The 143,142-nt window shown below is 45.8% G+C and overlaps 3 protein-coding genes and 2 long non-coding RNA genes across 8 annotated transcripts; 3 read left to right on the forward strand and 2 right to left on the reverse strand.

Moving 5' to 3' along the window:
- Window positions 1-2,056: 2,056 nt before the first annotated feature.
- On the forward strand, window positions 2,057-23,046 carry LOC123347731. The gene is made up of 8 exons (XM_044984955.1): window positions 2,057-2,123; window positions 3,002-3,142; window positions 5,026-5,328; window positions 7,367-7,666; window positions 12,552-12,683; window positions 14,480-14,584; window positions 18,108-18,266; window positions 21,433-23,046. Exons 1-8 carry the CDS (start codon window positions 2,069-2,071, stop codon window positions 22,104-22,106), a joined length of 1,869 nt encoding a protein of 622 aa, XP_044840890.1. The 5' UTR covers window positions 2,057-2,068; the 3' UTR covers window positions 22,107-23,046.
- A 9,465-nt stretch (window positions 23,047-32,511) lies between these two features.
- On the forward strand, window positions 32,512-59,036 carry LOC123361840 (T-cell surface antigen CD2-like). 2 transcript variants are annotated; one of them, XM_045002009.1, is made up of 7 exons: window positions 32,512-32,556; window positions 33,613-33,872; window positions 34,921-35,193; window positions 50,333-50,587; window positions 54,770-54,907; window positions 56,412-56,531; window positions 58,894-59,036. In XM_045002009.1, exons 2-7 carry the CDS (start codon window positions 33,818-33,820, stop codon window positions 59,034-59,036), a joined length of 984 nt encoding a protein of 327 aa, XP_044857944.1. In that variant the 5' UTR covers window positions 32,512-32,556; window positions 33,613-33,817. The 2 variants fall into 2 exon arrangements, with proteins under 2 accessions (XP_044857944.1, XP_044857946.1); XM_045002011.1 differs by lacking the exons at window positions 32,512-32,556; window positions 33,613-33,872; window positions 34,921-35,193 and adding an exon at window positions 45,517-45,640.
- On the reverse strand, window positions 48,510-54,799 carry LOC123361843. The gene is made up of 3 exons (XR_006576248.1): window positions 54,689-54,799; window positions 54,511-54,579; window positions 48,510-49,515 (listed from the first exon to the last, which is right to left on the reverse strand). It is a non-coding gene; the product is annotated as an uncharacterized LOC123361843 (long non-coding RNA).
- Window positions 59,037-59,078: 42 nt separating the features above from the next.
- On the forward strand, window positions 59,079-109,133 carry LOC123361841 (T-cell surface antigen CD2-like). 3 transcript variants are annotated; one of them, XM_045002012.1, is made up of 7 exons: window positions 62,716-62,851; window positions 69,939-70,065; window positions 72,145-72,220; window positions 93,265-93,567; window positions 98,574-98,831; window positions 103,477-103,599; window positions 106,310-109,133. In XM_045002012.1, exons 4-7 carry the CDS (start codon window positions 93,297-93,299, stop codon window positions 106,516-106,518), a joined length of 861 nt encoding a protein of 286 aa, XP_044857947.1. In that variant the 5' UTR covers window positions 62,716-62,851; window positions 69,939-70,065; window positions 72,145-72,220; window positions 93,265-93,296; the 3' UTR covers window positions 106,519-109,133. The 3 variants fall into 3 exon arrangements, with proteins under 3 accessions (XP_044857948.1, XP_044857947.1, XP_044857949.1); XM_045002013.1 differs by lacking the exons at window positions 62,716-62,851; window positions 69,939-70,065; window positions 72,145-72,220 and adding an exon at window positions 59,079-60,156; XM_045002014.1 differs by lacking the exons at window positions 62,716-62,851; window positions 69,939-70,065; window positions 72,145-72,220 and adding an exon at window positions 89,076-89,199.
- LOC123361842 lies at window positions 102,643-120,935 on the reverse strand. The gene is made up of 3 exons (XR_006576247.1): window positions 120,722-120,935; window positions 120,558-120,619; window positions 102,643-103,555 (listed from the first exon to the last, which is right to left on the reverse strand). It is a non-coding gene; the product is annotated as an uncharacterized LOC123361842 (long non-coding RNA).
- Between the last annotated feature and the right edge of the window lie 22,207 nt (window positions 120,936-143,142).

Below are 143,142 nucleotides of genomic sequence, written 5' to 3' on the forward strand. Positions count from 1 at the left end.
AGCCCTTCACACTCCCCTGCATAGCAAGAGAGATGCACAAATCCTCCCTGATGATGAGGTTCACACATCTAGAGCAGGCACTTCTGACAATGTCAGGTGGTACTGATTACCTCTATGGCAGCCTAATTTGCAGGAAGACCTAAGGCCTCAGTTTACTGTCTGTTAGATACCACACTCTTATTTTCACCAATGTTGTGTGGAACACAACAAGCAGCTTTTGCAATACCCATGTTGTAGATTGTGCTGTGACTGCAAGTCAACAGACATCTTCAGCTTGCTTTAAGCCTCTCAAATGCACACTCTACCACCACTCCACCTGCTGATAGGTTAAACTGTTGTCTGTCTAGTTTTGTTTTATCAGGTGTAGCTGGGGAGCCATTAATATGGAAGGGCACAGATTACCAAGATGGGGATGGAGAACCTATTAACATTTCTGTAATGTGTGGGGGCAGGGGAGAAGTGTGTGCCTCTTTTCCACTTCTGAAAAATTCAGAGCTTTCCAAATTCTGGTATCGTGCACTTTGCCTGGCCACCCCCCAAAGTAAATACTCAGGAACTAGCCAAGAATGGCATAATAGAGTGGTACCTTTTCTAATTAAGGTACTTGCTGGTTTGATGTGGCAAACACAGAAAAGGTGAAAAACTGGTCTGAAAACATCATTTAATGAACTCAATTTTTGTGGAGGGTTAAAATACACAGAAAAAAATGTTCCCACTGCATTCCTGGTCATCAGCAAACACAGAGGAGAGGAGTCTTGTTGCCTCATTTGGAAGTTTTGCAAATTTCTCAAATTGCTCTGCTCCACGTCTCTGTGGTCATGGTCCTGACCCAAAAGTGGTGCTCTGTTCCGTGAATTTCTTCTTGAAATAATGAACAAGCAGTTCCTAGGGTAGTGAGGAAGGGGAAACAGAGCCTCTGTCACAGACCTGCGGCAGGAATTCCATGAACTGCTGGTCTTGTTCCCTGGCTAGGTATGTATTGCTAGAACACCCTCTACCACCACTGATGGGCAGCTTATTATGCAGGAAAATCAGTTTTCAGAACCTCCAGCAGAAAATTCTCTCTCTGAGGAAGCGTGAACACTGACAATTCAGCTTGGCCTCCATTTTGAGAATATGTTGCAGAATGCTATAATTTCTGAGGGACCTATGGGTCCTTTCTCACACAATTCCCTTGGGCTCCCAAAAGGTCTTTCCAAATCTCACACAGGCCACGGCTTCAGGGCACTGTGATGGGAACTCTAGGTTAGATACTCAGAAGGCAAAGCAGTTACAGTATTTGTTTAGAATACTGTATGCATGCAGGGCACAATTCAACCCCAATAGGATACCTAATGTGGATTCACTGCACTATTGTTATTTGCACAGGTGCAGTCCCTCTGGTTCAGTTAGCCACAGTACCGTTCTTTATTGCAGACACGCCTAGGACCTTTGTTTCTAAAACCAGTAAGCCTCTACCACTTGAACTAAAGAAGACTCTCTATTAGGAGTTTATGACTGCCTGTCATGCTTGACCAATATTGTCTCATGATTTCCTTGTACTTTCCTGTGTGTCGGTAACCATCTGTTGTCTTATACTTTGATTGTAAACTCTTTGGGGCAGAGTCTGGCATTTAGTTCTGCGTTCAGGCAGTGCCTATTGAATACAGTCCTGGTCCACATGCACATGCATGCACAGCCCTACTTCAGCTCTATCTTCGTTTTGGTGCATGCTCGCACAATAGGGAGGAGAAAATGTCTTATGCCGGGCTGACCTCCACCTGCTGCAGCGGCCGCTATGACGTGGAAAACGAGGAAGTATATTTACGAGTTCTTACCTAACGCTTGTCTGACACAGTGGTTGAAGCCACAATGTTTCCCTTCCAAAATATCCACTGTCCCTTTGTGAGAACTCTAGTTCTGAGTCAGTAAGGAAGTAATTGAAAAACAGAAACAGCCTTTAAGCATTTCTGCATGTTCACAATCTTCAAGACGCACCACTCAGTATGGATTTAAGTTAGTGGGATGTGGAGGTTTCCTCAAAAAAGTACAGTTTATGTGAAATACTGGAACAAAAATCATTTCTGAAATGTCATCTAGTTTTACCTTCCAGTCTACGTTGTTTGCACTTATTATTCTCCAGGGTAAGCCATTTTTCTTTCTTTCTCAGTAATTCTTTAAGAGCGGAATGTGTTTATACTAAATTCAGATTAGACATGTGATTCTGTTCCAAATTAAATCAAGGGGAGTTTTGCCATTGTGTTCAGTGGTTGCAGGATTGGGGCAATACTGAAGCATGATTTAGGAAGAAGTAGAAGTACTTGCTCAGAGTGTTTCAATCTGTTCATTTCTGTATGTAGTCTTAACTTATAGTCATGTTGTTCATTGCAAAAGAAATGACCTCAGTATAAGAGGATTTCAGTGTATCTGTAAAATAACCAAAGACAAGCATAATAAGAAATTCATTTATTATAATAAAATATATAGTACATTTAATGTTGGAAAGAGTACTGCACTGAATTGTGTTCAGATAATAATAAGAAGCTGAAAAAACTTTAAGGATGATAGATACGTTATTTCTGAGTTTATATTTTTTATGTGTTTCCAGAAGGCAAAACCAAATAACTTTGACTAGTATCAGCTGCTGAAAATTGCCCACACTTGGCATTAGGATATACTGGTAGTGGCATCTTTTCATCAAAGGATCTTAAAGCACTTTAGAAACATTACTTAATTAAGCATCCCAAGGCTGCTAAGAGAGAATAAAAGTTGTAAACCATTTGACAGATGGGGAAATTGTAGCATTAAGAAACAAAGTGACTTGCCCAAGATCATACAATGAGTCAGTGGCCGAGCTGGGAATAGGACCCAGGCATCCTGACTTCTAGTTTCCTGCTCTAGCCGTGAGGATTCATTTCTGTCTTAGAATTTAGAAATCAACATAATTTATTTCAGTATGGTGCCCAGAAACACATTGTGTTGTTCTGTAACTAAACATGTTTTGCATGTATTATATTTCCAGTGCACAGTGATGTGACAGCTGTAAATGGGATGCTGGGTAGTTCTGTTACACGACATCATGTGTATCCTGACTTGGAACACCCTGTTCACGTCACTTGGAACAAGGGAAAGACTTTGTTAAGTAGCTGGACACGTCGTACCAGTAAGTTTACCATCTTTTTTAATGGAACTGTAGCATTTTACAAAACAGTGAAAGAGAATGAGGGACAATATACAGTGAATGTGTTAACAAAACTGGAAATCATGTCTACCAAAGAGTTTTTCAGTTACAAAGACATGGTAGGCATAAAAGTACTATCCTAATGTCTTACTCTATAGGGATGCATGGTGGAGACACATCAAAGTTTGTTATGCCATATTATGTTTTTCAACTTGTTATCATATGCTCCTCACTTTAGTGTCTGCTAGTTTTGAATTTGTTTGGTCCCATGAGTGACCCAAGGTTCTTAGATGCACTCAGTGATTATATTTATTAGTCATTTATAGCACCCTTGGGCCAAGATTTCCAAAGCCAGAAGCCTAAAGTCAGTCTCCTACAAATTTGACTTAGGCTCTGTAATAAGCAACCTGATTTTCAGAAATGCTGAACACGCATCAGCTCCAATTGAAATCTGCTGGATGCTCAGCCCGCTGATTTAGAGCTAAATTAGTTTTTGAAGTGTAATTTTAGGCATCTATTTTTTAAAATCTTGGCCTTACTGTCTCTAAATCATGTTTTAGAATGTGCCAGCCTATACCATGAGAAATGTGAAAATAAATGATTTTTTATTTTAAATTGTGATTTGAATAAACAGCAGATAGAACGCAAGATGCATTTGCAAACTAAGTCAAGCAAGATTTCTACCGATTTACATTGAAAATTCAAAGTCTGCACTCTGTCCAAGCTCTACTCGAATGGAGTGGAGAGCTGGGGGGCTGATTGTGGCTTCCTGATTCTCAGCCGCCAGGCCCAGTGCAAGCTAATTTCTGAGGGACCTCGTGCCAGTGGAAGATTGGACATTACTGCACTCTACCCTGCCCTCCAGCCAGTCTGCCTTCACTGCACTCCTAATACACCCTCTCCCTCCTCTTTTGCCAGTAGTGGTGGGGCTGCAGGCACAGGAGGCAGCTGTATATCCTCTACCAGAGAGAAATTCTCCATTGGCCATCTCAGCTTTAAGGTTGAGTGGCACAAAGTGGCCTTAGCAGACTAGAGAAGCCGACCAAATGATGTAACTGTTATTATGACATCCTCCTTCTGTGTTTCAGTTACAGTGAGAATGACCCTCCTTTCTTAGGGGAGGGAGAAGTCAGAGGAGAAGTTGGTAATTTTTATTATAAAGTGGATGGATGGATGGATGGACAGAAGGACAGATAAATGAGAGACCTTAGCCCTTACTGCTATAGCTAGCTGTCCATTTTAAGCCACGTTTTGACACTCAGCTGATTTTACTATAGTCATTATGAAGCAATCTGTGTGAAATCTCATGTGGGTGATTTTATGTTAGGGTAGAATTTGGTATAAATTGGACATGGATGTTTCGATTATATGAGTGTGCAAAATGAATTGCTTGCACTTTCTGAAAAGTTTCCTAACTTGTTTTTATTTTTTGGCTCCTACTATTGCAGAAATGACTTGGTCTAGAAACTCCAATTTTTTTTGGTTCTACTGGCATCCACTAGTTATGGTGAATTTGGGTCAGAAAATGATTAAATGCTGATCATATATTAGGGCCTTTGCATACTGGCTTTTATATACTTTACCAAATACCTGTATGGAGCTGTTGTCTTTTCTAAGCATGAATTTGAGCAGGATGTCTGCAGCTGCATTGGAGCTGTTCTCATTCACACATTAGGGGTAAAAGCCTTTTTAAAGTTCATATCTGTGCCAAGTTCATCTTAGTGTGCCACAGATAGTTAGAGCTGCTTCTTTCTGACAATAGGGTAGCCAAATTCCAGGAATCCCTCCCCCAAACCATGGTAAACCTTAGGACCCTGAATGTAAGCAAATGTTCTCATGCACATGTATTCTTTCTTTATTATCAGGGGCCACCGAAGGGATGCGAACTGTCAGAGGAATTGTAGGTGACTGTGTTATGCTTGATCTGCACAATTACACAAACAGGCATATTCATGTTACCTGGAAGAAAGGCAATAAACAAGTGGCCAAGATGAAAGGTCAAACTGTACACGGCTCTGGAACATACAGCGAGAGATTTCGTGCATTCTTCAATGGCAGCTTGAGTGTTTGCCCCATGCAGCCGGGGGATGAGGGTCAGTACACGGCAGAAGTGTTTGGTCATGATGGGGCAGGTTTGGGCCATCAAAAAATTCAGCTAGAGTATAGCGGTAAGTATCAGCACACTATGCAATGCCTGTAGATTATATCAATAACATGCAAATGTCAAAGTGTAGTTTTAGTATGTGTCAGTGTATTGTTCAGGTCAGTGACCTCTATCTGTAGCTGAAAAATTGGTCTGAAAAGGTCATTTAATGAACTCAGTTTTTGTGGAGGATTAAAATACCCAGAAAAAAATGTTCCTATATTCCTGAACTGCATTCCTGGTGTTCAGCACCATGTGATCCCACAGTGGGTTATTAACCAGAAACATCAGAAAGTCGATCTCCTGATAAAGACAGAAGACTTACTGCAGATAAAATAAGAAACACACATTTTTATAACCAAACTTGAACCAAAACTTTTTAGAGATTCTAATGTACTAGGGTACATTTAATTTTACATTTTTGCATAGTGTACTCTTTTCTCTTCTGGGGTCCAGCCCAGACTGGAGCCAGAACTGCTCAGATTCCCATGGGATGGACTGGTCTAGTGGTTTACTGACGAGGATTGCAATACAGAATTGCAGGTCCTTTCAATAGAGAGCTTTCTAATGAGATTTTCAGACCAGTGTTCAGAGTACAAAGATTTGGGTAACTTTTGGCTAAGCCTCAAATACAGTAAAATATCCAAATGCGTGGACACTTTTCAAAAACAAACCCAAACTCCAAGCCTTCCTTGGGTTTCCAGTACAAGAGTAAATAAGAATATGTAGGAGAAGAGTTCACTTCACACCGGTATTTATTGATGTGACTATTGGGTTTTGTATTTGCCCAGCGTCTACCAATGAGTATTTTCAATGTTGAAATGTGGTCCAATAGTACACGTGTTTAAGAAAGTTCTGCCTACTCTAGTTCTCCTTTTATTCCTTGCTCTGCTGTGTTTTGATCTTGCAGACTAAACAGATGCAAGCCACCTTCAAGTTGTCTCCCTATTTGCATAGGAGAGCATCAAGTGCTGCATGAAGCTGTGCTGGTGGTTCAATTGGTGGCACTTCCAACTGTATCAGAACTGAACCTAGACCTTGGCCAGGTGCTAGGGGACATTGTTTTGCAGGAAGTGCTGACTTTTGGATGAGAGAGAAAAAACTGAAGCCAAGACTACTCAGAAACATTAAGATTCCATACTACACATTATAAGAGAAGGGGCATTAGTTATAGTAATCTGGTCAAATTGTGCAGTCTGCCTTCTCTAAATTCTCCCAGCTATTTCGATTGGATTGTTGCCACTTTTTGATCTGAGTAGCTAGTCAAAGTTGGGGCCCTGTGGGTGTTGCAGTTGGGAGTAGAAGTTGGTGATGGTCAGGCATTTCTTTGATGCAGTTTTGTTTATTGTGTTTCTGAACGCAGAAGAAATAAAATAGTCGGAAAGATCTTCTTTTGCTCACAACACCAAGAGTGCTCTTTTCAGCCTGCACCCCTGACCCAAACACCTCTTCCCAGGTTTCTTCCAGGATCCGTTACACACTTTTAGCTGCTCCTTCAGGCTGCCTCTCTCGCTCCATCTATTCGTGTCTGACCTTAGTTTTCTGTGAGATCTTTCTTCGCCCGTACACACACACACACACACACACACACACACTCCTACCCATGACAATACTCAGCCTAAAGTTCACATACATCTTTTGTCTTAAGTGGGACTTATGTTAATTGAAGAGTGAGTTCACACTGACCAATCTCAATGGAGTTTGAACCCGACCTGTAACTAGGTTTCACACTTTCTAACAATATAATATTGTTCTTCACTTGCTGTTCTAAACTGTTGTGCAACATGGCAGTGTGTGGTGTCTGAGTGTTTGCTCTCAATGTAGTGTATAAACTACTTTATGATCATTTGGGATGGAAAAGGTATAATAAATATACAGAAAAGCATTATTTTTATTTTAAATCCATATGTACGAAACTAGGTTTAACAAACATACTCCCCAGCATTTGACTTCATTCCTCCATTTTGAAAAGATACAACAGAAAAGAGATCACTCTCAGTTAAAAGAGAACATAAGGAATGCTCCCTCCCTTAAATTTAGCAGAGATGGCTTTTCCCCTTCAGGAAATAGAACAGCACCTGTTCAAGAAGTAACAGGAATTGTCGGCGGCTCCATGTTCCTACCTCTAGCAGCGATGGATTGGAAAGACTTGGTCCAGATAATGTGGAAGAAAGACAGTTTGTTGGTTGCTGAGTTAAATTACTCTCAATCCGATGGGAGATCCACCGACAGATCTCAGATCTTACCTAATGGCACGCTCAGACTGGACAGGATTCAGGAAAGTGATTGTGGACGGTATTCAGTAGAAGTGCGAGACAGAGATGGGAAGATTATATACCAGACAATGATTGATGTGAAAGTAGGTGAGTACTTCTCAATTTAAAATGTTAGCAAACATGGGACAATGTTAATATTCTGTCTACTTTAAAAGATATTTTATTCCTCAGTTAAATACTGCAATAACACTCATTCCAGGTTCAAAATGTGAGCACAGAAGAACCGTCAGAGACATTCCATAACTAGTTAACCATTAATTGATTAACGCATTCATGAAATAGAGGCTAGAGCTGGGTGAAAGTGTTCAGCTGAAACATTTTTGGTGAAAAATGAAGATTGGGCAACAATGAAATATTTTGTAAATTTGTGTTGATTTTACAGAATTGTTTTGCTCAAAAATGTTAAAAAAACTGAATTTTTTTTTTCAACATTTTTTAAACAAAATGTTTTGATTTTTTGGGGTCAAAACTACTTATTTTGAAATTTCCTTTAATTTTAATTGTTAAACATTAAAAATGTTTAATGCTCAAAATTGTAATAAAATGTTTTGGTCAAACTAAATGTTCAATTTGACCTAAAATATTTTTTCTGACACTTCAGTGCACTGAACACTCTGAAAAATGTTGGTTCTGGGTCGACTCAAAACAAAGCTTTCATTTTGATTTTTTTTGTAATTGAAACACCTTTATACCAATATAAGACCTTTATGCCAATATAACTGTGCCCACATTAGCGGGGTCTGGACCTTCATACTAGTATGGTTAAAATCGTACACATTTTGTGTATGGAAAAGCCCTTAGAGAGGAGATGATAGAATTCTGACACTAAACTGGACCAGACAGAAAGGAAACATTGCTTCAGGGCTCTCTCTTATTCTTCTTTCTAAAAAGATTAGCCTTCTTACCTGCCAAGAAACACTAAACTCAGTTTGGTCTGAAATGGAATTCAGATTAGGGTTAGCTTTCTCCCCCATTTGTTTTAATGCCATCAGAACCTATAGTTGCAATTGGCTACAGCAGTGGTTCCCAACCTTTCCGGACTACTGTACTACTTTCAGGAGTCTGATTTGTCTTGCGTACCCCCAAGTTTCACCTCACTTAAAAACTACTTGCTTACAAAATCAGACATAAAAAAATACAAAAACGTCACAGCAACTATTACTGAAAAATTGCTCACTTTCTCATTTTGACCATCATCATTATGTTCCTATTACGCCTCTGGCATTTAGGGCAGTGATGAAGCTCCTCCGCTCCTGTCTGTTTCTGGCAAGTCTTTCACTGGTTCCCTAGCTGTGCCCCAGGTTTTGCAGGTCAGCTTTCTAAAAACAAATTTTTATCGTATAATTATAAAATAAATCAGTTGGAATATAAAAATTGTACTTACATTTCAGTGTACAGTAAATAGAGCAGTATAAACAGGTCATCGTCTGTATGAAATTTTAGTTTGTACTGACTTCGCTAGTGCTTTTTATGTAGCCTGTTGTACAACTAGGCACATATCTAGATGAGTTGATGTACCCCCTGGAAGACCCCTGTGTACCTCAAGGGGGGTGGGGGTGAACTCCTGGTTGAGAACCACTGAGCTAAACTGCTTTAGCTAACAGCTCCCTGATTTAAATGGAAGAGAGGGGGCTCAACTGTGCAGCTCACTTCCCTAGTGTCCCTTGTCAGGGCCGGCTTCAGGCACCAGCTCAGCAAGCAGGTGCTTGGGGCAGCCAACGGTGAGGGGCAGCATGTCCGGGTCTTCGGCCGCTATTCGGTGACGGGTCCCTCACTCCCTCTCGGAGCGAAGAACCAGCCACTGAATTGCTGCCAAAGACTGAAGCGGCGGCAGTAGAGCTGCAGATCGCGATCACGGCTTTTTTTTTTCTGCTTGGGGCGGCAAAAACCCTGGAGCCGGCCCTGTCCCTTGTCCAGGGGCAGCAAGTTGTATGGGCCTGTGCTGCCCAGGCTCCAGCAAATTCAGGGCCCGGGGGCCCGGTTCCACCAATGTTCGGAACCAGGTCTCTCCCCTGGCCCCGCCTGCCGCCCCTGCACCCTCCCCCAGAGTGTCCCCCGACCCCACCAGGTGACCCCCCCCCACTTCCCCAAGCTTCCCTGCCTGCCCTGGGCAGTGGGCAAGGCCGGCTCCAGGCCCCAGCATGCCAAGCGCGTGCTTGGGGCGGCATGCCGCGGGGGGCGCTCCGCCGGTCGCCGGGAGGGCGGCAGGCGGCTCCGGTGGACCTCCTGCAGACATGCCTGTGGAGAGTCCGCTGGTCCGCGGCTCCGGTGGACCTCCCGCAGGCACGCCTGCAGATGCTCCACCGGAGCCGCGGGACCAGCGGACCCCCCGCAGGCACGTCTGCAGGAGGTCCACCAGAGCCGCGGGACCGGTGACCGCCAGAAAGCCCCCCGCAGCGTGCCGCCCTGCTTGGGGTGGTGAAATTGCTAGAGCCGCCCCTGGCAGTGGGTGGCTGCCCCCTGCAGCTCCGCACTGCACTTCCTCTCCAGGCACTGCTGCGGCCGGGTACAATGGAGTGGTGCCGGGGGCAGGCTGAGGTGGCTACTGCACCTGCAGAGGGAGGAGGGGAGGAGGTGCATGGCAGGCATTCCACCCCCCCCCCCCCGGGTAGGCAACTCCTCAGCAGCAGCCTGCGGGGGTCTTGGGTTTGTGTTGGGCCAGGGGAGCCAGGGGGGACCTCCCACCCCGGAACTCGCTGCTACCGATAGGAAGAGGGTTGGGGGGAGTCCTCCTCTCTGGCCCCCTGCCCCAGCCCAGAGACTGCACCCAGCACCCAAACTCCATCCCAGAGCCCGCATCCCTCCCACACCCAAACGTCCTCCCAGAGCCTGCACCCCAAACTGCCTCCCACACCAAAACTCCCTCCCAGAGCCTTAGGCAGGAAGGAGAGAGCGTGTGTGAGGGGAGATGCGGGGGGTGCACGGCGGGACTTGGACCCATTCTCGGCACCACCAAAAATTATACAAACCTGCCGCTCCTGCCCCTGTCTTCCTGTAATCTGCATCTTATGCTGTTATTTTGCTGTGTGGATAAGACCCCCCTAACCATGCCAGTATACATGAATTGACCTTTCTCCTCCTTGTTCTCTGTGCAGTAGGGCATCCCAGAGTGCACTGCCTCAGGTGCTGTTGCTGCCACTCTTTGTGCATGTCCTTCAATCACTCTATCTCATACTGAGGCACTATGGGATAGCTGCCCAGATTTTCCCAGAATGTGCAATAGGGTGACCAGATAGCAAGTGTGAAAAATTGGGACGGGGGTAATAGGAGCCTATGTAAGAAAAAGTCCCAAATATCGGGACTGTCCCTATAAAATTGGGACATCTGGTCACCTTAATGTGCAAAGACAGTCAGCATGATAGGTATGGACTCATAAATTCAGTTGGTGTATAGTTGTGTTGTGAAAATAGCTGCTATGTAGATGTAGTTCATCAACTGAACAGAAAAATGATTGTATTTGTCGCTTGATCAAGGCCCTTACTCAGATCCAGAATAGTTTGCTTTTTTGTTGACACTGTCACCTTTCATTTTCAGACAGTAATAACCACAGCAACCAAACAGTTTGATTTCAGGTACTGTACATACAGTTGATACTCAGGCATTCTCAGACTGCACCAAACTTTTACAAAATGCATGATTGCCGGCCTCTAAGTCAGCTGAGTTATATGATAATAACAAAAATCTTTAATGCAGGTGAAAGCTTAGCTAGAAGAACTTCTGTCTTTGGACTGAATTCATTCCTATCATGGCTCCACTAGAGTTATACCAACATGAAATATGACCCAGTTGCTTTAAAAAAGGGGTGGGCACGATCTGGCCCACGAGCCATTTTAAACTGGCCTGCGAGCCGCACCACGTGGCTCAGCCCTGCTCCGGCACTCCAGCCAGGGCGCTGGGTTGGGGGTGCACAATGCGGCTTTGCCCTGCTCCAGCCAGGGCTCTGGGTTGAGGCCACACCACACTACTCCTAGAAGCCATGGCATGGCCCCACTCCAGCTCTTACATGCTCCAATAGGAGCTGCAGAGGGGTGCCTGCAGATGGGGCAGTGTGCGGAGCCGCCTGGCTGCACCTCCGCATAGGAGCTGGAGAAGGGACATGCCACTGCTTCCAGGAGCCACTTGAGGTAAGCGCCACTCGGAGCCTGCATCCCCTCAGCCCACTGCCCCAGCCCGGATTCCCCTCCCGCTCTCCAAACCCCTCAATCCTTGCTCGGAGCACCCTCCTGCACTCCAAACCTCTCACACCAGCCCCACCCCAGAGCCCGCACTCCCTCCCACACCCCAAACCCGATGCCGTGAGCTTTCATGGCCCATCATACAATTTCTATTGTCTGATGTGGCTCTCGGGCCAAAAAGTTTGCCCACCCCTGCTTTAAAGTAATGTTATAGTCAGATCCTCTTCTTGCCCAGCGATTCAGCTCCCTGTGTCCTTTTACGTCACATGTTGACTTCATACAGACCAAAACAAGATTGTTTCTCCTCGTAGCTCCTCAAGAGTAAGCCAAGCTACAGTACAGCAAGCTGGTGCCTATACTGACTCACAAATCTTCAACAGAATCATAAGCTTGCGTCTGACCACAAAACCTTTATTTCTGGTCATGTTGTATGAGGCAGAAGGAGCACTGCTGGATTGTCAGAAACTGTGCTGGGTTTGCAATGCCAGCTGTTAGGAAAACTCATCTTTGACTTGTAAACTGGGCCACTTTAATTTGCGGACCCTGAGGAAAAAAATAGGGAATCCCACAGTTTTGTTTCATCAGGTCACTTTTCTGACTCGACTGCACTTGAAGGGAAGTCAGAAAAACAGAAAAGATAAATAAAGCCTTGTTGTACCGTTGGTTAGTGTATGATCTTTTTATACTGTCTGTATATGAGAGGAAATTACAAAAAGAGCCATGTGTAACGCTAACAGAATGGAGCAGAAGGCATTTTAAGTCAATTATTTTTTTTTGCCATTGTATTTTCATTTTAGAACAAGCGACGGTGGCCTCACCAGTTATCTCGCATTTACTGTTATTCACCATAGTGGGAGTGCATGTTGCTGTATTCATTGTTGTGTTGGGTTCACTTATATGGCATTTTCGAAAGTGCAAACACAGAACAGGTAAGGATTCCCTCTTCAACTCTGTAACAAAATGGGGCAAACCATTGTCACTAAAAATCAGTACATAGGGACAGTCTACCTTACATTGTGGTTCCTACGTTATTTTTTGGCTAGCTCTGTTTACCTGATTAAGGACCAGATTTTTAAAGGTGTTCAGTTGCTTAACTTCCATTGATTTTCTGTGGGAGTTAGGTGCCTAAATAACTAAAAATCTGGCCCTAACACCTTAACTGTACCAGGAAGCTGCTGCTATCTAATAGGCTGCGGAATTTGGATTGCTTCAAAATGCAATCTCAGTCATGAGACTAGGATTTGGAAGAATGGAATATAATGACCTGAGATAGAATTTGGCCACGATATCATGAGAACGCTCTGACTTTTGTTAAACGGGCCCGGGATTTATAAAGATCTGAAGTGTCCAGGACTTCAGTTTTATGTCTCATTTAAGAGTTGTATCTCAAGCAGAAGAGTATCCCTGGCTCTGGCCTGAAGTGGTTCAGTAGTGACTCCAGTTGCCAGAACATTGCCATGTTTGAACACTGAGTTTGCTGATCTGATGCTGACCAGTGAGTGTAGACTAAGACAAATTACATTCAGTGATGAGTGGAAGAAGGACCAGTCCTTAATCCTCGCTAGTTGACACAGGACTGAACACGATTTGTCCCAGTCTACACAGGCCTCTAAGTCATCGTCAGCACTGTGTCAGCTAACTCTGTCCCTCAGACCCTTATTCAGCCATTGTAACACTTTGTAATGGAGTCGTAGCCCTACTGAATCTCCAATCCTCTCTGCTGCATCTGAGTTTAGACCGGAGATCTCCTGTCCAAGTACCGACAGACCATCTTTTAGCTTGAGAGTTTTGATGAGCACAAAGCCCTATATGGCATAGTCATGGGCATGACTCTAGGGGATGGGAGTGAGGAGCAAATGCCTCCTAGCCTAGTTGAGGGGAGATAACTTTGTCTTTGTTTCCACACCCTCCTGCCATAGATGGGAGGAGGAGTTCAGTATGTCCCAGAAAGACCTCCCTTAGGCAAGTCTCCCCATCCTCCAGAAGCCATTAGTCAGCTATTGACTGGAAGTGCTTTGCAGCACAGAGACAGAGGTGGTCCTGCACACAGGCAGCATGAAGAGCAACAAGTAGGCCATAACACATCTTTCCTGCCAGCTGTGTGAGGTAGGGAAGAGAGAGGAGACCAATCAGCCCTTTGCTCCCACATCCCACAGGCAAATGGAGAGAGAGAGGGGGCAGCTCACCCCAGCATAGCATACAGAAAGGACAAAGAGGAGGAATAAAAGTAGGAATAGAAGGGGAGAGCAGTATTATTACCATCTGTAATGTCAACACACACACATTTTCAAAATAATGCACCTCTTGGAGGGGCAATGAAGAACAGATGTGGTCCTCCTGCTCCATGAGGGAGGTGAGAAATTCAATGGGATGAATGGACAGGTAGTTTGGGAGTCTTTGGAATGTCTCGGGGGGAGAGGGGAGGAGGATGTGAGAGTGAGGGGAAATGAAAGAGCAGAGTAAAAGCAGAGTGATCATCCTGAAGGGACAAGTAAACAGGCAGCAACATACGAGATTGGAAAGGGAGGCAAAATGGGGGAAGCAAAATGTCCTGAATGGCACAGCAGTAAGAAATAATAGGCATAAACTGTGCAGTTCAAGAGGCATTAAAATTAGCCACGTAACACATTCATTGTTGCAGGCCTCAGTAGATTATGCTAGTTTTGTCTTTCATTGAGAGTCTTTCCCCAATGTCTAGTGCTTTTCCTATTTTATTTGGGTTAAGGTCGCATGACAAACCTAAGCTTCCGGCACGTGACTTTGGGCCGAAATGGCTATAACGAGGACCATGTAGACTGTGGAGAGGGAGACACGAGCAGCCCTAACCAAGGCGAGTATCCCGGCGGCCGGAGAATGGTTCTGGGACCAGGAGGGTAAAGACTCTGCTGACAACGTGATGTATTTGATACTGCTGGCTGTGTTTGAAGCAGAGCCCAGAGAGGAGAGGAATTCTTAACCATGAAAGCAACTAGTATCACAGCAGTTACCTAGCACAAGCCCTTAGGGATGGTAGCAGGGTATCCACACAAACACCGATGGGCCTTACGTGATACCAGCACTGAGCCCTAGTACCACGGAGGTTGGCTGGCTCCATGTGCCTCCCCCTGTCCACAGTTCCCCTCAGTGGTCCCAGTGTTAGGGCTGTTATAACAGGCTCTTTCTGCCCTTTCCATCAAGCTCCCCGTGGGGTAGGGTTGCTAATAGTGACGGAGTGCTGTAGATTCGTTCTGTGACACTCGATGCAGGCTTTTGGCCCTCCCAGCCCTCTTTTTTCAATATCTTTCCCAGGGTGGGTTGACTCCTATGCCTGATAAGTTTGCAGTGGGTGAGTTTCTTCTGGGCTGTCAAGAGAATTGCTGGCAGGGGTACCGCAGCCATACGCACGTTACATACAGTACGTACCATTGGCAGTGGCCAGGAGGAGCAGCGCTGGCTGCTCCACTGCCAACGCAGGTTTGGAGTGAGTGACATTGTGACCTGGTGCACAGGGGTCACAGCGCCAAACCGGAGCCGCACCGCAACCCCCATGTACCTCATCACAACGCTACTCGCTCAGTTTTGGCCCCACAGCTCCCCGTCACGATGGAAAGTGGGTGGGGCCAAACCTGAGTAGGTGGTGGGGTATGCAGCACCGCTCCTTCTCACTGCTGCTGTGGGTCTGGCTTCTGTACTAGGAATCCCCCCACGGGCTTGCCCAGGCTCACCCCACTTCCAGAGCCTATGTCCCCCCCCAGGCTGGAAAGGTAGGGCTGAGCATGGCACAGATTCAGCGGGCAAGGTGCTGGGGCCAGCGGCTTCAGTGGGGATGGCTCCACAGGTACTGATGGTGTATACCAGGGGAAAAGTGTCTCTTCTCTTTAGCTCTATTTGGTCACCCTTCTCTTCTTCCTTTATCTCCCCCGCCCCCCATTAAAAAGACCTATCTTGAAAAGGCCTTGGCTCTGAAGCAGAAGGAGGAATGGTCCTTATTGCACAGATAAGGACCATTCCTCCTTCTGCTTCAGAGCCAAGTCAGCTCCTGACCTATTATTAGTGTGTTCCTCACAAATAGCACCTCCATCGGCATTGCAAGAGCACGGACAGTTTGCCCAACACCATCAGTAGGAATCAGGGGGACCACAGAGATTTTCCAAAAACAGTTTAAAATGTTATTTCTAATATGTGTCCCTTAGGAGCTATAGGGCCTTCGCTATGGGTGCAACTCAGTTCCAGCAGGTGCAAACTGAACAGCGCAAAACCAAGAGAAACAACACATTCGGCCAGGTTATTCAAGTGAAGTAACTGCATTCCACCAGCCCCTCTGCCCACACACTCTGTAACAGCAGGGATTGCAGAGCACAGTGAAGAGAGCTCTGTGGAGCTCAGCTGTTCCACTTCGTAGGAAGTGGCTGAACTGTTGGTTTCAGTTCACATGGGTTCACATGCCCATGAATTTTGAGATCTACTGAACCCAAATCTGAAAGCAAAACTCAGCCAGAACTCCAGAAACCTCCTGAATTGTGCTTGGCTTCAGGTTGTAACAATGGGACTCTACTGAGTTTTGCTTGGTTTCCACTCCAAACAATAACTCTCCTTGGTGCCTGGAACTCAGTCCAAATTCACTAAAATGCCTAGGAATCTCTGCAAGCCAGGCCTGAGTTTTGAGTTTGGAATAAAACCTTGCCACCAGCTCTAATGGTGGCATCAGGGGACGTAACCTGCTGAATGGAGCTCTTCAGTAGGAGCTATCAGGGATATGCATGGGTCTGAGGTTCTGATACTAGGCTTTGATGTACTGTATGGATTTATTCATATTCAGAAATCATATATTTTAAACACAGATTGAGATCCTGAAAAATCTCAGAAAAATGGATAAGGGACTCCATGTGAGACTTCGGTGAAGTCTAGTCTGACCCTAGTCTGTAAGAAATATCAATTTCCATTGACTGTATCAAGGATGAGCTATGTTTTTAGGCCACAGGTGTGTGCAGTAATGTAGAACGTGAACCATGGCTTGAAAAAAAATGGAAGGAAATCAAATGGGGCTCTCACACCTACTCATGTGAAACCCAAGAGAATTAGATGCACCTGCTATTGAATTGGGCTGCCACTAGCATTACTCAGTCTCTGGCCTCGTATGAGTCACTGCCTGTTAAGCCAGTGCCTTGGCATTGCTGGATTCATCCACCAGCCCCAGGAAAAGAACTTCTAAAAATATAAGCTTTCCAATGGGGAATAATTTATACAACAATTTCTAATCATTTTAGTGTGAAAATGCTGCAACTGTGTATGATAAAGACTCTTTCTTGGCCAAATCCCCTGTCTCTCCTCCTCATGATGCTGTGGCTCAAACCTCAGTTTTATTTTTTTACCTCTGAAAACATCTTTACACAGCTTGCAGTTGCCACTGAGGCAGGCAGGCATCTCAGAGTACCAAGGCATTGTCCAGGGAGGAGACCAAACTCAGAGCATCAAGGCAATATCCAGACAGGAAGGCATTTTGTGAGCCACTAGCCCGGCACCCAGGCCGTAGGGCACTCTCTGAGCTGCTAGCCCAATGCCCCGGTCTTAGGACACTGTGAGTCACCAGCCCAGGGATGTCAAACTCACTCTGAAGAGGTCAGATTCCATTTTTAATTATGCTTAGTGGAGTGGGACATAAATATAGGACTACACACTCTTCTCAGTCCAGAGCTGATTTCCCACTGATGTCAATGGGAAATTTGCCCCAAGAACAAGAGGGAGAATATGGCCTTTATGTGGTAACTAAAGTTTTAGTTAATATTTTTATTTTATTATTTTTCCAGTGCCTTAGTGTTTCATTTTGCGTCAATCAGCAAAAAGGGAGCATAGGTTTCTCCTTTCTTTCTCTACCTTCCACATCCTCCTTTCTCTGTTTCTCTCCCTCCCTCCGTCTTTGTGTGTCTCCTATGTTCTTCCCTCTGCATTTCCTTCCCTGCAGCCACTCCCGTCCCAGGCAGTTCCCACCTTTGCAGGGGCTTTGCTCCCATCACCTTTCATTATGCTGTAGCAGCCTCCACACACACGGTGAGTTCTGACATGGCAAGCAGGTGCACTGTAGATTCACACCCTGGCTTGCCACACAGTAACTCACCGTGTAGACAAGCCTTTGGTTCATGTTTGGGAGGTGTGGGTTTTTTTTTTTTTTTTTTTTTTGCAGTCATGAAAGCTAAAAACTTACCTTTTTTTTCTAAATTAAAGATTCTGCCCAATCTTAATATATCATGTGGGCATCCTAAATACATGAGAAGGGTGGAATCAGGCCCACTCGCCATATGTTTGACAACCCTACCCTAGGGCAATGCCTACATGCTGTGTCTGTGTACTTAGATATATTTTGCTTTCTTGGTTAGAAGAGAATGGAAATCCAGCTTCACAGGAACCAGAGACTGCAAACTCCACTAAGCAAGAGAATGAAGCTTTCATTAAGAATGCTAAAGAGACTAAAGCGGCAACAGCTGCAAGCTTTTACACTGAGCAACCTCTGACTTTAAATATCTCCACTTTTCAAGGTAAGCAGAGACAAAAACAAACCCAAACCCCAAACCACATTTCAAACAGGAAAGCTGGTTATTTAACCTAACTGAAGAGTTTCCTGTGACACTAAAGTCCAGGGCTCTCTTAGATGCGATTGCAGCGTAACTCTAATGAGCTCTATTTCAAGTCTTGTGGGAGGCTGAAGCTGCAGATCGAGCGGTGCCGCAGGACTCAGTGCATAGTCTGTGCTCCAGGTGACTATATTTGGCTAACACACACATATGCTATGTACAGTTGCTCCAAAATTAATGATACCACAAGCCAAGGGTCTTCTTAGCCAATCAGAGCAACAGCCAGGTTTGGTCTCTCTGAAATGCTTTGCTGACATCACTAACTGGTGCTGAAGCAGGAAGCAGTAAAACTGTGACCAGCACCCTGCTCCCACTAAATAACTGGAAGAGCTTAAGGCATTTTGCAAACTTTAATAAATTAAGCTCTGTGAGGCACAGCAGGTGATTATTATTGCTGATTTACAGATAGGGAAATTGAGTGACTTGCTTGAGGTGACTTTGTTCTGTAGGGGAGCCAAGAATAAAATTGCTGGCCAACACCTCTAGCCCACACTCCCTTTTGTAATAGTTATGAAGACAGAGACTAGAACAGTGAAGTTATAAATAGACACAGTGTCAGATGTCCTTACTTCCTGTTATTTCTTTTCACCAGGTTTGCTCTTCTTCATCTGTTTTCTCCTTCTCTGCACTACCCTTTTAACCAAAAGTAGCCATTGGGGCCCACAAAGCCCATGGCCACCAGACCTACCCTGATTTCGGGACCTTATCAATGCCAATGCTAAGATCAGGTTTAATCAATCAATCAATCAGTGATAAGACCAGGTTTAATATAAAGGAGAAAGCAAGTCTCTAGACCTTCTTCTTGTGGGGAGATGCTGGAAAATGTAACTAATGCAATCTGCTTGTGTGAGTTTGGAAGCTTGTCCCTTGCTTCAGAGCTTCAGCCAGTTACCTCCAGGAGTCAGGAGGAATATTTTTCCCAATGCACAATTGGTCAGATGTAGTTTGGGTGGTTTATTTTGCCCTCCTCTGAAACATCAGTGATTGACCACAATTGGAGACAGGACACTGGATGGGGCAGATCAGGGCTTTCAGATGCTTGCATCCGAAGAAGTGGGTATTCACCCACGAAAGCTCATGCTGCAAAATGTCTGTTAGTCTATAAGGTGCCACAGGATTCTTTGCTGCTTCTACAGAACTAGACTAACACGGCTACCCCTCTGATACTTGGCTTTCAGATGGTACAGAGAATTCTCTGTCTTAGATGTCAGGCTGGTGTGCCTTGTTCATCTGCTCAGGGTCAAATGGATTGCCAGATTTGGTAAGGAATTTTCACTCAAGTCAGATTGGCAGAGATCTTGGGTTTTTTTCTTTCTTTCCTCTGCAGTATGGGGGCATGGATCCCCTACTGGACCATCTGGGCATCTCTCACTTAATCAATTCCCTGCCACTGCAAAGGCTTCAGGCATTGGTGGCACCTCGATCCGTCCAGTTCTCTGTCTGTGGCACACAACATTTTAGTCTCCTGAAGACTGAAATGCTTTCGTTTACCTAAAGCAGTTGGGCGAAGCTTAAGGACCTGTGATATATAGGAGGTCAGACTAGATGACCTAATTGTCCCTTATGGCTTTAATGTCTGTGAAAACTATACTTTTTCTTGAAACTCTCATGTTATTCAGCATCCTCACATACAGCTGTCCAAGGCTGGACTATGTGGTGAGTGAATCCCACAGCAATTTGAAGCTGTGGGGGATGCTGCTGACAGCTCCAGGGACGCTGTAAGCTCCTTCTGGGATGTCAGTCATCTGCTTGTAGCTGAGCCATTTTGTTGGTGGACAGTTCTGGCCACAAAAGATGCTGTCTTATAGTGTGAAAGGTAATGTGGGATAGTGGAGTAAACATGGGCCAGGGAGCAAGGGACTCCTGTATTTTAACCCTGACTCTGCTCTCTCTGTCACCTTGGGCAAGTCTCTCAAACTTTCTGCCTCAGTTTTCCCATCTGTAAAACTGGGCTAGCAATACTAACTTCCCTCACAGTGAGATGGTAGCTAACATCTGTAGTGTGTTATATAAGTGGCAAATATTAAGAGTGAAGAGAGCTTGAACCTTGGGGCATTAGGGAAAGGGGAAGGAATGGAGGGGTGGGTAACAGGATGAATATGAAAGAAAAAGGAGATGAAAGAAGATGCTGCTTTCTAAAGAAAGGAAAGAGAGGTGAATAATGAAGAAGAGAGAAAAACATTACCCAGAAAGAAGAGAATTGCACAGAGAAGAAAAGTAGGAGGTAGAGAATGAAAGGAATGGGATGAAGGAATAGAAGAGAATGGGCAAGAAATCTCATGTATGACTTCTAGTTTAGTGACATTTATGCTTCTCTGGTATAAAGCACTTCCATGGAAACATGTCACTTCTCTGTACATTTGGGGCAGTGGTATTTTAAACCCTTGTTGTTATACTAATATCGCTGGCTTCTCTGACTTCTATATTTAAATAAAAGGAGCAGGAGACAGAGAAAATAACCTAAAATGCACAAAGAAAGCACAGACCCCTGCAATTCACTGGGCCAAATTCTGCAGTGATGTAAAAATATGGTTTAAATGGGCCAGGAAAAACAGGGCAAATAAGTGTAAGGGGTAAAGCATTGTGTGACCCACTCCATATACTTCAGTGAGGTTGCCAATGAGTATCTAGGCCTCGAGTTTCAAAACAGCTCAGCTCCCATTTAGGCATCTAAATAGGCTCTAGATTTTGAAAGAGTTCAGCACCCAGTGTGCTGTGACCTTCTGAAAATCTGTCCCTAATAGGGGGAGTAGGATGGTGTATAGAAAGAACAGCAATTAACAAGGGTGTATAACATACCAAGAGAGAACTGCTTTTTATTACACTCTCCTGTTAGAGATTTTTCTTGATACTCTTCCCCCATCTTTTCTTCAATGTGTAAATTCCAGTGTACTCATTTTGCACACCCAGAGTGCCAAATTGGAATAAATGACATTCCTTTGCCACTTACACCCACGTCCACGCTTTAGGTTACCCCAAACTTCGGCCCACCTTATATAATCCATGCTTAAATGGTAGGAGAATAATATATAATACGAGGTATGCTATTAATGTACTTTCTTCCTTCAAGGGCAGGAAGAACCTAAATCACAGCCCAGGCCTGAGCATGCTGGAAACGATGTTGTCTCAGTTACTAAAGATGGTGTTCCTCTGAAACGTGGGAACTATATTCCTGAGGATGACAGGGACTGTGTTCCCCCAAACTTTGACAACTGCATCCCCCCAGACTTTGACAACAGTGTTCCCCCAGACTTTGACAACTGTGTTCCTTCAGACTTTGACAACTTCATCCCCCCAGACTTTGACAACTGTGTTCCTCCAGACTTTGACAACTTCATCCCGCCAGACTTTGACAACTGTGTTCCCCCAGACTTTGACAACTGTATTCCTCAAGACTTTAACAATTGCATCCCGCCAGACTTTGACAACTGTGTTCCCCCAGACTTTGACAACTGTGTTCCCCCAGACTTTGACCATTGCATCCTCCCAGACTTTGACAACTGCATCCCACCAGACTTTGACAACTGTGTTCCCCCAGACTTTGACAACTGCATCCCACCAGACTTTGACAACTGTGTTCCCCCAGACTTTGACAACTGTGTTCCTCCAAACTTTGACCACTGCATCCCCCCAGACTTTGATGACTGTGATCCCCCAGCCTTCAATGACTCTGGTCCTATAGATGGCAGGTACTATACTCCTGGGATCAATAGTGACCATATTCCTCCAGATTTTGGGGATTAAGTCCCTCTCGACATTGAAGACTAAGTTGAAGATGGAGCTGAATGAAGGGAGCAAGCCAGGGTTCTACTGCCAGCAGAGATTGAAACAAAATTTCCGGAGGACATATCTGAAGATCTTCACATTAGATTTTGCCAGGTCATATGTAGCATGTGCCTGTTGATGGTATAACTGTAAAATCTGACTGTTGGATCCACATGTTGTCTTTCATCTGGTGATGGGCCAACCTCCAAATAGTGGATTATCCAAACTCTGTAATGCTTATCCATTCCTTATCCAAGTTATCCAAACCTCTTGAGTCTGAAGAATTGTGCTGGTAAGCTTAAGAGAACCCATCATCTATAGCACTTTAGTTTGCAGTCATGGATGTAAACACACAGAAAGGAGCTTTGCTCGTTGTATTTCAGCACTTCCAGTTCTGAGCCCAGTTGCGTACCAAACACAGAAAATAACCAAACACATTTTTGGAACCTCAAAAAAAGGTTTGGTTTCACTTTTGTTTCTAAAAACAAGGGATGGTTTAGAGATGAGAAGGATTTCCTAGTTTTCTGGACGTATGTGCTCATCCCCAATCTCGATTCCAGTCTTCTTCTCTGCTTAATTTACTGGTGAATGTGGGAAAAGGGGAATATCAAAGTCCAGATGCCTCATCTCAGTGGATCTGATTGCTCCTAGCATGGCATTTCGGGTCAAACAAGCTGTAGTTTAATTTAGTGAAGTTAGACAGAGGTTTATCTCATGTGTTGGTTTGTTTATGAACAACATAACTGGTAATTTATTCTACTAAAGTCACATTAAAAAAGGAAGCTACATTGAACTTGAGCCTGGCTGGAGGCTGAATACAGGGTTATTTTGACAAAAAGCTATTGAATCACTAGCGAGTTGTCTGAACTTTAAGCATATTGCAATAATTTACATCCTTAATAATTAGATACCATATTTCTTGAGCTTCTTAGAGTGTAATAACACCTCTGTTAAAGGTGTGTAATTTTTATTATAATAAAGCTTTTCACTTCTATTTTGTAGTGTGGTGGTATGTGCCAGCTATTAAAGTGTTAATTTGTTTTTTACATGGCAACAGAAACAATGTCATGCCCTTTTGGGTAGGACCAGTCAGTGAACATTTGTTCTGATGGCGTAATATGGCTAACTTGTGTTTCATTGGTTCATTGTGCTGTCACTAGAGTTCCTTCTAGAGAACTTATGGGTTGGATTCTGTGGAAGCTCAGAGAAGATTCTCTCTAACACACACAGTTCTAATAAACTCTTACTAAACTCAATTGTTATTTTTCTAACTCACCTCCAAACTCTGAAATTCTGTTGCTACAACCAGGATATAGAATGTTTTATTGCTAAGGAGGCCAAACTTCTTTGGCATGGGTTAAACGCACAATTTTATGAGGCGCTCATTCTCAGCAACCAGTAATTTTATCTGTATTTGCAGTTGATTCAGAGTATGACCAACTTAATATCTGAGCTCCCTTTCCTCAGATTCATGTCCTATAAAAATACCTTTGACATAATTCAAATATTCACCCAAATGTTCACAATTCTCCAAAACAGATTAAGAACCAGGATCTGGTACGGGGAGAATGGGAAATTATCTTTATTAAAGAATTAACACCTCAGAACAAATCAGTAATCTTCAAACTTGTTGAATAAATACTTCCTAAATATTGTACAGCCGTGCACATTTATTTTTAGTTTATGATTTAGCTCATTCTTTAGTCAAATTCTGATAAACAGCCTGTGTAACGCATGATAATTGTTGAAGCGTCGACTCACTAACACTTTCCACACAACATATATCCTGGAATTGCCCCCATCTGGAGAACCTGAAAGGCCATTCAGAAAACTCTCTGTGAAATCTGAGGAGAGGCGATGACTCCGGAACCATAGCTGGTTTTGTTGGATTTAATGATCCAACACTGCCTGGAATTAGCTTGGCACTCAGTCTGAATATAATCTTAGTAGGAAATGCAAAAACATGTTTCACTGAACAGTGGAAGGAAGAAAGCCATGATGTTTGAAGACTATCTATGAGGTGGCACAGCATTACCTATCTGAGGTTGTGTCACCTGCTGAGCAGCTACGTGACCTCTGCCTCCGTGTCCATCATGCTGGATCTCAGAGGGAGAGTCTCGCTGGGAGCAGCAGGCAAGCAGAAGGGTGGTGGGGAGATAAAGTGAAGGAACCTGGTATTGGGCCCAGTCTTTCCCAGGTAGCCCCAGCCACTGACAGATCTCAGCTGCCACCCAGCTCCCCCATCCAACTAGCCTTTTCTTCCACCAGACACCCGAACCCAGCTCCCACAAAGTCACCCTGGCCACACTCATTTTCATACCTTCCAACAGTTCTGGGTTTCATAGGACTGTCCTGCTTTGCCGCCCCCCGCATCCCGGTTGAAACAGGACATTTCCCACATTCAGTATCACCCGCAGCTGACCACACGAAATGCACAGTGCATGCCATTGGCAGTGGTGGCTGCAGGGGAGCTCAGGGATGAGGACTGACAGTGAACTTGGGGGCACCAGGCTGAAGGGCAGGGGCTGAATGTGGGGTGGGCAAGGTGCTGGGGCTGTCATGACTGGGATGTGGGTGGACTGGCCTAAAGGGTAGGACAGGAGCCAGGATCAAGGCAGGAGTTGTAGCAAGAGTCACAAATTAAGAGTCAAGAATTGGAAGTCTAGTCAGAGATTGTAGACATAGTCAAGGATCAGGAATCAAACCAACGGTCAGAGCCTGAGAGCAGAGCCGGAATCCAAAGCAGGGTGTGCTCTAGCAGCCGTGGGGTACAACTGGGATGCACAGACAGCTTCCTGGAACATCCTCTATACTGCACCTGACCCTATCAGAGGTCCTGGGCTGTGTGTGTTGCCAATGGGGTCTTCTGTGGTTGTCACTTCCTGTGGTGCTCCATCTCTCAGTGCATGGATTGCAGCTCTGCCACAGCCACAGTGTGGTGGTGGTGAGGAAGCATTGGTCACCTGTAACCCTGCAGACTTGCGTTCTAGTTCTCCACTTCCTTACAGCAGGGATGGCTCAACAGGATTGGCAGTGACCAGCTCCCCTCTCACTTTAGAGACCTGAAATGTTGGGAGGTTTGCAAGTTAAGAGGATGCTGGAGCTGGGAATCATTGAAGAGTCCCATAGATCAGTGGTCAAGCCCAATTGTTCTGGTGCCTAAGCTTGATGGTACCACAAGATTCTCCAATGACTTCTGAAAATTAAATGAGGTGTCTCAGTTCAATGCCTGCCTCAGATAAATAAGCTAAATTCCAATTGGGAAAAGCATAATTCTTGTCTACCCTCGACCTGACCAAAGGTTATTGGCAAATCCCTCTGGCAAAAAAAGGCAAAGACAAGTCTGCATTTTCTACACCAGGAGTCTTAAACCAGTATACCATCCTCTCTTCTGGATTATATGGGGCTCCAGCGACTCATGGAAAGCTATTACCTCCACACACCAAGTATTACCTGGATGATGTGGTCAGACACAGCCAAGACTGAGGGATGAACCTAGAAAAGATGGATGTAATACTATGTACCCTGATGAAAGCAGGTCTCACCGCTAATCTATCCAAATGTACAATAGGGCTAGGGGAAGCCAAATACCTTAGGTACATTGTGGGGAGAGGTGCAGTGAAACCCCAACTGAACAATCTAGAGGCAAAACAAAGTTGGCCTTGACCAATCCAGAAGAAACAGGTCAGAGTGTTTCTGAAGATAGTGGGGTATTATAGGTGATTAATTCCCCACTTCACATACCCTTTGATGGACCTGATAAAGGCCCGGGGCCCAAACATAGTGAAGTGGATCAGTGTGGCTGCAGAAGCTTTTGCAGATCTGAGGCCAGCCTTCTGCAGTAATCGGTGCTAGTAACTGCAGGCTTTGAGAAAGAGTTCATATTCCAAATGGATGCCTCCAAATTAGGGTTGGGAGCTGTACTTTCTCAAATGGTAGGAGAGGAAGAATTCCCAGTCTTGTACCTTAGCCGGAAATTCCTTCCCAGAGAATAAAAGTACACTGTGGTGGAGAAGGAATTCCCTACAGTAAAATGGGCCATGGTAACCCTCCGGCACTATCTGCTCAGATGGTGGTTTACCCTCATTACAGACCATAGACCCCCTTAAGTGGATACATCAGAACAAAGAAAAAAATGCAAAGGTAACAAGATAGAGTCAGTTATGTCAATGCTGATGGTCTGTCACGGGTACACCATTTCTCTGCCCAAGTAGCCTGAACCCATAGTGTTGAGGGAAAGGAGGATGGGGTATGTGACAAAGTCAGACCGGACAGCTGTAAGAGTGGAGGAAGGCAGATATAGAAACCCTAGAATAGTAAAGGCCCTTTTCCCCATGGGCTGAAAAGAGTTTACCTCAACTAGGGACAGCTGAGTCCTGGTTAAGGGCTGCCTGTGACCTTAAAAAAACCCTCCTCTGGTGAGGTAATAATTGGAGATATACCAATCTCCTAGAACTGGAAGGGACCTCAAAAGGTCATTGAGTCCAGCCCCCTGCCTTCACTAGCAGGACCAATTTTTGTCCCAGATTCCTAAGTGGCCCCCTCAAGGATTGAACTCACAACTCTGTGTTTAGCAGGCCAATGCTCAAATCACCAAGTTGCAGCAGGGCTAGTAGCAACAGACAGAAAAGGCTTCTCCAGGGTGGAAGGCTGATCTCCTCCCAGTAGGGGAAGCAACTAAGCTAACTGCCTGTTTGGGGAAGGACTGGCATCCTGGAGTCTGCATAACAAGGAAACACAGCAGAGAGTGGCCAGGAAAAGGTAGTCCTTTTTGTGTGACCTGTTATGAATGTTTCTTTGGTTTGGCTGAAGGATACTCCTTGGGCCTACTCTGAGGCCCACCTTCTAAATACTGAAAAATAAAACCTGAATGAGGAATAAAGACTCTGCTGAGTGGGACTGATTTACTCCAGGCCCCTGCACTGCCCGAGTGGGAAATGCTGAGCCCAGTAAGGCAAAGGAGGTGCCTTGCCCAGATCCTTTTGTGCAGTACTTCTTCCTTGGTGGTCATTTCCCATTTTGTATTTGTGCAATTGATTGTTCCTTCCTAAGGAATGTATGTTTGTATAGGAAGAGAATGCCAGATATGCTGCACAATTTGGAGGGGGAGTAATCTGAACACCACATGACTGCTAGTTACCTTTTTCTCCAGACCCACACAACCAGCCCTTTTTCAGCTTTGACTGGTGAGTATTGCTCTAGCACATTCGCATATTAGGGATCTGAAAAGCCTGATTTTGCTGTGAGGTGGCTCATACACGGCTCACTTCCCACTGCTGCAGCAGTGATGTGGAAATAAAAAAGTTTATTAGCATTCTCTTGCCTGATAGATTTGGATGCTGTTTGATATAGTGGTCAAAGGCGTAACGTGCCTGTTTCATTAGCTCCATTGTCGCTTTGTGAGTTTGAGTCAGTAAGGCTAGTAAGAAAATGATTATACAGCCTTGTTGCTGACTCCTGATATGAGGGTCACTGCTGCCCTTGCCAAGACCCTGTTAGCTTGCCTGCTGGGGCCGGGGGAGAGGCATCTATCCTGCAGCCCCAGAGCTCCTGTGGCAGGCACAGGCACCTCTCCCCACCCTCCCACTCCCTGCCCAGGTGCTCCTGCAGGGAGAGAGCGCTAGGGGGAGTCCTCTCTCCCCACAGTAGCCCCAGAGCAGCCTCCTGCACCCCAAACCCCTCATCCCTGGCCCCACCCCAGAGCCCACACCCCCAATGGATAATCTTAATTTCTTGCTCTCTAAGGTTTGGTGGGACAGAGCCACATATGTTTATTATAGAATGTTGTGGTGAGTTTTCCATTTATTATCATGGTCTCCTTGCTTAATTTTTGGTAGTTTTGAGTTTCGTTACTTGTAGGGTTCTGAGATGCACCATTATTATTGTTATACAGAATAACCACAAATAGTTTTTTTTAACACTCTTTTGAAAGTTCCAACCCATTCAATGAAAATTATGAAAATACATTAATTTTGTTTTGTTCTTTAGTTGAGTTTTGAATAGGTAACATTAAGAATGAAACATATTTTCAAATAGAGTCAAGTAAAGCTTCTGCAAATTTATGTTGCAAATTCAACAACCTGACAGTTACTTTCCCACAACCACCTTGTATGTTTCAGTTAAGATGAAAATGTCCCACTTCTGTTTAAAGGAGGAGAAGTCAGGTGAAAAATATAAGATGGTTCTCAATTATACAATGTATAGATGGACAGACAGATGGTTAGGTAAATGAGAGATGTTATTCATTTAGTATTAAAGCTATTGTCCATTATAAGCCAAATTTTGTCACACACAATCCGGTTTCTCACAGCTAATTAATATGCTTGAAGTTTCATATGGGTGATTTTATTACCAGATAGGAACAAATAATGTAGGCCATTGTAGCGGGGTGGTTACCTGCTCCAGCCCTGACAGGGTTAAAACCAGCCCCGGGAGAGGGCTGGAGGGCTGGGAGAACAGCCCAGGCTAAGCAGGATGCAGGCTCAGCTGGGGCCATGCCCCAATTAGGGCCCAGTTGGCCCTGTAAAGGCTTGAGCCAGGAGCTCAAGCAAACAGTCTCCCTCTGCTTGTAGAGGGAGGAGGGCCTGGCTGCAGGGACCCAAGCAAGACACCTAGATTAGGAGCAGGGCTGGGGAAGGGCCAGAGGAGCTGGGAGCTCTGGCCTGGAAAGCCCCAGGCTGCAGGCCTGACTATAGGTGCAGGGTTGCCAGAGGCAGCAGGTCCAAACCCCTTTGCTTGTGATGAGTGGCTGATACTGCAGTCTGCCCCAGTGAACGGGGGCTAGGTGGAGACTGGGCAGTAGCCAAGACTGAGGTGAAGTGGGGATAGTGGATGGGGATTCCCCTGGGAGGAGGAAAGCCCCAGACTGTGGGGGTACTGCCAGGGGGCAGCACCCCAGACAACAGGGCACCCGGTCTGGGAGGGACATGGGGGGACAAGCGGTAGTGGGACACCGGCCTGCAGAGGGCGCTCCAACGGCTGGAGAGTGAATTCCTGGAGATGACCAGCAGGAGATGCTGCTGGCTAAGTCTGCACTTGATTACAGCCATACTTACAGGATCGGGACTCTACCCTGGGAATCAGTGACTCAAAAAGATTTGGGGGTCATGGTAGATAATCAGCTCAACATGAGCTCCCAGTGTGATGCTGTGGCTAAAAGGGCCAATGCACTCATTGGATACATAAATAGGGGAAGTGTGACTAGCAGTATAGTGGTTATTTTGCCTCCATATTTGGCACTGGTGTGACCAGGGCTGGCTCCAGGCACCAGCGAAGGAAGCAGGTGCCTGGGGCGGCCAATAGAAAGGGGCAGCACGTCCGGGTCTGTGGCGGCAGTTTGGCAACAGGTCCTTCAGTCCCTCTCTCCCTCTTCAGCGGCAACTCAATTTTTTTTTCTTTGCCCCTTGGGGCGTCAAAAATGCTGGAGCCGGCCCTGGGTGTGACCACTGCTGGGAGCTCAGGTTTGAAGTTCAAGAGTTACAATGAGGGCCTTGTGGAATGTGGAGAGGGAGACACGAGCAGCCCTGGCCAAGGCGAGTATCCCGGCTGCCTGAGAATGGTTCTGGGACCAGGAGGATAAAGACTCTGCTGACACCATGATGTATTTTGGTCAGGTTTGATACGGTTGGACCTGGTTTTGGTTTTTAAACTACATACTATATTGAAGCAGAGCCCAGACAGGAGGGGAGTTCTTAAACATGAAAGCAGCTAGTATCACAGTAGTTACATAACACCAGCATCAGGTATGGTAGCAGGGTAACCACACAAACACTGATGGATTGGATATGATACCAACATTAAGCCCTGATTGACTGGCTCCTTGTGCCTCCTCCTGTATACATAGGCCCTCTCAGGGATCCCTGTGTCAGTGCTTGTAACCACAGGCCGGTTGTACCTTTCACATCGTTAGAAGCAGAGGTAGGAGCAAATGACCAAAGCAAACACACAACCTGTACAGCATTTCCCAAAGGGAAGAAGGTTATTTAACCTCACTGAAGAGTTTCTCGTGACACTAAAGTCTGGCGCGCTCTCCGGTGTGAGAGCCGCCTCATGCAGCCTTGTGGGGGCTGCTGCTGCAAGACAGTGCAGCATTGCGGCGCCCGGTGCACAGTCCATGCTCCAGGTGACCTTATTTGAACAACACTCGAGCTCGCCGTCTACAGTGACTCCAAAATCAACGATACCACAAACCAAGGCTCTTCTCAGCCAATCAGAGCACAGAGCAGCAGCCGGGTTCCTTCTTGCTGAAATGCTTTGCTGCCTCTGACTGCTGTCGCTAACAGGTGCTGAAGCAGGAGGAAGTAAAACTATGACCAGTGACCTGTCTCTGCTATGTAACTGTGCAGGGGAGAAGTAGCTTGTAAAGGAAAGGCTCCTGAGTTTATTAATAATACACATGAATATTCATTCATCTATTTATTATACATATTTCCAAGGTCCTTTGCACAATGATATCTGGGGGTATTTAAATGGCTTAAAATGAGTCATTGACAGTCAAAGCGGAGAGGGACAGGGATGTGGCCAGTCAGCTACATAGATCAGTCAATTGACTGCCTTTGCAAACAGATGTGTTTCATACATGTGGCACGGTTAATGCTCAAGTGTACCCCTAACCTTGCATTTCCCTAGCACTTCCTGCCATCAAGTGTTTTAAAGCATTTTGTAGCATTAGTGAATTAAGCCTCATGAGATACAGTAGGTGTTAGCTCCATCTCGTGCACGAGAACATTGAGCGGGGAAGGCCAACATTTTCAAAGTGACTAGGAATATTGGCGGCCAACTTGTGATGCCATAAAAAGGCCTGATTTTTCAGAAAGTGCTCTGACACTGACTGTGTCTGTGACTTTGACCAAGGCATATAAAGTTTTTCCACCTCAGTTTCCTCATCTGTAAAATGGGGATAATTCTAATGTGTCTGACACAGCAGTGAGGTAGTTAATATTTGTAGAGTCCTCTCTATGTCTTATTAATGGAAAGACATAGGAAGGACCTTGAAGAGACAGTGATTCCACGGCTAGCAAGTATTATCAAAGAGCTGAGACTGCAAGTTTAAGGGTTAATCTTCTCACTACTCTGTTCCCTTCACTGTATCGAGGGACTTTTCCTCTACACCTCTGCTGGTCTATTTCCCTCTTTTAGTTTCTCTTCCTGACTGAGACTGTCTGGTTTGTCTTCTCAACCTCATTCTTTTACTGTCTCTTTTTTCCAAGTGTTTTTCATATAGTTCCCAAGTCCCGGGGCTTCTCCTTCAGAGTCTCAGTGTCCCCTGTATGACCCCATGTGGCTTTCGAGTGCCATGGAACATTGTGGGACCAACATTTTTCAAAAGGAAAGATGTCCTACATTAAGGTTTAGTCTTTGAAAGATATGTTTACTATCAAACATAATGGGCCACTCTGGCGGGGGCGGGGAGGGATATGCCTCACTGTGCCTTCCCCAGGATTTCCCTCACTCCTCTCCTCCTCTTGTACAGCAGCGCTCCTTTTATTTTAAAAAATAAATATTAGATTTCCCACCCTTTCCCAGCTACATTCTGGGGTATATTTCTTGACTCCATGTGCTTGTGCAATGAGTTGAGAGAAACTTTTCCAAGTACTGTGTGTATATATGTATATTGTCCCTAGATACCATGGTAATTAGGTCCTCTGTAAATTCGTTGATAGATGGATACTGCTAGTGAGAGAGCGAGTCAGTGTGTTTAAAAAAAATAATTTTTTTTTGCTATAACTTATTCCCAGAGAAAAGCTATAATCTGCACCCTGATAGATGCAATAAAAAGAAACTCCCAGGTTAACACCTCCTCTTTTGTGGCCTATGCACGTGGTTCTGGAATGTGTTTCCGACAGGCCGCCCATTGGAATGTGTGGAACTGTGAGCTGGTGCACTGAGTGCTGCTGGATCTGTGAGTTTCCTGGATGTACAGGGCACGATTTAGACTTGCTGTAAGTGAATGTATAACTTCACTGGGCCAAAATTCTTAGTGACATGAATGAAGATGTAACTTATATCTCAGGTGCAAGTTGTCTAAAGAAAAGTGGGCAAATGAATGTAAGTGGTGTAGATTCCATCAGTGTGGTATTCAGTGAGTGTGCAAAGGAATAAAATTTACACTCCAGGTAGTGTGATGGATGTTTATCCAAAATGGCTGCCACAGATGCCTCTGGAGCTAGGACTGTCATTTGCTATGAGGCAAAGGAAGCAGTTGCCAACCCCTCAGACTTTTTGTAAATCTTTGCTTCACTCTTTGCCCTCCTGGCCCCAAGGCTTTGCCAGATATAATATCACATATAATGTTCTCTGTGCTGACACAACTCTGCCCCTGTCTTTACCCTCCCCAATGTTTTGTGAAATGATGCTGTTGATTAGAATGAAGTTATTGTCTGCAGGTCACAAGAGCCTGTGCGCTAATACAGACAGGCCTCAGGAGAGGGTAAGTAAAACGATGACTACTTTAAAAGGGCATTGTTAAACATATTGACCAAAGTGTTTGGTTTATCGGGGAAACACTTCACCCTGGGTCATGACAATTGGCAAAATGACCATTTGTGGGGGATCTTTCTTATTGATAGTCAACATCGAAAGGGCACGAGTTTTCCACTTTAAATATCAGTCCCCCATTAATATAGTTTATTCATGATGGCAGAAGCTCTGGAAGAAAAGTTTGCCGGTTATGGCTAGGTTAGTCTACTTCAGCAAGTAAGCTCAAGTGAAGTATGCAATTACCCAGATTTAGGTGATCAAATGGATGGGTTCTATAATCAGTTGAATTTCAACCTCAAAAGGTGGGGAGGACGGTGTACATCATCTGCCTGGAAGAAGGGTTGGTCCAGATTCCAATATCTATATCTGAGATTGTGGGTGGGTGGGTTTCCTAACCATTTTGTACTTTCTCCAAAAGGGCTTGTGTCTAGATCTGTACTTTTCCTGAAATGTTCCGGCTCCTTCTCTGTCTGTGCTTTATCCAGAGAAGCAAGGCCAGATTTCTGCCTTTCTATAGGCAGAAATATCCTGATCATACCTCTCAACTTTGTGAACCCTAAATGTATATGATATTTGATGGGTATGGCCATTCATCTGTAAGTATGGGTGTCAAAATGGTGACTCTTATGAGTATTGGTCCTTTCTACTATACAATTTGGAGGGTGGGTAGTATGAGCAATCTGCACCATTGCTATTTACACCACTGAAATCCTAACTGGCAGCCCAATAATTCCCTAGTTTAGCAGCAGACGCCCCTTGGCTCCAAAACCAAACAAACCAGCACTTTTTCATTTTTGACCGTTGTCTCCAAATTTTCGCTCGAGTGAGTTCTCGTACATTAGGGATATGAAAAATATTATTTTCTGCTGTGAAATGGCTTGTGTTGTGCACACTTCTAAGCAGCTGCAATGCTGTGGACAATATGCAAGTTTATTAGCGTGCATGTATGTAACAGGTTTGGAATCTGTCTGATAGATACCTTGTGGCTTTCATCATTCTATTTCAGTAGATCCACCGTCCCTATGTGAGAGCTTTATTGTGAGTCATTGAGGAAATGATTAGAGAGACTCTAAGCATTGTTTCTGAATGTTCACTATCTTCAAGAGACATCAAACAGGAGTCTGGAAAGCTATTGGGATGTAGAGGGTTCCTGATAAAAAGTCCATAAACTTATGTGTATATATAATATCTGAGCAAAAATCAATCCTGACATGTCATCTAGTTTTGCCTTCCAGTTTACGCTGTGTGCACTTATTATTCTCCAAGGTAAGACTTGTAGACTTCTTTTTTTTATTATTATTATTATTTCTCAGTAAATCACTAGCACTGCAATGTGTTTCTATTAAACTCAGAGGAAAGATCTGATCCTGTTCCAGCTGAAATTAGCAGGAGTTTTGTCATGGAATTCAAAGTGTGCAGGATCAGCCCATAACGATACATAGTTTAGAATGAAGTAAAATGAAATTCCCTGTTTCATTATATTGTATTTCTGGCTATACTAACCTTTGGCTTATAGTGATCTTGCTTTTGAAAAAGATAGACAAGCTCATTACAAAATGGTTTTAATATGTTTTTAAGAGTGTCAGAGACAATGCTGACTTGAAATACAATAACAATAAAATGCATGATCTATTTATTACAGTAAATAGATAGCATTGCTTTCATGCTGAAAAGAGGGCTGCACTGAATTGTGTTCAGATGATGGTAAGAAATTGTAGATACTTCAAGAATCAATAGATGATTTGTATTTTTTTTTGCATGTTTGCAAAAAGTAACTTGATTAGAATTAGCTACTGGAACTTCCCCACCTTCTGTCTGAGGATATATTGGTTAGTGACATCCTACACTAGTGGTTTCCAACCTTTTTTTCATTTGTAGACCCCTAAAATTTCAAATGAAGGTGCAGACCCCTTTGGAAATCTTAGATATAGTCTGCAGATCCCCAGGGGTCCACAAAACACAGGTTGAAAACCACTGTCCTATACTTTAAATGTCATCCTTCATCTGGAAATTTCAAAAAAATTAGAAAAATTACTACTTTGAGCCACATAAATATGAAGAGGTAGATATTGACAATATTAGCCGATTTACAAATGGGGAAACTGATGAAGAGAGAAATTAAATGATTTGCCCAGGTTAGTAGCAGAGCTGAAATAGGACTCAGGAATCCTACCTTCTAGTCTCCCGATCTAGCCATTAGGATACTTGGTGCACATTTCTTAATTTTAATACATCTATCTGTTTGAATAGCATGCCCAGGAATATACTGTGCAGTTCTGTAACTAAAATTATTTTGCATGTGTTGTATTTCCAGTGCACAGTGATATGACAACTGTAAATGAGATCCTGGGTGGTTTTGTTACATTTCACCTCGATTATCCTGACTTTGAAAACCCTGCTTACATCACCTGGAAGAAGGGGAATACGTCGTTACATAACAGGACATATCCTAGGTTAACTATCTCTTCTAATGGAACCTTGGCACTTAAGAATATAGAGAAAAAGGATGAAGGACAATACACAGTGAGTGTGTATAACATAACTGGAAATCTTGTCTACCAAAGAATTTTTCAACTATACATACACGGTAGGTGTAAAAGTATAAGCTCAGTGTCTCGCTTTGTAGGTATGTGTGGAACAGACCTCCCCCCCAAGTTTTTAATAGCAGGTTATGGTTTCTCTACTTATTATCATATGCTCCTCATTTTATTTTCTGATAGTTTAGAGTTTGTTTGGTTCCTTATTGAGTGATCTAAAATTCTAAGATGCGCTTTATTGTCAATCATAGCACCTACCCTTGGGCCAAGATTTCCAAATATAAGAACCTAAAATTAGGCTCCTAAAACCTTATTTAGGCTCTGAAATAAGCAATCTCAGGAGGACAGGTGGGGTCCCAGAAGACTGGAAGGGGCAAACATAGTACCTATATTTAAAATGGGAAACAAAAAGGACATAGGGAATTACAGATCTGTCAGCTTAACTTCAATACCTGGAAAGATACTGGAACAATTTATTAAACAAAACATTTGTAAGCATCTAGAAGATAATAGGGTAATAAGTAATAGCTGACAAATCATGCCAAACCAACTAAATTTCCTTCTTAGGGTTACTGGCCTGGTGGATAGGGGGAAGTTGTAGATGTGATATATCTTGATGTTAGTAATCTTTGAGATGATCAGGAGAACTGCATGGTAAATTGCCTGCCAGGTGTGAAGGTAGCAGATCTCATGAGACATCTAGATGGCCTAATAGGTAGTGCTGAGGAGGAGCTGGTGGTCATGGCAATGTAGGTACCAGTGACATAGGGAAAGGTAGGAGAGAAGTCCCAAAGGCCAAGTTTAGGCTGCTAGATAAGAGATTAAAGTCCAGGAGCTCCATGGCAGCATTCTATTAAATGCTTCCAGTTCCACACGCAGGGTCAGAAAGACAGGCAGAACAGCAGGGTGTCAAAGCTTGGATCAATGAAAGTGTAGGGAGGAGGGATTTAGGTTTATTAGGGACTCAGGAATCTTTAGTGGAAGGAGTGGGTCTGTACAGGAGGGCTAGGCTCCATCTAAAACAAAATGAAACTGGACTGCTAGTACGTAAAATCAAAAAGGTTATAGTGGATTTTTTAAATTGGGGGGGGGGGAGCCAAGAGGGGCAGCGGATTGCGCAGTTCAGGCAGATACCTCCCTTAGCAATGAATTTATTAAAGGGGGAACTCTGTATCCAAGTAAAGAGGATAAGGAAGAAGTTGGCAAAGGACAGGTAGGAGCCAGTGAGAAACACTCAAAAGTGAAAGAATACCACTTAAAAATAACACATAATAAAGGGAAGCAACTGGATATTGACAAAAGATACCACTGTTTATATACAAATGCTAGAAGTCTAAATAGTAAGATGGGTGGACTAGAGTACCTGGCATTAAATGAGAACATAAGTACACTATGCATCACAGAAACTTGGTGGAATGAGGATAATCAATGGGACATGGTAATACTAGGGTACAAAATGTATAGGAATGACAGAGCAGGTCACCCTGGTGGGGGAAAGGCATATGTGAAAAAAAGCATAGAGTCAAATAAAGTAAAAATCTTAAATGAACCAAACCGTACCATAGAATCTCTATGGCTAGAAATTCCATGCTTGAATAAGAAGAATACAGCAGTAGGAATATATTACCGACCACCTGACCAGGCTGGTGACAGTGATTGTGAAATGCTAAGGGAGGTTAGAGAGACTACAAAAGCAGAAAGCGCAGTAATAATGGATGATTTCAGATGTCACTTCAGGACCTGATGCAGAGATAAAATTTCTAGACACCATAAAAGACTGCTTTTTGGAGCAGCTAGTCCTGGAACCCACAAGGAGAGAAGCAATTCTTGATTTAGTCCTAAGTGAGCACAGGATCTGGTCCGAGAAGTAACTGTAGCTGAACCACTCAGTAATAGTGAGCATAATGTCATTAAATTTAACATCCTTGTAGGGTGGTTAAGACCAGAAAAACCTACTGCGGTAACATTTAAAAAGGGGAACTACACAAAAATGGGAACACTTGTTAGAGACGTTAAAAGGAGTTGTTACAAGGGCTAAATGCCTGCGAGCAGCACGGGGACTGTTTAAAAACACCATACTAGAGGCTCATACTGCATATCAGACACAATAAGAGGACCAAGAGAATACTCTGCTGTTTAGCCACGGTGGCAAAGGAGGCAGTTGGAGGCAAAACATTTCCTGTAAAATTTGGAAGTTAAATCCTAGTGAGGATAATAGGAAGGATCACAAACTCTGGCAGGTTAAGTGTAAAAGTACAGTAAGGCATGCCAGGAAAGAATCTGAGAAGCAACTTGCTTAAGATGCAAAAATTAACAGTAAGAATGTTTGTAAGAGGTAAACAGTGGAGTCCCCCGGGTTTCTATACTGGCAGCTGTGCTGTTCAACATAGTCATTAATGACCTGGAAAAGGAAGTGAACAGTTAAACAGCAGAGTTTCCAGATTATACAAAGTTATTCAAGATAGTTAAGTCCAAAGCTGACTGCAAAGAATTACAGGGGGATCTCACAAAACTGGGTGACTGGGCAAGAAAATGGCAGATGAAATTCAACATTGATAAGTGCAAAGTAACGCACACTGGAGAAAATAATCCCAACTACACATACATAATGATGGGTTCTAAATTAGTTGTTAACTCCAAGAGCTCTTTCTAGAGTGTTAGCATGGAAAGTTCTCTGAAAACTTCATCTCAATGCACAGCCTCGGTCAAAAAGGCTAACAGAATGTTAGGAACTATTAAGAAAGGGATAGAAGATAAGACAAAATATCATAATGCCACTGCATAAATCCATGATTTGCCCACACTTTGAATACTCTGTCCAGTTTTAGTTGCCCCCATCTTAAAAAAGGATATAGTGGAATTGTAATAGGTTCAGAGAAAAGTAACAAAGATGATCAAGGGTATGAAACACCTTCCATACAAGGAGAGACTAAAAAGATTAGGGCTTTTCAGCTTAGAAAAGAGATGATTAAGGGGGGATATGATAGAGGTCTATAAAATCCTGAATGGTGTGGGAAAAGTGAATAGAGAAGTGTTATTTTTCCTTTCCTACAATATAAATCCCTGGGGTCACCTGCTGAAATTAATAGGCAGCAGATTTATTACAAACAAGAGGAAATACTTTTTCACACAAAGCACAATTAACCTGTGCAACTCCTTGCTATGGGATGTTGTGATGGTCTAAAGTTTAACCGGGTTCAAAAAAGAATTAGATAAGTTCATGGAGCATACGTCCACCAAAGTCTATTAGTCAAGATGGACAGGGATATAAAACCATGCTCAGGGTGACCCAAAACTCTGACTGCGAGAAGCTGGGATGGGAGTATGGGATGGATCGCTCCAGAATTTCCCTGTTCTATACACTCCCCCTGAAGCTCAGGCCATTGCAAGAGATAGGATACCGGGATAGATGGACCATTGGTCTAACCCTAACCCAGGTGTATAAGGATAGTTAAGCACTGAAATAGGCTTCCAAAAGAGGTTGTGGAATCCCCATCATGGAGGTTTTTAAGAACAGGTTAAACCAAGGATCAGCAACCTTCAGCACATGGCCCGCTGGGGAAAGTCCCCTAGTGAACCGGGTCAGTTGGTTACCTGCCGCGTCTGCAGGTTTGGCCGATCGTGGCTCCCACTGGCCATGGTTCGCCGCTCCAGGCTAATGGGGGCTGCGGGAAGCCACGGCCAGCATATCCCTCAGCCCGCACTGCTTTCTGTAGCCCCCATTGGCTTGGAACAGTGAACTGCAGCCAGGGCCCACCAGGGGGCTTACCCTGGCGTGCTGCGTGCCAAAGATTGCCAATCCCTGGGTTAAACAAACACCTGGTCTAGGTATAGTTGGTCCTGCCTCAGCCAGGGGGCTGGCATAGATGACTTCTTGAGATCCCTTCCAACCCTACATATCTTTGATTCTATGATTTGCAAACCAAGTCGTGTAAGAGTTCTAGAAATATATATTGGAATGGCGCAAAGGGCTTGATTCCTCACCCAGATGCCCTGGAAGGAGAGGAACTGTAAAGTGCCAGTTCGTGGAGTTGCCACCTTTCATCGTGATCCCATCCCAAGTTCTGCGGCATTTAATGTTTTTTTTTTCTTAAAGTCCCCATTGTCAGAGCCAGGTGGATATATGAGAATCTCCCTCTTCATATAAAAGAGAGAAATTTCTAGTGCTTCTGATTGTGGAGAAAATCTTTCCACCATGAACCATAAAGGCCCAAAAAACAACCCAAAAGAAACAATCCATCCAACACACCCCCTCCAAAAATTATTATTTTACAAATATCATGATTTGGGGGCCTTATGCATGATTTTTAAGTGGTTGGGTTTGGCACTATGCTGGTAATGGCTCCCTGATTCGGAGTTGCCATGTCACAGTGTAAGTTAGGTGTGCTCAGGAACCTTATGCCAGTGGAGGATTGGGCGGTGGTTTGCGTTGTCTGGCTCCTCATTCCGCCTGTCCCATGCCCCTGAGGTGCCCCCTTCCAAACCTTCTTACAGGAGCGGAGGGGCTGCTGGTTCAGGAGGCAGCTTTACCTCTTCCTCCAGACCATCCCTAAACTGGGGAAATGCTCCAGTGTCCATCTGGCCCAAGCACAGAACTGTTGTTATGCCTCCTCCATGTCTGTTTCTCTCTCCTCTGTCTTAGTCCACCCCAAGCAAACCCTCTATCACATGGCTCATCAGCAATGGTGGTGTAACACGTGTAGCTGGGCATAGCAGGCAGGCAGGTGTTCATGGAGCCACCCATGCAGATCTTTCATCTTTTGGGGTCAGCATGGGGAAATCACTCACAGATGTTTTACAGAATGAGAGAGAAAGAAAAAAGAGAACAACTCATCCCCTGGGCATAAAGGCAGTTTCCTGTTGGGCCCCGATCAGTCTTATCAGCATCTAAGTTAGAGGTGCAATGGGAAACTCCCCATAGATGGCTTTATAACATGGAAGGGCTCTGTAACCATTCAGGGGGCTTCAATCTGAAACAGTGAGGGGTCTTGAGCACCACCTGTTTGTGATCCCGTGCATTTCTAAGTTCCTGTCTATCTGTATCTCAGAGTGTGTGCACGTGACTATAGTTTCTGTTCTATCCATAAGCTGTTTGGGGCTGGGCCTGTCTTTTTGTTTTGTGTTTGTACAGCACCTAGCACAATGGGAGTCCTTGTCCATGACTGGGGCTCCTACATGCTACAGTAATATAAATAATAACAACCCTCTATATTTTATCTGAAGGGCACTGTGTTTGGATTCCTACGTCTGCATTTTATCTGCATTTTATCCAAGGGAGCATGTTCAGGTTCCTGCCTCTGGAAAGACCCCGATCACACCTCTCAACTTTCTAGACACCACAAAGTGTAGCCAAGATCTCCAAATTGCACAGCAAAAGGGCCAAAATGCATAGCAGGCATTTTATTGCCTTCTCCACATGCAGCTCTGTGGCTATAACCCAGAAAAGTGTATATGTTCATGATTCCCTACCTCCAGGAAGTGTTCACAACCTGAGTATGTGCCTTTACCTCATTATTTTAAAAATAAAATAAAAAAAATGTCTTCATTCTCTTTCCCCACCCTCACTTCACCCTACAGTTGGTTGCTCTCTGTTGGAATCCTGAATATGCCTTTTTTCCCCTTCAGTTCTCTCATTTTCTTTCTTTCTTTCTTTCACCACCACCCCCTGCATCACCCGCTGCTGCTTTTGTACCTTGGAGAGAAGGAGTCTGACACTACACTGGAACAGGCTGCATTGACCAGAGCAGGAGCAAATGTAGAGCAGAAGCTTGGGGGAAGGAGAAGGAACACTTACAATTTTCCTGCCAGGATGCAAAGAACTCCATAAAATAGAATCATAGTGACGTAGGGCTGGAAGGGACCTCAAGAGGTCAACTAGCCCAGCCCAGTCATCTTGTCTAGTCCCGAGGCAGGCCTAAATATACCTAGGGCATGTCTATATTGCGCTGAGTTCAGGCAACAGGGGTGTGGATAACAGTGTGCACCAAAGTGCCACGCTGTAACTTCCCTGTGTTGATGATGTGAGTGCAAATGTAAAGGTCCCTCGTTCACACTGAAGTAGTCCTACCTTTAAGTTTGCACTGACAGCATCCACCCGGGGGGTTACAGCGCAGCACTTTGGTATTCACACCCCCATTGTCTGAACTGTGGGGCAGTTTAGACAAGCCCTTAGACCATCCTGACAGGTGTTTGTCTAACCTATTCTTAAAAACATCCAGTGACAGAGATTCCACACCCCCACAGCTAACCTAGTCCAGTGCTTAACTATCCTCATAGTTAGTTGTTCCTAATATCTAACCTAAATCTCCCTTACTGCAAACTAAGCCAATTACCTCTTGTCCTGTCCTTGGTAGATATGGAAAACAATTGCTCACCATTCTCTTTATAACAACCTTTTACATATTTGAAGACTGATCTTGTTTCCACTCAGGCGTCTCTTCTCAAGACTAAACATGCTCAGTTTTTTAACCTCTTTTGTTGTTGTTGTTGCTCACCTCTGGACTCTCTCCAGGGATCAGTAATGTGTCTGTATATGGACACAAGTGTCCGTGGTAAATATTTTGAGGTCAGTGGTAATTTTTCAAAAAGTTGAATGATTGGATGACATAACCACACCCTCTCCCCCCAATGTCTGTCACTTAGTACGGTAATTTTGTCAAGAGTCCTTTGCACAACATGGTGGTGCTGACCCCTCACTCTCTCCAATTTATATACATCTTTCTTAAGGTGTGGAGCCCAAAACTGGCGGCACTGGTAGTCCAGCACCAGTGCCAACTGGAGTGGAACAATTGCACACAACGCTCCTGTTAACACATCCCAGAATGACATTTGTCTTTTTCAAAGCAGCATCATATATTCAGTTTGTGATCCACTATAATCCCCACACCCTTTTCTGCAATACTACCGCCTAGCCTGCTATTCTCCATTTTGTATTTGTGCACTTCATTTTTCCCCCAAGTGTGTGGTACTTTGCACATCCTGATTGAATTTCAGCTTGTTGATTTCAGACCAATTCTCCAGTTTATCATTTTGAGTTCTAATCTTGTCCTCCAAAGTGCATGCAACCCCTTCCAGCCTGGTGTCATCTGCAAGTTTTATAAGTATATTCTCCTGTCATCCATGTTGTTAACAAAATTATTGAATAGTGTCAGACCCAGGACCGACCCTGCAGCACCCCACTCGGTATGTCTTCTCAGTTTGACAGTGAACCATTGATAACTACTTTCTTAATACAACCAGCTGCTAATGAAGAGCTCTTGAGATGCCTGGTCCTGATTCCCATCGCTCAAAGGGTATAATATCCCCATCTAGCAGGGAGGCGGTAGAGGCCTACAGTCCCATGTCTGTCTGTACTATCTCCAAAGGCAGCCTCTCCTTTTGATTCACTATCCCCACACTCAGCTTCCCTGGGTGCAATCTCTTCTGTTCCACCTATGAACCGGTTGCACTGTCCCCATGCAGAGCGATCTGCTTCTCCCGCAGACCCACCCACTGTTCCTGCCCTCTGGTTTCATGATTAACTTTAATAGGAGTGGGTTCCAGAGGACTGGTGCTTTAAAAATATATCCTGTATTAATGGTGATCTGAAATACATTAATAATAATCAAAATCAGACCCCAACTCATTAAAGAGAATATATCAAAATATCTGAGCCTTATTTCCTCCTTTTCTTACCTGCTTAGATCTGAATTTAGGCCTATATCTTTCCCTTTCCCTTTCCCCACCCACTCCTAATGTAGTGAAAGGAACCAATCTCCTTTCTCTGCTATAGTGGTTAGTGATGCTCGCAGCTGTGGGAGGAGAAAATGGAATGTTGAACTTAGGTCTTGGCAGGTAACTGTTTCAGTTCACCTTCAAAATGTATATATTTTTCATTTTTACATCTAGGTGTGGTTTCTGTTAACGATCTGAAACCCTCAATAGGTTTTTTTTTAAAATACCTGTATAAAGCCTTCAGTGCCTCTAAACAAAAAGGGGAAGTGCTTTCTCTGAGAGGTTCTAACTTCTGAGGATTTGTGAGTTAATGTCTGAAGATGCAAAGGCCGAGATAATTGCTCATTATGATCGTTGTATTGAGAAGTATCTTTCAGGTACTGTGTTGACCACCTTCTGAAATATTTAAAGCATGACAATGCACAGGTCTTTGGAAACAAAATCAAGCCATTTAATCCAAAAGGAAGTTGTTGGGGGGTGGGGGGGAGGAGGAGACTGGGAGTTGAGGGGCTTGGAGATGGTTTATACAACACATCAAGCTGCAGCTTGTCCTGCCCTGTGTACAGTCAACAGGATCATTACCTCCGTTCTAGCTGCAGCAGGAGGCAGCAAGAGCCCACATGCTGGGTGATGTGTGGGGCACGGGCAGTTAGAAATATCACCATTTGGATTCATAAATGGAACAAATGTGATCTGGAATCAGCGAGACAGGATACTGCAATGTCACAGTCACAGAGTCACTTTTCTAACTGTCTAGCTGCAATCACAAGGCCACATTTTTCTCTGTAAATCTCTACATGATCTCAGTAGGGTTGCCCTGATGTAACTGAGAGCATAATGTGGCCCTAAATCTGCATGATCCTTTTCCTGACTCCCCAGCATGAGAAGATTTTTGCCTGGGAGTTTTTTTTCTAACATTCTGATCTTTTCAGTATTCCATTTTTAATCCCCCTCCACCCTCCCTCTCTCTTGCCTCTAGAATAGCAAAAAAGACAGCAAACAGGCAGGCAGCCTCAAAACGTAAGGGCAAAAATATACCCTGGGGACGGAAGGTGAGTATTTGAGGATGATATTTAGCTGTAAGTCTGCAAGTGACATTTTCCTCAATTAATTTTAGCAGCACAGCAGGAAATGAAAGGGTAGTGCTTACTGTAAATGCCTTTCTCCCCTCTCCCCACCACTGCGGGTGTCTGAAGATGCACATCACTGCTCTTCTCAGAGAGGGCTATTTCTGTCATGTCATAGATCAGTTCGGGTCTGTTCTATGCACCTATGATAGTGACAGGATGAAGCTGCTGTGGTCTTGAGCCATTTTGCAGATTTTGGATACAGATAACTGAGAACTGACTTTAACTGACATTGCTAAGAGGGAAACAAAACAGGAGGCTGGGATGCCGAGCAGTCACGCTGGGATAGTCTAATATGGTAAGAGTTTAAACAATAATGGGTGTGATTTTAAATGTTTCACTGGAACACACACACAAAATATCCACAAACCCACACCTCAGCACTGCCTTCAGATTACCCTGACCAAGCCAAATGAGATGCATGAGCTCTGTATGAAGTTAAGCAACGTTGAAGAGCGCTGTATTCCAGTTGTACTCTGAAGTCATGTCCTAATCTCATTGCAACCCAAGTGCACCTTAAAAATTTGAGTTTGGATATTTTGCCATGAGATCCTCCTTCCCCCAAGTGCCTGAGATTGGGCTGATCTTAAATGTTACTAGGGGGCTGTATTTTCAAATGGGGTAAATAAGTGTAGCTCTATTTATAGTAATGACATCAGCTGAGGATCTGGCCCACTGATACCTGGACTAAGGCTGGGACCAGGGGAGCAGGTCTAAACCCTTTGCTATGGCATGTAGACAGCTGGTTTATATTACCACTGTTTAGGTAATGCATCATGTTCCTAAAATTCCAGCCTGCATACTACAGAATCTGGACAGACTCCTACGTGAGACAGCATTGGACGCAAGATGTTGTTACCCTCTGATTCTTTCTCTGTCTCCTCTCTGCCAGTCATATCAAATCAAACACTGCCTGACCAACCACCAGCCTGGTGGGTCTCCTTATCAACCCACCTCAAATTCCTGTAGCCATCACTCTCCACTGGGGGTTGTGCATGTCCCATTCAGGCATGATATATTTCTCCCATGGCACGGACAAGAGTCTGTCCCTGAGAGAACACCATGAAGTTCAGGCTCACAGTGCTGGCCTGATCTTCAAAGATGGCCTCTCACGTATCTCCCACTGATTGCAGTGGCAGTTGTTGGTGCTCAATACCTCTGAAAAACAGGGTGTGGTTGTACAGATTGCTTTCTTTGACCATAGCCATTCTTTTCTGAGCTGCACTTTAAACCAATCAACCAAAGACTGAAAAAGTACAAGGGTGTTTCCTCCTTTGCTCATGATAGGCTTTGCATTGGCTTCTTCCTAAATCTGATCAGATGGCTGGGAGAGTCCTTTCTCCTCCTTTTCTGAATCCCATTCTGACACACACCCAGCTTCTGGATGCAGGGCCTTGCAAGCAGATCGTGGCTCATGTCACTGCAGCATGAGTTCAGCCACCTGGAACCTTAAAGATCTATTCTGATACGTTATTCAGGATGGGTGTGTTGATTTTTTTTTTGTTCTTGCTTCTGACATCATTTCCTGAGCAGCAGATTCGTTTAGCCGTGTAGCCAGATCCTGTTCTTAACAGACGATGCAAAAAGCTCCTTAAAATGGATTTCAAATCTCCTTTTACCCTGAAGTGCGTGCTGGTGATAATAATCATGATTGATGGTAAGTGTGGGTTTTTCTTTATGAAACTGGCACGGATTCACCCAGGTGAGCGGAAACCTTCATTTTGCTCGGATACCTTTGTAAGGTCACCACCGGGCGTTGGGAAGTATCAAGTGTTGTAACCGCTAAAGCATGAAAAGGGGCCATCAAACCAAAGTAAGACAGATTTTTTTATAAACTAGTAATAACTAACAATGCATTATTGCCTTGATGTACTGTAGCCTTGAACGCAACTGAAAATGATAGCCTCAGAGGCTTTGTATGTGGCATGCTGGTTAAAGCAGGATATGGGAATGTGGGACTCTGAGGTTCTAGTCCCAACTCTCCATATGACCTTGGGCAAGTCATTTAGCAATAGCCACTATGTCCCTCCATTGACAGTGGTTGTGACCTATGCAAACGGACAGTGTGAGTCTTAATTGATTCATGTTTGCAAAAGCCTTTGAGATTCTCAGATGAACGGTGCTATACTGGTATAAGTTATTTTTACTGCCATACGTACTATGGCTCATGTAATTCATGAACTGGTCCCAGTTAGCCTTCTGAGTGTTGGACTCTCTATACACTCTCTCAGCCTCTAAGCTCTGAGGAGGTGGAGCTGTTGGAGGTAGGAACTTAAGAGGAAAAGAAGAGGGTATGCTCATGTCTTTGTCTCTGTAGTTCTGGCTTGATGGTGTGCCCCTTGCCTTGATCTTTGCAGGATAGCAGAGTTAGCCTTCACTTCAGCTTTAACCCCCTCTCTTCCCCTCTCCCACCTTCCCACTGTGATCCAATTGACCATTTTTATGTCTTATCTGGAGTTTTGCCTTTTGTGAGTCAGCCAGATCAGAGCCAATGGACGGACACACAATAAAATCAGTGACTGTGTTTTATCATTGCTGCTGCGGGCCACATCAAATCAATGAGGAAGCAGACACTGTCAATGGAATCATTGGTGGCTCAGTCAACTTTCCTTTGGGAATTCAAAGCCTAAAAAATCTCACTAGGGTAACCTGGGGAGATGACCCATGTGTGAAGCCCATGCCTTATGATACTTCATCTACAGGCTGTGACACTTATTGTAAAAAGATTATGTGCTTGCAGAGCAGATCTCTGCAACTGAAGAATGTGTCAAAGGATGAAGAAAAGTATGAATTTGCTCTTACAGTCACAAGCAAAAAATCTTTCTTACTAAAAGTATCCGCTAAGTGATCCTTGTTTGGAATCAATCATTCTTGAATCTGAGAGGTTAAATGAAGGATCAGTTCTTTCCAAGATGTCAGTTTGGCTCTCAGTAGCTGTTGGGGTCTCTGGATTAGCAGACACGGTTTGTAGGTCTTCGGCTCTGCAGAATGCCATAGTGTTGCATGCAAACAAAAGGATATTTTTACACCCACATTGCCAACTTCCCATATCCTTTGAGAGCATAAAGGTGCTGGGAGAAGATGCCTTCGCGTTCCCCCCCGCCCGACTTCAGAGACAGCAGTGTGGGTTGTGTGTTTCTGGAGAGCAGATTTTAGGCACGGAGTTGTGGATTTTAGTCCATTTCTGTAGTGGGAGAGGTGGCAGCTGTCACAAAAACCATCGCCACTGTTGGCACTAATTGACCCCTTGCTGGCACTCTCGCCTGGTAGGCTAAGGACTGACTGGATGATGGTGGCTGAACTCTCTTCTCATCCCCAAGAGCTGGTCTCTCTGGGTCAGGTTTGAGATATACCTGGGCTTGTTTCTCAGCTGCTCAAGTGCAATGGAGAAAGGGTCTGACAAGGATGCTGTTGCCACTCTCTGATTCTCAACTGTTGACCCCCAGTGTGCAGGTTTAACTTGTGCTGATGACATCAGGTCCCTCAGGGGTATTATACCACTTAGAAGTTGGTCATAGTGGTCCCTTGCTCCACCATGCCCTCTGTCCCCAACCTTCCCGCTCCCGTTGTTCACTGGATGGCAAAGCTCTGGCATAGGAGACAGCAGAGCTGGTGTGAGAAGTGGCAAAGCCACTTCTGGCAGCTTTACATCAGTGGTGCTTCTCCTCACATAGGGAATCTCCCGGCAGGTGCAAGCTCACTTAGCCTATAGGTGACTCCAGCCCATCAGTGGGGTAGTGTGGGGAGGCTTGCACTGCCATTGCCCACTTTATACCAGTGCCATAGATAAACTGAGGCCTTCAGTCTCCAGGACTGTCATTCTGGCACCTTGCACTGCCCCCTCCAGGATTCAGATAGGCTGGTACTTTGCACTGCATTCTCTCGGGTCCTGTTCTATGCTGCATTCACTTTACAATGTCCCAGGTTTTTAAAGAGGAAATGGAGTTTATGGGATTATAATGAAAATGTCAAAGTGGACTGATCTCAGTGAAGACAAATGAAACTTAATGCCAGCCAAGTGCAGACAAGCAGAACTCCAGCTGAGAGCTGGTCAAAGACAGGGCTGCTTGGCCCAAACAGCTTAGATGAGAATTGGGCAAACCGTTCAGAAAATGTTCAGACTTACTTTTTCTTATATTTAAATCCATTTGCTTTTGTGTGTTTACAACTCTTCCATGTTCACTTGCCAAACATCTTCTAGTGAAAGAATTTACTGGCAGGAATGCTCATAGGTGCAATGTCTTTTAGGTGAATATTGGATATTATTCAAGGAAAGTGAATTTTGAGCTTGTGAACATGAATATTCACACCAGACACCTATGTGTGAGATACGTACAAAGTCAAGGAACAGAAATGTACCATGTGACCTGTATGTCTAGTCGATACTTCACTACCTGCCATGGCTCAACTATAGAAAATAATCTATTGCCATGGGCTAAACTGATGGAGACACAAATTTATTAACTTGGGAAACTTAAAATGATCTGGGATTAATTTATTTAGTGTAAAGAACTCTTTTGATAACCTCAGTTTCATGATTCTTTATTTCCGAAATAAATAATTTTCAACAAGAAAACCGAAGAGACCCCAAATTTGTATGAAATGTAGGTAAATTAAGATGAATGACATTTATCAGAATGAGGGAGATTTGAGAGAGGTCTGATTAACATAACCAACACAGCTCAAATTTCAAATACTCTCAACAAACTGCAAGCTACAGGCCAGAAATTATTCAGAGTTAATGCTACAAATAATTTTGAATGCAGAATCTGGAACATTCAAGAGAATGAACATCAGTTTGCGGGCAATATGTAAACAGAAGAAGAGGTGAGGAATAAATTACTGCCTATTGTTTGCCCAGCTCTAGCTTGAGTCAATTCTCCTTCAAGAGTACAATAAATATCTATATTTACGATGCTGTGAAATTAAAGGTTTGAGATGACCAAAGAAGTAATTTCATAAGAGGTCTCCAAGATCAAGGGCTGGTGGTATGATGGAATTACAATTCTTTTGGAAGGAGTGCCAATCAATATCTCATGACGATTCAGGTAAATAGTTAATTGAATTAATCAGCAAAATGTGGGCACATCTGGAAATTAACCAAACCAAACCAGGAGTTTCAATTACATTCATGTGACAGATTTTCTTCTCAGAGGGCAATCAGACTCTGGAATTATTTGCTCCAGTGCCACTGGAGAAACTCAAATTAATGGTATTCAAGAGACTAATAGCCAATAACTTGGGCATCAGAAGTATTTCAGAGTGTAAATCACATTAGATACTCATCTACTGTACAGTGATGTTTGATCGCATGCACAGGGTTGAATTGATCACCGGATATGAGCTGGGGAAAGGATATTCTCCTGTTGCATATTGACCAGGACCTTGGAAGTTTCTGTCCTCTCTTGGAGCATTGTGCAGGATTTGACCATTAGGATCAGGTGGGAGTATCCCACACATGATCTCTTGCAGTTGCTGGGGAGCTGATGGGCACTGCTGAGACTGAAGGAGGAGGAACCGGCATTGGTGAGGCTGCAAGAGGAGGAAAAGAAGTGGTTCTCAACCTATTTACCACACTGGGCTGCATATGCTGCCCTCTATGTGTTATGTGGGCCACATTTGCACAATGTATATACTCCCTATATGGCCCTGAGGATGTCACATAGGCTGCATGTGTGCTGATTGGGCCACGGGTTGAGAACCACTGCACTATTGGATGGATTGCCTTGGGGTGGGCAGACTTCGGTAGGATTGAAGGACTGGGGCTTTGGCTACACTTGCACTTCAAAGCGCTGCCGCGGCAGCGCTGCCACGGCAGCGCTTTGAAGCGCTAAGTGTAGTCAAAGCGCCAGCGCTGGGAGAGAGCTCTCCCAGCGCTGTCCGTACTCCACCTCCCTGTGGGGAATAACGGACAGCGCTGGGAGCCGCGCTCCCAGCGCTGGGGCTTTGACCACACTGGCGCTTTGCAGCGCCGCAATTTGCAGCGCTGGAGAGGGTGTGTTTTCACACCCTGCTGCTGCGCTGCAAATTTGCAAGTGTAGCCAAGGCCTGGGAGAGAGAACTGCTCAATTGCAGAAGAAGAAAATGGAAATTGGAGGGACTTCAGGATTGCAACAGGCTATCATGGGATTTCAGAGGGATAGCCAGGTGTTGGAGGGATTGCAGGCATTGATGAACCTCCTTCTTTCCCATCTTTTATTTCTGTGTAAACTAACATGTGGCAAATGCAGTTGTGGTCTGTGTCCGAATGGCAGAAATACCCACTTTTGTTCACGTTCATTGCTATGTCTGATTAACTTGTCTCTCTGTTCTCTCTCCTGTTTTCATAACTCCCATCTTGTGTGACAAGAGCCAACCCAAATCTCAGCTGTTCGTGTCTCCAGCCCCAGTGATGAGAGAGATGATTTACTTTGTGGGAGGGCTAACCGTTCCGGTCTCCGCTTTCGTTGGACGCTGAATGAACACCCGGTGGACCTGACTGAGACTGAGGATGATGGCAAGAGGATTATTTTGGCGAAAGAGGTGGCTGGAAAGCTTGACTGTCAGATTCACCATAAAAACAGCACCAATGAGTGTTCTGTCATAGAAGTGGAGTGTAAGGAAAGTAAGTGATGTTAGCCACAGTTTATCTTCATTTTCCCCCTCTCAGGATGAGGGTGAGAGGAGTTGTCATTGGCCGTATCTGCATGCAGAGACAAGTGTGTCTTGACTTCCTCGCCTCCCTCTCTCTCCCCCGCAGCTCTGTATCCATGTTCTGTAACAGCAGTTCTCAATCAGGGGTCTGCAAGCCCTTTCGAGCAGGGGGGCGCAGAGCCCCATGGCTGAAACCCGGTTTCCCCAAGCCCCAATGCTGAAGCCAGGAGCAGTGGAGGGCTGAACCCAGGAACCCCAGCGGCTCCCCGCACGAAGCTGGGAGCCTCACTGGGAGCCCCCTGTCCACACACAGCCCCTACCTATCTCCTCCCTGAACCCTGAACTACCTCCTCCCTGCACACAGCCCCTAGTTACCCCCTCCCTGCACCCTGAGCTACCCCCTCCCTGCACCCAGCCCCTGAATACCCTCTCCCTGCACCTTGAGCTCCCTCCCTGCCTGCACACAGCCCCTAACTACCCCCTCCCTGCACCCAGCCCCTAGTTACCCCCTCCCTGCACCCTGAACTACCCCCTCCCTGTACACAGCCCCTAGCTTCGCCCTCCCTGCACCCTGAGCTACCCCCTGCCCGCACACAGCCCCTAGTTACCCCCTGCCTGCATCCTGAGAGGTTTTCAAACTTTTTGAACTGAGTCCCCCCTTTGAGTTATATTTTTGGGTGCTGCCCCTCCCCCCCACCCAGACAGGCTGGGTGGCCTCCTGAGTGAGCCAGGGGATGGAGATGGCACTTCCTCCCTGGACCCTGCTGTGCAGAGTTGGCTCGAGCCCCACCAGCCCCCAAATAGAAGTAAAACTATGCCTATGCCCAAGGGTGCCCCCCCGGAGTCCCCCTGCTCCCCGTCCTTTCTCCCACCAGGCTCTGGTGTTTTTATAGCATGTTGAGGGGGGGCCTCAGCAAGAAAAAGGTTGAGAACCCCTGTGCTACAATGTATTTCCCAAATTGACATGCACCTCCCCCACTAGCAAGTCAGAGATATCCTACCCCACAATCAAAAGAACACGGGTTTCTTCCTATCCTGACACACCTTCCTCACTCAGCCTTCCAGCACTTCCACAAATAAACCAGCACCCACTACCTTCTTCGGCTCCTGGGCTCAGCTGCTGTATTGTGCTGTGTTTTATTACCCTCCACCTAGGTCAGCTGTACAAAATCGTCAAGAAAATTAACCAGCTCATAAGTATCGCCTCAGCTTCCCTCACAGTTAGTGTTAGGCAAACGATTCACCACAAATTATTTATTTATCTATCTATCTGAGCTTTTCCCCTGTTTGCAAATTGTCTGCGGACTCTGATTTCATTCATTTGTTTACTGTACACAATTGACGTCCCTTTTGTGTGAACAAATTTCACCCAATGGACAGATCACAAACCGTTCGGTGAGGGCTCAGTCAAGAGCCTATTGATATCGTTGAAAACACCCTCATTGACATTAATGGGCTGTGGATCAGGCCCTGTGATCATTCATGCAGGGATATGATAATCACCCTGCAGTATATGCACTGTGGGGCTGCCTCAGTGACAAAGTGTCACTGTCGCTTCTCGGCTCTAGGAGCTAAGATCAAGTGTAAGTAGTCTCTTGGCCTATCCAAGGCCGTGATCAAGTGTCTTGATGGTTTTGGTCTGTTGGCCTCAAGATGAAAACCTTGTCTGTGTCTCTGGGACCCTGAAGTAAAAATAGTATCTAAGTTATATCTGTTCCCTATTTCCAGTTCACAAACTCACCAAGGAATGTCATGAAAGCTGTGCAGGCACTGCTGAGGTGAAAAGTTGTATGAACACATATTGGCAGGAGTATTAGCTCAGTTTTGGGAACTGGTGACACTTTTGCTTTCTGTGAACAAATATTTACTTCGTTCTAATGTTCCCGGACAGTGAGTAAAAGAGGTTTTGAATACCAATGTAGAGAATTTATGGGTTTTCATTTTTTTTAATGACCGATTATTTTTGCTGTATTCTTCCCCCCTCTAATTACCATTATGATGATAATTAGAAAAAGACTGATGATTTTCTACTCACTAGTCAGAAAAATATAACTTGCTCCAGGAAAATGGACAAATGCAGTTTTTGTAAGGTTGATAATGAATCTAAATACACTGGACATTAGACAACTTGATGGCAGATGAAATTTATCCTGGATAATTGTTACCATAAAACATATTAATCAAAATAATTCAAACTTTTCAGGAACACTGAAGGGCTATAAACATGTGCAGGGCCGGCTCCAGACCCCAGCGCGCCAAGCGCGCGCTTGGGGCAGCGTCCCGCGGGAGGGCAGCAGGCGGCTCCGGTGGACCTCCCGCAGACGTGCCTGCGGAGGGTCCGCTGGTCCTGCGGCTCCGGTGGAGCATCCGCAGGCATGCCTGCGGGAGGTCCACCGGAGCCGCGGGACCAGCGGACCCTCCGCAGGCACGTCTGCGGGAGGCCCACCGCAGCCGCGGGACCGGTGACCGCCAGAGTGCCCCCTGTGGCGTGCCGCCTTGCTTGGGGCAGCGGAAATCCTAGAGCCGCCCCTGAACATGTGGGATCTAAAGAAAATGACTTGGGAGTTCTAAGTAGCTTGATAAAAATGTCTGTCCAGCATGAAGAAGTAGTTTAAATAAGTAAGAAGATGCATAGGACATTTAAAAGGGTATTATTATTAGAGCTGTCAAGCGATTAAAAAAAATCAATTGTGATTAACCGTGCGATTAATTGCACTGTTAAACAATAATAGAATACCATTTAATTAAATATTTTGGATGTTTTCTACATTTTCAAATATATTAATTTCAATTACAACACAGAACACAAAGTGTCCCGAGCTCACTTGATATTTATTTTATTATAAATATTTGCACTGTAAAAAACAAAAGAAATAGTATATTTCAATTTGCCTCATACAAATACTGTAGTGCAATCTCTTTATCTGATGAAATTACAAATGTAGAATTATTTACAAAAAATAACTCATTCAAAAATAAACAATGTAAAACTTTAGAGCCTACAGTGATTAATTTTTTTAAGTGCAGTTAATTTTTTTGAGTTAATTGCGTGAGTTAACTTCAATTAATCAACAGCCCTAATTATTATTAATTCAAGTATTTTGAATAGTGTATTCAGAATGGTCCCTGTAGAGAGAGACACTGTAGATAGATAAATTGACTAGTTAGCTAAACAACCTACTGTAGTTAGCTAGACAAGGTGACTAACTAAACAGACTGACAGGTATACTTAGTTCAAGGTGTGGGAATACTAGATGAAAAAGGAACCAAGTGATAATAAAATCAATGGTTCAAATCTAACCCTGGTGCAATTCCCTTGACTTCAGTGAATTTTTACTGGGTTAAATTTGGCTCCATATATTTACCATATTTGGAAGAAGAATGTTTTTCTTCTGAATGTCCTACCTCAGAACAAACCATCCTTAAACAGGAGGAGTGCTTTGGAGGATCTCTGTCTGTTTGTAAGTCTGTTGCGCCATCTGCCTGTCTTTCTGTCCATTTCTCTCTACCTCGCTGAAGTAAATTCAGTTCCTATATAAGGCCTGGTCTACACTGGGGGGCGGAGGGATCGATCTAAGTTACACAACTTCAGCTACGTGAATAATGTAGCTGAAGTCGACGTACTTAGATCAACTTATTGTTGTGTCTTCACCACGGTGAGTCGACTGCTGCCGCGCCTCCATCGACTCCACCTGCGCCTCTTATGGTGGTGTAGTACAGAATCGACAGAGCGGTAGGGGGTTGATTTATCGCGGCTAAACTAGACGTGATAAATCGACCCCCGCTGGATCGATTGCTGCCCGCTGATCTGGCAGGTAGTATAGACATACCCTAAATCTGTGTAGTTGACAAATCCCCAGTCAATGAGCGAGGTGCTGGATAATATTTACCAACCTGTGTGTGACCTTCTGACAGGCCCTCTGCAGTCCGTGCCTCCTGTTGGTGGCTTCACATTAGCTCTGGCTGGGAAGGGGAATAAAGAGAAAAATTGTAACGCAATTAGGAACCACATAGTCCATCCTTTCTTCCTAATTCCCCCAGCCCACCCACCTCTGCAGTATTCTTCACTGACTTGAATTCAGCTGCAGGGCTTCTTCAGCTCAGGAGGACAAACTTCATTTCCTCTGACTAACATGCTGTGTTCTTCGTGCAGGAGACCTGCTGCAGCAACCTTTGTTCCTTTACACCCTGGCAGCATGTGGAGGGGGTGCAATTGTCCTGGCTGTTATAGCGTCACTGATAACATGCTGCTCTCTGAAAAGCAAACAGCAGTTCATTCCGGTGCCTTCAGGTGAGCGAGGATTTCTCTGCTTCTCACTGGGTTGAGAAGAGTCTGTCCTAGGACAGTCTAAACACAGCTCCATTTCCCAATTTGCTGGGTGCAGCTTCTCCATAGGTACTGACTAGACTTTGTGGCTAGTCTTGTCTTCCTTCCATTACTGCCCTTGTCCCAGTAAAACTGAGCGTTGTAAAAACCTGCTCATTGCTGGGGAAAAGTCTTCTACTGGTGAGTTCCTGAAGGAACATTTTTGTTTTCATCTCAAATTTGCTGGCAGGAGCTATTTGTGCTGAAAACATCAGTGGGGGCGCATTAAAGAAGCCCTGTTACTCTGTCTAGGCTTGATCCTGAAGGGAGCTGAGCACCTGTTCCTACCACTGAATCTCCTGTCGGGATCAAGCCCTCTGTGCTCTGAGTTCAGACATAGCCAGGCCACCTCAGGCAACAATCCTGTCAGCTCTCCAAATTTGGGAAGTTTATAGTGTTCAGGGCCGGCTCCAGGCACCAGCCCAGCAAGCTCTTGCTTGGGGCGGCAGATTCTATGGGGCGGCATTCCGCCCAAAGCTAGGGCGGCACATTGTTTCCTGCTCTGGCCGCCCTGTAGGGGGCGGCGGTGCAGAGGAGGGGAGCGCCCTGCAGCAAACTCGGCAGGGCAGCCCGCGTCCTTCCCTCCCCACCGACCGGAGCAGTGCGGAGCCCTCCCGGCAGGCGGCGCGGTGATTGGGGCCATGGGGTGAGCGCCCCGCTGAAGCCCTGGCCGCCCCCGTGTCTCTCTGCCCCCCGCTCCCTCCCTATTAGACCAGGCGCGCACTGCAGCACAGGGAGTCCCCTGGCTCCGGCCGCCCTGCAGGGTTTTGTTTTGCTTTGTTTTTCCCCCTGCTTTGCCGGCCGTGCCGTTCCCCCCACACACCCCGCTTTGCCGCTCCAGCCGCTCCGCAGGTTGGTTTTTTTTCACCTGCTTTGCGGCTCCAGCCGTGCAGTGTTTTTTGTTTTTTTTCCACCCTGCTTTACCGCTCCGGCTGTGCTGCAGGTTTCTTTTTTTCCCCCTGCTTTGCCGTTTCAGCCACGCCGTTTTTTTGTCCCCCCCCGCCCCCCGCTTTACCGCTCCGGCCGCACTGTGGTTTTTTGTTGTTGTTTTTTTTCCCCCTGCTTTGCTGCTCCGGCTTTGCTGCATTTTTTGCCCCCCCCCCCCCCTTTGCCGTTCCAGACGTGCTGTTTTTTTGTTCCCCCCATCCCGCTTTGCCGCCCTGGCCGCGCTGTGTTTTTTTTCCCCTGCTTTGCCGCTCCGGCGGACCCCCCCTTCTTTTTTTTTGCTTGGGGCGGCAAAAAAGCCAGAGCCGGCCCTGATAGTGTTAATACCCTGTATCAGTCTGCTCTGGGAATGGCGCCAGGGCCATGTGAGATGGAGACAAAGATTAGTGTGAAAAGCCAGGCTTCACACTGAATATTTCCAGAGTTTATGGAGGGTGGGGCCTGGTTCCTGGTTCCTTGCAATCTTTCATCTGCTTTTCTACAGAGGAGGAAAAGGAAGAGGGAATGACGATGTCAGTCATCTCCAATGAAGGAACAAAGAGCCCTCCAAATGGAGACCACCATGAGGCACCATCTGCCCCAGATGACAGCCCTCCAAACCCTGGTTGGTACATGGACTTGGTTTGTAGCTGCCTGAGAAATAACTCATTTAGGAAATTGGAGGAGGATAAAATTGATGTATGTTAGTGAGGGTGGAAAGAGTTGGCTGGACAGTCTGGAGACCGAACATGGCTACTGGCAGTGCAAGCTTCCCAGCACTATCCTGTCAATACCTCATTAAGCCACATCAGTATGTGCATTTGTCAGCTCTTGGTGCATTGTGGCCTCGTGCCTTTAATACCCAATAAGTGCACCAATACCCCACTAATGCACCTCCTGCCATGGGGCAGAGGATGGGCTAATCCATTTTACCTTCTGGTTATTAAAAATATCTTTTTAAAAACAGCTTTGCAATTTTACTGTAATGTTAGCTCCCCACCTTGCATATCCAGTATATTTATAAGCTCGAGTCACTAACATTGCCCCCAATTCTAGAAATCATTCTTATTCAGCACAGTGCTTAAGAATGTGATAAGCCAGAAGCACATGCTGAAATCCCATTGAAGTCAGAGGTGCTTGAGCACATGCTGTGTTGCTTTCTTGAATCGGGGCCACAATTAGTAATACATTCACATTTAAATCAAAGAAATTGGGAATGGAAAACATGGTATATGTGTAATGCGGCCAGCTTAATGTGGGGATAGAAACTTGTTTTTAAATCTTCTATGTGAGTTCTTGATGCATTGAACTCATTTTTTTGCAATTACTTTCCCTGATTTTTTAAATGAACATTAACAGCAGCATATCCGCTACTAACCCATATTAACTGAAGCTGCCTTAACTGGGAGACTTTTACGTGAGACTTCCTTATCTCTGGCATCTTTAACTGTGGCCTCAACGTAACTGTCCTTTACTGAGATGGCCTTAATTGAGTTATCCATAATCCACCATTGGTTCAATTATCCTTAGGCAAAACTGCATGCCCTCGGTTTTCAGTGGTTATTGATAAAGGTGCCACAAAAATAAATCAAGTGTGCTTGATGAACAGAGCACTGGATTAGGACTCAGGAAATACAGGTTCTGTTCCTAGCTCTGCCCTTGACGTGCTGGGTGACCTTGAAACTGACCTCCTTGGTAAGGTACTTTGCACTCTGCTGATGCAAAACATTAAGTCAGAGGGCCATAATCATTGTTAATGCACATGTGTAATCATTCCAGCTTTAGTGAGCCAACCTTTTAAAACATTGAACTGATTTTCTTCCCGTTGAAAATCCCCCTTCTTCATTATGGAGGAGTACCTCAGTGGTTTGAGCATTGGCCTGCTAAACCCAGGGTTGTGAGCTCAATCCTTGAGGGGGCCATTTAGGGATCTGGGGTAAAAATCTGTCTGGGGATTGGTCCTGCTCTGTGCAGGAGGTTGGACTAGATGACCTCCTGAGGGGTCCCTTCCAACCCTGCTATTCTATAATACAATAATATTCTATGATTCAATAAAACAAGGTATGTTTAAATTTTCTGGCAGTGTATCAAGAGAAATTGAGGTATGCATGTGCTGCATTTCAATAGGAGCCTGTGGAAGAAGGATGTTTTTAACTTGCTTCTCTGATTCAAAAATGTCTGAAACTCATTTTGTTCTAACTTCATAAATATATTGCATGTGGGGTTTTTGGCATGAAAAATCCCAGCACCAAAGACTCTCGTTGAGAAAGTCATGATGAGCAAGTGAAAAACGAGGGGTTGGAAAGGAAACTGAAACTCAGCCCTAACTCTAGCTGCTTCTACCACAGGAGCCGTAATAAAATAGTTTTATCTCGTATTGCATCTTACAAATATATTGTATCCCTTAAAATGCTTGGCAGAGTTAAAAAATACAGTTACAGAGCAAGATAGTACAATAATAGTGGAGGAGGAGTTAAATGTAGAGATATAGGCAAGGGAGACTTGATATGGTTTAGATCAGAGATTTGAAAATATACAGAAAGTTAATAAGGCAGAGAGAGATGGCAAGGGCTTGTCTCAGAGCAATAGTTGCCAGATTGTATTGAAGGACAGAGAGGAAACCAGTTCTGTGTGAGAAGAAATTAAACAGAGGGGACTAGAGAAAGATGAGCTCTGTGCTGTTATCTGTGGCAAATCCCTAGAGGGATTTAAAAACAAGGGAGGTGATCTTGAACTGGATCCTGAATTGAATGTGAAGTCAATGGAGCCGTTTGCAGCATGGGCTGAAGCAGTTGTGCTTCATTGTCAGAAGGAAACAGCGGTGGCTGAGTGTGCTGGAGACCAGAGAGCTAGGACTGGGGCAGGCCATAGAGAAGGGAGTTGCAATTGTCAAGGCAAAAGGAGATGAAAGTCTGGGTGAGGATTTCAGCAGAGGTGGAGTTAAGACAGTAGCAAATGTTTATAACCATTTCTCACTTGTTTTCCAGAAAGCACAGAGACCTGTCAAGGCCTTGAGGCAGAGCCCAAGATGGAGGCAGTGTCTGAGGTGACACCGGATCCAGAGGTGGTTGTTGACATCAACAATGAGGAATTTCTGTGCGACTCTTTCCCTGATCCTATTGATCCCTGACCAGACACGCTCATTGTACCATCCTGGGGCCTGGGGGGGGGCATCCCCTCTGTATTCCATAGTCTCATTCCATGTAAGAACTTGTCTGCAAAATAACTGAATTAGAGGGGGAAGTCCACATGTGCACAGATTGCAGGCCTGCCAACCTTATTAAAAGCCATGCTTGGGCGCTATCATTAGCAATGGGCAAACGGGTTCAAATATTAATAAGTCTCCCCCAACTCCATGAACATTTGCCTATTTATAAGACTGTGCCTGAGCTATAAGCTGTTTGGCATGCTCTGAAAGGAGCTGGGTAACCCTCGCCCCGCCTATTATTTTTCATGTCTTTGCCCGTCTGACATTCCTGGCTAGGTACCAGGATGGACACAACATTTAACCTGAGACCAAAACCAGGATGTGTCAGAAATTTCCTGGGAAAGCCTATTCTCATGAGATTTCCAGCCACATTTTGCAGACTTGAGGTCAGGGGAAGGCTGAGATAAGCATTCATTGTGATGGGTGCTTATCTGAACCTAATCCTTTGCATTTCACCCATAACTAGTTATTATGTGATGCTGAGAGATGTGAACCAGCTGTGATGGCTGGACGTATTGGAAGAGGATGACTTTGGGTCTCCCAGTATATTTGTTGCTCAGTAATGACCAACAGGTGGTTATATGTTTTCCTTCCACTGATGCTGATTGCATAGTGAGATGAGTGATTTGCAGCTGGTGTGTCACTGGGCTGCTTGCCTTTATCGTAAGGGTTTTCATGGCATCCACCTGTGATTCTGAAAAGGTGGCTCGTGTAAAGCTGAGAGTGTGGAATGGTGTAGTCCTTAAGGCAATACTGCCTGAAATATAATGGTCTGGCTACTGCAGGCTGATTAAGCTGGACCTCTGTGTGTGCTTGGGCTTTTTCTCTTCTGTGTTATCTGCTCAGACAGCTGTAGCTTAGAGACTTCCTTAAGTGGGCTCATCCTGGAGCCTGCTCAATATTATACCCATTGACTTTGCTTAGAAGAGACTTGGGAGTGGAGTAGTGGGGTTCTGATGGAGACTTGTTAGCAGCTATAAAGGGGAATCAAGATAGCAGGGGACCCTACAGGCCAGGAGAAAGGAACACTGACAAACTGCAGGTGAGTCTATCCTGGGGAACTGCTGGTTTGGGCTGAGCTATGTTTGCAGTGTGTGGGGTGGGGGATGAGGGCTGGGGTGGGTTCAAGGAAATCAAGCTTCCCTTGCTTTGAGAGAGCTGGGGAGGTGAGGGTCAGTTCAAAGTCAAAGCAGGTGATGCAGTTCAGGGCTGAGCTGCATTGGCAAAGCTGTGGTTGCTGAGAACATTGCATTTTCTCTAGTGAATGCTGTTATAACCTCCATTTGGTCACCATTCACTGATATTCACCCCCCCCACCCCACAAAAGAAAAAATCCTATGGAAACAGAACTGAGGGGTGGTTTGTACACACTCTCTGATGCGGGCTGCAAACACCTCAGCAAGGAAACATTCCCTGTCTCCTGGCCTGGGAACTGGAGAGAATGGCATACAATAGCTGAAGATCCACTTCACACATTTTGATGGCAAAGCTCTGTATTGGTGATGTCACTGGGTAGCTTGTTCCTGTTCTGTTTCCTCTGATTTTAGGACTCCATTTATAAGCGCTTGCAGGTCTAGTAGCAGGGAGGGGAAGGTTTTTAGATGTCATGTGCCACAGGTGACTGTTCAACCTTCTCAGCTGCTAGGAAACACCCCATCTGTTAGGCTCAGACTTTCTATGATGGGGAGAGAGTTGGCCTCACACCTTGAGAAAATCCAAAGGGCCATCTCCTCTCAGTTGGAATGGTGCTCAGAGCCCTTTACATGAATGTGGCTGTGTGCGTGGGGGGTGTTATATCCCATCCCTTCTGGGAACATCCAGGTAGAAATGTGGGGATACCCATTGATAGTGTGCTGTGGGGGATCTGGAGAGGGGTGGGGGAGTTCAGTATTGCCAAAGAAGTGCTGGGTCCAGTCAGCTCTGGGGTTTCTGACCTGTCTGCCGCCTGTTGTAGCAGATACAGCTATAGACAAACAGGGTGACAAAAATCTTAGGCTGGTTCTTAAACCCAGGGCTCAGTGATCCTCCTCTTCACAGGCACAATTCTGAGACATTTCTGCTACTGTCAGTGTAGGTCTCAGTTGAATTTAAGCTGGATTGATCTTCCCTGTACCCAGGAAATATAGTGGAATGAGTCTCCAGTTCTGTGGGAACTGATAACCTAGGGGTGCAGGATCTCCATAGGAGTCCTCTTTTCTCCCCCCCCTCCCCCCCCGGCCTCATTCCCTGCAGGCAGACCCCTACCACCAGACTCTACCATGGAACAGCCTGGTGAGAATGTGCATGAGTAGGGTTCTCCCCTTGAACTGGGTGCTGATCATGAGTGCGGTCAGTGGTGGTGTCCTGTCCTGGCTCATGTGTTGGGAGGTGGGAGAAGGTCCAGGGAAAGCTAAGATGCTAGCCAGCTTTCGATGCTCTGCAGGCAGGCAGAACACCCCATTTCTATTTGCTCTTTCCCTGCAGCTGCACAGCAATTGTTAAAGATTTTTATTACTGCGATATAAGGCCAGGAGGAGAAATCTCCCAGCTTTTGCTTTTCTTTTTGGTTTTTAATTGTACATGCTTATGTTCAGTTGCAAGTTTTTTTTTGGCTGATTCTGTTCCTAATAAAGAGATTAAACTTTCCACAAGAAGTTATAAAATAAAGTTCTTTTCTTTCGCAAATGCCACTGTGTATTTGTCACTGGGGTTGCCTGCTGGCAGGTTTTTGACCAGCCTTGCTGATGCTTTTACTGCCTTGCTGGTTAAAAGATTGAATGTACAATTTGTTTTTTTCACTGGGGCCAACATTCCCTGTAAGCTGTGCGCATGCATGGCAGCATGGTGATCTGGTAACTACAGTGCATGTCATGAGTCTGGGAGCGTGGTCAGCACCTGGGTCTGGCTCTGTCAGGCCAGGCTCTGCAACTGCTGAAACCACAATGGCACCTGTTGGTGCCAAGGACCAGGAAGCAGGACAGACCCAAGGCTTGCCTGCTGGGGTGGGGCAAATGATCCTGGGGGAGACAGGGCAGTAAGAGGGGTCCCTCATGGGCTCAGGTGTGGGAAGTGTCTAGTGCAGGGGGTGGGCAAATGTTTTGGCCTGAGGGCCACATGGGGGGAATAAAAATTGTATGGTGGGCCGTGAATGCTTACAAAATTGGGGCTGGGGTGTGGGCTCTGGGGTGGGGATGAGAGGTTTAGGGTGAAGGAGGGTCCTCTGGGCTGGGATCAAAGGGTTTGAAGAGCAGATAGGGATCAGGGTGGGGCATGGGGAGAGGTTCTGGGGGTGCAGGCTCTGAGTGGTGCTTACCTCAAGCAGCTCCTGGAAGCAGTGGCATGTCCCTTCTCTGGCTCCTATGTGGAGGCACGGCCAGGCGGCTCCGCACACTGCCCCATCCGCAGGCACCTCCCCTGCAGCTCCCATTGGAGCATGTAGGAGCTGAAATGGGGCCGTGCCATTGCTTCCGGGAGCTGTATGGTGCGGCCCCTGACCCAGCACCCCAGTCAGAGTGGAGCCGAGCCATGTGGTATGGCTCACAGGCTGGCTTAAAACACCTTGTGGGCTGGATGTGGCCTGTGTGCTGTAGTTTTCCCATCCCTGGTACAGTGGCTGTTTCTTCTGCATCTCAGAGGTGGTGACTCCACTTGTCACTGAAGGAACTGTCATTTCAAGAGAGACCATCCTTTGCTGGAGCTGAGGCAAGGAGATTCCAAGTTTATGTTGCTTTGGAACTGTCTGACCATGTTCAAGAAAGGTGATGTTAGTGTCATCTTTAAACAACCGAACATCAAGTTAAAGGGAAGAGGGGAAAGGGGTGAATTTATGGTGACTGACTGGAAGGGCAAGGAAGTCATGGGGATTGAAGAATTACCAGTAATAATCCTAATACTGAATAATACCACCTGTAATGCCAATCTACGTAAGATTGTATAATAATGTACCCACAACAACACACAGTATGAGTGCTCATTTACAGACATGCAGTTTTGCAAAATGACCACTAGGGAGCAGCAAATTAACACAAAAGGCCAAAGTGCGCATGGTTCTAGATAGACATGTAGGTGAGGAAAAAGTCGGTTCTTTGCTAGTGCACCAAAAGGTGGGTTGAAAAGAAGGATGATCTAATATTAAATGGGTATATTTAAGCTGGGGCCTGGCTGTGGGTATTTCAGGGAGAGGCGCCTGGGCAATCCCAAAGGGCCCCACACCTGGAGCTGGGGTGTGGGAAGGACAAGCAGTAAAGCGTCTCCTGCTGAGGTCAGCCACCGGTCTGTGATGAGCCGGGGCATGTGCAGTGAGATCAGGCAAGGGCGGGGAGGGGGCCAAACAGGAGGTGTGTGGTGCAAGACTTTTGAGGGTTTTTTCAGCTAAAATGGTGACTTGTGCATTCTTTGCCATGACAAAGCCCTCACTTTGGCCATGCCAGCCTGCCAGTGCATAAGCCAGGTTTAAACAGTACCTTAGCTCCATCCATGCTAAAGCATAGCTGAGAGAGAAAACTCTGCTGACCCTATGAGCTCTGGGCTGTAGAACAGCTGGGAAGCACTGCAGTCTGCGAAGGGCAGCACGGCCCGTTTGATGGGCAGCCTGTAATGAAGCCTCAGCATGGGTTCCCACAGTGGACCCTCTCGGCAGGGTGGAATCTGGTGTATTAACAATTGATGCATCAGTTTCTTGCTCACAGCTACATACCGACCGGCAGGGTCAGGAGCCTGGTAGGCCGGGGTGATACAACACCCTGAAACTTTCCCAGAAAATCCTTCAGCCCTGTGAGGTTTTGAAAAGCAAACTGTGTCAGAAATGCAACGACACCGTGCACCAACCAAGGCTGCTAATATCGCCAGCTCACAGGAGCAGTGAGGACAAAATGTTCTGAAAGATGGGTGACTTTGCTCCTGTATGTTCCACTCCTGTGAAAGGCCAGCCAACTTCTGCTGTGCTTGTAACCTGGCCTTGGGACGGTCTCTGCTCAGCAGGGTCAGCTTTGATGAATATTTGGAGGGGAGGCTTCTAAGAAAAGCTTATCACAAGTTCAGGCTGTGGTGTGCGGGTGGCACTCCATTCTGCGTCGAACTGATGTAGCGCTCCAACATGGAGCTGGAGGCATTGTGCGGCTGGAGGCTCTGACTTTCATAAAACGTAAAAAGTTCCTGACTATTCATGACCCCCTCCCCCCTCGTAGGACCCTCGGCCAGCTCCCTAGGGTGTTAGCCACAGAATCCTGGGCACGTTCTGACATAGATAATTCTATCCTGGTTCCCTAATTGCCCCTGTAGTACTGACTCCATAACCTGCTGTGTCCTGTTGCTTTGTGGTGCATTCCAGTTGCTGTTTTCCACTCCAGCGGTGACTGTATTTCAGTGGTGGCCAAGGTGACTCCTAGAGGGAGACCAGAGTTTGTCAGGTGCTGTGGGCCCCTTCAGTATAAAAGTTGCTAGTGAAGTGTAAATTAATCCTATCTATTTGTCTGAGCTGAGACCCAGAATAATTTGGCATTTTCTCCAGAGTTTGCCTCCCTTTATAAGAGCTGCCTGCACCTTTCCGTCATGCCCAGCTGTTGACAGGAAAGCAGTGTGCTCCTCTGGTGATTGGATAAATGAGCCATGTTCTCCTCACATCCTTACTGGACATAATGAGAAATAGGAAAGGCTTGACAGCTCAAGTATGGACCCAGAATGGTTTCACTGAGCCCTGCATCTTGCCTTCTAGCTCCCATCCATCTGCTGCTGTATCCCTGTGGCTGGATCCCTGCAGGGGAGATGTGCCAATTAAAAGCGCTGCTCCATGTCAACAGGGAGAAAAAGATAATCACCCTTCACGTGGCCATGCTAGCGGTGCAGATCTCTGTCCTAGTGTCTCACGTTCTGGGCTTGTGAGGTCATGAAGGCTAGCACTAGCAATTATTGCTCTATGCTGCCAGGTACAAGATTCCAGTTCCATTTTCTGCCCCAGTCTCTCACATCAGCTGGAAGGAGCACTGGGGCTAACAGGCTGTATTTACAAGCTAGGGGACAGCTCCAGTAGGCTTAGAACTGACAGATGGAAGCAGAAGTCAGGGAGATCTGGATGTGGGCAGGCCAAACTGACTTGTAAAGCTAGGGCCAATTTATAGCAGCAAATAGGGCTCTTAAACCACCAGGCCATTGATCAGTTCCTATTATTACCCCTTGCCTCTAACATGAGCACTAGCCACAGCATGGTGCGGTAGCTGCTCCTTCCAGCTACTGTCAATCAATCAGCTACGAGAAATGCTCTGGGACTTGCTCTAGTAATCACTGAGGGGAAGTGCCATGGTCTGTGTTAGACAGGAGGGCAGACGAGATGATCACAATGGTCCCTTATGGCCTGGGAATCTGTGAGAAGGCGCTGGGTCTGCAATGAACCTCTGTGATGTGCCTGGCAGAAGTGGGGCGCATTCAGGCCCCCATACAGTGCTGCCCCTTTCCAGGGCCCCTGATCAGCCCAGGCGTAGCACAATGTGCCTGGCTGTTCCTTGTCTGACAGCGGGGCTGCAAAGGGCTGGGCCGCTGGTTAATGATCTGTAGCGGTGTGTGGGATGCCTGCTTCCGTTCCCAATTCTGTCACATGTGTGCATCTCCCTCCCACTCTGTCTCTCCATTGTCTCTGAATCACTTGAAAGATCAACAGCTCTGTGTACTGAATGTGCTGGCCTGACTGCTCTCAGAACCACAGCTCTCACCTCCTACCCACCAACCCAGCCTTGAACCCACCCTCCTCTGCTGCTGCCCTCGGCCCCTTATGTTCAGCTTATCCTCCTTATCTAGAGAAAGTCAACTCCTCTCATTTCTCCAACTGCCTCGAGCGCTCCTCAGGCTGCTGAATGCTCTTCCTCACTCAGCTGGCCATGGCTCCCTTCCCCCTGCTTGTCAGCCTCGCTCTCGGTGCTGTGTTTGCCATGATTGCGCACCGCATCCTTCCTGAATGCTTTGCTGGTGTCACTTGCTCCGCCTCCCTCTGGCTTCACATCTTTTCTTCTCAAGCCGCTTGTTCTTTCTCCAGGGTGGTGGCTGTGTGCCGCACATTAGACCATTCCTCTAGGGGATGCCCTATTGCTCTGTTCTTGGCACCCGGCCTTTCTAGATCTATTCCCCGCTCTCCTCTTTTGATCAGTTTCACAATATGACCTCGGCACTCGCTTTTACAGTGATGACGGCCGGCTCTGTCTACTCCGTCATTGACCATTCCCTCTACCTCCCTCACACACCTCAGCCGCTTACCTTTCTTTTAGTCAAATACTCTGTTTATTGCCTGAAGTAGAGAATAAGGTTTTCAAAAGAACCTGGGGCAGTGAAGTACCCAGCTCCCATTGAAAGTCAATGGCAATTAAACACCTAGCTCACATTGATGTTATTGAAAATGTCCCGTCCCCCCTCAGTCTCTTCTGGTCAGGGAGAGAGAGAGAGAGAGAGAGTGAGTATGTGTGTGTGCGCGCAGGGCTTAGCACAATGGGACCCTACCCTCAAACATAACAGGGGCCTCTGGACACTATTGTACCACAATACCAAAATAATAATAATCCTTCTTCATAGTAACTGTTGCATCTATCAGAGCAACTGCACAGGCTGTTATCAGAAAATGTAATGTAGTAACCCTGGGCCCAGCAATAGCACCTGGTGCAGGTTCGAGTTACTGAGGTGCTACTAGGGCCAGCAGTGATGATGCAGCAGCACTGAATGCTGTCCTGAGAAGGAAGCCGCCAATGGGAGAGTAGCTCAAACTGGGGGATGGGGCTCAGATCCTGTGGGAAGGGGCAGCAGGTTGCGGGGGAGGGGGAGAAAGCTTGCCAGGGGAGGAGAAGGATCTGGATGCTGAGGCAGAGGATGAACCAGAGCTGGGGTAGGAGGAGAGATGATTAAAATAAAAGAAGACCAGGAGAAGTAAAGTAGGGGGCTGGGCAGTGAGAAGAAGGACAATAGGAAAGGTTTTGGGTCAGAAAAAGCAGTGAGAACTGGTGGGGAAAAGGGAACTGACCGAAAAGCTGCATGACATGGTTACAGTGTCCCCTGAGAACGTAAGAGCTGTGGCACGAGGGGGTGGGGGGTAACAAAAGTGGACCCAAGGGCCCAGCTCTTTGTGGCTTCTGGTAAGAGCTGCAGAGAGACAACGGCTTTGTCAGTTCTCTGAATGCTACATAATAAATGCCTCTGGCTGACTCTGTCTGAAGCCTGAGATTTCTAGCTGCGAAGTGGACTCATGAGAGATCAGAGAAACCATCTGTAGCCACCTTCCCCGGAAGTCTCAATAAAGATGCCGGCAGCAGCAGCAGCACTGTGGCTGCCTGGAGACCGCGCGTTTTCTAGCCTTGTGCTGGTTTCCTGTCTGGGTTGCTGCTGGCCCAAGAGTTGTTTATTGTATTTGTGAGGTGGTTCCTCTGTAACAGCTAGGTGAGGGATAGAGGTGCTGACAGGAAGCAGGGGACAGAACCAGTTTGGAAAGAATAAGAACTGCCCTGAACCATAGCCCAGAGTTCAAACAGAATCCTGATCCTCTTCCCAGGGTTGGTTAAGTAACCCTGCAACCCTCCCCATGCCTGTCCTTCCCCCTTTCTGGGCCAGATCCCCCAGCTGGTGTAAATCAGTGTAGTGCCACTTAAGTCAGTGGTGCTAGTCTGATTTAAACCAGGTGAGTATTTGGTCCTTTTGACTCCAGAGCCCTCCTCTAACCTGGAGGAGAGACTGGAACAGTGCTGTTCAGTGCTGGTGGGGGCTGAGAGAGACTCTGCTCCCTGGAAACCTTTGAAGGGAACTGTGGGAAATGAAGCATTTTACATATAAATTTTAAACAAATCAGAGGGCATCAGGAGGATAAACACAATTTGTGAGGGTGTATCAATGCCTCCAGATGCATTCTGCTTTAGTAACCAAATCCCTCCCATCTTCTAATGGAAACCCACTTTCCAATAACACCTAGTATAACTCCCCTCAGATAACTCCCAGACTCTCCCTCTTGAACACCAGAACTTCTCCCAGCAAGAGACCAAACTCTCACTCCAATGCAGAGGTGACGTGTGGGGGGTGCACACAGGGTCATGCCCCTCCCCCCACATTAGATTCCTGCCATTCCTTTAGCAACAGCAGACTCTGCCCCACAGGGCAGTGGGTGGTGGGCAAGGCCTCAGGCTGCCTCTTGCCAGGATGCCCAGCAGCGAGGAGGCAAAGGTTCCCTTTGATGATGGCACTCACTATGTGTCTGTGGAGCGTCAGGGTTGGAGGGGTGAGGAAGCAGCAGGGTGGCTGGCTGTGGGCTGAGCCCCTCTCCCCACCCCCAATCCCGCTCCATGGGGCTGTTTCTCCTTCCTTGCTGCTGGAGTCCCAGTGCTTCCCGCTGCCTGCTTTGCAGACTGCGAACACCCCCTGTCTGTTCCCATGGCAGAGGCTGCTCTCCCCCTTCAATAGCAGGGGCTCTGCCCAGGAGAAACTGCTCCCCTCGTGCTGCAGCAGGGCTGGCCCTGCCTGTCATTTAGTGAAAGCTTTACGTTTAGAGGTTTTCAAACTATGGGATGTGCCCCCCCCGGGGGTGTGAGGAGGAACATTTGGGGGCGGGGTGAGTGGCAATGTCACAGGGCTTGGGGAGGGAGTGCCACCTCCACCCCCTGACTCACCGCAGTGGGCCACTCAGCTTGTCTGATGGGCGGGGGTGCAGCCAAACTGAAAAGGTGCTCTTTTGGGTTAGTTTTTGGTTGTGTCCTACCCCAACCAGGCAGGCTGGGTGGCCCGCTGAGGTGAGTCAGAGGGTGGAGGTGGTGCTCCCTCACCAAGCCCCACTGTATGGGGCTGGCCTGAGCCACCTGGCATCACTGGCCCAGGCCCACTCAACCCTTCCAAATGCTACTCTGTGCCCCCTCGACGGGAGCACCCCACAGTTTGAAACCCTCTGTGAGGCAATGCATGGAGCGCTCATGTGTCCCCCTAGAACTTTTCAATTGTGCTCCCCCATCAACAGTTACACCTCATCTCTGCTCCAATAACATCTGACCCTTCCAACCTGGTAACTTCTAGAGCCCTCCCCCTCAGTAACTTCCAATCCCCCTTCCTGTAACGCCTGGCACCGAGCCCCGTCTTTGCAAGCTGTCTCCGGGTTTCTAAATACCGATCACTGCCCTTATATTAAACATACTGCAGTAATAAGCCCAAACGCAGCAGCCTCCCTATAGTCAGGTACTGTATTTGGGGCCATCCCTGCAGCATGCGACGGTATTGTTTTCAAAGGGAAGTACTGCAAGGCCCTTCCCCCACTTACCCGCTGCCAGGAAGTTGAGAGTTAGAAGCCCACATGGCTTTCTTTCCATTGTGTCAGGGAAGGCTTGTTTTTGCAGGTGCCTGTTCCAATGACATATGCAGTTTCCAGTTCCTGTCAGTAACAGAACTTCTAGTTAACCAGTACCGCAATCCTGTCCTATCTCATGGGGCACGTGGGTGGTGTTAGCAGGGCCCCATGCAATTCAGCCTGGCCTCTCTAGGGAAGAGATTCAGTAAGTACACCTCTTCCCCCAGGGGTAGATGTCCATTTGCTTGGACATTCTGCATTCTTGTTAACCGGAGAAAGCTAAAACAAATTAGTTTTAACTCAGGAAGCTAACATTTACAAAAGAAGCCCCTTCTACAGGTCCCTTCCCCCAACCGTATCTATCGCCTGTGGTGATTTGTCCAACTCTAGGATACAAGGAAAGGCAGGTATACTAGAAATAAAAAAAAATTAAGCCAATATTAATAAAACCACTTGGGTGTTAACGTCCAATGTTTGGCATAAAGCCAGGGACCCCAAAACAAGATAGGCAGGTAACAAGTAAATCAATAAATGACCATCACCATGTCTTGTAGAGACATGAACAGAATGGACCATAGACAGGAACCACAAGGAACACTGGGAGAAAGAACTCAGGATCTCTTCGGGACAGCACATGGGACCAGGATCAATGACACGACGAGGACAGGATCAGGAACACAGGTAACAGGCAAATAAATTGGAATCCTTTTCTTCTTTAGTTGTCGCACAGGCACAGATGATACTCACGGGCAAATGGCACTGGGCTGCCACTGCAGCAGACCACCCTTGATGGTGGGCTCACAGTCCTTTTATTACCTCCCATTGCTGGACAGACTATTCCACGTCATGTGACTATTTCCTGCCACAAGTTCCTGCCAAATGTCAAAAAGAGTGCCAACAGAGTGATAACGAAGGGGACAAAGATGGAAGGCAAACAACAACTTAAGCAAAACAAAATGGCGAAACCTCTTTGGTGACTTGATTTTTAACTATCTCGTTGCCACATTTCTTATTAGTAAGCTTATGTGGTGGCATAACTTTGGTCCCTACTGATGGTAGCCAATTTCTTTCTCATCCAACAAATTGTAGCTATAATAGCAACTGTCATAAACAGATAGTTAAGGGTTAATGTCTCTTTTACCTGTAAAGGGTTAAGAAGCTCAGTAAACCTGGCTGACACCTGACCAGAGGACCAATAAGGGGACAAGATACTTTCAAATCTTGGTGGAGGGAAGTCTTTTGTGCTCTTTGTTTGGGGGTTGTTCGCTCTTGGGACTAAGAGGGACCAGACATCAATCCAGGGTCTCCAAATCTTTCTGAATCAGTCTCTCATGTTTCAAACTTGTAAGTAATAGCCAGGCAAGGCGTGTTAGTCTTATTTTTGTTCTCTCAACTTGTAAATGTTCCTTTTTGCTGAGAGTATTTTACCTCTGTTTGCTGTAACTTTGAACCTAAGGCTAGAGGGGGTTCCTCTGGGCTATATAAATCTGATTACTGTGTAAAGTATTTTCCATCCTGATTTTACAGAGATAATTTTTACCTTTCTTTCTTTAATTAAAAGCTTTCTTTTTAAGAACCTGATTGATTTTTTTCCTCTTGTGTTAAGATCCAAGGGGATTGGATCTGGACTCACCAGGAATTGGTGGGGGAAAGGAGGGAGGATGGTTAAATTCTCCTTGTGTTAAGATCCAAGGGGTTGGGTCGGTGTTCACCAGGAACTTGGTGAAAAAGCCTCTCAAGGCTGCCCAGGGAGGGAAGGTTTTGGGGGGACAGAAAGTGATCCAGACACTGAAATTTCTGGATGGTGGCAGTGTTACCAGATCTAAGCTAGTAATTAAGCTTAGAAGTGTCCATGCAGGTCCCCACATCTGTACCCTAAAGTTCAGAGTGGGGGAGGAACCTTGACAGCAACCATGCTGACCATTTGTACAATGAATATTCCTGCAACCGGATATATTAACACACACCACTCTTCCTTATAACTGGCAGGACTAAAGAATAAACATTCTCACCAGTGTGCAAAAGATGATTTCTATTTTTTTGCAAGGAGTGGTGAACAGTTAGCATCACTTCTTTGCTCCGGTGTTCTAACTCCTTTAAGTGCTTCGTTAGGTCTGGGTGTCTCACCGACTGCTTTAACACAGATATATTAACTCCTAAATTTACTGGCTCTACATGTTGGTACAGTGGAGTCGCATCATAGACACATTTAACTTATGCTATTTTAGCTATACGCGCTTGGCAAAACAAAAAAAAGAGAAATAACCATTTAAATACTGTACCTGTAGTGCAGGTGACTCCGCCCACCATTCCACTTAATGAGCGTTTGACTATACGCAATTTTTTTGCCTTATGCACTGACTTCAGAACCTAACCCCCACGTCAGAGGCGACTCCCCTGTATAATACATAATGTGCATGAATATTCTGCATGGTTGCATTATGTAGTAGAAGTCAATATTGCATCCTTATACAGTATATACAGAATATGAACATAAGTTACTGTGGGGATTGTGATCTATTTTGTAAAAGGAATTTACAAAAAATTCAGTACACCAGTTACGGATTCATAAACAATTAGCATTAATTAAAACTATTGCCGAGTGATTGTTATCACTGGCCTATAGGCAATAATGGCATTTACCTTGGTAGGAGTCTAAACAAACATGGGACCCTCCAATAACTCTGGATGTACAGGAATAACCAATGCTTTTTTCCCATGTGCACGAATCTAAGTTGATGCTGTTCTATCCTTTACCAGCTTTATGAACCCATTTAGGGATGTCGATGGGACTCATCATGGAACCATTGATGTTGAGGCCCAAAGGAATTAGCAGGTATATCCATTTCTCACTTGCATTTATAATGTTAAATATATAGGTGTTAACTATTTGATCTACAGGATTCTATGAGAAATTAACTACCTTCCAATATGCTTGGTGGGAGCTCTCAAAATTATTTGTGGCAATTTTCCAAAAGTATCTTTTAATTCCATAGGAATAATGTGACTAAAACCATCTCTAAGCATGTTACTGGCTATGTTTAACAGCCAAGTTTGTGCCTGAATACATGCAATAGCCCATGAAAGATTTGTCTGCAGAGTGTCTATGGCATCCATGATTTTAAGATAGTCCAGCTTTTGCAAGGTTTCCCAAGTTGGTAGGATTCTAACAATGTCCTACTCTAGAATGCTTATTTGATTTAATGAGGAGGTTAATGGATGACTTAAGGAGGCTATATTGTGTCCCATGGCATCAATTTTATTGGCCCAGATGTTTGCATCAATGGTGTATATAATACCAATGCCAGCACCTACTCCTCCTAATAACAGTGGCCAATACATTCTTTTTAACTCTACATGGTTCTTAGGTAACACACTTTGAATCCAGTCATTCCATCCTTTTATAAAGTGCACATTTTCCTTCAATGTCAGTGAGAGTTACTTGCAAAGGCATGGTCATTCTTTTTAAAGAGTAGACAGGATTGATTATGAGTAATCTTTTAATATTCTCCTTCACTACCACCAGGCTTACGTTACTAACATATGGTCTTGGTACCACCGTTACTCGGACCTTTTCTTGGGCTCCATATATCCATTTACTGTCCATACACTGGCATCATTTACATTCACCTCCACGTTAATAATGCCGTAGCAGCTGGTTACAAAAGTTAAAAAAAATTCTTGCTTTCAGAAACTATTTGCATTGACAAAGGAATTACAATGGGCTTTTGTACTGTTGTAACAACTCAGACTTGCATTATATGGGCTCCACCTAAGTAGGGAAGGAAGTAGACTTCTAGGAGGGAGGCTGGCTCATCTGATTAAAAGAGCTTTAAACTAGACACTGGGGGGAGACGGTTGGGAGAGGCCCTGGTGCTCTCCACGCCAAATTTATACATTGGGAGTGGGAACAAGAAGATAACAACAGATATAGCCAGAGGGGGACGGTTAGGTGTAAGGAAGAGGGGGGGGACAGATACTAGATCGACAGGTCATACTGGTAGTACTGTGTCCCTACCGAGCGGGGTGAGAAGAGTGAGAGGAGCCCAACAGCAAAAGGTAGGATGTTTGTTCACCAATGCGAGAAGCTTAGGTAATAAAATGGAGGAACTGGAGCTCCTGGTCCGAGAATTGAAACCGGATATCGTAGGAATAACCGAAACATGGTGGAACGATAGCCATGACTGGAGTACAGGTATGGAAGGGTATGTGCTGTTTAGAAAAGACCGATGCAAAGGTAAAGGTGGGGGAGTAGCATTGTATATCAATAATGAGGTGAAATGTAATGAAATAACTAGCAATGCAATGGTTAATACGGAGTCTGTGTGGGCAATGGTCACATTGGGGAAGAAAACTACCAGAGCCTCACCCGGGATAGTGATTGGGGTGTGCTATAGACCGCCAGGATCTAGCTTGGAGACGGATAGAGAGCTCTTTAATGTTTTTAAGGAGGTAAACACTAATAGGAACTGCTTGATCATGGGAGACTTTAACTTCCCAGATATAGATTGGGAAACAAATGCTAGTAATAACAATAGGGCTCAGCTTTTCCTAGACGTGATAGCTGATGAATTCCTCCATCAAGTGGTTGCTGAACCGACGAGGGGGGATGCCATTTTAGATCTGATTTTGGTGAGTAATGAAGACCTTGTTGAGGAAATAGTTGTAGGGGACAACCTTGGCTCGAGTGATCACGAGCTAATTCGTTTCAAAATTAATGAGAGGATAATCAATATTGCATCTGAGACTAGGGTTTACGATTTCAAAAGGGCTAACTTTACTAAATTAAGACGACTAGTTAGGGAAGTGGACTGGACCAACATACTTAGGAATCTAAAGGTAGATGACGCCTGGGGTTACTTCAGGTTGAAATTGCAGGAGTTGTCAGAGGCATGTATCCCGAGAAAGGGAAAACGGCTCGTAGGTAGCAGTTTTAGACCGAGCTGGATGACCAAGCGTCTTAGAGGGGTCATTAAGAAAAAACAGAAAGCGTACCGGGAGTGGAAAATGGGAGGGATCAGCAAAGAAACCTACCTTATTGAGGTCAGAGGGTGTAGGGATGCAGTGAGAAAGGCAAAGCGACGGGTGGAGATGGACCTAGCGAAGGGGATTAAAACCAATAGCAAAAGGTTTTTTAGCCATATAAATAGGAAGAAAACCAAGAAGGAAGAAGTGGGACCGCTTAAAACTTTAAACGGAGTGGAGATTAGGGATAATCTTGGAATGGCACAATATCTGAATGAATATTTTGCCACGGTCTTTAATGAGGCTAATGAAGGGCTAAGGAATAGTGATAGAGGGACCGATGGGAATGAGGATATGGGGGTAGACATTACGGTATCTGAGGTGGAGGCCAAACTTGAACAGCTTAACGGAAGTAAATCGGGGGGCCCGGATAATCTTCATCCTAGAATATTAAGGGAATTGGCGAGTGATATTGCTAGCCCGTTAGCGATGATTTTTAATAAATCTCTAAATTCGGGGATTGTACCGTTGGACTGGAGATTAGCTAATGTAGTTCCTATATTCAAGAAGGGGAAAAAAAGTGACCCGGGTAACTACAGGCCTGTTAGTTTAACATCTGTAGTATGCAAAGTAATGGAAAAAATTTTGAAAGAGAGAGTGGTTAAGGAGCAGGAGGCCGATGACAACTGGGATAGATTACAGCATGGATTTACGAAAGGTAGATCGTGCCAAACCAATCTGATCTCCTTCTTTGAGAAAGTAACAGATTTTTTAGACAAGGGAAATGCGGTGGATCTAATATATCTGGATTTCAGTAAGGCGTTTGATACGGTACCGCATGAGGAATTATTGGTTAAATTGGAAAAGATGGGGATCGAAATGAAAATCCAGAGGTGGATAAGGAGTTGGTTAAAGGGGAGACTGCAGAGGGTAGTACTGAAAGGGGAACTGTCGGGTTGGAGGGGGGTTACCAGTGGAGTTCCTCAAGGTTCGGTTTTGGGTCCTATTTTATTCAATCTATTTATTGCTGACCTGGGAACCAAGAGTAGGAGTGGGCTGATAAAGTTTGCGGACGACACCAAGTTGGGAGGTATTGCCAATTCGGAGAAGGATCGGGATATCCTCCAGGGAGATTTGGATGACCTTGTAAACTGGAGTATTAGTAACAGGATGAAATTCAATAGTGAGAAGTGTAAGGTTATGCATTTAGGGATGACTAACAAGAATTTTAGTTATAAGCTAGGGACGCACCAGTTGGAAGTAACGGAGGAGGAGAAGGACCTGGGAGTCCTGGTTGATCGTAGGATGACTATGAGTAGGCAATGTGATGTGGCCGTTAAAAAAGCTAATGCGGTCTTGGGTTGCATTAGGCGGGGTATTTCTAGTAGGGATAAGGAAGTGCTAGTCCCGTTATATAAGGCGTTGGTGAGACCTCATTTGGAGTATTGTGTGCAGTTTTGGTCTCCCATGTTTAAGAAGGATGAGTTAAAACTGGAACGGGTACAAAGAAGGGCCACTAGAATGATCCGAGGAATGGAAGGCCTGTCGTATGACAGGAGACTTGAGGAGCTCGGTTTGTTTTCCTTAACCAAAAGAAGGATAAGGGGAGATATGATTGCACTCTTTAAATATATCAGAGGGATAAATACCAGGGAAGGAGAGGAATTATTTCAGCTCAGTGCTAATGTAGACACGAGGACAAACGGATATAAATTGTCAGTCAGGAAATTTAGGCTTGAAATTAGACGAAGGTTTCTAACCATCAGGGGAGTGCAATACTGGAACAGCCTACCGAGAGAAACAGTAGGGGCGAAGGACCTCCATGACTTTAAGATTAAGCTAGATAAGTTTATGGAGGAGATGGTATAATAGGATAACGGGCTTAGTCAATAGGTCAATTAAGTGCCAAACTGGTACTTAATTGGGTCAAATTGGGTCAATTATATGATATTCTTAACCTCTTTCAGAGGGTATGGCTGGAGAGTCTTGCCCGCATGCTCGGGGTTCAGCTGACCGCCATATTTGGGGTCGGGAAGGAATTTTCCTCCAGGGCAGATTGGCAGTGTCCCTGGAGGTTTTTCGCCTTCCTCCGAAGCATGGGGCAGGGGTCGCTTGCTAAAAGAGTGGGTAGATCGGCTAATGTGGCCTGCATCTTGCAGGAGGTCAGACTAGATGATCATAATGGTCCCTTCTGATCTTGAATTCTATGATTCTATGATTCTATGATTCTATATGTGTTGGAAGGATTATGTGTTCTTATGCTCAAGGTACTTTCATGGGATTGCAAATTCATGTTAACTTCTACTTGAACAGTTGACACCTTTACATGAGAGGGAATATTAGACTTGCACACCATAATGAGCTTTTTATCCTTTGTACATTAGAATATTCTTCCAGATGTTCGTCCTTAAATTCCCATTTGCAACTATGATCGTACTTTTTAAACAAAAGTAGACTGCTTTTGCCTTTGTATCCAAGGCTGTTAATTGGGAACTGTTAGTTTCCACCATTGCCATCACAGAACTATTGCCTTTTTCCTCTTGCCAAAGGAGGAAACAATAAGGTGCCTTTTCATAAGCACAAACAATTATGGGAACCATGACTGCTAGATGTGGTGGATCCAAAGTCACATCAAATAGGAGCGGTTTCTACTACCACTGTGGTTTCCCTTTGCATAACAAAAACAATACTCTCCTTCCTTAATTACTAACATATTACGTATGTTTACAAGCAGGTGCAAACAGAGTATTAAACATATGGCATGATTGAGGTGTTGTGATTCCTAGGAAGTAAACAAAAGAAAACAAGGTGGTTGTTTTCATATAGTTACCCTAGGTCACAAACCTCTTCCATGTTTTCAGTTGGCTGGAGTGGAACCATTTGAGGCCTGTAGGTGTGTGTTGTTGGGGTAGCCCCTCTCTGGGGTGGCTGGGAGCCAGGCCGCCTCACTACACAAGTCCAGTGAGTCGGGGAGTTAGCCTGGTGGGACAGGAAACAGTCAAGGGCTCAGGCCCTCAGGTTGGAGCTGAGCACAGAGTTCAATAGTAAGTCCAGGCCCTGGTCAGGGCGGGGCAACAAGCAAGCAGTTCAGAGCTCCTGGTCTTGAGTGTCGGGGTGAGGGGAGACTGCCATCAGTGAGTGGGGTGGCAGGGGGGACGCAGGCCTGCTCACTCCACTGCGGCCCAGCCCGGGGCCCTGAGAGCAGCAGGTCACCTGCTGCTGTGTCAGTGGGGATCCTGGCCGCAACACACTGACATCAGATCTAGGTGTGCCACAGCCAGACTAGAGTCGGCTGCCCCCGGGCTACTTCCGACTTCCTCCTCTACCAGTACCTACATCTGGTCGGCGTCCTCTACGGCATCGAGCACCAGGGTCTCCTTGGGGTACTCCGCGAGCGGTAAGCTGGGCAGCTCCTCTGGGTCCCTTCTCACCAGTAGGCTTACTGGCTTCTCCAGCGTCTGGTCGGCATCCGGCCTCGACTGGTATGGCCAGTCTTCGGGTCGGTCACAGGCGGCAAGAGTCTCCCCAGCGGGAGTTAGGGCACCAGCATCCGGCCTCTCTGGCAGCCAGGCAGCTTCTGAGCCCTGAGGTTGGGCTTTTAAACTTCCGGTCCTGTGCCTTGACCTCTGGGAGGCGGGCGCAGGCTCCAGTGGCTCCACCCACTTTGGCATCCAGAGGGGCTTGTCCCTCTCTGGGGCGGCTGGGAGCCAGGCGGCCTCACTACAAGGCCCCTTCGCTTTTTTGCCCTTAAGTTCCACCTGATAGACGGTGGGACTGGTTTTGGTAGTTATAGTAACAAGACCCACACGTTTGGGAATTAGTACGTGCCCTTTGTCAGAATAAAACCTATATAGGATTCTAACCCCTATATTCCATTCTATTGGTTTAAGGGTGTCCCCTAGTCTTTTATCCATGAATCTAGCATTGGACTTCAGTTGTACAGCCACTTGCTTCTGAATGTTACTAATATTGTTCAGTAACTTTTCCATAAACTGGTCCATGAGGACTCTCGTTTGATAGCTATCTGGAGGGACCCCACCTAGCCAACAGTGTTTGAGGATATGCATCACACAACTCATCAACACCCTGTGAGCTGTAAAACCACGAGTGGCTATAGTCGATCTTAACGCCATTAACACCAACGGTAATTTTTGGTCCTCATTCTTCCCTGAATTGGTTACAATTTTCCGCAGAGTTGTTTTTATGGCACAGTATGGCTCTAAACCAGAGCTCAAGGGATGACCCACAATGTGGAACTTTTGATGGATATTTAGGGCCCGGCAGTGAGGCTTCATGGTCTCGCCCACAAAATGTGGACCTTGGTCTAAGACGATAGTTTTGGATAGGCCAAATCTTGTGAAGGTGTGCTCCAATAGGGTCTTTGTAGTAGTCATTGCAGTGTTATTGCGTGTGGGATATGCTTCAATCCATTTAAAAAATAAGTCCAACACCACGAGGCAGTACTTTTTCCACACCCAGTGCATGGGAGTGGCCTGATATAATCTATTTGGAGCCTTGACCACGGTCCAGCTATTTTTTGGTGCAGCACTGGACCTTTATTAACTTTATGGTCAGAATTGTTCTCTGCACATGCCAAGCAGTTTTGAATATGATGTTCCACATCTTTTACTAATCCTAGCCACCAGCATACTGACAACAGTCTACTGGCAGTCTTTTCAGAGCCTAAATGCCCTTGGCTATGTGAGAGGCTAATCAACTCTTTTTTCAGACATGTGCACCACTCAGACTGGTGTTGTGTCATCATTGTCCTTCTTTAAGGCCATTATGAGCCCAACTTTGTTTCTGACTATGTTGTAGCCATGGTGATCTTCTTTTTGTAACAAGTCTTGTAGGTCCTTGTCTTGCTTTTGCAGGGCCACAGTCTCTAGCTGGCTTTTTATTTCTTCATCTCTGTGCTGGACTTTATATACTTTCTGATTTGGTTTAGTCCACAGTCCATGCCCATCTGGGCTACTTGCTTAGAAAGCCCAATTTTTATTATTCAATTTAGAAATTTCGGCCTGGTCTTTTCTATGGGCCTTCACTTTGCACAGGTGGGTGTCACCTTTTTGAGTTTCCACAAGTTTCCATGCATGCAACAGATATTTTGAGTATGCCACAGGTTTTCCATTGGCTTAGGTCATGGCTCTCTGAAACCAGACGGGCATCCATTCAGTTAGGGCTCCGACCACCCAATCTGAATTGGAGCAGATGGAAAATGTAAACCTCTGGTTCAGCTGCATCCAATACTGCTAATACTACAACCACCTTGGCAGCTTGCACTGAATAAGGCACTACAGTACCTTGCAGGATGTTGAGAGTGTTTATCTGCAGAGCTGCAGACCCAGCACATGGCTTACTATCCTTATAGAAGCAGCTTCCGTCAACTCCCCAAATATCTAGTCCTTTTATCTTTGCTTCTTGATAAGTGGTGCCTATTTGAAAGGGTGAGTTAACTTGCTTTGGGTCTTCCATTGGCAGAGGGCACTCATGCTACTCTCCTTGCATCAATAGGGCATATGGAACAATGGATAACTGAGGTGCTTTGTTGACTTTGATGTTCTTGTTTAGTAAGCTGAGGGTCCACCCTGCCAGTCTGGGCTTGGATACCCTCCCTCCATTTATGTGGCCTGTCAAGATGTATTTTACTGGTGTGAGAGTCATCTTGAGATCCACAGGAGACATGCCTATCAGGTACCCCAATGATTCAAAGCCCAGGTCAGGGCTAAGACTTCCTTTTCGCCAGAGGAGAATTGTTTTTCTCAATGTCACTCAGCACTTTTGAACCACAGGCAATGGGTTTAGGCATAAATCTGGTGTCTTGGGGCAGAACAGCACCCAAGCCTCTTTAGGTGGTTGCCAGTTGTAATAGAAACGGGGTGTCTGGTTTTGGGTAGGCAAGAGCTGGAGCTTTGGTGAGCACTTGCTTCAGTTTGTTGTAGGCTCTCTTTTGCTCTTTGCCCCACACCCATTCTTGTCCCTTTCTTAAAAGCTGGTATAAAGGATGAGCAATCTCTGCGTAGCTTTCCACAAATTCTCTTGAAAAACCAGCAAGTCCCAAAAACAATCTAAGAGCAGAGACATCTTGGGGTGCTGGGAGCTTACATGTTAGCTTGACCCTCTGCATGTCCTGTGGTCTTCCATGTACTCCTAATTCAGTGCCTAGATACGTGACTTCCTGTAATGCCATCTGCGCCTTTGTCAGATTTTTGTAAAAATCCCGTATCTTTTATTTTGCCAAAAATTATATCCAGCGTTTTCAAGTTGTTTTCCTTGAGTGTTGTGGCTATTAAGATGTCATCTACGTAACTCTCAACTTTTTCACACACTGTCCCTCACATTTTTGTCACGCCTCTTAGGGTGTGTTATGGAAGCCTTGTGGCGCTCTAACAACCAGCAGCACACCTTCAGCAGAGATCAACGCAAATTTTATGCCATGCTGATCTGTGGAGGGGAATAGAGAAAAACGCACTGGACAGGTCAGGAACAGAGACCCATTTTGCACCTGCGGCTTTGGTGGTTGTGATCTTGTTAAATTTTGCAAAGAGTCTTGTGGCACCTTATAGACTAACAGATGCCACAAGACTCTTTGCTGCTTTTACAGATCCAGACTAACATGGCTACCCCTCTGATACTTGTTAAATTTTGCCACCACTGGTGCTAAACAAGGGGTGACTTTGTTTAGCTTGTGGTAATCAACTGCTAGCCATCACATCTTCAAGACTCCCCAGATGCAGGGGCGACTCCAGGCCCCAGCACGCCAAGCGCGTGCTTGGGGCGGCATGCCGCAGGGGGCGCTCTGCCAGTTGCCGGGAGGGCCGCAGGCAGGCTGCCTTCGGCGGCATGCCTGCGGAGGGTGTGCTGGTCCCGCAGCTCCGGTGGACCTCCTGCAGGCGTGCCCGCAAGGCTTCATGCTTGGGGCGGCGAAATGTCTAGAGCTGCCTCTAGGCCAGATGGGAGAATTGCATGTGCATGAGGTCTTGACAAGCACTCCCTGGTTTACCAACGCTTCAATGGTCTCTTCTAATCCCTCTTCTGCAGTGGAAGGGTATCTGTACTGACATTGTGACTTAGGGTCTGGGCCATCAGTCGTTATCTCTGTATCAATTTTGCCACACTGCAGCTTGTTGGTCATGAATACAATGGGGTGTTTCATGGCAATTTCTTACTTCTGGGCTCCACTCCGGCATTATCAGCTTTTCAGATGCCTTTGAAGCAGCCACCCTGTGCGATGCTGGAATTACTTGGTATCCTGCACCCTCTATATTTTGGACTAGTCTTCTATTTCGCAAATCCACTACAAGTTTCAATTGGGATAGGATATAAGCTCCCAATATTTCATTTCCATCCAGTAGGCCAAATGTTGCTTTTGTGGTAATCTTGTCAATAGCACAAGTAATGGGTTCTAAAAATGGTACAAGGCTCTCTGTTCCATTGAATCCTTCAAGGATTTTCATTTATTTTATGGGCAATTCTTTTACCTTGGACTAGGCTTTAGAGTAAATAATAGATATGGTGTCACTCAGATCAATTAGCAACTTCTGCTGAAATTGACCAAACTCTCTCTCCCCTCATCGTAGCTTTTACTACTGGTCTTCCCCACTGTTCACTGGATATTGGCACTACTGTTGGGAAAGGAAGGGGAGCTTGGCCCTGTCACATTAAGTTAGGACCATTGTCCACTCGCTGCTCCATACAGGTGTTTGCTCTTTCCTTGCCATCTTCATATTTAGCTAACCTTTTAAGAAGCTCCTTGGTCAGTAGGCTGTCTATGTTGTCCTTTGGCTCGTGCCTAACCAATCGTCTCCAGAGCATGACTCTAAAAGACTTAGCCACCGTTGCATCCTGATTATTTATTCCTCTTTCTGGCTTGCTGGAGTGAGAACCATCTGTCCTTTCTGCTTTCTGCTGATTGCTGCTGCTAAACATCTTTCCTTTTCTGTACTTTCTGTTACCCTCTTTCACCCCAGCTATCATTTTTGCTTTTGCCAGTGTGATGGGAAGGCTTCACATTGGATCTCAAAAGCTTCCCACAGCTTGTCTTCTAGGTCTTTCAGTGCAATGGTGTTAGGATCCACTGCTCCAATGGTTACCTTTAAGGTAAGCAGCAACCCTTGTCATAAAGTCTCTTTCAATTCAGGGGTATTACAGGACATAGCCCCTGCAAGCCAGTAGAGGAGTTTTTCCCTATTTAAACATTTTTCTGGACGCTCGCCCATCCTTTGTCTCTCTGAGCAGAAATTCCCAATGATATTACCATGGGAATAATAACAATGTGTATTCTCTTCCACACATCTTCATGACATTTTCTGTATTAGCCATTTGGATGTCCCAGGGTGAGGCACTATATTCATCCCTGCTCATGCACTCCCTTAAGAGTGCAGCTGAATCGCCTTTGTGGATTCCAGGTAAAGTACTGACTCTGGAGAGACAGTTGAGGGAGGTTTCATGATTTAATGGCCCCAGAGCCTTTCCTGGGGCTTTAGCCTGTCCTGGTGCATACAACTTAATTTCATATCTGGTCTCTGCTGGACAAGATGATCCACAATTTACAACTGTGGTTGTGATCGGCGCCATAAGAAGTCCTCTCCTCTCCGTGATTTCTTCAGCTTCTGCTATTAAGGAAGCTGAAGGCTGGCACCTTACTGCTGCTTCCTTTGTGGACCCTTGATCACTTGCTGATGCTTCTTCTGTATCTTCCGAGTCTGTCTCAGACTCCGACCCTCTCAATGGGTCCAAACTCACTGCTGCTAGCATCCCTTGAGTTTGTTTTAGCTTCTCTTGCAGTCTGTTAATCTTGCTATTACAGGCAGTGTGACGGCCTTGGCTGCTCTTTAACTCCTTCCCCAGCTCCTGGAGTGCGGCTGGCAATTCTTTGTTCTTCGGTGCTAATACATAGTTCTCTCTCTCTCTCTCTCTCTCTTTCCTTTTGTTTGGGGGCACTTTGCTCTTGAAGTTGCAGCTCCAGTTTACTGATTTTGAGCACATAGCTTAGATTCTGAGCTGTTAACCCATCCATGTTACTACCCCGCTTTTCCATTCCCAGATGTTTTCCTGCTAACAGATCTTTTAATTGGGAGTTCTCCTGCCTTTGCTCCCTACAGTGCCTGCTTAATTCACTGCCTGCTATTGCTAAACCATAAATTAACACTCTCTTCCAATCTTGCGGCTCAGGCTAGGCTTAGCTACTACACGAACTTCCCATTTTTTACATTGAGTGTCATACATCTGCCCTGGTAAATAGACCCTTTGACCATGGGTTTTTACATTTCCTGAAATGATTTACACAATATCCAAAAGAATTTTTATTTAACTCTGGTGTCCAACCAGCTGCTCTCTGTTTTCTATCTCGTCTTTGAACTAGTCTGCACTACCGCAGCCTGCCCAAGTTCCTTAGTGGGAGACTCACTCGCTACTGACTGTCAGAGTCAGCAATCAGCAGCACCCAACTGTCTGAACTGGAGTGTGCTCAGAGCTTCCCAGCTCTCATAGGACCACCACAACCTCTTGGGCTGGTGTCTGTTTTCCAAGCTATCAGAGCTGGCGCCTACTTAATCCCAGCTCACTGGGTCATCCAGAACGAGCTTCCAAAGAGATACTGTCTTTTCCAATACCAAAAGGCCCACCAGGTTGTCCGGTCTAAGCCTGCAGGACTCACTGTCCTCCAACAATTCAAAACTGAATGGGTCAGCAGGGCTGAGCCAACTGCTCGAGCCTGCACAGGACTCACTGTCCTGTCTACCAGATCCTCCGGCTAAGTATGGTAGACTGCGCTCGCGCTTCCTGATGATCAGAGTCAGCACTCCCCTGGATTCTCACCAGTGCTAGAGCTAGCAGCACTCGAGCTGCTTCAGTTCTGGGTTCCAAGAAGCTACTGTCCCGGCATCCGGCACTCCCACCCTCATGGTCAGTGGGACGTAGTTAACAATACTGAGTAGATATTGCAAATAAAACAAAACATACTACTGTAGTAAGATGTACTAATGTAGGTAAGTAATAAATCTTTAGTTAGTTTATTACAGGATTGGCTATAGGCATTGTCTTTTGGTGTGAGATCTGAGATACAAATTGATCTGAGGTATATGACTGTCTCTTGGAGCTGGAAGTAACCTGAATATGGTGTGATCTTTGGTGTAGGTGACCATTTAACACTAAGTCCAGCTTGCCTGGGTGGCAAGATAGACTGAAGAGCCTAAGGGGACTGTCTGACTCCATGGTAAGACTGTTATAGTGATCCAGGAGTTCACATGTTATTGGGCTGGTAACATCTAATTATAAAACACACCACCAGTTGTGTTTTGTTTTGTTTTTTTCACAGTTTGCCCTGGAGTAGGCACTCACAGTCATGAGCCACTCCAGACAGTGTGACAGGTTTGTCTTTCTGTGCTACAATTATACCTCCAATTGCAGCATAAACATACCCTAAGTGTCCCCCTGACAGCCAAGGGAGTGGCTGTGAGCTCTGAGCTCTTCAGACTGGGACTTAGGTAGAGCATGAGAGAGACCAACAATACAATAAGAAAAAAAGGCTTCTGTCAGCTACTATGGCAGCATAATTGCCTAGTATTGTCAGTGCCAGGTTTAGCTTGGGGAGGGACAGTGCTGTTGGTATCTGCATATGATGCTAGTCCCACTGCTTCAATTGTGCTAGTCTGAGGTTTGACCCAGGTGATGGTTGTGCAGCAGGTATCTGCAGCCAGGACAAACACATGGCCTAAATCAGAGGTCCCCAAAGTGTGGGGCGTGCCCCCCTAGGGGGGCATGGAGGACCATCCAGGGGGCACGGAAGGGCCTGGCCAGCCTCCATGGGGGCAGGGAGGGAGTGCCATCCAGCCCTCCCCACCCCCAGCTCTGCTCCAGTTGGGCCCCCTGCCACATCACCGACTCTCAGTCCCGCACACACCTGGCTACAGCTCTGTTCTCAGTCCAGGGCTGAGGCTGGGGGCAAGGCCAGGAGTGGAGTCACACCTGGCCATGGGGCCAGCTTCCAGCCCCCCACTGCAGCCCAGCTGTGGCTCTGCCTCCGCCGCCAGCTGTGGCACATGGCCGCAGCATTAACCCCAGACCCACCCGAAGCTGCAGCCCCAGCTTTGGCCCCATTACCCTGTTCACGTTGCCCTCCCTCCCCCTGAGCCACATCCCCACTCCTGGCCTCAGCTCAGGGGGGCCAGGGTTGTGTGGACAGTGGTAAACGGGGTGCGCGACCCTCCAAAGTTTGGGGACTGCTGGCCTAAACTACATAGGTGCTGCGTGGTTTAGGCCAGGGCAGCGTTTCTGCAGTGTTTGGTGTCTTTTGTTTTGTTTTGTTTTGTTTTTTTCCTCCCTCTAGCCTGTTTGCTAGAGCTGCAAGAGCAGCAAGTGGTTTCTCTAGTGGATGGTATGTCCAGAAGACGAGATGCTCTGAGACCCAGCAGGGTCCTGTTGTGCAGAGGCCTGTACTCTAAGTTGTTCAAGGTAACATAAGTTTAGCTCGGCCTGTTACGTAAAATTGTTTATGAAAGTCAGCAAAAGTTGAAGGGAAATAGTTGGCCCAGACTGGATTGTTTGGGATAAAGGAGCTGTCCTAAGGGATCTCCAAGGCTCCTGGTAAAGTCCTAGATAAGCATGACAATAAGCTAAAGAAGTCTAATAATGGCAGGAAATATTTATAATTGTTTTGATTGGTAACGTTAATAGTGTGCAGTTGCCCTCCCTTCTTGGATGTTGGCTGTTTGGGGGAAGAAGGGGGACAGGTGAACTGGAAGGAATGAGTTTCACCATCATATCTGCCAGCCACGTTGTCACCTAGGACCCTGTTGGGTCTTTGTCTCCCTGCTCTAGTCAGGCTCTGACCAGACTAGGCCAGAAAGCAGGAACCACATGACATCGCCACCTCCACTGTTCCCTGCACACTCTAGGGTACCCACCTTTACCCTTCCGTGGGCTCAAGGTGTAATCTTACATTCTGTGGGTTTGCGGGGTCTTTTACCAGTGAAAGAGCCTTACACACTAATATCCCTAACCTATTTATTAACAATCACCAAAACAGAATACACACACTAAGCATACAATGCTCACCACTCCCAATAAGGCAGACAAACTTTTCCTGCTGGCCAGTCAGGATCAGATCGTCTGTGGAATCCAGCTTCTCACGATGTAGTTGGCAGGTTGCTAAGGTCTGGCAGTTCTGATCTTGGGCTGTGTCCTGGAGTTGGTTCCAAAGAACTTCCTTTGGGACCCTAGTTTAGACAGTGAAACTGGAGTCCTGCTTAGCTGTACCTTAACCAATCATTTTACTAAAGTATTACAAAATAATTCTTTGACCAATCCTAACATATTGCAAAACAATTCTTCACCCAAACATACCCCACCATCTTAGTTGATTTACACCTTGCAAAATTGGTTATGTAACAAACAGAAACAATCAAAGAACCAGATAGAAACCATACAGATAAACAATAGAGAAGCAGGGACTATAAAGGCAAAACAATAAAGAAGTAGAGATTTCACAGCTATAACTGCTAAGTGATTCCTTGCCAGACAGAATACAACAGTTTCTTTAAACATCTTAAGATCTATTTTTTTATCTGGTGATGGTAGGTGCTGTTAGGACAAGATGGCCTTCTTAACAGCCCAATGTTGCATTGTTTTACTGTCATTTAGATGGAATGTAAGGATGTGACTTTCTGCTTCTTGGCTCATGGCTGCTGCTCTCCTAATATGGCTGCAGAAAAAGGCCTCAGACCTTACACCATGACTTCATCTAGATCCCAAACACTACCTGGAATATGAGACTTTGGTTCTTGCTGTCATACTCCCTCCCACACATGTCCTTTTTCCTTCTCCCTCCACCCCCGCACACTTCTTTCCCCTCTCTCTTTTGCCTCTGTCTAATAACACTGCCTATCTTAATCAGCCAAGACAATTCCACCCTTTGCAATGCTGCTGTGAGCCTGTTATCATCAAGGTAGCTAAAGGCAAAGCTTTAAACTGCCTGATACTGGTAGAAGTCTGCCAGGTCCTGAGTAGCTGATGAGACACTGTGCTGTGCCATTTTTCTCCAGTAGCCATGTTGTAAGGGAAAGTCAACACCTGAGACAGAAGCTGCATTTTCTGTTCTTTTCTCTCCCCGTGTGTGTGTGTGTGTGTGTGTGTGTGTTAGTCTGGTTTTGTTTTGAAGGAAGCAGGATCAGATTCCAGCAACAACAGCAGCTCCAGCCCATTTCAACTAACTTTTTCCCCCTTTCCCCAAAAGGACACTGTTACCATCGTTAACACCATCTAAAAGACTGTCGGACAGGGGTTTTCCTTATAAAAACTAGGTACAGCTACAGGGAAAGGGAATAAGGGATACTGTTAAAACAAATACCAGAGGGGTAGCCGTGTTAGTCTGGATCTGTAAAAGCAGCAAAGAGTGCTGTGGCACCTTATAGACTAACAGACGTATTGGAGCGTGAGCTTTTGTGGGTGAATACTCACTTCGTCGGATGCATGTGTTAAAACAAAAGCGTCCCATAAGGCCAGGTCTACACTACGGCATTACTTTGGTATAAATACATCGCTCAGGGTTATGAAAAATCCCCACTCCTGAGCAACGACGTTTTGCTGACGTAAGTGCTGATGCAGACAGCGCTGTGTCAGCAGCAGGGTTTCTCCCCCTCAACATAGCTACCGCCTCTCACGGAGGTGGATTAACTACGCCCAGGGGCGAGCTCTCCCCCATCGGCGTAGAGTGTCTTCACTAAAGTAGCACAGTTGCATCAGTGCAGCTGCGCCGAAGCAGCGTTTCAAGTGTAGACCTGCCCTCATACTTTACATTTGAAATGCTTTAATGGGTTTTTCCTTCTTTTTCTGTGCCTTTTACAAAAAATTGTAATGGTGGCTGTTGCAAAGGGAATAAGCCAATAACAACTTGAAACTAAACCCCCCCCCAACACTTAACTGTTTAATGCTGTAACAGGAGCTTTCTTAACATCTTATCCCTCGTTGGCCCCAGACACCCTCTTTTCAACATGGCAGCCCCCGAGACCAAATCCTGGCGGAGGATGAGGCACTGCACTCTTCCCATGCTCCATACGGCTCCTTGTGTCTTTCACAGCAGACTCCTTCCTAAATGCTCAAGAGGGTTTTGAAACACCTGTGTGTTTGCACAGTACTGCTAATTACGGGTGAACCTCACTAAGCCTGGAGTTCAGTTTCAGTTCAAAAGCCCCTCAAAGCACAAATGTTTGTGTGAAGCTAATCAAAAGCTTTTCAAAGGAGGTGTTTATGCTATCTACATAACACACCTCCTCTCAGCAGACCTCAGCTACTTCTTAAACCTGCCAGCTAGTCCCTGAAGACCCTGGAGGGTGATAGCTGGTTGCTGGGTCTTCTTTCTTTCTCACCCAAGAAGACCTCCCAAGGCAGGTTAAATGTGGCAGCAGGAGAATAGTAAGACTTCTCCACATCCCTTCTTCTGGGACATGGATGTAGAGGTCAAGGTCCTTAGCTGAACATCAAAGAAACATGTGGCTCAGGTTCTGTTCTCAAGTTGGGACAAAATTGGGGGGAAATTCTGATATTTGAGGCTTGCACTTTCCTCAATCCCTTCAAGTTGTTCCTGGTTAAAACAATGGTCCGAGAACCAGTTCCACTCTGCTCGTGTGTGTGACCGAAATGCAAATGTTACGGTGAGCAAGAGGAGGAGGAGACAAGAGGTGCCAGGGCTGTGCTGACGCACCAAAAAGCTGCTGATCATAAGAAGAACTTCATCTCACTGGCCAGGAGCTTTCTTCGCGCAGGGACAGTTTGGAGATATGAATTTGAAAATGAACTTTAGGGGGATTTTTCTAGCCAAGTGCCTGGTGGTTTTATTCTCCTGTGTAAAAGGTGAGTTTGCACCAGCTTTTTGCCCTTTCAGGCTGGCTTTGCTTAAAATTGCACTTAAAGCGTTTAAAACTGTGGTAGATTGTTAACAGCCATTTCTTGTACCCAGACAAGGGTGATGGATATCTTAACAGGGTGCTGAATTAGGCCCATCTATGCCACAATTATAACAGACTCTGGGATCCAGTTCCAATACGGCTATAATTTTCAAGGTGGATGGGACCTATAACTGCGCTGTCCCAGGGTTTCACCCAGTTATGAGAATTTGGGATGGTCTTGTCCACACTGCACATTTTAAGCCTCTCCCCTGACTCAGTTATAGTTGAGCAGCAAGTTATTACCAGTATGTTTTAGATTATTCCTTTGATAGTGTTTTTAATATAGAAATGTGTAAGCAAAATTAAATGTGACTGATCCCATCTCTGCCACACATCATCTACTTAAAGCTAAATAGTGAAGCTTGGGGCAAGATGGATGATCTGATAAAAATCCTTGGATCTTACCTAAATATCATGGGCCACATTCTTCCCTGGTTTAACTGTACTAAAATCCGAGATGAGTTTGGCTCCTTGTCTCTAGAAGAATTATAGCAGTGCAAATAAATCATTTAAAGAGTGTTACACAACCCTCTGAATGGTAGCTAGCCCTTATGAAGCTGCGAAGATCCAGATATTTGGGGAACTGGCAATGGGACCTTTAGGGTAAAATCCTGGCCTCGATCCTTGGCCATTGACTTTAATAGAGTCAGAATTTCACTCTAAAACTCTTAGGGCTTGATCCTGCAAAGTTGTCAGCATTCTGTCCCCAGTCCAGTCAAAGCTCTTAAATACATGCTTCACTTTCAGCATACGAGTAGTCCCACTGACTTCAAAAGAACTATTCACGTGCTTAGATTGAAACCTGTACTCAAATGCTTTGCTGTTGGGGGCAGAGTGCTCATGTCCTTGTAGGATCAAGCCTTCATTGTTAAGCACATGGCCTCACTTTTCCCATGGGTACAATGAAGATAATGATATCTACCTTACTTTGCAAAGTGCTGTAAGATCTCTTAGCTAAATAAAATAATAATAGCCTTCAGTCTGGGGGAACCCATGACCTGAGCTTGCTATTATTATATTTATAATAATACTTTGTAAATGGTTTTAGCTTTAGTCTAACAATCCTTTATCTGACACATATTGATATAGGTAAGTGTCAACATGGAGTTTTTCCTACTGCCCTCAATGAAGATGTTGCATTTTTTTCGTAACCTTATTCAAGAGCGACTTCACTGTGTAGACCCATTGCTCTTTTCTAGTAACGAACATGTTAATAAAGGGAAACAGAACTGTTGACAGTGCAAGTATTTTTTGCAAAGGAATATTAACAGAAAGGGTGATAAATACAAATGATCATATGATAGGGTGGGGTCGGTCTAGGTTGTAAGTTACCCATATGTATGTACCTAATGTGTTGTTTCTAGTTATATCAATTATTTTTTTAAAACTTTAATCTAAAAATTTAGTTGCAATTTTGGCTTATAGATTAGAACAAGTAGTAGTGGATTCAGTACACAAGAACCATTCATGAATGACCGGAATAAATCCAACAGTCGATGCTTTATGATGGTTGTTTAATGTTTCCTATGTACAAGGACTAGATAAATAAGGAATATATTCTTGCTATGGACTTAAAACAGACTCTTGATTTCCTTGAATGGCTCTATTTGTTTAAAATGTTTGAAACTTTAAAAGTGAATACTACTTTTCTCAGATGGGTAAAGTATTATCAGTGCAGCTCTTTTTAGTTCACTGCACTTGAATCATCCCAGCCTCTTTGTGACTGCAACTGACCAGTTTGTAGCTAAATTCTGATCTTTCTGTCCTTTGCAGAGTATTTCAGTTGGCACTATCAACAAATATTGTTTCATTGTCTATACAGAGGACTTAGTGTTGTTTGTTTGGGATGCTCAGACTTCTGTTCCAATGATTCGGGAGACCAAGCAAACTTTTAAAGACCTATCGGGACTGTCTGTCAATTGGAATACTATTGAGCTTTCCTTCCTCAGGATTTTGATCAATCTTTCCTTCATCTACATATGCAAAATATAAATGATAGAATATGCGCTACAAATAATAATGAGTAGTAATAACTCTAAATATCTGGGAGTAATTCTGAGGAGGAGCAAGTATCTGAATTACATTTTTTTTTCTTTGTCAAAAATGCTGCAGGTTTTACAAAGGGCTTTTGGTGCTCCTGTTAACACTTATTGGGAGAACGAATATTATTAAAATAGTTACACTTCCAAGAGTGAGTGATTTCAGAATGTTCCATTAGAAATGCTGAATGCTTTTTAAGAAACTTGATAACTCAATAATAGCTTCCCTTTGGGCTGGCGGATGCAGTGCATGAAACTCTTCATCCTCTCATGGGCTCTAATGGGCCATCTCTCTCAGATGTCTCAAATAATTATTTTGCTGAACAAGCATGATAGTCTAATTTTTTTTATTTGACTCCAATATTACTATTTCACAAAGCAGTAATTAGTTTTCAGTTTTCCTCGCTGTGATGTATTTTATCATACTCTAGATCTAATGAAAACTTTATAATAAAGGATTATATGTTATAATAATAGATTTATAATCCTAGTTTCTCTCTATGGGGAAAAGAACTTGCACTGTGTAAAATTAATTCAGCATAGCTCACCATGCCTACCAGTATAGCTTTATCCCATAGATTAGAGGGAAATTAATTTAGCAAATGGAAGATTGAAAGTTTTTTGCTGTTAATTAATTTATTTTATTTGAAACTTACAAGCATGTATTTAACCTGTCTGATTGTTTCAATATATTTATCAATTTGCTTATGCGGTACAGACTAAGAATCTACACAAATGTCTGTGTGGAGTCAGCTTCTCATTTGAAGTCACCTTCAGGCAAAATCTGTGCTCTAAAACCCAATCTGCTATTACTATTCAGTACGCAGAGGCTGTGATTTTTAGATTTAGATTCAGTTTGAGATAAATAGACATGAGATCTTGTGACAGAAGATATACCATGGGAAGATAAATGGTTCTTGATATGTAACAACATGAATAAGGCTAAACAGCCTTTACCTTTCTTAATAATACCAATATTTAGCCCTTATGTGACCGCTAACATCTTCAAGTGCTGAACAACCACTTGCAGTAGCACCCTTGTGAACTGGGTATTATCTGTTTTGCACAAAGGGAACTGAACTCAAAGGTGACCTGAAAAGAGGGGGAAAGCCTGCCTTTGGGCCTGTGTTTATCAGGTGATAGTACCCATGAAAGAGAGCTCTTGGAGGGAGGGAGTGTATCCTTTGGTCACAGCCATGCAGGAGGGAGGACCTCTGGGTCTTACTCCCACCTCTGTCACTCACTCACTCACTGTGTGACCTCAGGCAAGTTGCTTAGGCCAAGATTTTGAAAAGTGACTAATGATTTTCAGTGTTCAACTCAAGACACATTAAAGGAGGCTGATTTTTCAGAAATAGCTGAACAGCTGGTCTTTAACCTGTCTCAAGTTTAAATTGAGGCACTCAGGATCACTGGTCACTTGAAAATTTTGGCCACAGGTCTGAATTGTCAGAAGCGTTTTGAGTAATTTTGGCTGCCTCAGTTGTGGGTGCCCATCTTGAGGCACATACAACACAGCCTGATTTGCAGAGGAAATGTGCGCTCACAAGCCTTATTGACTTGGAGCCGCAGGTGCTCAGCGCCTTTGAAAACCAGCCCGAGGGGTCTTAAAATGACCACCTCCGAAACCAAGGCACCCCTAAGGGCACTTCTGAAAATTTGGCCCATAACTTCTGTGTTCAGAATTAAAATGGACTGTTTGGGAAGCTTAACTAACTAATGTTCAGGAGTTGCTCTGAGGGCCTGAGATGAAAGCAGCTATGTAAATGCACACCCTTATTAATGAGGAGTGGTTTGGGAAATAAGGGAAAAGTGAGGCATTTAACTTTGTGACCAAGTTATTTAATGCTGCAGTGTCTACTGTTAACACTCATCCATAGACGCTTTGGACAGACACTAATCGGGCTGTATTGTTCTTCCCCTGTTTGAAGGGTCTGCAAACGAACCCTGTAATGAGTATGGCATGCAGAATGGTTCTGTTTTCCTGAACATTCATGACTTCAAAGTGGATCAGCAACAGGAAGTAACATGGCTCAAAGATTCATTACGCCTCACGAAAGGCAAAGGTTCTGATATGAAATATAACAAGGATAAGAAAAAATATGAGATGTTCCCCAATGGAACCCTGAAAATAAACCACCTGATGGAAGAGGACAGTGGAAATTACAAAGTGACTGTGTACAATGTCATGGGAAGTCTGCAAGTGGAGAAGAACTTATATCTGTGCGTTCAGGGTGAGTCACCTTCCATGTCCCTTACATCATAGCTGGGTGAGCCTCCTTGTTCCCATTCTCTTCTTCTGCTGAATGGGTCTCCATCCTGTTTCCTTATGGTCTCTAACTTTGTCGCGTGGGCTCCTTTTCACTTCAGGGTTAGCTCTGCTGCATGTATTCCCTTTCTCTGTTCCTGGGTGGGTTCCTCCTTTTCCTCTCTTGCCAGGTGAGTCTCTCTGTTCCCTTCTTTCCCTCTGTTCCTGCTGCTCAGTTGCTCTGCTGTCTGACTTCTTCTTTCTCACATCAGCCATGAACTCTGCCAGGCAAACAGACCTGCACTGGTATTGATGAACAATGGAAGACCTTATCTCAGGTCACACTGAGCCTTTCTTTTGCCACTCAAAATATCCAGAAACCCTGGTGTTTATATCTACATTTGGGAGAGATCAGAGGCTGGGGTCTAACTTGGGGGAAAAAATGGTGGTAGGACCCTTCCAAGCTCCTTCCACAAATTAATAACCCACATGAGACATCAAAATGAGATGCCACTCATGATGTACTGTGGAGCTGTTTGAACTGTTTGCACGCTCTGCTGGGCTCGGCTCCCCTAACTGGGGTTCAAATATACCCCTGGGCTCCGCTAAGCTCCTTGAGCTTGTGTTCTCCTCCATAAGATTCACATTTTGGAGCCCAAAAAGACAGCTCAGGAGAGTGCTGGTACGCGTGCTGCTCCCTAGTTCAAGCCCTGATTTCACAACAGATAGTGAAAACTTTCTTAAGCAGCCATTCAAGGGACTGATACCTCTAGATTGTTTGACCAGTGAGATGTGGAGCAGAACTGTGCTCTGTACATTCGGAATACTTAGGCAGACTCCTAAAACAGGAGGCTGTTGAAAAAAGCCTGAGATCTTGCACAAGTTTCTGTAAAATGAAGATTTTCCTTCTACAGTACTTTGTTATCATGACTTGCTTTTGAGCCTACCAGCTTGCTTGCATGTTTACATCCTGCATTAATGCACTGCTGCATTTGAAGCCTGACAATTAGTAAATGATTCAGTAACTGGCCCCCCTAGTTATTGTAATTAACTGGGTCTCCTGTTTACTGTTCACCTGTTCCATCCTTTATAAGCAGCGCTGGTTTGAATTTTTTTTTGTATTTAGAAAAACTGACAAAATTTTGAATTTTTTAAAAAAGGGGAGCTGCTTTGGAACTTTTTTTCTTGTTTATTGACCAGTTATTACAGCTGATTGGAATTTTCTTAATGTTAAGATTTTGATGACACATTTAAAAAATTTTAAAGAAAAGAAACATGAGCAGAATTTTAAAAAATTACTATGAGTCTCATTCCTGATTTTCTACTAACTTGACTTATAAGCTGAAGGAAAAAATGCAGATATTTTTAATGTTTTAAAAGTTTTTCTTGATCAGGATAATTGCTATTTAGATGGAGGTGACCAGTGTCAACTCAGATATCTTTGACAGTATGAATGACAAACTCTCCTGCTAGACGTTCTTGGGTATGAATACGTGTTAAGATATTATAATTGCAAAAAGAGGCAACGATCCTGTAAGCACTTAAGCACATGCACCATTTTGCTCTTTGGAGTAGCACCAAAGTGTTCTGTGGCTAAAGTCATAAGCTAATTAAGGAAGTCTGGCACCCTTGGCCCTCCCACAAGTGTGGCCCCCTGTGGCCACTTTCCCGACTTTGCCTCGCCACACAGAGGCAACTGGCTACCCAAGAGCCATATGCTGGGTTGGAGGGGAGGTCCACCCTTTCAAATTGTGTGTGGACACCTGCTGCGACTGCCCTAGCAAAGCCCCAAAGGGGTGACCACGCTCAAATCAACACCTCTCTGAGCTATTGTTACAGGCTGCCTGCTGACTCAGGGAGGCATCAGTATATCTGTTATACTGATGAAGTGGGTTCTAGCCCACAAAAGCTTATGCCCAAATAAATGTGTTAGTCTCTAAGGTGCCACAAAGACTCCTCGTTGTTTTTGCTGATACAGACTAACACGGCTGCCCCTCTGAAACCTGTTACACTTGGGTCATGTTTTTCAAAGTTTACAGGATAAGGCATTGGATTTGAGTAGAATTTCTAGCTCAGCCACTGGCTTCCTGTGTGACTTCGGTCAAGTGACTTAATCTACCCTGTGCCTGAGTTTCCCAACTGTGAAATGGGGATGTACCTCTTAGGAGTGCTAGGAGAATAAAATCCATTAATGATGTGAGGTGCAGTGATATGATGGCCATTAGGGTCAGATAGATCACATAATTATTTTTTAAAAGTAAAAGCTTAGTTTCTGGCATCATCATGTAAATCTAGAAATCAGGACCCTAGGCATCTGTCCATAGTGTCTAGAATGTTTCAAGGCTGGATGTTTTTCTGAAATATGTGCCCACTCAAACAGAATTTATGGGCTTGATGCAGAAATTACTGGGTGAAATTCTGTGGCCTGTGGTATACAGGAGGTCAGACTAGATGATCACTATGGTCCCTTTTGGTTCTAAAATCTATTAATAGTGTTTGTCCAGCCCTGAGCAATTGCTTAAGTGCTAGCAGGACCAGGGCCATACTTTGCACATACACTGTATTCAATGGATGGATTATAGCGTTTGCTCAGTAGTTAGTGTTATAGTTGAAGTGCAGTACTCTGAGAAATAACTGAGTGTAAACCAGCATTGAGGGTTTCCAGCCTTTTTGCAATGACTGATTGAATTTGCTCAGTGTAAAAGTAAAAAGTTGCTTCTCTCCCTCCCCTGCCCCCGCAACTGATGTGCCTGCAACGTCAACCTGGAATCAGAGTCAAGGTGGGCTCTTTCTGGCTCATGTACCACTGCCAGTAATAGAGATTCCACAAGGGGAGCTCCATTACCAATTCACTGTGCATAATAGGAAACCGAAACCAGCTTATTCATAGCTTCATTGCCTCCGTAGTGCTAAGACCATTTCTAGTCTATGTTCTTGTACTGCAGTCATCGCTGTCGTATCTGAATGCGTTCCAGCAGTGCATTAAGCAACGTGACAAAGACCTGGGCTATACACTTATACCATCATAGCTATGGCAGACACGGATGTATTTTTTATTATTATTTTTACTGACCTAGTTCTTCCAGGCTTTCCGGTGTCCAACGCTGAATGAAAAGTTGCAGATGCAGTCATGCCAGAGCTGCATAGAAGGAGACTATTGTCTCTTTGCTCTATGACGTAAAGCCTTTGTGTAAGTCCTCCCCCCACCTGTCCCATCCCTCCTGTGCCGACTCCTCCCTGCATAGCCTAGCTTCTCTCCCATAGTACCTGCAATGTGTGTTTGCTTACACTGGACTGATGGCCTCCTGTATGGAAGAGAGGAAATACTGTGGTCTCCCTACGTGCCAACCAACCACCTTGGTGTCTGAGAGCCTGCGTAGTGTATGAGATATCTGTGGGTGGAGATAGAGCAGCAGTTGATGTTTTGCTCTCCTTGGCTCTTCCCCCTGCTCTGAGCTCAGTTTTCCACACACAAATCTAGGTGGGAGGTGTTACATCTTCGAGCAAGGTCATATAGAAACAGCTCTGGGTCCTCTCCCTGGTTGCTAATGAGCAGCCACCTCAGCTAGTGCCAACTCTGCTCTGGAAACAGAGAGGGGGGTGGTCAGTGGAGCCTGCAAGTTGACTCCAGGCTCTGTATGGATGGAATAGAGTCCTTGTTTCCATGGACTCCTGAGAGCTGATGTATTGGGAGGGTTTGCAGTCTGCAGGATCCCCTAACTCCTCCTACCAGATGGGATGATGCAGCAAAAATTTTGCAGGGGGAAACTGGTAGTTTGCTCGTCCCTTCGGCCATGCCTGAGGAGATTCTCCATGAACTAGAACTATGATACTCAGACCTCAGTGGTTCAGGAGCCAAATTAGCAATCACCTTTACCCAAAAGAGCCACAGTAGTGTGAATTCCTTGTTTCCTTTACTATAGTAGTGTTCATATTCAAACAGTATGATGGGAAATACTTTGTGTGTGTGTGTGTGTGTGTGTGTGTATACTGTATTATTCTCACAGCAAAAAGATAGTGCAAGCTGATAACTTTATTGGTTAATAACACAATAAAAGCATTGTGACTGGTTAATAATTAAACCACACAGTGTTTTAATATCATGTGCTGCAAAGAGCCTCAGGAGACACATTAAAGAGCCATTTGTGGCTCCTGAGCTGCAGTCTACGGAGGCTCTGTCTATACTGGCACTTAATTAATGTCGTTAAAACTTTTGTGGCTCAAGGGTGTGAACCCCTGCGCCGCCCCCGAATGGCAAACGTTTTAACAACAAAAAGCACCGGTGTGAACAGTGCTTCATCTGCTGGAGCTGCTCTCCCAGCACTGAAGCTACCACCCCTCATTGGGGTGGTTTTATTCTCTCGCCAGGAGAGCTCTCTCCCACCTACAAAGAGCGGCTACACAGCGCACCTTGCAACAGCATGACTGCAGCAGCCACTGTACAATGGTGCGCAGTGTAAACATAGCCTGAGCTCCGAGCTAGAGTGATCTGGCCCATTGTGTTTCAAAACAGAATAGGACAAAGGGACTGGGATTCTCTCTCTCTCTAAATAAACAATGAAATGTTATCTCAAGAAAAAACACTCTACAGATCTGTAGGGAGGGAACAGAGAGGAAAGTGACAATGAGTCATAAAGGTGTTGTTTGGTTTTTTGTTTTTTTTTAATAAAAAGTTTATGCAGACCAGTGTTGTGCTGGCCTTTTCTTTGTTGTTGCCACATCACGTCCTCCCTCGGGTCTAATTTGCTGTTTGCTCTCCCCTTTATTTTTTCAGGCATTGCTACTTTCCCACTTTCTCTCTCACTGAATATCTGTGTTTCAGATTAATTTGCCCCACATCCTTTCACAGGATCATTTTGTTATGTTCTGCCCATGCCTCTAAAATCCTTCCAGGTTCTTTTGTATCATTCTGTGGATCTTGCCTGTTCTAACAATGAACTTTTTACAATTAGAAATCTTCACAGACTGATTGCCTCTTCTATTCTCTTTCAGAAATGGTCTCTAAACCAGAAATCAAATGGACATGTACACAAAAACTCATAAATGTGACATGTGAGGTGAAACAGAAGAACAAATATACTTTTAATTTGCTTCATAATAACAAGACGCTCCATGTCAGGACAACAGCTGCAAATGGCATATGGAAGATTGAATATCGACCCAACACCAAAATCCTTACCGCAAAGTTCCAATGCAAAGTTGAAAATGACATTAGCCAAAACACTACTGATCAGGAAATCAAATGTTCAGGTACAAAGTCTATATTGTGAAAAGGTCTCCAAATCACAGCCCACAAAGAGTTACAAACATACAGCTGTCTCCAGGGTGCTGATTCTAAAACCAGTGTCAGCCCAATAAAATAACTAAGGGAATTGACATGCAGTAGGTTTTATGCAGTGCTACACAGCAGGAAGCAAAAACCAAAAGCCTTCCCTGCAGCTGTTCTTCTTTATTATTTCTACAGCACCAATAGTGTCCATTGCACTGCACAGACCATTACAACTTCAGGGGTCATTTTAGTTGGGGTAGACTAAAATTACCCAAGTTGAAAATTGGTCAGGACGTCCGTTAACACCCCACAGTTCCAACGAATTGGCCTGATTCTCCCCTCTCTTAATCCAGATTTACACTGTACACCTCTGTGACTTCATTGACATCAGTGGAATTGCTCTTGATTTACACCAGTGTAAGGCTGTGCCTACATTACCGGTGGTACAGTGCCATAGCTGTAGTGCTGCAGCTGTGACACTGTAGTGTAATGGTGTAGATGTTTCCTACAGTGACAGAAGGGTTTTTTCCCATCACTATATTTAATCCACCTCTTGGAGAGGCAATAATGAGGTTGACAAAAGAATTCTTCCATCGACCTAGACGCATCTACACTGGGGGTTAGGTCGACTTAACTACAGTGCTCAAGGCACAAAACTTGTCATGCCTCTGAGCAACATATTTAGGTCAGTCTCGTTTTTAAAAAGTTAGGTTGCCCCAGCTACGTCACTCAGAAGGTTTAACTCCCACTGTAGACAGCGCTAGCTTGACGGAAGAATTCTTCCATTGACCTAGCTACCCATGCCGATGGGAGAACCTTTCCCTTCAGCATAGGTAGTGCCCACGCTGAAATGCTACTGCGGGTGCTGGAGTTGTGCCGCTGCAGTGTTTTGAGTGTAGACAAGCCCCAAGTGACAGGAGAATTAGATGCAAAGGAAGTCTTGACCTTTTTCACCCTTGTATCTACGAAGTCAGTGGTGCCTTAGTGGTGGATGGATTCTATTGATTGTGCTATTTAACATGTGCATATAAAGCATGGGCTTCCTTTGCAGTGAGCTTTTGGGAAATTAGCCATGTTTTAGAAGTTGACTGGCTTAAATGAGCAATCAAGTACACTTGGCCTCAGGTGTAGATTTTCTTAAAGGAAAAAGGTTTTTACAAAACTTGCTATTCCTAGAAACGTTTTCATGAAACTTTAAGGAGGGAAAAAGTCACTAGAAAATGTGTTTGTTTTAATTGAAACCGTGTCCTGCAGTGTTGGGGAGGCAAGCCCAGCAGCATTAGGCTAGTGTGCATTCAGTGAAACACACCTGAAACCGACCAGTCTTTTCTTTAATTGTCCAACTTGGGTAAAATGCAAGAAGTCAACAAATGACAAATTAATCAGATCTCCAAAATCCTTTCACTTTTAATAATCTAAAGCGTCAATGGAAAAATTGTTAAAAACTAAATTTTATTACCTATGTGTTATTTTTAGTCTTTTAAAAGTAATATCTGAACAGCTTTCAAATGGGGTGAGGAAAGGATCCTACAGTGTGGGGCTCACTGCAGTGAAAGGGTGATTGTCTGTCTGCTCCCTTCAGACCAGTGGCAGGGTCCTGGCCCACCCACTTAGCACCAGGCCCAGCCCAATCTGAGCCTGAGAGGTGGCAGCCCACCACCTGCAGAAGAGGAGGCTGCTCCCAGGCACCTTTGGGAGAAAGGGCAGGAGGTGGCTTCTCCCCAGTTGCAGTGGGCTCACTCTCTGGGATGGCCCCTCTGGACAGCGTTAGGCAGTTACTGAACCAGGGTGGAGTGTCGCTGTCAGCAGGAACTGGGGCAGGGCTTTTCATCCATAGATCTCACAGCACTTTACAAAGGAGGTCAGTGTCGTTACGTAGTTTTCATTGACTTCAATGGAGCGATGTTGATTTACATCAGCTGAGGATCTGGCCCTCAGTGTTCTTCATTGTGACTTGGCTGCTGAACTTCATCTATCAGACATTAGAGGCTGGGCAGTTTGGGGTGCTCCGTCCGTGTTGTTTTTTTCTGTAGCATCAACAGCTAGCAAAAGCATTTATCACAGAGGTCTTGAAGAAATATGTAGCACAGATGTTGTCATATCACAAGAAAGTTTAAAAAAACACATCACAGGTTTCTTCCTATGCAGGTTAGAACCATGGGGGATGTGGGTGGGGGGAGGGGTCAGCTGTCCCGTCACATTAAAAATTCTTTAGGTTCAGTTAATCCTTCTTCCCAACTATGGGAGGAACTGTGGCCTAGTTGACAGGGCACTGGACTACAACTCTGTAGACCTGTGAGCTATTCCTAGCTCTGCCACTGGCCTGCTAGGGGACCTTGGGCAAGTCACTTCACCTCCCTGTGACTCCATTTTCCCATCAGTAAAATGGGGATAATGATACTGACCTACTGAGATCTATGGATGAAAAGCAATATATAAGAGTTCAGTATTATTATTACTTGAATCTCTTGTTTTAACTGGGCTACTTACAGGTGCCACTTTGCAACCCAAATAATAATGATAATGATGATGATAATTGTATAGGGGTTTTTTTTTTTGGAAGATCACAAAGTACTTCACAGACACTAAGAAATTAAGCCTTGCAGCATGCCAGCCTGAAGTAAGTAAATATTATTACATCCATTTTACAAGAGTAGAAGTGGAAGCCCTGGGATAATTAAAGACAGATTTCATGACACAAAACTCAAAGTATATACACCTTTTTGCGCACACATGCACACTTTCGCATAACCCAATCACCCCATTTTGTGAGCAAAACTTTGGATTTGCAAGTTGAAATGGGGCTTTCCGATATCTGTTATATGATCCCGTATGCGCACACATTTGGGAGAGTTGCATGCAAACATGAATGTGTGCGCACATTTTTGTATGTTAACAGACCTTGAACCTCTCTTTCTACAAATTCTATGCCAAGTATCTATCTTGACTATATGGGCAAAGAGGCTGGGGCCAGTAAGGAAATCCCCTTCCCCAGGCAATAGACCAACTGTAGAGCTGCTCCAGCCTGATCCCCTTCCCTAACCTGGGCGTGGAGGGAGACTGTGGTGCATCTCTGGGGATATAGTTTAACCCAAGAGCCCAGCCTACAGAGGAGAATTGAAGCATGAAGCACCTGAACTACAATTCCCATGGGGATCCGAGGTGCCACTTCTGAACTCGGCTATTTCAGTTGTCAGCCAAAATATTTCCATTTATGATTTTTTGAAAAGTCATAATTTTCAGTGAGGAGAAAAAAAAATGTCAGACCAGCTCTATGTAGGATCTACTTACATTAGGGATTTGTGCATCAGTATAGGTGCAAAAATCTCTAATGCCCACAAGCTGTAAGTGGTAAAGGTTTGTAATGTGCACTGGTTTGGTATTCAGGGGCTGTGCAAAGCAAGTCTAAGTGACACACTGACGGGATAGAAGAGGACTGTGTTTTACACCCTCCTCTGGGTTGCCTTTCTTGTCACCCACTTTTCTTTTGTCCACTGGGCACAAGTTCTGAAGTCCTTATGCAGATACAACCGTAATCGACTTTAATGGGAGTTCTGCCCAAGGAAGGACTGAGTCAAGTTTTGATCCTCCGTATGTAAATGACACTCGTTTGCACACCCACTGAAGACAAAAATCAGTGCACGTTACTGTACTTCACACATTTTTTGGCCAACTTACCCCCAATGAGCAACTTTACATTTGTGTTGAATTTAGTCCCCCTCAGCCTCCCTTCTGTAAGGGCCCGCTCTTGAATGATACAATCAAATAGACATTCCAGATGCAGAGGGGCGTTCCCAAAGAGATGTGGTGCTGGAGGGGGGAAGTGGAGATACAAGCAAGCCTATTTGGCTAAAATAAGGAACAATCCCATCAACCTTCACCCTCAGATCAAACCAAACTTTTGTTTTGAGGCTACATAAAGTCTGGTTAGTTTTTTTTGTTTCTTCACTATTGTTAATTATTGTGTAACACTTGTTTCGAGTTCCAGCCAAAGCTAGCAGAGCAAGCTCTGAAATACCACAAGACAAGCTGTTCTCACAGTATTTCCGGCTCCTGAAAAAGTCTGGTTTTTGTCAGACTCTGAGTCCTACTTTTGCCCAGTCAAAGCATTTTGAAAGTCCTTAAAAGGCCAGAAGGGCACTCAGATCTTTGTGTGTCAATCTAGAACAAGACTTTTGAGGTCTGACACCTATTGTGCTTAAGTAAAACTCCTTGGCACACCTGTGAATTCTGCCTCAAACTTTCCCTAGAACTTTCATCAAACAAAGCACATCATACATACATTTCATAACTCTGTTTCATGAAAAAATTCTCCTTCCCACCAAGTTTTCTTTGACCATAAGTTAGTGGTTTAGCCTTGTTTGTGCCTCAATTTCCCCCTCTGTAAAATGGGGATAATAATACTTAACATTATCTCAGATGGGTGTTATGAGTCTTAATTTATTGTTTGTGAAAATGCTTTGAGATGCTGGGACAAAAGATGCTATATAACTAGGTTTTCATATCATCATCGTTATCCATGTCATAAGCTTCACATGTGTACATCCTCCAGATCACTGGGACTAAATTCCAGACTTTGGAGTTTTATTCTCTCTCTGTGACATCTCCTCCTTCTCTCTGAGCTAGGGCCGCTGGACATTGTTCTCATCGGGAGCATTGCAGGAGGTGCAATTGTCTTTGTCATCTTTTTGGCACTGCTGATTTACTGTATCAGGAAGAAGAGAGCAGAAAGATATGAAGAAGAACAGGGTAAGCACTTGAAACTTTCATGTTGCTGTATGACCACTTAAAATCTCGTAGTTCTTTCCACAAACTGCTCAGAGATAGTGAGAGAGGACGAACTGAGTTTTGTCACACTGCAATTCTACACTTCAATTGCCCGTTTTAATCTTGGTTTCTGATGGTTGTTTTTTAACAAGACAGTGCTATTTTCAAGGACTATTATTTACCAGTGAGGGGAGAACAGACTGTCCAAAAGCTTGTCTCAGAGAAGCATCCATGATTATTTGAATATCCTTAATTTAGAGATAAGCTTGAGAATCTCACCAACACACTTTCTCATTAACTTATATATCTGTAAAGGCAATCAACACCACTAATTGCATTTGAAATGTAGGCATGCCTAGAGAGTGATTTGGGGTGCCTCCATTTTTTTGGCTATGCAGCCTGAGACACGGTAAAGAGACCAGATTTTCAGAAAGTACAGAGCATAAGAGAGAAGTTTTGTTGTTGTTTATTCATCCTCTAAAAATCAGGCCCTGTTAAAGTGTCTCAACTTGAGCATCTGAACATAGAGGTATGTAAAAATCACTGGTCATTTTTGAAAATTTAGACTGAGTTTTAGTTTTGGTGGTCACAGAAAAAGAAAAGGCATGTAATGAGAGAAAACGAATTCAAGAATACAACAGAAGTATTGGCTATAAATAATTAACAATGAAATCATCATTACAGGTAAATCACATCATTATGGTGAACAGGGTTTAACTAGGTCCTACATGCTCATGAGATATTTTCATGGCATGATTGGCTTGACTAGCAACAGGAAGGACCATAAATCTCCCAATAGCCTTTCCTTGGAATATATCCAGTCCGACTTTGCAGACCTGAGATGTTTGTACAGTTCCGCAACTGAACTTTTGGTTGCTCATCTGAACCAAACCCAAACTCCAGACCTGTTACGCTTGTCTTCACTAGAAAACTAAGACATATTAGAACATGACCTTTTGGAGTCATGAACATAAGAACAGCCATACTGGGTCAGATCAATGGTCCATCTAGCCCAATATCCTGTCTTCCGACAGTGGCCAATGCCAGGTGCCCCAGAGAGGATGAACAGAATAGGCAATCATCAAGTGATCCATCCCCTGTCACCCACTTACAGCTTCTGGCAAACAGTTTGTTTTAGTTATCATGTTTCATTAACTTTGTGCCCTAGCAGTTAGTGTAGACAGGGATTGCTGTGTTTAACATCTTGCCAGCTGGTCATGGGTAGCCCTACTGGAACCAAAGATTTACCCATGATCCATTGACACGAAGTTAAAACTGGCTTGTCCCTGTCCTCACTGAGTGTTAAGGTGCATTTAAGTCTGTGTTAGTTACCATCAAGGTAACCAGGTCCTTTGGAATGGTTCAATAGAAGTTTAGGATCAGTTCAGTATCTCAGCCAGTGGGTCACTCAGTCCTTGAATCATAGATTATTAGGGTTGGAAGGGACCTCAGGAGATCATCTAGTCCAACCCCCTGCTCAAAGCAGGATCCATCCTCTTAGACACTTCAGCTGTGGAGTGCATCTGCACAGCACTGCTCTCCAGCCCCAGCCACGGTCTGTATGGCCCACCAGGGTGTGATGAGGAGTTGGGGGTAAGGAATTTTGGTTGCATGAAAAATAAAGTTTTGGTCCCTATTCCAAGGGTATGAATGTAGTGTAATGGCACTGAATATTGGCACCATTTTCCACAGGCAGTGGTGTTTTTAGCTGATATCTCACTCCTGAGAGTAACATTGGTACAAAGAGCACATTTGCTACTGGCATCCCGAAGCTCCCTGGGCCCTTATGCCATTAACCTGTTTACTACAATGGTGCCAATCAAACCATACATAGTCACTGGCCTTTCAGAAATGGCAATAAAGTGACCAAAGACCATTAGTCTACTTCATCTATGTGAAGTACATTTAATATGGTTAAAAGGTACAAGATTGATTGCCCTTGTGTGTGGAGTCCTCTATCTACCTGCAGAACAATTACAGCACAGACAGTGGCAGGGCAAACTTTTCTTACACTGCCCCCTACTGATGTGTCTCAACCCTGTCTTCAAGGGATCACCTCCAAAGATGAGAGAGGAGTTCCGTCTCTTTGCTATATTTCCTGCTTGCTGGTAAGCTGTTGTAGCTGTCCAGCAGAGCAGGCGCACTGAGATAGGAGGGGATGGAACTGACTGAAATACCCCATGAGCAACGCGACCCCTACCAGCCAACAGACGGACCATGGGGGAGTCTGGGAGTAGATGGCAAATACAGGTTTTATTATTTCATTGAAATAAACAAGGTTCCCAACACCATACCACTTAAACTATGCAAGCATTTGACTGCTTGCCAGTGTCCAAGCCTCCTTCCCTAGGTAGTAGCTGTTCCCCATAAATAATGCCACATTCCTTTTTGACTGATTTTTTTTTCTTATTGCCCTTCTGTTTTTTATTTCCAAAATATCCAGATAACTAAAAGGCACTAGCTTCTGTGTGATACCTCTGCTAACACTAACCCCCAGCGCAGTGAAAACCTTTGACCCCATTAGAGGAACTGGGCCAAGGAAAGATCTCAGCAGCTTCTTTAACTAAGACAGGCACAGGCTGCCCTGCAGACTCCTCCTGTAACCAGGATGGATTATCTTCTGTTTGTTTGTACTGGTGGCATGACTCATGCTGAGTCATAAACTAATTACTTGGCGGTTTTGTAATTGCAGATGAAGAGACACCGATGAAAATTCGACAATCGAGCGACGAATCGAAATATCGGGAGCTTCCTAAACCTCCAGTTCACGGTCCCCCGAAGCAGCCACGCCAGCAGCAGAGACCCCCTCCACCGTCTCAAACTCAATACCAGGCAGGGCCTCCCCGGCCCAGGCCACGCACTCAGCAGAAGTCTCCAAGCCACATGAAGGAGAGACCGTAAGCATTTGTCCTGGAGGAACAGAACCTGTCCCATTACTTGCTCTGGTGGGACTCGCTACAAAAATAACCTTGCAAATAGCCAGCAATCCCCCAGATTGGCCGCTTTTGTTGTGGAAGATCACTGTCTATACTGAATGGCTGATGAAAAGGCTCAACGATGGAGACTTGCGGTCTTGGCCATTTTCTTCAAGTGACTCCATGCTAATGTGGGACATTTAGTCCTGAAATCTGCTTCCTTTTTGTTTCATTTGGTTGTACCTCTCCTTGCCAACTTCTGGTCTAATTTATTTTATTTTTATTTTTGGGGGGAAGGCTCTAAGACTCTATTGAGATGACTTTCATCACGTCTATCTCTTTCTCCCTTTACCTGCACTCCCACCCAAACACCCCTCTAGTTGCTGCAGCCGGTCATTTGATCACATGGAGAGGAAAATAGTTGTGTTAATTGTAATGAAGGCCTGACATAGTGGAGTGCTGGCAAGAAACTGCAACTTTATTTCTTGGCTACAGTGACATGACCTGGTTCAGGGTTCCCAAGGCAGATGTACTCGTCACGTGACAGGAGCCAGTATCCATTGGTGTGTGAGATTCCTGTAGCACAGTAATACAAACTACCAAACAAAACCAAGTAGTCTAATTAATAACTATTTTCTCTGAACCTTGTTGGCTCTCTCATCCCATGGCCATTTTGTGCTCTCAAAAGAGGCCCAGGTGTGGTGGCCAGTGGAGCTACTACGGTTGGTGTGCCACCTAGAGCCAGTCACATGTACCAGAGAGGAGGAATTCACCCTCTTGCTTGTTCTACGATATTACTTGCTTCCAGGAATATCTGGAAATGCTGCAGTGCTGTCTTCTGCTCCTCTCCCAGAGCTCGTCCACACAGAGGGATTTAGGAGGCCTCATTTACTCTATTTCTGTGAAGGACTTGGTTTAGGGCTGACACCATGTAATCCATCTGACACCTGCTTCAGCATTCTGAAAGCAAATTGCCTTGTACTGACGCAGGTCGGGGACCCAGCGGTTCCAGTAACTCTTGCTTTGACAAAGGAGGACATGCTCAGCTGGTCTGCAGGCAGCACCACATGTCTCTGGAACACTGAGTGTAGTGCAGGAGGTCTCAAACTGGGGGTCTGGCCCCCTCAGAGGTCATGAGCTGTCAACCTCCACCCCAAACCCTGCTTTGCCTCCAGCATTTATAAGGGTGTTACATTAAAAACACACGTTTATATATTTATAAGGAGGGGTCGTGCTCAGAGGCTTGCTGTGTGAAAGGGGTCACCAGTACAAAAGTTTGAGAACCCCTGGTGTAGTGGGAAAGACATTCTTATTCATAGGCAACACATGGGGGGGCATGCAGAGGCAATTGCCCCCCCATCCCCATAGATTTTTGCTTGGACTGCAAGGAGGAGGGAGAGAGGCTTTGTCCTTCTCCTGATGGGCCTTCCCCCTGGCATGCTGTGCCTCTGGCAGCCGGGACTGGCTGGGGAGGGAAGGGGAGGACACCAGCCACTTCTCACATTGACCGCTCCGGGTTGCTGCTCTGTGCAGCACAGCCACTGCCTGAGAGAGAGCCCAGCTGGGGAGGTGGCGGTGGCAGCCTATTTCCCACCTGGGCCCAGCAGACAGGGACAGGGGCCAAGCGAGCCAGAGTCCCCTCTCCTCCCCCGCCCCCCCCCCCACACATTTCCGGCTTGCTCAGCCCGTCCATGGTAGCCAGTCCCAGGCGGGGAGCGAGCTGCTGCCGCTGTCACCTCTCCAGGCGGGCTCTCTCTCCGGCAGCTGCCTCAAAGAGCAGCGACCCGCAAAGTGGCTCCGTCCCACTCCCCAGGGAGAGCGGCCAAAAGGGCCATGGGGGAGGTGCAGCAGGAGAAGAACAGAGCCTCAGGTAACTCTGGTGGGGCAGGGAGAGCACGGCGACTGCAGGCTGGGTGCAAGGCTGGGGGGTTGCTGGGCAGAGGAGACGTGGGGCTGTCATGTGTCCTCCCCCTTTAGATTGTGGCCCCCCCCAGCATCAGGAGGCACGAGTTGTCCATGCCTCTCACCTTTGGCGAGTCTCATGACTCCTCTGATTCTCAGGTAGATCAGCTGGGTCAGCAGAGGCCCCATGTTTCTATTTTATTCACTCTATTGTCTGGCTAGTTAAAGCAGCCCCTCTGGTGTTAGTGACAGCACACTGAGCATGGGGTAGGGATGGAGAAGTGAGAGCCATTCTCAGTAGCACGTTGGCTGGAGCTTGCTACTCATGCCACATAAGGTAGATGAATGTATGGTAGTTCTTTCAGGCTCCGAGTCTCCAATGTATTTCTGTGGCATTAAAAGGTGTATCCTTATTTCTCGCCACAAATGTGCCCATTTATGACCTGCCAGGTGCAGGGAAGAGACATGTGGGGAAGGAGGCCCCTGCATGTCCCTCCAAGGGGCCAGTTGTTGTACTTTGCTTTTTCCTCAGAAGCTGGTCCACCTGGATGGAAATGTTACTCACGCCAGGCCCAGCTTTCTGCAGTATGTGCTAATGGCTTGACTAGTTTAAGGTTTATTTTTTTTAAATGGCTTGTTCTCTATTTTGTGTATGAGATACAGCCTAGTACTGCATAAATAAAGATTAGAAAGTGGATGATGGGGTTTTAGCTTGTGCTGCTCCTGGTGTTTGGCTATCTCGATTTCACTTACTTATCAATAGGCAGCAAAAGAAGATGTGTGAGCCTCAGTGGTCACAGCACAGAATGACACTGTCATGCTCAACTCTATGCCCCCTTGAGTATCCACGGCCAGCAGGGACAGCGTAGGGGTACTCTGTGTCCAACCCAGCTCCCCATTGTGGGCCCGGTCTGTGTCCTGAAGGGGCTTGCTGTTCCTGTCCTGGAGCTCAAGCGGTTTAGCTATGCCCGTTCCTGTCCACCAGAGTAAGTGAAAGGTCCATGTTGCGTTCATCCTCGATCGCCATTTATCCCATGACGTCAGTGCGGGAGATCTTGCATGGGGAGAACTGGGCCACAGGGTGGGTGAAAGGTTCATTCGGTGCCCATCCCACATCCCCAGTGATTGGGGAAGGGGAGGGGGGGCTCTGTGCCCATCCCTGATGCCTAGTGCAATTTTGGGGTCAAAATGACAAGTAGTGGTAGCATTTGCTGTATGAGCAAGTTATCCTTCAATCTCCCCTCTCCTGTCACTTCTTCTCACAGGATATTGCCAAAAAGTCAAGGTAAGTGCAAGGTGAGGTTTGAGTTGGCTCCAGTGACCGGTGAAGGCTGTCCACTGCCCTGGGGAGAGACCCCCACTAACATACTTACTGCCTGGGAAGATGGGACCTGGGAGTGCCATAGAAGGGCCTTGAGTACACTAAATGTTAGTGCTGTGCTCAACAATGAGGAAGAGCCTGCTTCAAGTCCAGTCAGACTCTCTCGCTCCCTGGGTTGCATGATGCTAAGTCTGCAAGCAAAACCACCCCAGTGGCTCTCAGTGCTCAGCCGTGCAGGAGAACTGAGTCTGATACCCTGGGCTCTTGGTACAGGGCTAGGAGCACTGTTGGGGTTGGCCAACTATCCTAGCAGCAGTGAGTTCTTCATGCTGCCACATGTGAGATCTGGGCTTGATTGCAGTGTCCTCTCCTGAGCTGCTGAGGGCTGGGGCAGCGTGCTCAACCTCTGGGTGAAGTATGTTTCCCAATTAAGTTTGCAAGTTGTGATGCAGTTGGTTTTTCTAAAACAGCAGTCTGCGGGTCCTCTGTTCTCACCCCAGCCTCCGAGTGCTGCCTGTCACCACCAGCAAAGGCGGAGACCTGTGAAATAGGTCACACTTGGCAGGAAGCACAGAACCACAGGCTGCATGCGCACCCGAGGTTTCCTGTAAATTGCTTCACGTCAAGTCATCTCGCCCCATGTCTAGGAGCAGCCCTGGCCTGACACTCCTCGCTGACAGAAAAATCCACACAGCTTCATAACACAGAGCACTAAAAAATGGGGGCAAACGGGGGGAACAGGGGGGCTAGATCCATCACTATGCTGGTGCCAGCATAGGGGGTTGATACATCTCCTGCAAAGGTGCTGTAGTGCAAGGCTGAATAGGGCCCAATGCACTGAACAGGGAGAGAGTGGAGTCACTGGAAGGGAGGATAAAGGGCTCATCTTTTGTCCCTCAGTGCAATCCACTGAAGATGTTCGATGCGTTTAACAGGTTTCTGCTATAGTGCCTTTCATTCCAAAGCCTCACACTTGCTATGGGCTCCAGCCTTCAGGCTTCTGGACTAGGCCAAACTCCAGTTGACTCCAGTGGGATTTATGCCCGAGTAAGGGCTAAGCAAGGAGGGCAGGATTTGGTCCTAGAGAGATGATTGCATTGAAATGCAGCCCCCTCTAGGTTGGAGAACAGAAAGCTACTGGCCTACAGCGCATTGCATGGCAATAGCAGGAGGGGAAATTTTGGTCAAGGTGATCAGGGCAAAAAGTGCTTTGGCATCTGTAACATCTATGAAGAGCAGGCAGGACATTGTTCTTTCAGGACCCAACTTAAATCTCTTGCTGTTCACTGCCTGGGTATTTGAATATTCCTGAGTTCTATATTGAGTGTTACTTGTGTTTTAAAATTTAACTGAACAGTTTGAAATGAACCCCTCAAAATGCCTGAGGAATTTTAGCTTTCAGTACTCACAAAGGGTATTTCAGATCTGAGTTACTGGTTGGCTTTGAGCCATAACAAAGAGATGAGAAAGTCCTAGCATCTGGGAAAAGTCCCTGGGGCCTTTCGTGGTTCCGCTTTTGCTGCAGTGTCTTTAGGGGACAACAAGACATGCTCCTCTCTCAAGAGTTGTTTGTTTGTTGAGGTTGTAGGTTTCCCCATGCTTGCCATGGATGAGCCAGTGAACTGGGTCACCTAATTCACATTGGATCATCGAGGAATCTGTCTAGTAGAGTCACTTTCCAGAGGGAAGCTGGGCTTTGTCACTGAGAGCGGGAACTGCTGCATGTCTCGTTGTGGGTGTTACCCATCCACCTCCACCTCTTTGGGCCAGATGTTGAAGAACCTCACACACTCGCAGCATCTGCAGCTGAAATGCATCGCATCATGTGAACTGAATAGTCAAATAGCTTGAAAACTGTCAAACTGTGGCTATGGATAGGCAAGTGACTCTGTGAAGTGACCTGGTGTGCATTCATCTAGTGGTTCTGGATTCCATGGCCTCACTTTGCAAGCCAAAAAAGAATGGGTCTGATTGTCCACTCAGTGACACCAATCGTATGCCACGGTAACTCCATTGACCTCAGTGAATTCACACTGGCATAACATTTGTGTTACAGAGAAGGGAATCCGGTCTGATACTTCTGACTGCTGGCAGTGCAATCTCGCTCTGGCATCCACACCACCAAGTGGTGCCCCGCCTGCCTTGGACGCTACCAGCACTAGCAAAGAGTCAGCAGTGAGAATTACACTGGGGATTCTCCTGATGCTGTGGGAGGCAGAGGGTACTCCATCTCAAAGCCCAAGCTGCATAGACTCTAGGGCTGGGTGGAATTTCTTGTTTTGGTCAGTAAAGTCAGCCAACGTGACGGCAGGGAGCACATATGCTGAGTAAGAAAGGGGCATTTTCATTGTCACTTTCTCATCACGGTCACACTTAACCTAAGAGATGTAACAAATTGTTTGTCTACACTGCAATCGGAGGTGTGTGATTGCAGCACATGTAGACATACCCTAGCTAGCTAACCATTGTAGTGAAGCCACGGCAGCACAGGCTGTACAAGTCCATACTAAGTCCCTGAGTATGTACTTAAATGGATAGCCTGTACTGCTACAGCTTCACTGGCGTTAGTTGAGTGAGTTAGTTCAAAGGTAGCATGAGTACATCTACATATGGTGCAGTCCCACCTCTGACTGCAGTGTTAACATAAGTTCAGAGAGATTTCTTTTGTGACATGTACTGTATTTAGCAAATACCTAAGGAAGGAGGCCTGGACAGTGGCAAGCAACCAAATGCAGCTGGGGGGTAGAACGTACCTGGTGTGTTCTGAAACCTGTTTTTCCCCCCTTAGGACCACCTTCCCAGGTTTCCCTTGTGTGCAGCCCACCTATACAGGCCAGCAGGAACAGGATTTCTTCCTTTACGGTTGCAGCCAATCCCTGTAGTCCACCAAACTATGTATGCATGGCCCTCAGTGTTCCCATGGGATCCCCTTACCTGGGCCAAGTACTCGTGACCAGTCCCCCACTTCCTCGTTGGGGTCTCTGAATTCTCCAGCCAGAGTGTTTGAAAAGAATTTACCCTCAGAGCATCCAGAGGACAGCTGGGATCAATGCGCCCCAGTCTGACTGAGTGACATTGTCCCAGCTCCTCCAGCACACCAAAGAAGTTGGCCTTGCCAGAATTCTGTCAAAAAGAATCAGGAAGTTGCCAGTAGCTCTTAGCCACTCCTGTCCCCCTCTGAACTCTACTTGGTCTGGCCTAAAGTGAAAAAAAAGTAGCTGTGGAAAAAAAAATAAAACCAAGAGGCAGAAAAGACCCTGACCAGCTGCCACTGATTTCCTCAGTAGGGCAAAGGCCAAGGACCATACGCCTTGATCAAAGTAAACTAAAAAATCCAAATGCAGGCACCAGAAAATCCTCCAAGACCTCAACCACTCCTTCTCCCTAAGGATATCAGACTTGGAACAGGGGAGACATGAGAAAAGCTCTCCCCCACAGATTACTGTAAGGCACTACTGCAGGGAGTTATGACTCCCTTGGTCTCCTGCCAGAATCCTTGAGTGAGATGAGAAGGAACAAGAAGAAGGCAATACGGAGAGGCAAAGCACTAGGCATTGCCTCTCCTCAGGTTGGAAGCTGGAGCCCTGTATCCTACTGCACTCAGTGCCACAAGGGGTTACTAGAGCACAGTGTGAGAGCTCTGCAGAGCAGAGCAAGTCACCATCCCTGCAAGTGTTACATGCTGAACAGAAGGGATGGCTGAGAGGAATGTGCAGGCCCAGAAAACTCACTTGAGAAGCTACACAAGCAAATCTGACCATAGGTGGGGATTTCCAAAGCACAATTTCCACTGACAGTGCCCACCTAGGTCCTTTAGAAAATCCACCCCCATCCCTTTGTTGAGCGTAGATGCCACAGTATCAGCTCTCGTCAAAGATGCAGTCAGCCCTACCTAAGGGTATTGAAGCTGGGGGGAGGGGCGTGTATTTTTGTACACAGGAAGGATGTGCCAATGACTAGGGCACTAGTTTGGGCTGTGTGGAATTTGGGTTCAATTACCTGCTCTGCTACAGACTTCCTGTGGGACCCTGGGCAAGTCCCTTAGTCTCGCTAGACCTCAGTTCCCCCTGTGTAACATGCACTGATAACAGCACTACCCTACCTCACATGGGTGCTGTGAGGGTCAATACCTTAAAGATTATGAGGTGCTCAGATACTGTGGTAACGGGACCCAGATAAGTACCCACAATAGACAGTCATTTTAGTCTCTGCATCACTGAAAATAAAGGGCTAGCTGATGAACTACAAGGAATTACATCAGCTGAGGAGCTGCTCTTAGGTCCTGGAAGATCTTTGTGTCTCCTCTGCTTAGTTTCTTTTTTTCTACCCCCTCCTGTGGTGTGTCTGCACCTCCCTGTCCTGCCCACCTCTCTCACCCCTTCTCTTTTCTTTCAAGTTCTCATTCATCAGCCAGGACTGAGTCCTTATTAGCATTAAGTGTGATCTGTGTGGGTAAAGGCTCTTAGCACCTCACAGCACTGCAGGCCAGTTCTCACTTCCCCTGTTACATGTATCACTAAGAAGCCAGCGGTTTGAGTATGAGGTACAAGTTGCCAAGACGGGACGGGGAGTGAGAAACTGGGTCAGGAAAGTGGTTAACTCAAGGTTTCTGTCTCCTCCTTCATCAGCTGCACCAAGCCCATCACCCCTCTAGTGCTTTTGCATCTCCGGTTCTGGGTGCTGTTGTTAAGGCCTCAGCCTTTCTTGCCTTTATCTGAAATGCATTGTTCAAGATGGCAGGAAGAGATAAGAAAACCTCCACACAGCAGTTTTTGTAGTTTTCCACACGCCTCTCAACCTACAGAACAATAGAGGGGAGATGTTTTCAGCGTTCATATCAGAGCTTTTCACAAGGCCCACTGACAGGTAGGGTACTGAAGATTAGCTCTACTTCAGTCCAACGCCCCGGGCGTCTGCTGCTCACTGCATGCCCTGCCATCGCTCATGCATGCTCTCTCTCTCTCTCTCTCTCTGGTTAATTATCCTAATTTAACCTGCTCTGCCTTGTATGGGGTGGACACCCCAACACAGAGCTGCCCATTTCTAGTTCTAGCTTTTACTTTCTGGTCTTCTCCAAAAGGCTGGAGTAGATTAGAGAGTCAAATGCTATTGTTGGGAGCAAGTAAAGGCCTGGATAATGTGATGACCATAATGTAATAACTGGAGTAGAGATGGGCCTGAGCCAAAAGCCCTTTGAAAACACCCCTGAAATTTGGGAACTTTCAGATCTGGATCCTCACTTTGCAGATAGTCCCTAACTCTACAATGGGAGGAAGCCTGGATCCTCAAGAGCACCTTAAAATTAAGAAAAATTTGGATATGGATCTGAACTTTGTCTTATCCCATCTCTGATTGGTAACTACAGACAGAAAGGAACACTCAGTGATGATCATGCGACAGACTCAGGAGGCAATTCCTCCCTCCCTCTCTATGTACAACATTGTCCAACTGCTAGGTGCATTATGGGGATTTTTTAAACTTTCTCTGGAAGCATCTGGTGTAGACCACTGCCAGAGCCCGGGTACCAGCCTAGGTGGCTTTAAAATAGACTAATCTGAAATAGACTATGGTCCTGTATTCCCAAAAGGCAGACACAGGCTGAGAGATAATTCAAGAGGCACTTGGGACTAGGATTGATCTGAACAGCCCTCACAAGTGACAGAAGTTTGGGATTTGGACTGGCCAGTTCAGAGAGAATGCCCAGTGAGAGCTCTGGGCCTTGTCAGGGGATAGGATGGATACTATGGAGAAGACTCTCTAGTAACTGGGGCAAAGATTGAGATGCTGAATCCTATTAGAGTGGATGGTGCTTTTCTTCTCCCAAATTTTCCTGGTACAACAACACAAATAGAGTAGGAATAAGGTGCACAGTGGGCCCAGTCCACCAAGATCCCAAGTATTTGGGGCTCTCAATCCCTTTAGTGATTTAGGGAGGCTTTTGAATGAAATACTATTCTGAAAAGAAAATATGGTACTTGAACTAAAAGACATCTGTTCACATTCTGCACTGCTACTAAAGATCATAACGTGATACAACTGCTTCTGGCCTTCCCATGGAAACTAGCTCATGTAAACACCTGGTGGGCACTTGCCAACCAACCAACCACATGACAAGTTGCTAGTGATGCACCACAACACCTGCATGTTCTCCTATAGACTTGCTTCCTGTCTGTTTCCCAGCAGTCTGGAGTGATGAGCATAATGAAATGTAGGTTTATATTGTTCTCAAAGTGCAATTTGGTTAGTCACCTGATTTGACTTGGTTCTATACCCGCAAAACTTCTGGACATTACTCTCTCCTTTGCCAATGAGTAGGTTGGTGCTGGCAGTGATACCAAACTGCGAAGGCACATACTCTAACTGTAGTATAATTGATTGCATGTCAGAGTTGCACAACTTGCATAAGTTCGGTTAACTTACAGCAGTTTTAAAGCATCACCAATGAAAAAATAAACAATCTGGCAAAAAAATGAATACAGTAAAAATTCCCACAAAAGAGGCTGATCTTATTGTAACCACCCCCTCAAATAAAACCCAGAGAAAATGCTCCAGCTGGTACAGAATGCAGTTGTTCGTCTTCTCCATGGTTCAGGCTGCTGTGAGCACACCAGGCCAGTGTTTAAGTCTCTCCACTGGCTCCCAGACAGTTTCTGATGCCAGTTTAAGGCTTTGGTACTAATCTTCAAAGCAATTAATGGACCAGTTCCCAGCTATAGCAAAGCCAGTATTTCAATGTATGAACCAGTTAACAGCTGCACTCCTCTGGGGCAATGCAGATCACAAAGCTCTGAATGAAACAGGTGAGAGCTGGGGACAGAGCATTCTCAGTCAAGGGGATCTAGCTATGGAACAAACTGCCAGAGGAATTCAGGTGAACCCAGAGCCTGACCATCTTTAGGAATCATTACAAAACCTTCCGCTTTGAGAGAGCCTTTCTGCCATACATGATGCTGACAACCCGACCTCCCACATCTATTCCAAATCCCCTCCCAACTCCTCCCCCAAAGCCCCTCCCTAAAACCTACTTAAGCACAGTTTTGATCCCAAACAGGGAGAAGTGCCAGAGATGCCGTGAAACCCACTAGTGCCTTTGCTATTGCTTATAAGTGGAAGGCATGTGGGCACCTAACTCCCATTTAAGTCAATGTGAGTCAGACACCTAAACCCTTTGAGGATCTGGGCCTCAGAAACTATGGTGTTGGGTGGTAGCATAAAGGTTTGAGACAGATAGGGCTTGCAATGTGCCTGGAAAGATAACAAACTTGGGTCCTGTCTGACTAATGGTGGACAGGAACTCCAAAGCTGAGGGTCCTGCAACCAGTACAATGCCCTTTCTCCAGTCCCCAGAGTTCATATCTGGATACTAGTGATGGGCTGAACTCACTTTCTGGGATTCAGGGGAGGAACTCTTCTGGATCAACAATACCCCACCTGCGAAACAAACCCCATTACAGCTGTCTCCCTTAATCCAGGAGCAGCTGGGGTTAAACAACAGCATTTGTTTGGCAGGAGGGCCTTGTTAACCTGCCAATTACTAGGCATGATCTAGGCTGCTGAGCAGCCCTAGGGACTAGCTCCAGTTTGGAAAGGGAGGGTATCTGCTATCAGATGACATAGCTAATCCTGTTAGACTGTAAAAGAAGAAGTGTGCCTGGGAGCCCAGGTGGGTCTTATAATTTAGTCTGTTCTGTTAAGAGCCTTCAACTAAAAGAAGCACCCAAGGTATTTATTAACCAAGAGAGCTAGTGCCTCTGTTAGTGAGAGGGAAGCATGGGTGTGCTTGCAGGACTGTCAGGAAGATTGTCCTAGCTAGTCTCCTTTGCTGATAGCAAGTTTCAGGAGAAAGACAGCCTCTAAAGCTAAACTATACATGACTTGACTCAATGCACTGGATTTACAGTAAACAAACATGAAGCCAGGAAGTCAGTGAAGTTCTGCCCATGAAGCAGCCACATGCTCCATGTGAGAGGTATTGCTATTTACTAAGCAGATAGCACTTAAAAGTGCAGCTGAGTTTTCCAAAGAGAAACTAGAAGGATGCCTAGAAGGATGCCTATACTACAAACTATACTAACATGAATGAGCTCCTTAAGAAAGATGTCAGCTATTGACTCCTTCATGTGTCCATCCAACTCACCAGCATTGACTCTAGATTGAACTTCAGCCAACTTGCTCTCAGCCAGGAGCTAGCTTTAGAGCTCAGGAAAGCCAGGCTACTGCACACTGTACTGGGTGAAATCTTAGCTCTGCCACCCTATGGCCTAGTAGATGGAGCAGTAGATTGTGGGTCTAGAGACCTGAGTTCTGTGCCTTGCTCTAAATCCCTTCATCACCTGTGTTTCTTTTTTTCTCCCTCTAACCCTTCTGTTTGTTAGCTGGGGGGCACAGTGATTAAGAACTAACAGGTGAGAGGGGAGTGGCTGGGATATTAGTTTTTTCATACTGATGAGCATTTCCCTGTTAGGTATCTGACTAACCTGGTATCTATGCTTCCTATTGTTGCTGCATTCTGTGCAAACATGCATCTTTTACTGATGAAGTTTCCTCATGTGGCTCATTACTAAGCAAGGTGTATCCACTATCAGGGATGTTAGCATGACAGCAATGCTCAGCATTGTTATTAGGGTAACCGTGTAGGTCCCACTGGAGACACTAGTGCTCAGTACTGTTATCTTTGAGGGAGAAGATAGATGACCAGGCAATGGCATGTGACAGACAGACAGAGGAGTTGATTCCTAACTCTATGGGGAAGGTATTTTTATTAACTCCTTTTTTGCTGAGTTTACAACTCAGTTTTCTTTCCTTTTGAAAGGGGAAGAGCTCAATGTGAAAGCTACCACCAAAAGTGGAGGAATTAATAGGACAAAGTAAACATTTAAAAGCACAAGGCGGGAAACAGACTTTGCATGGAGGATGGGAGTAAAGGGGTCTTTAAGAGGCAACCATCAGATGCATGTTGAGTGGAATCCAGATACCCCATGTCTGAGGTGATTCCACATGTCATAACACCTCCATCCCTTATTTAACAGCAGATGTTTATTATGCAAGCACAATGGTAAAAAAGTAAAAATACAGGTTTCCACACAGCTCAAGTTCCAGCTTTGTGTCTCTGGTTACCAGACACTGCATCTTGCCTGGAACTTCATGCTGCACACAGATATGGAGTGGCTGGATAATATATTTCAAGTGAACATATCATTACAGAGAGGAGAGGGTGTTGGATGTATGTGTGAGGAAAGAATCTCTGAGAAGAAGCTGTCAGGCAGGTATGGGATAGGATTAAAAAATGTCTCAGATGTATTTGTTAAAGATTCCCTTGATATAGGTTTATGTGGAGAGAAATGTATGGGGCTTGATGGCCAAAGATGGGGAGAGAGAGAGAAAGCTGGAAGAGGGAGCTGCTCACTCTATTAATCTTGGTCTTAAAAAAAGCCACTTGTAGGTGCAGGGAAAAATGAATGTAGGGGTTTTTTTGGGGGCTGTGTATGCTGAGAGAGCACATCAAAGTAGGGAGGTGGTTATCCTGCTCTGTTGCTATGGCAAGATCCCACTGGAGGGTGCATTAACCGACTAGCACAGAAAGGATGTTTGTCTCTTTAAAACAGAGAATTTCCAGTACATCTCCTCTCTCCCTGAGTCTCTCTGCCAGAAGTGAGCAGACAGGAATGATAGGGCTGCTTTTGCCCCCCCGATGTTCTAGTTTTAGCTTCATATGACTGCTGCATTAGTGTAACTGAGGAGCATTGCAGCTGTCCATACTGATCCTGACATACATTTAGATGTGAAATAGTTGTAAGACTTGTTTGTCTTACAAAACCTAGGAATCTTAATGAATTGATCAAGAGGAACCATTTACAGAGCTACATAGGTCTAGCTTGGGTAAGAAGGAATTAAGGGAGGACAAGAGAACTGTCTGCAAGGGTGTAAAAGTGAGAGGGGGATTGTTGACTGGCACATGGTGGTTTGGTATAACCAAGAGGGCTGGGATCAGGGCCGGCTCCAGGCACCAGCTTATCAAGCAGGTGCTTGGGGCGGCAACTCTGGAGCGGGGCGGCACTTTCAGGTATTCAGCGGCAATTTGGCAGAGGGTCCCTCACTCCTGCTCGGAGCAAAGGACCTCCCGCTGAATTGCCGCAGATTGCGATCACGGCTTCTTTTTTTTTTTGGGCTGCTTGGGGCAGCAAAACCCCTGGAGCCAGCCCTGGCTGGGATGCAATTGATAGAACTGGAAGTGACCCTTTCACTTGGGACTCTTAAAAACCAGGCTGAGCAGAGCACTGGAGAATGCACTGTAGACAAAAATCCTGTATTGGCTGAATGATAGATATGGACTGGATGGGACTTAAACATCCATAATGAGGTCTGTTTCAATGCCTTCTCCTTGCCCAGAGCTCCTTGCTGATGGTTCTGCATCTTCTCCCACCTCAAAGCTTCTCATTCCCTGCTGCCAGGTATGTGGTTATATGAAGGGCAATAGAAAGCTATGCCTTTCTAATGCCAGTGTTCCCTGGAAGGAGACTCTTAGTTTACAGATTAGTAGTTGATAGCTGTGCCACAACTGGGATCTGGCTAATGGGATATCTTTGCTCTAGTGCCTGATAATCTGCTGGCAGTCACCATAAGACTTGATACTAGTCAGCAGCCACCTTCAGGGCTGGTCTTTTGGTCAAACATCCCCTAGAGCGGGAGACATAATGTACTGCTTGCCCTTATAACAGTCCCCATTGAAGACACTTGCCTATAGAAATAGCCCCTGGTTTTTGGTAGCTTGGTTGCTAACCTCTAAGGCTGGCTCTACTCACCATTCAAGGAGCACTGTCCTCTAGAAAGCTGCTTCCATGCTTCTGTGTACAACAGTGGCGAGCTGCAGAAGGAACCAAGAATTAAGACTGGAACACAATTAACAAGCACCTGTCCTGCCTGGTGCTGTTCAGTGCCTTAGCTGATCATTGATTACACCATCTACCTGTGTGAGTTTTTGAGCCCTCACCAGGCTCTGGTTGTAATCTGAACCAGTCTTTCTACAGCCTTGTTTAAACGCTGTTTGCAAGGTTCCAGGTCCAGTATGGTCTCTGCCCAGGGACACTTAGTCTGAGAGCCATTTGATACTGCCATGCTCTGGACTATTTATGGGGTCTTCCATGGTAACAGTTTGGCCAGAATAGTTCATTTAACAGTGCCAGGACCTTGCTGACAACAACTGCATTTTCTACATGATGGTATGGCATAGTTCTGAGCTCACTGTGATTAATTAGGGACTTGCACTCCAATCACATCATGTTTCACCTTCCTGCCGCTCATTCACTGGTGCAAAAGAATGTTCATGCTGCCATCTACTGGAACAAAACAAATGCAAGAGATGTCCCTTTTCATTTATAACTAGCACATTGCAGGATTTTTGTTTTTTTTCTGATCTGTTTCTATTCCCTCAGATTTATTTATAAACTGATGACGAGAGCTGTAAGCATTCAGGGACCCCTGAATGATGAGCCATTTCTTAGGAGAGGGGATGGAAAAGATATTGTAAAAAACACTTTATAAATTATTTAAGACTTGCATGTTATGAGCTAAATTTACAAATTGGCCCAATCAGATTAACTAGCAAATGCAGTTCTGAAACCCTAAAAAATTTTTTTGTCTGCAAAAGCTATTTTTGCATGCACAAAAAAGGAAATGAACACACAAGAAAGGTAGCAGATAACGAACCTACATGATTTGCAGGCATAATTTAGTTCTATAATTGCTCAAATTCAGATTTTGCTGGTGTAAAAATGTATAGATACAAAGCTGGAAGCTACTTGAGAACACTGGACCCAGCATTTTAAAACATAATAGTTGACCATCAGTTTCTTTCACTCACCTGCCAGAAGCTGGGTTTGGGTGTCTGAACTCCTGTAGCAGTTAATGATACTACTAACTACTACTTTGCTCTTGCACAGTACTTTGCAGCCACCCATTAATTAATCCTCTCCACCTCCCTTTTAGGGTAGGTCAGTATTGTTGTCCCCATCTTACAGATGGAGAAAGAGATGTTGTGATTTTTGTCCAAGGTTGCATGGCAAATTAGATTGGAACCCAGAAGTCCTGAAATCCAGTCCCTACCTCTGACCACTACATATGCTGCCTCTCAATCCGAAAGTACTACAGGGAGTGTTGGAAAGCATTCCTCTTTAGGCACTAATGCCATTAGCTCCTGCAGGGAAAACAGACTATGAAACTCAAACCCTGCCAAGTAGAATGAACTGATTAAATGCAACTTTTTGACGTTACTATTTGTACTGTTTAAGGCTGCTGAGATTCTCTGATTTGGGAGGTTAATTGGCTTGCTTAAACTTTGAACTCTCTATTCCACTGGCCTTTATTGTGTAGATGTCGAGGGCCTGGATCAGAGGCTGACCTTTGTCTGTGGTTTAAGAGCAAATCTCTGATCCTTAAAGGACCCTGTGACACTTCCCGGGGCATCCCGGGCTGTGAGGCACCTTGCTACCACCTGCCCTTAGCGTGAGGAAGCTTTGTCTGTGCCTGCCAGGGCTCAGCTCCCCAACTCCACTGAGCATGAGCAACCACAATCACTCCCCTCTCAGCCTGAACAGACCCCGCCATCACTCTACAGGTTCGCGATAGGCACACTCCAAGCCCAAGCCCTCCCAGCATCTCCCTGGAGTGCCCAGCCCCTGGTCCACTGGACACTCCCAGTATTCACAGATTTGCGTCTTCCAAAGAAGCCGTACGCTCCAGCTTACCAGTTCCCCCTCAGGTCACCACTCCACTTTACACACAGCACTTAGAGAGGTTTGTAGTGAAATCAAGTATAAGCTGATCTGACAAAGCGCAGAGATTCAAGCAAGTAGAAGTAATGGAAACAAATGGTTACATATAAAAAAATCATAGCTTAAATTTTGGAGTTTGGACTTCATTAACAGGATTCACTCATGTCTTGTAGAGCAGTGGTGGGCAAACTGGCAGTGTGCCCCCCTGAGGGGGGGTGTGCGTAAGAGGTTCTCGGGGGTGAGGGGGCGAGCTGCAAAGACACTTCAGCCTTTTACCAAACATCCAAATACAAGCACAGGCTGGCTTCTTTTTAACAATTGGTAAGTTTCAGACCTACAGTAGGACTACTATGCCTTTAAAAATTAATTTTGATTCTAACTACTTTTAAAACTTGTTTATAGATCAGTGGTTTGAGCACTGGCCTGCTAAACCTAGGGTTGTGAGTTCAGTCCTTGAGGGGGCCATTCAGGGAACAAGGGTAATAAATAAAATTTAAAAAAAAAAGAAGCTGTCTGGGGATTGGTCCTGCTTTGAGCGGAGGGTTGGACTAGATGATCTCCTGAGGTCCCTTCCAACCCTGATATTCTATGATACAACTGATATTTAAAAGGCATAAACCGGCAACATGTATAATAATAGTTGAGAGCCCAGGATCTCTTGAGTAAGTCAGACTCTCTACCACTAACCTGAATGAATGAACAGGCTCATCTGTGTTTCCCCTCCACCTTCTGGCGTGAAAAACAGTTTGATTACAAGTAATGGGCGGGGCATGACTGGAAAAAAGTTTGTGCACCACTGTTGTAGAGGATTGCTCAGCAGAGCTTTATGGCTGGGCTGCCTGTGATTCCTCTTTCATGAGACTTGACACAAGGCCAGCATGCCTCCTCAGTGAAGGATAAAATCTTGGCCCCTTCTTTTTACCCCCACCCCTTTTAATGCGGGTACGGACTATAGTTTCAGTTCTGGCTAGGGAACCTCCTGGGGTATCTTGGGGTTCTTTTGTCTCTGTAAATCATCCTTAGGCCTGCCCCTGGCCCAGACAGCAAACATAGTCTGTATCCGTGGATGTCCATTGTTCTGCATGCTGATTGACCTAGTCCTGAGGCTCGCCTTGCCTCAGGTGACAAGACTTACATCAATAATTCTGGAACCTAATATTTTCCACTATGCATATCTATTAACTATATCCCATAGAAACCTCTTGCAATGATTACGATGACCAGTGGTCTACTGGTTCTTGGTGGAGACGTCACACACCACTCTTAAGAACTATTATGTAGATACCAGACCCAGGGCATCCCTTTAAAACCCTGTGCACCCCCTTGTCCCCTCTGCCAGTCATCCCCCAGGGGTTCTTGGGTCACAGACCCTCACTAACTTTCTCCTTTTGTTTTTGGTTCATTCCACCATATCGCCAGGCCAGCCTACAGTGGCACTGGAACATTTTTAATAGTGGAGGTGCTGTAAACCAGCCCCCTTACTCCTGTCCACCCCACCCCACCCCAGAGCTGGGGGTGTGGGGCCGGGGGTGCGGGGCTTGGGAACGCCTCCCGCATCCCTAGTTCCTGCAACTATGCCAGCCTATGGTGCCAGCCACTCTTGGGGAGGCAGCAGCGGATGCTGGACACAGGCTGTAGGTCCTTCAAACTGAAATATCGATCTTCTACAGCTGACAGGGAGAAACCCCTGTGTGAGGCACCCAAAGAAATCTGTATGCTCAGTGGGTGTGTGAGTCAGGCAGATTATAACAGGAGGGAGAAAAAGTTTCTTATTTTCCACCCTATACTATCCTAGGAGTGATGGGATTAGAAATGGGATACTCCTTGACAATGTGATCCACTAGGTCCTCATCTCCTAGAACAGTGGTTCTCAAACTAGGGCCTCTGCTTGGTCAGGGAAATGTGCTGGCCACCGCTTCCCGCTGCCCCCATTGGCCTGGAGCGGTGAATCGCAGCCACTGGGAGCCGTGATCGGCCAAACCTGCGGATGCGGCAGGTAAACAAACCGTCCCAGCCCGCCAGGGGCTTTCCCTGAACAAGCGGTGGTCCTAGTTTGAGAACCACTGCCCTGGAACACTCCCAATTAGAATGGACAAAGCACTGAAGAATGCCCCCTAGCCAAGCCTTTGTGTACAGAGCAAGTATCCCAGAAATGCAATTGCTTTTTGAAAGCTTGCTGCATCCGACGAAGTGGGCATTCACCCACGAAAGCTCATGCTCCAAAACGTCTGTTAGTCTATAAGGTACCACAAGACTCTTTGCTGCTTTTACAGATCCAGACTAACACGGCTACCCCTCTGATTTCAGAATCTAAGGCCTTGTCTACACTACAAGACTATTTCGAATCAACTTAGTTCGAATTTGTGGATTCGACCTTATGAAGTCGAATTTGTGTATCCATACTAAATACACTAATTCGAATTTCTGAGTCCACATTCACGGGGCCAGCGTCGACTTTGGAAGCGGTGCACTGTGGGAAGCTATCCCACAGTTCCCGCAGTCCCCGCTGCCCATTGGAATGCTGGGTAGAGCCCCCCATGCCTGCTGGGGGAAAAAATGTGTCGAGGGTGGTTTTGGTTAACTGTCGTCATTGAACCGTCAATCACGCCCTCACTCCCTCCCTCCCTGAAAGCGCCTGCGGGCAATCTGTTCGTGCACTTTTCTGGTCAGTGACAGCGCGGACGCCACAGCACTGCAAGCACGGAGCCCGCTGCGATCCTCGCCGTTTTCTCCTCCTCGCACTTTATCGTCCACCTCTTCCACATTCAGCTGCTGAGAAATTGGGCTACTTTTCAATGGTTCTGCAAGCACTGGGGGACCATAGGGGACGTTTTACCAACATGAACGTCGGATGGCCGGGCAAGGTTCCTGATGCGTGTGTTCTCAGGAACTGTGGGCTGCTCAGACGCCTGCTGGAAGGTAGTTTCTTCCCGTACCACGAAATAACTGTTGTGGATGTGCATTTGCCTATAGTGATCCTCGGTGACCCAGCCTGCCCGCTAATGCACTTGCTCATGAAGCCCTATACATGCGCCTGGGACAGTGACAAGGAACTCTTCAAATACCAGCGAGCAGCGTGACCTGTGACTGTTCAGTTTCTTTACAGAGAAGCTGAACCTGCCCCTGTTTCTTTACCCAGTTACTGTTGACTCTCCTCTTCGGTTAAATACCCCGTTCTCCCCGTTTCCCCCACTTCCAAGACACGTGTAAAAATAAAATACATGTCACACTGTTACTGAGGAGAGGTTTCTTTATTCATGACTTTTCGTTAAAGGGTTGAAACTGGAATGCAGACTGTGGTGGGTAGGGTGTGCGCTGATGTAAAGACCGCCTCTAAACTCAAGGAATGACAGGCTCCTGCTCCTATAGCGGTCCGCATTGCCGGACTGCTTGTTTCAACGGAGCCTGCCATCCCTCCTTTTTGGGATTCTGTGTGCGGGGGGCTATGTGGCCTTGTGGCGGAGGAGGACGGATACAGATTCCTCTGCTGCGTGACTCAGCGGTCCAGGACAAGGACCGCTGTATAAGATCTGTAACCGCCCTCCCCCGCTAAAAAGTCACATCCCCACCGCCCACACAGAACCTGGAAACCACCTCCCATACCGACCACGGTGCCTACTGACTGCACTGTGTGTGTGACCCGCTGCTGATCCTGCCCCCGTGTCTGTACCCTGGGAAAGGTGCCTGTCCTATGCAATTAGCAACGCACTTCCCCACGCACCCCATTCAAACAGTCTTCAGTGAAAAAACATGACGGAAACAGTACTTAACAGCAAAGTATTTTTATTACTTAAGTACACAGTTATGGGATGGGACTGGGATTGGGACTTGTTTGAGTCCAGAAGGGAAGGACTTATGCAAACGTAGGGTATGAGAGCTTTTGGTTACTTGAGCACTCTGCTGGGGTGCAGTGACAGTATTCACGGCCCAGGGCGGGCATCCTCCTGGTTATTTAGGGTGAGGGGGGTATGTGACTTTGTGGCGGGGGAGGGCGGTTGCAGAGATACTGCCGGGGGCTCTGTCCTGCAGCGGTCCTGCAGAACATACACAAGTCGCCGGAGCGTGTCCGTTTGCTCCCTCACTAGTACAAGCATTGCTTGAGTCGCCTGCTTGTGTTCCTCGCGCCACCTCTCCTCCCATTCGCTGTGTGAGCGCTGGTACAGAGAGACTTTCTCCCTCCACTGCCTCTGCTGGTCCGCCTTGGCTAGGTAGCAGCCCACACATTCATCGAAAATCGTGTCCCTTGTCTTTTTCTTTCGCCGCCTAATCTTCGCCAGCCTCTGCGAGGGGGATGCTGTGGAAAGTCTGGAGACAGTGGAAGCTGTGAGATGGGAAACAGTTAGTGAATTCCTTGCAAAGATACTTTTTTGCGAACAATTAACTGAGTCTAGGCTGTCTCTGTGAATTTTTTATTGAGACCCCTGTGCCTGCTGTTGCACAAATCATTTGCGCGGTGGATTCTGGGTAAATGTCGCCAGTCATTCCTTCCTCCGGGAAAGCAACGGCAGACAATCATTTCGAGCACGTTTTCCATGAAATGCCCTGGCACACGCCATAACGTGGCAACAATGGACCCTATTTTGCCTTTTGTGTATGTCACCGTATGTGTACTAGATGCCGCTGACAGAGGCGGACCAGCAGCGCTACACAGCAGCATGCTTTTGCTTTTGCATGACAGCAGCGATGGTTACCAGGCATACTGCACCGTCTACCATACCATGAACTGGTAAGAAGACGGTAATAAGATGGTCATGGTTACCTGTCCTTTTGCTCTGCGCCATTTGGTGCTGTCATAAGTGCCCCTGGCCGATCAGCCAGGGGCGCAAAAGCAAAATTTGGGAATGACTCCCCGAGTCAATCCCTCCTTTTTGGGTATCTAAAAATAGAATCAGTCCTGCCTAGAATATGGGCAACTGTACTAGAGAACCACTGTATCATAGAACCAGAGAGCACAGCTGCTCTCTAGCCAATCATGCATAAATTTTGAGCTGAATGCTATTCACAGGGTGTGCTCCTGAAACAACCCCAGCTGTTCATTCCGTTCTTCCCCCAGCCTTCCTGGGTTCCAATACCATTGTCCCCCCACTTGTGTGATGAAGTAATATAGAATGCATGAATAAGACACAGGTAGTCGTTTGTGAGAAATGAGTGGAAGGAAGCCTCCAGCTGCAATGATAGTCCAGAGATGACATTAAGGGGTGTGGAGGAGGGAGCCAATCATCCCTCTGCTAGTCCAGGGGCAATTGAATCTTTTCTTTACAATGAAGGGTGGGGGCTGATGGAGCTCAGCCCCCTGTTGCAATGATGAGGACGGTTACCAGCCATACTGCACCATCTACCATGAAAAATTAGGACCAGGCGACCTTGATCGACCTGTCCCAAGCAAGTTGGTATGGTTACCAGTCCTTTTGCACTGCCCCATGTGCCAATAGGCTGATGATGAGGACGGGTAGCAGTCCTATTGTACCATCAGCCACCCATGGCAGGGTGGGAGGAAGGATGTTGTTGTTGAGTGCTGCAGCAGCGCGTCTATCTGCAGCATTCAGTACAGATACGGTGACATGTAAAAGAGTCAACAGAGGATTGTTTTCCCTTTAACTTCTGGGGGTCGGGGGGGGGTGTGCGTAAATTGCCGAGCTATGCCCCGACCCACCGTGGACACTGTGTTTGACCCTAGAAGCATTTGGAGATCAGCCAAGAATGCAAATGCTTTTCGGAGACAGCAGGAACTGTGGGATACCTTGCGTCCTCGTTCCCCCCTCCCTCCATGAGCATCCATTTGATTCTTTGGCTTTCCGTTACGCTCGTCACGCAGCTGCATGCTGAGTCTGTGCTATGCCGTCTGTCCGGAGATTTTTTAAAAATACTTTGGACCAGGCGTAACATTACAGTAATTCCTCTACTTAGATGCAGGAGTCTCCGAGCGAGATAACCGTGAGGACGGGCACTGAAGGAGATAGAGAGCGCATGCTGCGTGAAATCTAGCACGAACCACGGACCTATGCAGCCGTGCTCTGGGAGGCAGTGCTCCCTGAATACCGCATGAAAGCCTTGCGCGGAAAAGTGTGCTATCACGGAGCACCCAATAAGGCAGCTCTCCCCAGGAACCTCCTGCTGATGCTTATCGATTAACGGCAGGAGAGCTTCGTGGAGATCTCCCAGGAGGATTTCTGTTCTATCACCATATATACAGAGACCTCCTTTTCACACACTTCAGATTCCTGTTATATTAAGAATAAAAGTTAACATGGTTAAAGCACTTACCGACTGCTCCTACCCCTGATTCAGGATCCGGGTTCATGGCCGGGGAGGGTTGGTAGGGGATCTCTGTGACGGTGATGAAGAGATCCTGGCTGTCGGGGACACCAGCGTTGTAAGCGCTGTCGCCTGCCTCGTCCTACACAAACCCTTCCTCATCTTCCCCGTCCGTGAACATCGCCGAGGAACTGTCCGTCGACACTGTCCCATCATCAGAGTCCATGGTCACTGGTGGGGCAGTGGTGGCAGGCTCCGTAGCGTCCGTTGACCGCTTTGATTTTTTGGTAGGCTTGTCTGGGGTCCTTGATTTTCACGCGGCGATGCGTTGCATGACGGCTGTATCCTCTGTCTGGATCATGGCTTTGGAGACCTTCTCGTAGGTCTTTGCATTCCGTTTGTTGGAGCGCAGCTCCGAAAGCACAGACTCCTCGCCCCCCACACCGATCAGATCCAAGAGTTCCCGGTCAGTCTATGCCGGGTCCCTCTTTCTATTCAGAGATTACATGAACTCCTCTGCTGGAGAGCTCTGCATTGCTGCCAGTGCTGCTGAGCTCGCCCCGATGTCCAACCACAAAATGAGATTCTAACTGTCCAGAAAGGAAAATGAATTCAAATTTTCCCGGGTCGTTTCCTGTGTGGCTGGTCAGAGCATCGAAGCTCGGACTGCTGTCCAGAGCGTCAACAGAGTGGTGCACTGTGGGATAGCTCCCGGAGCTACTAAGTTCGATTTCCATCCACACCTAGCCTAATTCGAACTAGCCATGTCGAATTTAGCGTTACTCCACCTGTCGGGGTGGAGTACCAAATTCGAACTAAAGAGCCCTCTAGTTCGAATTAAATGGCTTCCTGGTGTGGACAGTTGAGCGGTTAGTTTGAATTAACGCTGCTAAATTCGAATTAAAGTCCTAGTGTAGACCAGGCCTAAGCTTATCTTTCAAAAAAGAACTGGTTTCTAGACTCTTACAGACTCAGTTTGGACAAGAACCTTTAAACCCTGATTGAAATAACAGAAACAGTGATGACTGCAGAGAGCCTAAACTCAATAGCTCTGTGAAGGGAAAATGGCATCATCTCAGTAGGATGTTAACTCTGGAGCATGACACCCAATGTGCCAAAATTAACTATTTCACTGCTGGTTATTTGAGCAAATATGTTGAGCTGATACGCTTATCTTGTGTTAGGTGCAGCAGCAGCAGAGGACAATGGAGCAGCAAGTTGCTGTCAAGGGTTGTGGATGAAACATTAGCCAATAGATCAGGGGTCAGCAGCCTCTGGCACGTGGCTCGCCAGGGTAAGCACCCTGGCAGGCCGGGCCAGTTTGTTTATCTGAAGCGTTGGCAGGTTCGACAGACCGTGGCTCCCACTGGCCGCAGTTTGCTGTCCCAGGCCAATGAGGGTGGCGGGAAGCCGTGGCCAGCACATCCCTCGGCCCGCAGCACATCCCTCAGCCTGCAGCGCTTCCCGCCGCCCTCATTGGCCTGGGACAGCGAACCGCTGCCAGTGGGAGCCGCAATCGGCTGAACCTGCCAACATGGCAGGTAAACAAACTGGCCTGGCCCGCCAGGGGTCTCTACCCTGGCAAGCCATGTGCCAGAGGTTGCTGACCCCCTGCAATAGATAGTGGATGAAGCCCTTTCATGTGACAGGGGGTTTGTAATTTGTCACCCTGACCTAGATCATGTGAGTGGAGACAGGTAATAAACTCAAGTTTCTTAACGGCACTTCTGCATTAAGACTCCTGTTAAAGCTGGGGTGGGAAAGGGGAATTCAAAATCCCTCCTTGTCCCCTTCTCTGCTTCCCAAATTTAAAGTCCCTACCCAAAAGCTGGTGCCAAAGTGGAGATGCGTACCCTCAAGAGTCTCAGCTGCCTCCTGGTTGCCAAATCCAAGGTGGCCTCCTATGCTTCTCTGGGTGCCCTAAGCCCCAGCTGCCAAAACCTCCCGCTCATCAATGCAGTCAGACTTAGCTTGCTGGATAGCGTGTGAGGCCTTGTTCTGAATGTGTTCAGGCAGGGAGAGCCTAAAACTCACTCCTGGATGGTGGGCTAAATGAACGTGTTTTTCCCATCTCTCACACATACCTTCCTGGATGATGGTATGGATGGGCAGCTCATCCATTTCAGGCAGAGCCGGTGGGTCTGTGTACTTATGGGGAAGTCTGAGTCTGGCTTAGTTAAATATTTAGCTTTAAGTAAACTGAGCACAGAAGGTGCTGCAGTGACAGCTCTTGACACAGGCTGATATTGTCAAAGCCACTTGAGATAGGGCTACCAAATTCCCTTTAAATGCTAAGGGCAATTAGGCATCTTGGATCTCCTATATGCTTTTGAAATATATCAGGCAGAAGACCTCTGCTTAACCACACAACACATACAGCCCAGGTAGCAAACTCTCACATCCACAGCCACTGGCCAGAGTACCTAATCTTCAATCAGGGAAAAGAGCTAGCGGTGGGAGGGTAGCTTAGGGCATGTCTACACAGCAAAATTAAGTCGACCTAACTTGGGTTGGCATACAGCCACTGCAATAAATACTTCGTTTGTGTATGTCTATGCTTTGTTCCTTGTGTCGGTGGTGCACATTCTGACCAGGAGTGCTTGCACTGATTGAACTGTCAGTGTGGGGCATTGTGGGATGGCTTGTGAAAGACAGTAATAGTCGATGTAAGTGACAGTGTCCACAGTGACAGTGATGATCTAACTACACAACTAACCTTGACTCTATGCCTTTCATGAAGATGGAGTTAAGTAGGTATAGCGGGTGAGTTACATCAGTGGGAGTGAAATTTTAGTGTAGACACTTCGTCTAAGTCTACACTACAGACCTTACAGAGGCACAGCTGACTGCTGCAAGGTCTCCCGTGTAGCCACTCGGTGCTGTTGAGAGCTCTCTTGGTGGCATAATTAAACCACCCTGAATGACAAAAGTCAGTAAACTGCCTTGAATTGACCTAACGCTGTCGTGTAGACAAGGGCTCAGTGTTCATGGCCTATTCATTCTTTGCCCTGTCTGCTGAGGCTATTAACAAAGGAACCAATTACTGCCATCTGTGGGAGAAGTATCTGAGATGTGGACACTTAGCCATTAGGAACTGGAGAGAGCCCACTTCACACAGCTCACTGTGAGCTGGTGGCTTTCACACCTTGTTCCAAACCTCAACCCCATACAATGTGGCTTCTAAACACCGCTGCTCCTCAAGCTTGAGTGTACCTGGGATTTCTCCCAGGGGACTGTTCAGCCAAGATCCTCTCTGGCCAGAGAGCCACGCCCACCACCATCCTGGATATAACTACACCCTAGCTACTGCAGTGAGTCAGCAGGACCTATGGATGGTTCCCAGCAGCCTTCCAATAACGGGGCCCCCAGTGCCGGGCAATTGCAGGGACAGAAGCTTGGTCCTGCCGGCTCCTGGGGCTCTAGCTGCAGCTCCGCTCCCACCAGCAGCAAAGCTCCCCCTTCCCGGCCTCCTCCCTCAAGCGTGCTGCGTTCTCGCCCCTCCCGCTCCTTCCCAGCACTGCCCCCGCTGCCAAACAGCTGTTTGCTGGTGTCCAGGGTGTTCCGGGAGGGAGGGGAAGGAGTGGGGCCAAAGGGCGCTTGGGGCAGGAGGCAGCGAAGGGGCGGGGCCTTGGGGAAGGGGGTGGAATCAGGGTGGGGCAGAGCCGAGCAAAAGCCAGGCCCCTGCACTCCCCCTAAACATACCTCCCACCCCAATCCCCTGCCGTGAGCACTGCCACGACCCCAGCCCTGACTCCTGCACCCCCACACATACTGAGCCCCCTCACATCCCATGCCCTGCCTCCTGCATCCCCCCACATCCCCACCCCTACCCTAAGCAGCAAATGGGAGCTCCTGCACACACTCTCCCCACATTCCCACCTGCACCCTTTGCACCAAACGGGAGCTTCCCCAGGTAAGTACTCCATACCCCAATCTCCTGCCTAAACCCTGAGCCCCCTCCTGCATCCTAACTCCTGATCAGACCCTGCACCTGAACCCCCAGGCTGCTCCTGCACCCTAACTCCCTCCCAGGCCCTGCACCCCCAGCCCTGACTCCTGCAACCCCTCACACACACCCTGCCCACCCTGACTCCTACACCCCCCCATCCCCACTTGCACCCCTCGCACCAAATGGGAGCTGCCCCAGGTAAGCGCTGCATACCCCAACGCCCTGCCCCAGCCCTGATCCCCCTCCCGCACCCTAAATCCTGGTCAGACCCCGCAACCCAAAGGGGTTTTTTTTACATTTTATTTCTGAAGAGCTCTTATCCAAAGTGCTTTGCAATAGTTAGCTAATGGTACAAACAATATTTGGAAATCATTAAATGGCCTGCCGAGACCCTCAGCGATTTTCAAGTGGTCTGTGGGAAAAATAAACTACAAAACCAATCAAGGTACCTCCATTTTATTTTCATTTACTTCCTATTACTTCTAGGAGGAGGGTGAAGAAAAAAAGAATGAAAAATGGGGTGGGGGGGTGAGATAAGTGAGACTGTTCTTTTTCTTGGCTGAGTCCCAAGGAGGGGCCCCCAAAATGAAGCTGAGCACAGGGCCCCTATAACTCTCAATCCGCCACTTACTAAAGGTGAGTCAATAGAAGACCCCTATTACAGCTAACAGGTGCTACCATTAAGTTAATGGCTAAATTCCCTGCTCAATTAATACGAGTGCAACTGCAGGGGAGTCAATGGGGCTACAGCAGCATGGAGGAGAAGCTGGCCCACTCTTTCAGATGTGCATCCAAAGAGTGCTTGAAGAGCACAGTCGCAAAACTGGTCCTTGGCAAGGCTGCAGTCTCCTCCATAGGGCAACTGAAGTATTTCTCAAGCTTACATGCATGTTGGGAAACCCATGCAGCCATGTCTCACGCACATAAAGGCAGTCTCTATGTGATTGGGTGGGGGAGCACTTGTTCTCGACCTGTTTAACTAGTTTTTGAGCTTCTACTCATGTTCTTAAGAGGCCTTGGCTACCAATGGCTATAATCCATCTAAGGGGGAAGGAGCTAGGGTACAGGAAACTGATCTCACTGGGAACTAATAGCTCTTGCTGCACACATATGGAAAATACAGACATGTACTTACTGTGCCGCTACAATCTTCTGTTTTACACGCTCTGATCTACTTCTATGGGGAGAGGTATAGCTCAGTGGTTTGAGCATTGCCCTGCTCAACCCAGGGTTGTGAGTTCAATCCTTGAGGGGGCCACTTAGGGATCTGGGGCAAAAATCAGTACTTGGTCCTGCTAGTGAAGGCAGGGGGCTGGATTCAAGGTCCCTTCCAGTTCTAGGAGATAGGTATATCTCCTATTATTATTATTATTATACACATGCATCCTTTTCTGCAGCACATATGGAAGGTGCACCATGAGCAGGCGAGTGGCCCAGTCCTGACTCAGATAAAGCAGCAGTGCTAGTCTCTCCCCTCAAATACAAGGATGCTCACAAAGTAGCGCTCCAAGAATGGAATCAGTCAACATCCATCAGAGGACGAGCTCAGCCAGTCTGTACTGGGAGTCTGTACTGAATACTCCCACACACAATATGTGGCCCAGTTGTGCACAGGGGAAGTCTACATCCCAGCTGCCTTGGGGAGAGCTTTTGGTTATGCTCCAAGTACCTGGAGGGTGAGGCTAAAAAAGCCAGGCAGCTCGGCTGGCACAAAGCCAAGAAGAAACAGTGAGGTGATGGTGTTGCAGGCAATGGGGACTGGTGTTCCTTATAGCGCTGTATAACGAGTGGCAGCAGCCCTGTCATCCCAGCCCCATTTGCGGGCAGAAGGCAACTTGTGGTGTTCCCTTTTCATAGCTGCTCTTGTGGAGTTTAAAGCAGCCTGATGATTTAAACCCTCTTGTGTGTGTCTACACTGGATCTGGAAGCAAGCCTCTCAGCCCAGGACCACAGGCTTGTGTTGGTGGGCCTCAAGCTAGTGCACTATAAATAGCTGTGTAGACAGTGAGTTGATATTGTGGCTCAGGCTGGTGCTTGGGCGGGCTCCCCCCACCCTCAAGCTTCAGAGTCTGAGAACTAGCCCAAGACCCTATGTCTATGCAGCTATTTTTAGTGCCCTAGAGCCGTGGTTCCCAACCTTTCCAGACTACTGTGCCCCTTTCAGGAGTCTGATGTGTGTTGCCTACCGCCAAGTTTCACCTCACTTAAACTACTTGCTTACAAAATCAGACACAAAAATACAAAAGTGTCACAGCAACTGTTACTGAGCAATAGCTCACTTTCTCATTTTTAGCATAGAATTATAAAATAACTCAATTGGAATATAAATATTGTACTTACATTTCAATGTACTGTATATAGAGCAGTATAAACAAGTTTGTACCGACTTTGCTAGTGCTTTTTATGTAGCTTTGTTGTAAAACTAGGTAAATATCTAGATGAGTTGATGTATCCCCGGAAGACCTCTGAGTACCCCCAGAGGTGCAGGTACCCCTGGCTGAGAACCAATGCCCCAGCACAAGCCCTGCTACCATGAGTCTATCTCATGGGGCTGGGAGGGGCTCATGGATGTGGGCTGGGCAGCTTGCTCCCAGATGCGGTGCAGCCATGAGGCCAGAAGAGGGCGCGTAACAACTGTTCTTTCGGAAAACAGTTCCTATGGGCTATTGAGCAGCCTAGTCAAACTCTGAGCAGTTTCTATCTAGCCTGGGAATGTCCTGCTTTGACACTTTTGAAAAGGAAAATACTGACATGTACTTACTGTGCTGCTACACCCCCATTTTACACTCTCTCAGCTACTTCCATCAAACATACACGTGCATCTCTCCCTGTCCCCGCCACTCACTTCTATCCCACGTGCACAAATGGGAGACACACACACATACTGTCTAAACACACGCGCACTTATACCGGCATGGACTAACACTTCATCTACAAATATACACCTGGTATAAAAACACCCTGTAGATACATGGGCACCTATACAGCCGAAACACCATGCCTGGTGGCAATTGTGAGCAGCACTAGATACGGCCCAAAACAAAAACCATTTAGCTGAAATGCTCCCTGCAATTTGAATAAAATGGGATCTGGATTCAAACAGCTTCTGGTTTCACAAAAGCACAAGTCCAGCTGGCCAGTATTTTCAACCCACCAGCAGCCCTGGTTTTGGCTGCCTCTGCTAGGCACCGCCTCAGGCTTCCTAGACTTGCGTTCACACAGAATTGATGACACCGTCGGAAAAGCTTGTGTTTTTACTACTGAGTTCTGGCCAGGACTAGACCTGAAAGAGCTAAAATGCTGGGGAAGAGACTGTAGCACATGAGCTTTCAAAGCTAAATTAGCAGGCCCTGGAAGGTCACGTAGTGCAGAATAGACGTACATTATTCAAATCTAATTCAGACTCTGAAATTGTGGGCGTTTGGCCACTACCAATAGTGCCATTCATAGCATATAGGCAGCCTCTCAACATACACATACGTACAACTGTCACACAATGCACTTCCCACATACCTGAACCTCCCTTGTTTCTTTCCTTAATTCATGCACTCACGTGTACATCTCAAACACATACATATGCACATACCACTCACATTTACATGCATGGCCTCATGCCCTTGTCCCCATACTGCTGTGTGCCCATGCACTCTCCCCAACATGCACGCATGGACCAACACACACTCCCCCAAGAACTGCCCCACATATGCACGCATTAACTGTGTCTGCATTTCCCTCCATACAGGCAAACACACCTTTCCATTGCCCAATATGCACACATGCATCTTGCAGGCACACTTCCATCCTGTATACAGCTGCCCTTGCACCATATGTATGATAAACCACACTTGCCTGTCTGTACACCATAAATATACCCATTAACATCTTACTCAGCCTCGTGCACCTTTTCTCCTCCCCCTCCCCCCACACATGCACACAGACACTGCTCTAGCATAAATTCACACCATGAACACTGTACACACAGCAGCTCTCCTACAGGTGCACACGCCGCGTTCTTGAAGCACATACACATACCTTCTCCTGAACAGACAAGCCTTTGTGGCTATGCCCTGTTCAGTTCTTTGACCCGTTCTATTTTTTTTCTCCCTATTTCCCTGTTCCTTGCCCCTCCCTCTCATTCAGGTTGTTAGTTACAACTGGATCTTCCTGAACAATGGAGCTGGCTGAATGTGTTTGACCAAAAAAGCTTTTCAGGTGAAATACAGCTGAACTGCCTCCCCGGCTCCCTTTTTTTTTTTCTTTCTTGCAAGAAAATATGTTCAATGAAAATTTCCAATTTTCAGCTGGAGGGGGTGGGAATCCACTCAGAACGTATTTGTTTAGAAAATGCTGAACGTTTTCCTTTGGATGTTTCTGAATCAGATTTTTTTTTTCAGAACAGTTTGTTTGGCCAAGAAAAATATTTTGACTCTTCTTGACAGTTTGCGATGAAAAACCTATGAGGAAATATTGGAATTTCCTGAACAGCACTAGCAAACACTCTCCTTCACAAACACTGGGTGGCTGCATTACTACAACCAGCTTGCCCAGGCCTGCCTGAGGCTTCCGGATCTGTATTTAATGACACACTAGCAGTAGACTGTGCATTACTAAGGTATGGAGGATTTGAGTGTAATGTCATGTAAGTTCGCCCCCCCCCCCCCATTTGCATAAGGTGTTGCTGTTTGGGGGTGCAGCAAATTACAGTGAATGACACCTGCCAATAGATTGTGGGTTTTGCAGAGGCCTGCTGGGATCAGCAAGGATTTCCAGCAGTGGGAAGCTGGGGCAGGACAGAACTCTTCCCTGTGTTGATTCCTAGCATGCCTCGCCTTTCTCCTGTTGGAAACCCTCTGCCTTTGTGATGTGCTGCCCGGCTGCCAGCTGTTCTTGTGACCATTAGGTGGGATGGTAGTACTGGGCGTGTTATGTGATTTGGCCAGCATCACGTGTCAGTGAAACCAGTGGGGAAGGGAGTAGAAAGTGGGAGAGGAATGGCAGCAAAGGGGTGGGGGCTTTTAAGGGTAAGGGAGCTAGGTGCGGGGAAGGGCTAGGGCCTGGAAAGCTGAGGCTGAGCATACACTTCTCGGTGCTCTAAGGGTTACTGGGCAGGCTTGCTTGCCCTTTGTTCCCTGAGCCCAACTGCTATTGAGCTCATTACTCTTACCTGGCCTGCTCTTTCTATGCTAGGCAGGGACTGGCATCTAACAATATCACGAGATGTTTCTCTGAGCTGGTTGCTTCCTGAGTTATGTGAAGTGCTTGACTGAGGTTTCTGAACAAGCTCTGGCCCCTGCCTCTGGTAATTGGCAGTTGACTCTGGTGCTGACCATCAGCTTTGTTCACCAGCCTGGCCACCTGCTTTGACTGCTAGACCAGACTGTCTATACCCCAGTCCATAATGGTGAGGTTCTTTGCCCTGTGTTACGCAAGTCAGGATTACTCCCTCATTCCCCAGTTCACCTCTTCACCCTAACTGCAGTTTCCCATAAAGGCATTCGTACCTGTGCACTGCTTTGTGTTAGGTCAGAACAGGCTCATGTGTAAGTTTAATAGTCAGCATTTAGCAAATAACTTTATTTGTAATGAGCTTTCTCCAATTCTCCATTCACTTCTTCCAAAGGATTTCCAGCCACACCAAAGATAATAGCTGAAAGCATCTCACATATAGTAGAGCAATGACTCAAATCCTCAATCACCGTGGCTAACTTAACTAGAGAGCTCGGTGCATAAATTAAGTATGGTCATGGAGAACTGATGCAGCCCTCTCTCCCTTACCGAAAAGCTCTCTGAAATCACTTCAAGACCCTGTGATTTGCTTCCTGTGAGTCAGAACAAAGCCAGCTGTCCTGTGTAGGGAGGAGAGGGGGCAGTGGTTTCCCCAGGAATTGAATTTTTGCGGGGGGGGCCAGAGCCGATGAGATACATAAAAGAGATATGAATAAAGTAAATGTTTTGTTAGGATAATACAAATTTAACATAAGGATAATGCAAGTTACACCAAAACATATAACAGGTCTAGATTTCTAAAAACATATAAAAATTTTTTTTAAATGTATTTAATGTAAATTGACTTTTGAAAAGTAAGCCATCATGGGATAAGAGGGAAGTCCTCTCATGGATCAGTAACTGGTTAAAAGATGGGAAACAAAGGGTAGGAATAAATTATCAGTTTTCAGAATGGAGAGAGATAAATAGTGGTATCTCTGAGGGGTTGGTACTGGGCCCATTACTGGTCAACATACTCATAAATGATCTGGAAAAATGGGTAAAAAAGTGAGGTGGCAAAATTTGCAGATGATACAAAACTATTCAAGATAGTTAAGTCCCGGGCAGACAGCGAACAGTTACAAAGGGATCTCACAAAACTGGGTGACTGGGCAACAAAAATGCCAGATGAAATTCAGTGTTGATAAATGCAAAGTAATGCACATTGGAAAACAATCTCAACTATACATACAAAATGAAGGAGTCTGAATTAGCTGTTAACACTCAAGAAAGAGATCTTGGCATCATTGTGGATAGTTCTCTGAAAACATCCACTCAATGTGCAGCGGCAGTCAATGATTCCCAGCATTCTGTTTGCTTTTTTAAAAAGAACAGAAGTACTTGTGGCACCTTAGAGACTAACAAATTTATTTGAGCATAAGCTTTTGTGGGCTCCAGCCCACTTCATCGGATGTAGCCCACGAAAGTTTATGCTCAAATAAATTTGTTAGTCTCTAAGGTACCACAAGTACTCCTGTTCTTTTTGCGGATACAGACTAACACGGCGGCTACTCTGAAACCTTTGCTTTTTTAAGAAAGGGATAGATAATAAGACAGAAAATATCATATTGCCTCTATATAAATCCATGGTATGTGTACACCTTGAATACTGTGTGCAGATCTGGTCACCCCATCCCAAAAAAAAGATATATTAGAAATGGAAAAGGTACAGAGATGAGCAACTAAAATGATTAGGGGTATGAAACAGGAGGAGAAATTAAAATGACTGGGAATTTTCAGCTTAGAAAAGAGACGACTAAGGGGGGATATGATAGAGGTCTATAAAATCTTGACTGGTGTGAAGAAAGTGAATAAGGAAATGTTACTTAATCCTTCATATAACACAAGAACTAGCAGTCACCCAATGAAATTAATAGACAGCAGGTTTTAAAAAAACAAAAGGAAGTACTTCTTCACACAACATAAAGTCAACCTGTGGAACTCTTTGCCAGGGGATGCTGTGAAGATCAAAACTATAACAGGATTAAAAAAAGAACTAGATAAATTCCTGGAGACTAGGTCCATCAGTGGCTATTAGCCAGGATGGGGACGGATGCAACACCATGCTCTGAGTGTCCCTAGCCTGTTTGCCAGAAGCTGGGAATGGGCAACAGGGGAAGGATCACTTGATGATTCCCTGTTCTGCTCATTCCCTCTGAAGCACCTGGCCTTGACCACTGTTGGAAGACAGGATACTGGTCTATATGGACCATTGGTCTGACCCAGTATGACCATTCTTATGTAAAATTAATCATAATAATAAAAATGTTTAGTACAGAAACTCCCCAACATAATGACCACTCAAGATAGCAACAATGTGAGATAACAACCTTGGCAAATACTGCATTTTAAAAATCTTGGCCTACTAGGAAACATATTTATAAAAATTTCCATTCCCAGTCACAGATCTAGCATTCTGGAGCAAAGTCACTAAAATATAGTCCAACAAACAAATGTTTATTTAACGTGCCCCTCACTTTTCCCTCCACCGCACCCCACTCACCGGTGTTGTCCTTGGTCAGCGGAGTCTCAGAGTTCAGAGGTGCTTTCACGTGAGAACACCTCCCAGGTGGGGGGCAAGAAGGCCCCTTGCTCGTTCCTCCAGCTGCTCACTGTTCGCTCTGGCCACGGCTGTTCGTTGTGCCACCGTTCACTCCACCACTCTGTTGCCAATGGCCCTGCGCAGTCACCTTCTGCTGCCACCTGCCACTGTGACCTCTGCGAGTTGGTCTCTTGAGGTTCCACCAGCTCTCAGTGATTTCAGCTGAGCTCTCAGTGGGGGAACCTCGCTGCTAGTGCAGTCTGGGCTGTCTCTTACACAAAAACACTGTACCCACAGGAACACTGTCCCCACAGCAGGACTAAGCACTTAGACCTGATTATCAGTGATTTCAGCTGCAGTGGTCACTTAACAGAACAAAAGACTATCTATGGAGCCTAATCAGCTCTGTCTTTAAACCGTGGAGAGGGACAGGTCCCCACCCTTTCTCTTGATGCCCTCAATCAGCACAGGCTAAGTACAGTTCTACTGCCCTTTACTCATACAATAAGAACAATAACATTTCATTCCCCCTGCCCCTGCATTCAAGTGACTTGTAACCCAGCCCCAGCCAAAATCTATCACTTGGGCAACACAGCTCTGTTTATTGGATACCTAGGTAGATTAGGTGTGAATGTAAATACAATCTGGTCCTGAAGCCTTTCCCCTCCAACCCCCAGCTCATCATTAGCTGTCAGGGAGAGCTCATTTAGACTTTGCTTACAAATCATTATTTGAAATTATTAGGTTGGCCAACATCACCGAAATGAATGCATTGACATTGTCATAAAAACCAACGGCTGTATAAGGAAGTTAGTCTATGTTCATACTTTTCAAATCTATTATACTTTCAGATACACGTATTTTATCATACATTGTATATGCTTTTAATGTGTGTATTAATGTTTCAATTTCAATTCAAATTTCCAAACAGTCACTAAATTGGCATGTTTCAGCATAGCAGCCGTTAGTCTGTATCCGCAAAAAGAACAGGAGTACTTGTGGCACCTTAGAGACTAACACATGTATTTGAGCATAAGCTTTTTGGGCCCACTTAATCGGATGCATCGAATGGAATTTATAGTGAGGAGATATATATACATACAGAGAACATGAAAAGGTGGGAGTTGCACAACCAACTCTAAGAGGCTAATTAATTAAGATGCGCTGTTGTCAGCAGGAGAAAAAAACTTTTGTAGTGATAATCAAGATAGCCCATTTAAGACAGTTTGACAAGAAGGTGTGAGGATACTTAACATGGGGGAAATAGATTCAATGTGTGTAATGGCTCAGCCATTCCCAGTCTCTATTTAAGCCTAAGTTGATTGCATCTAGTTTGCATATTAATTCAAGTTCAGCAGTTTCTAGTTGGAGTCTGTTTTTGAAGCTTTTCTATAGCAAAATTGCCATCTTTAAATCTGTTACTGAATGGCCAGAGAGGTTGAAGTGTTCTCCTACAGGTTTTTGAATGTTATGATTCCTGATGTCAGATTTGTAGATGTGCAGGTGAACGAGCCCCTGATGGCGTGGCTGATGTGATTAGGTCCTAGTATGGTGTCACTTGAATAAATATGTGGACAGAGTTGGCATCGGGCTTTGTTGCAAGGATAGGTTCCTGGGTTAGTGTTTTTGTTGTGTGGTGTGTGGTTGCTGGTGAGTATTTGCTTCAGGTTGGGGGGCTGTCTGTAAGCAAGGACAGGCCTGTCTCCCAAGATCTGGGAGAGTAAGGGATCATCTTTCAGGATAGATTGTAGATCTTTGATGATGCGCTGGAGAGGTTTTAGTTGGGGGATGAAAGTAATGGCTAGTGGCATTCTGTTATTTTTTATGTTGGGCCTGTCTTGTAGTAGGTGACTTCTGGGTACTTTTCTGGCTCTGTCAATCTGTTTTTTCACTTCAGCAAGTGGGTATTGTAGTTTTAAGAATGCTTGATAGAGATCTTGTAGGTGTTTGTCTCTGTCTGAGGGGTTGGAGCAAATGCGACTGTATCGTAGAGGTTGGCTGTAGACGATGGATTGTGTGGTGTGTCCTGGATGGAAGCTGGAGGCATGTAGGTAAGTGTAGCGGTCAGTAGGTTTCCGGTATAGGGTGGTGTTTATGTGACCATCGCTTATAGCACAGTAGTATCAAGGAAATGGACCACTTGTGTGGATTGGTCTAGGCTGAGGTTGATGGTGGGATGGAAATTGTTAAAATCATGGTGGAATTCCTCAAGGGCTTCTTTTCCATGGGTCCAGATGATGAAGATGTCATCAATGTAGCGCAAGTAGAGTAGGGGTGTTAGGGGACAAGAGCTAAGGAAGCGTTGTTCTAAGTCAGCCATAAAAATATTGGCATACTATGGGGCCAGGCGGGTACCCATAGCAGTGCCATTGACTTGAAGATATATATTGTCCCCAAATGTGAAATAGTTGTGGGTGAGGACAAAGTCACAAAGTTCAGCCACCAGGTTTGGCATATAACTAGTTCACAAAACTGGGGCGGGGGGTGTTGAGGCAATTCCGGGGATGGGGTGTAGGGAAATCACTGAGAGAGGGTTAGCACAGATGATGGAGGAGCAAGATGAGTGAGAGCTATAGCACATTAACCTGTTCCAAAGCTGCAAAGAT

The sequence above is a fragment of the Mauremys mutica genome, chromosome 1 (genome assembly GCF_020497125.1).
Source record: "Mauremys mutica isolate MM-2020 ecotype Southern chromosome 1, ASM2049712v1, whole genome shotgun sequence".
Lineage (NCBI taxonomy): Eukaryota > Metazoa > Chordata > Testudines > Geoemydidae > Mauremys > Mauremys mutica.

Bases quoted from the DNA above. Each gene is read 5' to 3' on its own strand.
- LOC123347731 (XM_044984955.1), top strand. From the start codon at position 2,069: ATGTCATCTAGTTTTACCTTCCAGTCTACGTTGTTTGCACTTATTATT. The intron at 12,684-14,479 runs GTAAGGATTCCC...ATTTGGGTTAAG, and splicing joins AAAGTGCAAACACAGAACAG to GTCGCATGACAAACCTAAGC. The intron at 14,585-18,107 runs GCGAGTATCCCG...TTTCTTGGTTAG, and splicing joins CACGAGCAGCCCTAACCAAG to AAGAGAATGGAAATCCAGCT.
- LOC123361840 (XM_045002009.1), top strand. From the start codon at position 33,818: ATGTCATCTAGTTTTGCCTTCCAGTTTACGCTGTGTGCACTTATTATT. The intron at 54,908-56,411 runs GTGAGCGAGGAT...GCTTTTCTACAG, and splicing joins GTTCATTCCGGTGCCTTCAG to AGGAGGAAAAGGAAGAGGGA. The intron at 56,532-58,893 runs GTTGGTACATGG...CTTGTTTTCCAG, and splicing joins TGACAGCCCTCCAAACCCTG to AAAGCACAGAGACCTGTCAA.
- LOC123361841 (XM_045002014.1), top strand. From the start codon at position 89,127: ATGAATTTGAAAATGAACTTTAGGGGGATTTTTCTAGCCAAGTGCCTG. The intron at 89,200-93,264 runs GTGAGTTTGCAC...CCCTGTTTGAAG, and splicing joins TTTATTCTCCTGTGTAAAAG to GGTCTGCAAACGAACCCTGT. The intron at 103,600-106,309 runs GTAAGCACTTGA...TTGTAATTGCAG, and splicing joins AAGATATGAAGAAGAACAGG to ATGAAGAGACACCGATGAAA.